The 142443-nt window shown below is 39.4% G+C and overlaps 1 protein-coding gene and 1 pseudogene across 4 annotated transcripts; both read left to right on the top strand.

Moving 5' to 3' along the window:
* The first annotated feature begins 33000 nt into the window (after nt 1-33000).
* Nucleotides 33001-115310, top strand: Rfx7 (regulatory factor X7). 4 transcript variants are annotated; one of them, XM_027411186.2, is made up of 10 exons: nt 33001-33136; nt 33304-33469; nt 80108-80141; nt 93852-93934; nt 95342-95464; nt 100137-100253; nt 101883-101967; nt 102911-103118; nt 107557-107852; nt 109121-115310. In XM_027411186.2, the coding sequence occupies exons 2-10, from the start codon at nt 33309-33311 to the stop codon at nt 112391-112393; spliced, it is 4380 nt and encodes a 1459-aa protein (XP_027266987.1). In that variant the 5' UTR covers nt 33001-33136; nt 33304-33308; the 3' UTR covers nt 112394-115310. The 4 variants fall into 4 exon arrangements, with proteins under 4 accessions (XP_027266987.1, XP_027266986.1, XP_035299691.1 ...); XM_027411185.2 differs by having other exon boundaries at nt 33307-33469; XM_027411187.2 differs by lacking the exon at nt 33001-33136 and adding an exon at nt 92540-92711 and having other exon boundaries at nt 33399-33469.
* Nucleotides 76021-78990, top strand: LOC118238695 (annotated as a pseudogene).
* Nucleotides 115311-142443: the final 27133 nt, after the last annotated feature.

Below are 142443 nucleotides of genomic sequence, written 5' to 3' on the forward strand. Positions count from 1 at the left end.
ACCATCTCTCTAGCTCCAAAACATTTTTATCATTACATCAATAGGTGCCCTTCCACAAAATATGACCTAATTTTCAAAAATACTAGTTTTTACTCTTCATCCCCATCTTCATCTTTACTTCTATCTCTATGGCACATAGTATACAGAACTTGGTGGATATATTCCAACCCAGCCTAATTCTTCGGCAATTCTGCCTCCCTGTTCATGCTACAGAATTCTGAAATGTCTTTTTCTAAACATTTTCCCTAATATAATTTCTTCTTTGTATTCTCTTTCTTTGCCTTTACCAGAAAATCCAATCAAGATCTAAAAATTCCTATTTTAACAGCTTTTTACTCTGCTATTGAATCCTCCCAGGCCAATAACTTAACTTCTGCACATCTGTGTTCAACATACAAATCTATTGAAGATGAAATGGGGTTCAATTTAGCTTTCTTTCTCAACATAGGAAAGCAACAAAGGGGGGCAATCTCCTGATTTGAGATCTTTATAGCACAGCTTCATTATTTTGATATGAATTCCCTAGACATCAGACTCAGACATATTCAAATTTAAGGGCAAATGCACTCCAAAGATAAATATAAATTACTTTGCAATTACTCACATTCTGCCTCTTCTAATACAGACAATTGCGTTGACATATTTTACACATTGAAAAGGGATACAAATTTTGGCTAGCAATTAACTTTTTATATAACTATGAGATATTGTAGCCCAAAGAGATAGGATATAGACTTATTAATAATTCTTTTTAAATGTTACATTTAAAACTGGGTCATAATTAGTGATTCTTGAAAAAAAAATCCCCAGCTAATTTTAATGCCCTAGCTTAAATAATGCTGAAACACAATGGCTTCATCTTGAAAATTTGACAACCAAATTGATACTAATTAAAGCAACTTGAGCAATTTTCCTAGGGTGCTAAAACAAAAATGGAATCTGAAGCTCGGTAACAAATTAGTGTCTGTCATAAAATCAGGTGATTAGGAGATTTTAAAAGCACACGTGTTATGCAGCACAGAGAAGTTCTTCGGGGCATTAAATAGAAGGCCATTTATGCAGCTGAAGCTTGTAGGAGCTTTGTCTTGAGCTCTATTGGGAGCTGAGTCCTGGGCTGGTCAGGAGGAGAAACTGACCTAGTTAAAGGATTGTGTCACAGGGTAGCAAGCCAGAGTTCATATGGTAAACTCACCAATTCAGATTGGCACTGAATTTCTTCCAGTGGGCCCAGGAAGACAAAATAAGACATCAAGAAAGGCCAGCAATTTGGAATTTCAGAAGCAGAAGCCTGCCAAAAGCTTGATTTTGTGCAGCAATGGATTCATCCCTCAAGGGCAGGCTGTTAGCATCCTCTTCCACATGCCTTTGATTCACTGGAATTCTGAGCAATGAACTGATGCAGAAATCTCATAAACCTGGCCTGGGATGAGAAGACATGCCAAGAGTCAGGTGCCTTAGTTCCTCCCCCTAAAAAGGCAACTCAAGGGAGAAAGGGTTTCTTTTGGCTTCCAGGTCCAGGGACAGTCCATCACAGGAGCTTGAGGCAGCAGGGGTCACACCGCTCAACTGTCCAACAGAGAATGATGAGTGACTCCTAGTGCTCAGCCTGCTGTCTCCTTATACAGGGTCCTTTGCCAGGGGAATGGTCCTGCCAACCGTCATGATGGGTCTTGGAACATCAATTACTGTCATCAAGATCCCCCCACATTCATGCCCAGAGGGCCCTCTACCTGGTGATTCTAGATTCTGTTAAATTGACAATTAACTAACCATCTCCCCAGGCACACACAACTCACCCTTTGATCAGAAAAATTAATCTCACCTTTCAACATGTCTGGTTTCAAATGATAAAAACACTTCCTATTTAGGAAGAAAGACAAAAACACTGGTGGCAAGATGGTCAGAAACAGAAAAACTGAATGTTGTGGCATGAATAATAAAAACCCAGAGACATAATGGTATTAAAGCTGAAGACCAGAAAAGCAAAAGAGCCAGCCACTAGCTCTTATGCTACCTCAGCCGGAATACAACTGCATCTGTCTCCACCAGACCTCAAACTCCTGCTCCTGTCTCCTCCCACCTTATATTCCTCTTTAATGCTGGGATTAAAGGCGTGTCATCCCAAGTGCTGGGATCAAAGGTGTGAACTGTTTCTCTTTTAGACTGATTCATTCTCATATAATCCAGGGTGGCCTTGAACTCACAGAGATCCATCTGCCTGTCTCCTGAGTGCTGGGATTAACAGTGTGGGCTATCAGTGCCTGTCCTCTATGGCTAACTAGTGGTTTAGCTCTGCACTCTGATCTTCAGGCAAGCTTTATTAGATGATAAACAAAATATCACCATAGAATGTCAGGTAGAAAGTGCCTTTAAATTAGCAGAACTATTTAATCCTAGCACTCAGGAGGCAGAGGCAGGTGGATCTCTGAGTTCGAGGCCAGCCTGGTCTCCAGAGAGAGTGCCAGGATAGGCTCCAAAGCTACACAGAGAAACCCTGTGTCGAAAAACAAAAAACAAAAAAAAAAAAAAACAAGGAAAGTGGATGCTAGTAAGCAGCTTGGTCCTCAAGAAGTTATTCATGACGTAGGAAGGATGGAGAGGACCAAATGGGGCAGTTTCTATACCTTAGTTAGCACATCCAGATAAAATGCCAGAGAGGTGCCCCTTTAGGACACATGATGAGTTAAAATTTAAAATCCAATATGAAAGCTATTAGAATATCTACATTTACTAACCACTTCATTTGGGTTAAGCATTTTTCATAGATCATGTATAATACTCTCATAGCTCTAGAAGGTAGTAATAAAAATATTTCTATTTTACATATAGGAAACCAACCTTAAAAGTAGTAAACTGTCCATAGTCACTTGGCTACCAAAACCTACTTCATGTGGAATGATGGCTAATTTTAATTGTCAACTTGACTACATCTGGAATTAACTAAAGCTTAAGCAGCTGCCACATCTGTGAGGGATTTTTCCTGGTTGGATTATTTGAAGTGGGAGACCCACCCTAAATCTGGATCATTTGAGGTCAGAAGATACATAACAAGCCCACCCCTTATGGTAACAGCCCACAAAAAAGGACATAGAAGAAGGAAGCCTGTGCATTCTATCTGCTCACCTTCACTCTCACTGAAAACTTCAGCTACCCTGAGCGATTCCTTCACTGGCGTTAGATCCTGCTTCTTCAGGATTCCAAAGTGGATTGAAAACTGCCAACTTTCTAGGACAGTGGTTCTCAATCTGCAGACCTTGACCCCTTCGGGGGTCAAATGACCCTTTCACAGGGGTCACCTATCAGATAGCCTATATATCAGATATTTATCATTACAATTAATAACAGTAGCAAAAATACAGTTACGGAGTAGCAACAAAAAGCTTCATGGTTGGGGGTCCCCACAACACGAGGAACTGTGTTAAAGCATTGCAGCATTAGGAAGGTTGAGAACCGCTGCTCTATGACCTCCCTGGGACTCCAGCACCAGAATGGGACTGCTGAGAAATCCAGTCTCCTGGACTGAATGACAGGATCCTTGGCCTTCCCAGCCAGAGACAGTCATTGTTGGACTACATAACCCACAGCCTGTAAGCCACTTTAATAATTCCTTTTTAAATATACAGATGTATGTTCATTCTACCATTTCTGTTCCTTACAGAGCTCTGACATTTAATACACATGGATTCTGAGGATTTGAACTTAGGTCCTCACACTTGCAAGGCAAAACACTATCCCCTGAGCCATCTCCGCAGCCTATCTCAGTTTCTCAGTGTCTACATGTTTACTTTCCAGGTAAGAATTTATATTTCTCCAAGGTTATATATGTATATAGGCATATATATATATATATATATATATATATATATATATATATATAATGTTCATCTGTGTGCATGTTCATGTGTGATCATGTGCATATGTATACATATGCCTAGGACAGCCAGAGGGCATCTCAGGTCCCATCCTTGGGAATAAAATCCACCTTCTTTGAGACAGGGTCCCTCTTGGCCTGGAGTTTATCAACTAGGGCAGACTGGCTGACCAGAGAGCCTCAGGGACTCTGTCTCTACTTCTCTGGTCTTGGGACTACAATGACATGCTTTTAAACCAACAAAACAAAACCTGGGTTCTGGGAATCAAACTCAGGTCCTCTTGCTTGGAAGGCAAGCACTTTACCAAATGAGCCATCCTCTCAGACCCAGTCCATTTTCCTAGTTCTTATCTTTACTTTACTGGAACAGAACATATGGTTTGAATTTCCTAGTATATACATTCCTATATCTATTTCTTCTGAGCATTTGGGTCACACCCGAAGGTTACCATGGTGTGTGTGTGTGTGTGTGTGTGTGTGTGTGTGTCCCACCCAAGCTATTCTCAAGCACTTGGCTCTAACACTTGGAACAAGATAAGCTAACAAATGAAGTGACTGGATTAACTAGGTTGATGAAAATTACCAAAGACTTCATAAGATAGTAGCAAACACTGATGTTGAGCCATCTCAATATCTATGTCTACAGTTTTTTATATGGTTTGATCATGTACAAAATGGCTAATAATTTTTTTCTCAATATCAGACAATACTGATAATGCATGTCCCAAACACACATTATAAACAGTTTCATTTTTCTCTACCACCACATGGCCCAAACACCCATCATAAATCACTTCACTTTCCCCCTACCACCTGGTGGCTAAAGCACCAAGGCAAGTGAAGGCATACAGATGCCAAGGGCCTAAAGGTCATCTCCTGGTAGGTGAGAGGAAAGGCCACCCCTCGCCTTGAAAAAGGTTTATTCTTAGCTGCACACTAGGCAAGTACATCTTGTTCCCCAGGAGTTCCTTTTTTTGTAGATGGAGATTGGACCTAGAAGCAGGGCCTGACACAGGATTCTCATACAAATGATGTGTAGGAGTATTCTTAGGAGAAAGTGATCAGGATGGGAGAAAGTAGGCAGGACAGCAATGTGGAAGAGGCTTAACAAAGAAATGTCAAAAAGCTGTGAAATCTAGCCTCAGCCTAATTCCACAGGAAACTATTAAGCATGCCTGAGCCTTGGAATTATCCTCCTTGATGCCAGGGGCTTTGAACTCACCCATCTGTGAGCTGTGAGCTGTCTGTCACCACAGGGTGTGAGTCCGTGATGGGCAGGAGACTGGAAACACCTTCCAGGTGTTTCTGGGCGAGGTAGCTAAAAGCCCAATGTAATTTTCTGGAGTTGAGTGCAGCTCTGAGCCAAACGTTAAGTCACATGGTAGCAGCCTGCGAGTAAATGCACTTTCTTTTACCACTCATTATGAAATTACCTTCCTCCTGACAAGCACTCTCTTTGGCTAAGGTTTATCTGATAGAGTATCTCAGGTCTCCAATGCTCAGAAGGCGGAGGCCCTCCCAGGTGGTGATTGCCATTTTTGTCTACATATTGTTAAAAGGGGACACAGGAATATTAAGAAATGTCCCAGTAGGTTCCCTGAATTCCAATCCCATTTCTTCATGCCGCTGTGTGTATCAACATCTTACCTCTTTGAGATGATCAAGGTCAATGATTCCTACCAATGTGTTCATTAGTTCATTGCTCTTTTTTATCTGCCAGTTGATAGAGTGTCCAAAGTGACCAAAAAGCGGCTATAGTCTTAAATTTAGAGGACATTTACCTTCCTTTTTAAAAGGAACCTCATTCCCTGCCAAGTACAGGCCTTTCAACCCACAGATTCTAAAAACTACAAAACTGGAATACTTTCTCCAAGTGATTCATTTGAAGTATCAAGTTGACAGGATCTAGAAATACCTAGGAGACAAAATTCTGGGGACATCTGTGAGGGGCTATCTAAATTAGATTAAGAGGTGGGATGCTCCATCATCTTAACTGTGGGCAATGTCCTCTCACAGGCTGGGGTCCCAGACTGAATCAACAGGAGAGAGTGAGCTAAGCACCAGCTTCCTCACTTTGTGTTTCGTAACTGAAGATGATGTGATAAGCGGCTTCAAGTTTCTGCCATCATACCTTCTTCCCCATGATGGGTGGTACCCTCAAACCGTGAATCAAGATAAACCCTTCCTTCCTTAGGTTTCTTTTGTCAGGGATTTTTGTCACTGCATAAGACAACTATATAGTGCGATTTTTTTCCTCTTTTGGGGGATTTTTTTTTGAGGGGCCCACCACGCAGCTTCCAAATAAATCACACAGGGAGGCTTATTCTTAGTTATGAGTGCCCTGCCTTAGCTTGGCTCATTTCTAGCCAACTATTTTTTTTTAATCTTTAAATTAACCCATCTACCTTTTACCTCTGGGCTTTTATTTTTTTCTGTATATCTTACTTTCCTTCTTACTTGGTGTGGCTGCGTGGCTGGGTGGCTAGCCCCTGATGTCCTCCGTCCCTTGTTCTCTTGTGGCTCCCTGCTGCTTCTCCCTTCCTGGTTTCTCCTATTTATACTCTCGCCCCGCCTATCCCTGCTCCTGCCTTGCTATTGGCCATTCAGCTCTTTATTAGCACCACCAGGTGTTTTAGAGGCACAGTCACACAGCTTCACGGAGTTAAACAAATATAGCATAAACAAAAGTCACACACCTTAAAATAATATTCTACCACACAACTACACACAGAGTTATGCTAAGTGGGAACACACTGTTATTTCCTTCTTTTGTTACCAAACCTAGCATTCTAATTAAAAGGGACACAGCACCATCCACTAATCACGACCTGAAGATGTATACAACATTCTGAGAAACAGTTCTGGTTTCTCTCCTGGGAGTCATCTATAAGCACCCGAGGTAAGGGTTCCAGAAGTCATGCCACTTCATGTTTAGGTTGACAGCCTCTTGGTGGTAGGTTGTGTAACAGGACTATCAGTTTTCATAGTCCATGAAAATTGCCTCATCTCCTCTGAAGTGAGTCTTTTGTTCTAAGGAGATATCACATGAGATCTCATGTCAATAAATCAAAAATTCTGTTAACCCACAGAGGGTAGTGTGAGAAATAGAAACTCATCCATACCCACAGCAGCTGCATCAAGAAGGGATCTTTGCTCTAAGGTGAAAGATTTTAGGGATTAGGAAGATGTTGTCAAAGAATATAAAAAAATTCAGTTGTACAGGAAGAGAATTCTAGAAATCTACTGTATGTCATGTTGACTACAGTTAAAAACAGTATACTACATTCTTTTACATTGCTACAAGAATAGACTTTAAGTGTTCTCTACAAATAAATGTATGAGGTAAAGCATTGTTAATTAGCTTGATTAAACTATGTGTCCATGTTTGTCAAAGCATAAATCCACAACAAATTTGCTTGTCCACAGGGTACGGACAAGGTACATGCCTTTAATCCCAGTAACTGTGTGCATTCCTGGTCAGTCTAGTCAACTTAGCAAGTTTCAGACCAGCCAGGACTAGATAGTTTCCATCTCAAAAACTTGTTTTGTGAGTGTGCTTGTCAATTAAAAATGTAGATTGCCAGGCAGTGGTGGCACACACCTTTAATCCTAGCACATGGGAGGCAGAGGCAAGTGGAACTCTATGAGTTCTAGGCCAGCCAGGTCTACAAAGGGAGTTCCAGGAAAGGCTCCAAAGCTACACAAAGAAACCTGTTTCAAAAAAACATTATATAAATATATATTAGTGCAAGTAGCCAACTTGCCATAAAGTAATTTATTAATCTATTCAGGTAGCATAAAGACCCTCAGCTATACTTTTAAATTTTTATTTCATTAGTTAGTGCATGACTTTAATCATTTTAATATTCTAAGAATCATTTATATATCCTGAACTGTATTCTTTTACTGATAGTCTTTCTCTTTACTGTAACTCATTTTGATATGTTTAAGGTAAATGACTGACTGACATTACCTTTGGTAAATTTAGAGGACGAGAGTCTTATACAATATCTTTGCTCTTTAGAGACAAAAATTTTCTCAGAGATAACTTGTATTTTCAGAAGTCACTTTCTTTTCATGGGATCACACACAAAAGATGACACATGACACTATTTAAACTATTACCATTAATTTGACAGGATTGTCTTCTATATACTATCACATAAAATTATTTCCATTCCCAGGAAATAAACTGTATGATCTGGGACTGAAGCAATCGCTCTGGTTAAGAGCACAGCTGCTCTTTCAGAGGACCCATGTTCAATCCCCAGCACCTGCATGGTAGTTCCCAACTATATCTCCAGCAACTGGGGATCTGATGACCTCTTCTGTTCTCTTTTGGTACTGCATACATGGGGTGTATTTACATCATGCGGGTAAATACACATACAAATTTTTAAAAATCAATTTAAAATGTATAATCTGTTCTGAAATTTTTTCATTTTCCATAATTTTAATGACATTCTATAACTGAATACTATAAAATCCTAACCAGATAAAAATACTCTGACATTCAAAGGTGATCTAAACTGGAGAGGAGAGAAAATGGCTTTGCGTTAACTAAATTAAGTCATACATACTTTATAATCTATCCATGATTAAGGACTGAGTGAAGAATCATCTCAGGAAAACCAGAAGAACTGGAAAAACGGTATGTTCAGGTAATTATGAGTTAACTTGTTTATCTGGAGGGCTTGGAAAAAGATGTGTAAGGGTGAAATCTGGAATGGAAATATGGAGGATTACAGCTAAACTGGGAGATGCCACATTATGACGAAGTTAAAAGAAAGACCAGGATAGATTCTCACCAAGAAAGTTGATGTAGGTTTTATTTCAGAAGGTTCTAGAAAGGCAATGAATGAGCAGAACTTATTGGTAGTGAAGAAATTTTAGAGTTATGTCCAAGCATGACAGCAAACGGGGTGGGGGGCAGATAACAGATGGGAAACCCATCTCAAAACACTTGATGTTTTTGTCAGTTCTTCAAAAAGATAAGCATAGGATATAACCATATATGACTCAGCAATTCTACTCCTAGGTACACACCCAGAAGAACTGAAAACAGATGTTCAAACAAAAACTTGTACACACATGTTTACAGCAACACTGTTCACAAGAGCCAAAAGATGGAATCAGCTAATGAGTATATAAATAAAATGTGATAGTTCCATACAAGCAAATATTACTCAGCCATAAAAAAGAATGAAATACTGATTGATAACATGATACAATGTGGATGAACCTTGAAGACATTATGCTAAGATAATATAACAAACACAAAAGTAAAATTTTGTATGATTTCATTTATTTGAAATATCTATGATAAGCAAATTCATAGAAATAATTGGCAGATTTGTAGTTATCAAATGAGAAAAAGAGATGCTGGGAAGAAACTCTTCAGTGGGCATGGAGTTGATTTCCAAGGTAATTTGAAAATTGTAGACAGTGTAATGATTACACACTATTGTGAATATACTTGATGCTATTTATTTCTGTAAAATAGTTAATTACCTTAAAATGATAAGTTTGTATGTTATTTTTATGCTATAGCCTAAGTATTTGTATCCCCTCAAAATTATATGTCGGAAGCCAATCCTACTGCAGTGGAACTGAAGAGGCTGTGTAGGATGATTAGGTTAGAAAGTTCTGCTCTCATGAACATTGTTGGAAATCTTACAAAATAAGGCAAGAGGACTTGTTCACTCCTTCCACACAAGCGCACATGTAAGGCACCATCTCTGAACCAGAGTCTAGTCAGACACTGATTTGTTTGTACCTAGATCTCAGTGCCAAAATGGTCAGTGATACAGCATTTCTATTGTTTATAGACCACAGTCCAAGACATTCCGTAAAGAAATCTGAATTGATTTACTATAAAACAAAACAAAAATGTTGACTTAACTGACAACTGGTGGAAAATTTTAGGGAGAAATGTTTGTGATACTCATTCAAGTGACCTGGGATACTAACGGCACTGAGGCTGTGCTGGCTAAAGGCCAACATGATTTGCAGCAGAACATCATTGACCATGTTGAACAATGGAAAACAAGGAAGCCCAACCAGGGTTGGTACTGGTGACATCTAAGAAAATAGGTAAGACCATGGGATTGGAAGCCATATCACTCACCATAGCTTTGATAGAAAGGCCACTATATCTGTCCGTGAGGGAAGCACTCACCTTTGCAACCATTGAAACTTACCAGCTGTCAACAGGGATGACATGTCTATGAAAATAAATACCATAGCTAGATTGAAGTATCACTAGGATGAAAACTGAGAGAAACTAAAAAGCGGGGGGGGGGGGGCAAAGGAAGCTTACAACTAAGCCCAAAACTTAACTGTTGCTGACTCTCTCCAAAAATGGTTCAAATTCCAAAAAAGAAAACTCTAATTTACTACACTTGAGTCCCTATGTGTACTGAATTGGACTGGGACACTTGGAATATTTGAGTTGTTCTCAATGGGAATCTTGAATTTTGAGATTTACATAAAACATGTGAGTCTGCTGAAGTAGCCAAACCCTCCCTGTTGAGAGCTACTACTCTGAACTGCTTTAACAATTGGCAGCTCTCTTTTTAAACAGTGTATGATCCACCACTCTCCAGAAGCAATGAGGCAAGAACTTCAGGGATGATTCCTATGAAGGTCAGAGAATAACCAGGGAGGCAACATGAGGCCCCAGTAAGAAGAAAATAACAAGCACAGCTTGGCTAATGGTACTGAAAGAGCCAGGGCAGTCTGCAGGACTGAAACTGAAGTGCTTCATTGAAGGGACTAGAACAGAAGATTGAAGATGTGTAAATTTTTTTTTACATCTTAAAAAGTAGGATTGACATCTGTAGCAAAAGGCTCAAGAGACTGCAAACTCACTAACTAGGTGCCATATAGAATCATGGAAAAAAGAAAAAGCAAAGTCAAAATGCCAGAATTCCTGTGGCAAGTAAAGATCAAGAAAGATACACTCTGTAAGAAAACATTAAACAAACAAATTAAAACCCACCACAGGGTTATGTGCCATGGAAGACCTAGAGAATATACGAGGATAGCCATAAGGGATGTGCCAGCAAAAGAAACCACCTTTGGGAAGAAGCTCTGCGTTGGTTCCTTTGTAGGTTAGAGCTGCTGGTGGGAAATATTACCACAATATTGGATCACTTATGCATTAGGGATGAGTTTCAACTGTATCACCCATGTGAACAAGCACTAAACCGAATAAAAGCTCAGACCAGCAGCAAAAGGTTCTGACAAACAGCTAGTTGTGGAGACGTTAATGTGGTGGCCTGGAGTTATAAACAATGAATGAATTCACCCAAGTCTGATCAATGTAGCAAAAGATGGGTTTATTAAGTACACTGCAGGGGACCAGGCTGTGGGAGTTGTTCTTGTCATTCAAATGAGGGAAGATGGATGGGTGGATGTTTGACTCTGCATGAAGAGGAATTGACAGGGTGGCAGCTCTGTGGTATGAGGTCAGTAGTGGTTAATTTTGATATGTGGAGCTCAGTCCTGCTATTCCTATAGTCTTTCAGTTTTGAGATTTCAGGCTTGAAAACCTGGAGCCACTGGTCCAAGTTCTAGAGTCCAAGGATGAAAAAGAGAGAGAGGAGAGAGGAATGGAGGAGAATATGAATCTGTAATGGCTAGCTGCTATAATTTGTTCCCAGTGGCTGGCCATATGTTAGACTTTCCCAGTGCTGACGCCATATGGAAACAGGCAGATGAAGGTGAGGTGGGACCTAGAATAAAGCCTTTTGTCATTGAGGTATATCATTAAGAGAGAGAGAACAGGGTCTAGAGAGATGGCTCAGAGGTTAAGAGCGCTGACTGCTCTTCCAGAGCTCATGAGTTCAATTCCCAGCAACCACATGGTGGCTCATGACCATCTGTAATGAGGTCTGGTGCCTGCTTCTGACATGGAGGCAGAACAGTGTATACATAATGAATAAATCTTTAAAAAAGAAAAGAGGGAGAACAGAATCCTAACTCCCAGTCTCACATTCTCTTCTTTGGTGTCCCAGCCATGAGGAGTGCAGCTTTGTTCCACCACTGACTCCATCATGATGTGCTATATCCATAACCAAACAAAAGCAATGGGGCCAACCAGACATGACTTAAAGCCTCTAAAACTTAAAGCCTCTAAAAGCTAATAGGCCTTTTCCTCTCACAAGCTGCGTATCTCAGGTACTTGTTATAGCAATGAAAAGGTATCAACAAGAGCCATCAGAGAATCCTAGACAGGATAAATAAGAGCAACAAAACAAAACCACCTGGAGGCATCATATTCAAACTGCTAAAAATAAAGGATAAAGGCGGCCAGACATAAGTAGAAATTTTATGAACAGAGAAATGCAGATCAAAATTAGATAACTCATCAGCAATTATGCAAGTCATAAACAGTGGAAAGAAAGCTGCAGAGTGCCCGAAGGAAAGCTTTGTCAAAGTCCAAAGTCGAGCTTTATATCTTATGGGCTGCTTTTCTAATGAGAAGAAGAAATAAGGACTTTCAGCCAAAAATAACTGAAGAATAGGCATTACCACTAAACCTGCACTGCAAAGGTATTCAAGAAATATCTTCAGGACTGGTAAGTGGCTAGATGATAAAGGCACTTGCCACCAAGTCAGATGACCTGCAATAGATCCCTAGAACCCACAAAAGAAGAGCCAGGCAAAATGGCAGTTACTGTAGCCCCAGCACTAGGAAGACAGAGACAGGTGGATCTCTAAGGCTTACAGGCCAGCCTACTTGGTGAGTTCCATATCAATGAGAAACCCTGTCTCAAAAAACAAAACAAAAGCAAAAACAAGCAAGATAGAGTCAATGAGATGGTTTTTGTGGGTAAATGCACTTGACACCAAGCCTGACAATCTGAATTTGAACTAATGTGGTGGAAACAGAACCAACATCTAAAAGCTGTTTGATGACCATCATGCACACACAGAAACAAAGTCATCTAAAAAAAAAAAAAACAACAAATACAAGGTAGATAGTACCTGAGGAATGATAGCGAGGTTAACCTCTGGCCTCTAGCAGACGCACACACACACACACACACACACACACACACACACACACACACACCCTGAGGAATGATAGCTGAGGTTAACCTCTGGCCTCTAGCAGACACACACACACACACACACCAAAATAGAAACACTGTGTTTGAGATTACAACACATACAAGAGTGGAAGGCACAAAAACAACAGAACAACAGATTTGAGGGAAGAACTGGGAGTATCTTGCCATGACGCGTGTGCTATACATACAACAATGCAGTATTACATGGATGAAGACAGTGATGAACTAAGATACAATAAATGACTAACAAATTTTTTTAAGATTTTATTTATTATGTGTACAGTGTTCAGCTTGCATGTATCCCTGGAGGTCCCAAGAGGGCACCAGATCTCATTACAAATGGTTGTGAGCCACCATGTGGTTGCTGGGACTTGAACTCAGGACCTCTGGAAGAGCAGGCAGTGCTCTTAACCTCTGAGCCATCTCTCCAGCCCTGACTAACAAAATTTAAAAGAATAAACAGAAAGTGAGACAAAACCGAACTTCAGAAAACAATTTAAGAGGCAGTAAATTGACAAATAACAACAACAAAATTACCAAAGAACTAATTAGAAAGCAAACAACAAGCTGGACTTAAATTGGGTATTGACAGTTTCATTATTGTAAACTGTCTAAAGAGATTAAACAAAAAAGTTAGATTTTGTATCAAATCTGATGTTTTGAGAATGGGAAATGATGTAGCCACTACAGAAAACAATTTATTGGTTCCTCAGAAAGTTAAAAATAGACTTGCCACATGACTTAACTGCTCCATCCTTGAGTGTACTTGCCCAAGAGATCTGAAAATACATGTTCATACATTGAGCCAGGTGTGGTGGCACATAGATTTAATCCCAGCACCAGGCAGGCAGAGGCAGGAAGATCTCTGTGAGCTGTATTCCAGCCTAGGCTACATAGTGAGTTCTAAAACAACCAGGGCTACATAAAGAGATCCTGTCTTAAAACAACAAAAACAAAAACACATGTTTGTGGTGGTTTGAATGAGAATGGCACCACAGACTCATGTATTTGAATGCTTGGGACCTAGTTGGCTGAACTGTTTGGGAAGGCTTAGGAGTTGTGGCATTGTTGGAAGAGGTATATCACTGAGGTGGTGGGGTCTGAGGTTTCAAAAGCCCACGTGATTCCCAGTTAGCTCTCTCTGCCATTTATGCTTGTGGATCAAGATGTAAGCTCTCAGCTACTGCTCCAGTACCGTAAATGCCTGCCTGCTGCCATGCTCCCTGCCATGATGGTCAGGGACTCTAACCCTCTGGAACTGTGAGCCCCCAATAAAGTCTTTTTTCTATAAGTTGCCTTGGTCATTGCTGTGTTTTATCACAGCAATAGAAAAGTAACTAGACAATGTTTATATAAAAAGTTGTACATGAATATGCTAGCCGAGCTATTTATAATAATTAGAAAGTAAAAATAAGCCAAATACTTATCAACTGACATATTTCAAAGTAAAACATAGCATATCTATGCAATAAACTATTTAATTTTTCAGCCATAAAAAGAAATGAAATAATAATACAGGCTACAGCATGTACATCCAAACATGATAAACACAATAAACTACATATTGTGTATTAGATTTATGTGAAAGAAGTAGAACATGCAAATTCATGGAAACAAGAACTAGATTAATAGCTATGGGAGGGCTAGAGAGAGAGGAAAAATAATATTGACTACCAAAAGGAAATGTTCTGGGGTTAAAAAGAGATGACATTTTGTAACAATTGTTAATGGTCTAAAGTCTCTAAACTTACATGGTTAGAATGGCAAAGTTTACATTATGTGAATAGTATCTCAACTTAAGAGACTATATTTTCATAAACCAATAAATAAATCTGATGAGCCAGGCAGTAGCAGCGCATGCCTTTAATCCTATCACCAGGGAGGCAGAGGTAAGTGAATGTCTGTGAGTTCAAGGCCAGCCTGGTCTACAGAGAGAGTCTCAGGACAGGTTCCAAAGCTACACAGAGAAACCCTATCTTGAAAAATAAAAAAAGTACATGGATTCTCATGACTAGTCAGCAGAAAGGCATAAGTAAATGACAGTATCAGTCCTCGTTCAAAAGAATAACCTAAGTGGTCAAGATGGACACGAAGTGGTAGCCAACAAAAGGACTGTATTTCCAGTATTACTTCTACTAGCACCCTTCTAAAAGACTCCCATGGGAGCAAGGTCACCCCTCCTGCTCCCCTCTGCCAGATTCCCGAGTCAGTTCATTACCTCATGGCTAGAAGAACAGTAGAAGGGCAAAGAATCGATGCTTATTGAGAGTTAAAGCAACAGCTGATGAAAGACAGAAAGATGTGTTGGCAAGTAGAAGTTTGGATGCAGTTTTAGTATCCTAGGAAAACAGGCCAATTTGGTCCTGCCCATATGTAAATTAGGTATGGAGCTGCAATTCATGTGGTTGGTTAATTCAAATGTATACAGGGGATTCTGGTTGTTTGGTGGGTCAGGATAAAAGAATGAAGTCTCTGTAGGAAAAAGATCCTCCAAAAACTTTCTAAGGGGTTAAGAGGGGGAGAAGAAGCAGAAGTAAAGAAACAAAGGCTGGTGGTTAGTAATCATTTTGATGAGTTGGGGTTCACCAATTTTGCAGAGTTCATACTTCACTGTTCTCAGGGTTCACCATGGGTTTTAATAGGACATGTGATCATATGTTTTCCATGGGCCTGTAACCCCAATTACCTGCCTACAGGATGGGGCTGCCTTGTTCATATCACTGCATGAGGACATGGCTGGCAAGTGCCATATGTGAAGGAGAAAAGCCTTCAGTAGTCACTGGATATGCTGATGCCTTGCCCTCAGACTTCCCCAGAAATATAAGTAGTACACTGCTTCACCTCTAAGTCACCCAAGGCTACCTTACAGCAGGTTGCAGTGGCCAAGGTTTTCTTTTCTTTTTTAAGGTGTGTATTCCTCTTGGTTCAATTTTTATAATTATTTTACTATGAATAGTAAATATGTTATAGGTATAATAAACAATATTATATATGCTATAACTATACATGGGTATGTATGGTGTATGGTTATTTTGCCTGCATGTGTGTAGGTGAATCACATTCATGTTTGGTGCCCAGAGGGACCAAAAGAGGGTGTTGGATTCTTGGCCTGGAATTACAGAGGGTTGTGAACTGCCATTGGGTGCTGGAAACTGAATTAGCATCTGCTGGAAGAGCAGCCTGTGCTCTTAACAGCTGAGCCATCTCTCCAGCCCCTTTGTTCTATTTGTATTAGCTTTAACAATTTATGTTTTATAAAACTCATGAATTTTAATCTGGACTTTAAAAATTGTGAGCTTTTAATCCAAGCACTCTGGAAGCAGAGGTGGAGGCAGGCAGATCTCTGTGAGTTCCAAGACATCCAGTCACCCTATCTCAAAAATAAACAAAAAATTATGAGCTTAAATTTAATATCCATTTTGGACATTTTAGAATTTATAATTAAGGCTGATTTCCTGCTCTGGCTTTTACTACCTTCTCCCTTGCACAAAGCCCACACTTTCTTGCATTTTTTGATCTCTCTTCAAAGAATCAACTTTTGGTTTTACAAAAACCTACTCTATCTCCCTCATTTCATTCTTTTCAGGATTTTTAAAAAAATAACATCTTTTCTCTCAGTTATATTTTAACTTTGTCTTTTATTAGATTCTTGAGCTATATGCATATTTCTATTCATATATTTTTATAATATATCCATACCTGGATATATAACTCTTCTGAATAGACACTTGTACAATACATGTGTACCATGGTACAGGAATGTAAGTCAAAGGGTGACCTGAGGAAGTAGGTTCTCTCCTTCCATTCCGTGTGAGTCTGAGGATCCAACTTCTGTTGTGTAGTTTGGCAGCAAGTGCCTTTATCCATTGAGCCATCTTGCTGGTCCTCTATTTAGGTTTAAATATGAATCCTTTTGTTTTGTTTTGTGGACTGTGTGCCTCCAGAGCTCTGTATTTCAGTTCCTCACCTGTGAGAAGAAAATTATGGTGAAAATAAAATGACAGTTCACATAGATCACTTAGCAATATGCTAACTGCACAAGTAAGTATGTGCTGTGATTTTATGTATTATTATTTCTTAGTAGTTAACTTTATTTTGCACATTTCCCTTTTATCCTTGGTTTGAGTGGGGGGAGTTACGAGATGAGGTCTCACTCTGTAACCCAGATGGTCTCAAAAGCATCATAATCTTCATGCCTCAGATCCTTAAAAGCTGGATTTGAGGTACCATGTCTGGCTCTAAGGCTTTAGTTATTTTATTTATTTGTTACTTTTCTATTACTGAAATAAAATGCCATGCCAAGGTGAATTATAGCAGGAGCATATTTTGTCTTATGAATTCAGATTAACAGTCTGCCATGACAGGGAAGCATGGAGACAAGCAACAGGTATAACACGGCAGCTGGAGCAGGAAGCTGAAGGCTCACATCCTGAACCACCAGCATGAAGCAGAGACTAGTAGCTTGCAATGGCACAGAGCTCTGAAACCTCAATGCCAGTCCCCAGTGACATACTTCCTCCAGAAAGACCACACATCTAAGGCCTAAACTAACTGGGGACTAAGTACAAACACCAGAGCCCTTGTGGGACACTCCCATTCAAATCACTCCAGTGTTCTTATGAGACAGGGTTTCACTCTGTAGCCTAGGATGGCATGAAACTCACTATATTGCCCGGGTTTGGCTCGGAATCTAGGTAATCTTCCTGCCTCATCTCCCAGGTGCAGAGATTAAAGGCATGAGCATCATAACCTACCTCCTATTCTTTTATTATTATTAGTTCCAAATTTTATTGCAGTGTAATCAAAGACTAGAACCTAAATTTTTTGTTTTCTTTTGGTTTTGGTTTTTCAAGGCTGGGTCTCTCTATGTAGACTTGGCTGTCCTGGAACTCACTCTGTAGACCAGGCTGGCCTCAAACTCACAGAGATCCACCTGCCCCTGCTTCCTCCGAATGCTGTGATTAAAGGAGTGTACCACTACTTCCCAGTCTAAATGATTTCTCATCTGGGACTTTATTAACTTATCCCTTGTGTTTTAGCAAGCTGGTTAATGTTTTATATGTGTTTGAAGAGACTGGACATTCACTGTTTATTGCAGACAAAGTCCTTTATTCAAGCAAGCTATTTGTTGTATCGTTCAAACTCCGTCTACTCCAACAGTTCTCATAACTGATTCGTCAGTTTCTGAGGTATGTGTTAGTTTTCCAACAGTTGTGACATTTTCTGTTCTTACATTTCTGTAATTTTTTATTGTACACATTCATGATAAACATGATTTTGATGATTTAGTGTTTGATTTATAAAGGTTCACTGTAAGTAAAACTTCTCATGGAATTTATTTTCATCAATAGGAATGTCAAATTCTTTTTACATTCAACTTGTTTGTTTACTCTAACACTGTTAGCGTGTTTGTTTTCTTCTGGTAGTAACCACATGATATTTCTTTGTATGTTTATTTTAAATAATTTTAATGTCATGAATTCACAGATAAAAACATCCCCCTGGGGAACCCCTCCCTCATCTTATGGTCCTCCTCCCCTCAAGTACCAGGACCTAAGAAAAATATTTTCCTAAATTTAACTTTGTCCTCTGCTCTGCCAACACCTTGCCAGGTCTAAGAGACATCAGAGAGTTCATACAGCCTGGACTGTGATGAAACAACCAGCTACCCCAGGACCTGGCAGCACCCCAGCTTTCTCTGGTTCCCCAAGGATGGTCGATGCCCCCCAGGTCGGCAGGAGTAGTCTTGAGAACTCGATGCCCTTATTCCCTAACCCTGCCACATCTAACTCCATCTTTTAAATTATAAATAAAGGCATTATGCTGGCCCATTCCTGTCACTTGGCAGAATGCACTCGGGCAGTACCCTGGTCAGCCCAGGACTCCATGATTGTGTAGTATGCATGCAGGTGCAAAGGACCCCTTTAAAAGACAGACCCTGCCCACTTATGCTCTCTTTTCCGGCTCTCCTTCTGCTCTCTCTTTCCTGCTCTCTTCCCTGAGGTTCCTCTGGGGCAGACAGGACTTTTCCTGTCTCCCTCTTCTCTTCTGTCCTCTCTCTGTGTCTCTGTGTCTCTTTACCTCTTTTCTCTTTCCTTCCCTCTTCCTCCCCTTTCTAATAAAACTTCTCACTTAAGCTCTGTCTGCCTGGCATGTTTGTCCCTTCCCTCAGTCACCCTCACCTGCCATGGAATCCACCAATGTCCCCTTCAAGCTTTATCATAACGCTTTCTATACAGGGTCTTCAATTAAACTCTTTCGGAAACTATGGAACATCATTTACAAGTGGCACCCTATGATCCTGCCTTTTTTTATTTCCAAATTGTTTTTAAAGAAAATGTGTATCTCTGACACAGAAAGAAGCCCACCCCCAGGATGTTTCTGGGGAGACTGAAAACAAGATGACTTTCATTAACATCAGTGGAGGGGTTATTTAGTTTTGAGTCCTTTGCCTTTCAAACAAATTGGATAGTGTCTTCAGTTGTGCTTTTTAAAGTATCCTTTAACAGGGGCAGGAGACACTGGCTGCAGAACTGTGATTTCTATTCATTTTCCCTTCTCTAATATTGAGTAGCAATCACTCTAACATTTTCAGACAGAAAAAGTGAGCTAACAAGTTATCCTATTTTAGAATTCCACTCCCATCTCTGCCGTATCAATCCCTGCCTACTGAGGAGCCTGCTCAGAGTCCACTGGGAGATAACTTTAACAGACTGTAACCCTGATTAGACAAACCCTTCCTAGGGAGGCTAGAACGAACAGGACTTACACCCTATATTTTGTGGACTTTTAAAGACCTTAACATGAATGGCGGCTGGTCTCAGTCTTCTTTAGGAACCTCGGAAAAAATACTGTTTTGGAATTCCTATCAGAGGTCCTTGAAATTTCCCAACTAACTATAAATATCTTCTCTCTGGGTGGTGGTGGCACACTCCTTTATTCCCAGCACTTGGGAGGCAGAGGCAGGTGGATCTCTGTGAATTTGAGACCAGCCTCATCTACAGAACAAGTTCCAGGACACACAGGGCTACACAGAGGAACCCCCCTCCTCTCCCATTCACTCTCACACACATGCACACACACATACACACAATAATAACAATAATAATAAAATAAAAAATAACTTCTTTTCTGCACTATTTGGTACTGGGGTTGTTATTTGGAGGAATTCTGTTGCACACCTCTATATACTCAGAATTCTCTGAGATGGGGTATTAGTCACTTCTGCATTATTGTGACCTAAATACCTGATAGAAACAACTTAAGAATTGCTGGGGGGTGTAGTTCAATGGTAGAACACATGACCAGCATGCATGAGGTCCTACATTCAATCCTTGGTAAAAGGGCAAATGTGGTGGGAAGAAACACTTATGGGAAGAAAATTTTATCTTGGTTCACAGATTTAAAGTGTTTTAATCTACCACAGCAGGGAAGATGTGGCATAATGTCTTAAACCATGGAGCATGTGGTAGCTGTTCACATGGCAGTGAACCAGAAAGCAGTCTGAGGCCTGAAGCAGGGCTGTATTATGCCCTTCCAAGTCCTACTCCTACTGGCCTACTTCCACCAGGTAGGCCTATATTTTGAGCTATTTGATTACACTGTGTAAAGATATGTCACTATGATTGGTTTAATAAAAAGCTGAATAGCCAATAGCTAGGCAGAATATCCAGGCACAGAGGACACTGGGAAGGAGAAGGGTGGAAATGCCATGAGATGCAGAACTAGCAGTTTAGGCACTATGGAGATGAGATAATAAAGCCACATGGCAGCACATAGATTAATAGAAATGGGTTAAATTATAAGAGCTTGTTAGAGACAAGCCTAAGCTGTTGGCTGAGCTTTCATAATTATGTCTCCATGTGGTTATTTGGGAGCTGGCAGGCAGGACAGAGAAAAGACTAGCCACAGGCCTGTCTCCTAAATGGTGCCACCAGCTGAGAAACAAGCATTCAAATGTGGCATGAATTCTAATTGGTATTAATAATAAAAACTCATTAGCTATCAGGGGATGAAAGGTGAAAGATCAGAGAAGCAAAGCAATCAGCCACTGGAGAGTTCTTACCTCTGCCAATGCCAATCACCAAAAGGGGTGATCCTGTCCTCAGACTGCATCCTCAGCTACACTGAGCTCCTGTCTCCTCCTGCCTTGTATTCCTTCTCTCCACTCAGCCATATCACTCCTGTCTCCACCTCCCTAATACTGGGATTAAAGGTGTGTCACTCCAAGTGCTGGGATCACCTTTGTGTGATCCATTTCTCTTTTAGACTGGATCAATTTCATGTAGCCCAGGGTGGCCTTAAACAGAGATCTGTCTGTTTCTGTCACCCAAGTGCTGGGATTAAAGGTGTCTACCACCACTGCCTGGCCTCTATGACTAACTAGTGTGGCTAGCTTTTCGCTCTCATCTTCAGGCAAGCTTTATTTGTTAGATCATAAACAAAATATCACCACATTCAAACAAAAGCCTGGAGCTGGCAAAATGGTTTAGTAAGTAAAATACTTGCCACACAAGCCTAATATCCTAAATTTAATCCCCAGAATCCATGTAACGGTAGAAGAAGAGAATGCACTACACAAAGTCGCCCCTTGACCTCCACACAGGTGATGTGGCACACACAATCCCTCTCCTATACCAATAAATAAATGATAAAAACATGAGTTGCAGGGGACATGCAGAGTCAAACAATAGCATAGGGCAATTCTTGAATCTCTGTGTTCTCTCCTAGGTATAGGCTAGGCTACCCCTTGCCATCTAGTGTTGGTCTACCTTGCTATCTGTTGGCAGAGTTTGAATGTCCTCCCAGACTCTGATCAAGGGCTGCCTAGTGGCAGTTCCTTAGGAACAGTGTAGCTTCTGGTAAGTATCTGTACTTCATCAGATTTGAAGGAGTGACACAATAACCAGGGTGTTATCATTTTTGTTTCTTGGCTAATTTTTGTTTTTCTTTTCAGTTTCTTTATATAAGCTCTTATTCTGTAGCTCAGGCTAGACTTGAACTCACTATGTAGCTTAGGTTGGCCACAAAACTCATCATCCTGTTTTAGCTTCTCCTGAGTTCTAGGAGAAAAGTATATACTACCACACCTGGGTCCACTTGGCTTTTCAGTATCTTTGTCTTGCCTTCTACCACTACCCTTCCCTTCTCTTCTCTCCCTCTCCCAGAAATAGAAAAGAAGGAAAAAAATCACAAGTGTTTGGCTCTTACTATACATGCAGCTTGAGATAGTAATTTTATGCATGGTTTCCATTGAATCCATAATGTAATTGTGTGAGAGACTTTCTATAAATGCCACTTCTACCAGCTGGAAAAGAAGCCCCAAAAGGTAAAGAGTAGGGCTGAGGTCAGGTAGAATGTTAGTCTCTGACACCCACGCAACCCCCTTGAGAGTGAGCTTCAAGCCTGGCCCAAGAGTGTGGATCGGTATCCACATGAGAAATTGGACATAGCTGACTTTTCTTTGAGAACAACAGGCTGGCCTGCATGCCTTTAGCTCTGAGGCTCTAGTCTCAGCACCAGATGTCAGCCTGAACTGATAAAATCAGCTGCTGAGAAAAGTTGTACAGTGTCTCAGAGATCAATTGTAAGTACAAATTAAGTCCTCAACTTCCCACTATTATACAGATATGTTATCAAGCATTCTTGCTAGCCCATTCCCTTTTCTTTTAGTCCAGCTTTTATTTCCTAACCTACACTTTTTCTAATTCAGTAACTCAACTCAACAAACATGGACTGTTTGGCCACTCTAGTATTGACTGCTTTTATGATGCAGATACAGAGAATAAAAACATACTTCCAGACCACATATGATTCACAGTATACAGAATTATGGACATAGGAAGGGCAGAAACAGGAACCAAGAAATAAGCCTATAATGAGATAGTGTTTGACACAGGCTGTACAAGGTACTACAGAAGACACAGAAAGGAGGTAGAGGTGGGGGTAAAGAGGAGAGTGGATAAGGAAACACTTCAGAGAAGATGAAATTCTGAACTAATGAGTGAGTCCCTCAGATGATCAGGAACATCTCTGTATGTAGACAACTCTATTGAAGGAAGAGAGAGTCACATCAAACCTGCTCCTGGGATCTGAGAAAACAAATAAGTTGCTAGAGCTGCATTGATAACCGGATTAGTTGTTTTTCTTGTGGCTATGACCAAATACTTAACAAGAAGCAACTTAAGAAAGAAAATACTGGGGCTGAAGATGTAGCTCAGTTACTAGAATGTTTCCCTAGTATGCATGAAGCCCAGGATTCAATCAATAGCACCATACTGAAGCATAAGGATTAGATGTCCACTGAGCTGGTGGCTAGCCCAGGATATATGAGACCTTTTCTAGGGTGGATAAGTTTATTTTGACACATGGTGTAGTCCATCATGGCTGGGAAAGCACACTGGCAAAATTCATGGTGCAGGTATAGTGGCAGGAATTGCTTGAGACTGAAGCAATAGGAGTGTGAGCCTGCTTGGTCACATATAAATGGATCAGAAAGCAGAGAAAGACAAATGCTGATACCTGGTTTTCTCCTTTTCCCCACTTTATTCACTCTTGGAACCCAGCCAATGGGATAGAACCACCTACATTCAGAGTGGGTCTTCCCTGAAGCACACACATACAGATAGACCTAAAATTATGCCAATCTAATCAAACTGAAAATGAAAATTAACCATCATAGCACCTAAGAGAACTTTCCATTCCCTAGCTCTTTCAGAGTATATGAGGCCACTTGTGTTATTTTGGGTCCCCCAGTGCCAGGCTATAGATTTGTTTTTCCTCATTCATGCCCTTTTTACTTTAGTGCTCCATCTGAAAATTACTTAAATTCAATCAGGCTTCTACCATCACAAAGCAACTATCTTACCTTCTATAGGCCCTTCCAGCTTGTCTTCTCACAGCTCCCGCTTATTCTCTGCTCCACTGGTTACTGATGTCTAATGGTTTCTGAAGGAGGCCTTTTCCTGTATCTTTCAGCTACTAGTTTTACTGACAAGTAGCCCTTTCTCATTATCATGGTCATATTCTATATGAAAGAAAGGAATCAATTTTGCTAATTAGTTTCTAACTTTTGGGGGGTAAAGCTCTTGTACAAATTATGTTGAAATATAAGATATATAATTTTGTGTGTGTGTGTGTGTGTGTGTGTGTGTGTGTGTGTGTGTGTGTGTGTGGTCTCATATGAGCTATTTTCTGGTAGACTCCTGACTGTATTATATGGTGAACTTGAAAAGACAGGCCCAAAAAGAAAAAAACAGACTCTTCAGAGCAAGTTCAAGAGGCTTATATTTTTGTCTCACTTTAAGAAAAATGTATATGTTTAGTGTTCCAATTACATTTATAAACCTCTTGAAGATAAGAACAGCATCTTTTTTGACACTTGTGTTCAAATGTTTTCAAGGTCCCAGAATAATAATTTTTATACTGTGTAACTGAAATAATTTGTGGATTATTGGTTAGGCTCCCTCCAGCCTACACCTAACTGACTTCCTCATTGTACACAGGATTGGCTCTTAAGGTCTATTCACTGTCACTTTTAAAGTTAGGTGAATGCACTTTTACTTAACTTGCTTCTGTTCATTGCTACTGCTGTTCTGAACTTCTGAGGTATTAGATTTCTACTTGAGAACTTTTTGGCCCAGTAAAAGTAAACACTTTCTTTAAAATTCACAGTTGACATTAACTTGAACCCTCCTTAATATAAGAGAATTCAGGTCAATATAAACATGGCTCTACTACCAAACAGTGGAAATTTTTCCTAAGTGAAACACAAGCAGTATTTGGCACTCATCTTTATACCTTTCAGTTGAACAACTAAGTACATTACGTGAACTTTAGCCCCTTAATCCCTAGAGATAATTAAAGGGAACTTGAAAGAAAGGCTTGCATAGATAGGGTCTCATAGCCAGATAGTACTATCAGCCTTACTCAGTATTTGAACAGGTCAGCTTGCTTAATAGACCATTTTAAGTTTTAATCTCAGGATGAAAAATGTATGTTCTAACAGAACTCATGTTTTCACATTGGTCTTCTTAGTATATAAGACATTTAGGACATCTGTCCAAATTTGTCAATATTCTCTTGGTTTTTAACTCTGCAACTTGTCTCTTGTGTAATTGTTTCCTCTTTATCTCCTTCTTCAGACTTCCCACTTGTCCCCCTCTCTTAATGCAATTAAAGGCAAGACTGTACATCATATTATAGCAATGGAACTCAAAACAACACTCCCTCCTAGGACTACTTGAATTTTGAAAGACAATTAAGCCCAATGAAATATTCATTTGTTTCTGAAATAAAAATATCAGAAATTGGGCAAGAATTGGTGGAGGGTATGGGAGGCCTTCTTTCCTGGTTCTTCTAAATGACAATTCTAAGTAAGCTCCTAGGGGGAAATGCTTGAGACAGAAGAAGGCAGAGGATGCTACAGTCAAGGGGAAAGAGGATATTTATATTTTTAAAGTGAGAAGAAAACAGAGAATGGGATAGAACTTTATTGTTTCTATGCCACCATTGTTTATGACACTTACTATTAGTAGTGATTAAGCCAATTTTAGGACCCATCATCTTTTGACACAACAATCATAGTAACAGAGCACTGTTTTATAAGGTAGACTGACAATAGTCTTCATAGGAGACTGAATTTAAAAGTTACACCTTTAAGAAACCTGAAACAAAAAACATACAGTCAAGTCACCTAAAAATCTGGGTGTAGGTTCAAACCAAACCCAGAGACACCCACCACCCCTGTTGTTGCTTATATTCCATCAAGGATCTGGCCACAGATCACTCAGGACTTGGCATTTTTCTTTCATCACAAGAATTCCCACCACTGCTCATGCTGCCTCCTTTACCTGAAATCTGTCTTCCCCAAATGTCTTAGTCAGTGTTGCTATGGCAGTGATGAAACACCATAGCCAAAACAAGTTGGGGCCTGGTGGTGGTAGCAGCACATACCTTTAATTCGGCAGTTAGGAGGCAGAGGCAGGCAGATCTCAGTGAGTTCAAGGCCAGCCTGGTCGACAAAGTGAGTTCCAGGTAGCCAGGACTGTTGCACAGAGAAACCCTGTCTCAAAAAACAAAAGCAAACAAACAACAAAAAGAAAAGCAAGTTGGGGAGGAAAGGATTTATATGGCTTACAATTCCACACCATAACCCAGCATTGAAGGAAGTCAGGGCAGGAACCTAGAAGCAGAAGATGATGTAGACAGAGGCCATAGAGAGGTGCTGCTTACTGGTTTGTTTCTCATGCCTTGCTCAACCTGCCTTAAAGAACCTAGGACTGCCAGCCCATAGGTGGCATCACCCACAAGGGGCTGGGCCCTTCCCGATCAATCACTAATTAAGAAAATGCCCTACAGGCTTGCCTATAGTCTGATCTTATGGAGGCATTTTCTCAGTTGAGGTTCCCTCTTCTCCAGATGACCATAGCTTGTGTCGAGTTGACATTAAGCTAGCTGCACAGTTGACACTTTGTCAACTTGACACACAAACACATCAGTTAAGCTACAACCTTTCCTTTCTTGTTTATCCCAACAATACACATTAATATCAACATCACAACATAAAACATTTCCAAACTTAAAAAGTCACACAAGTCTTACAAAATCGAACAATTAAAAAAATTCAGTCTCTTTTAAAATCCAAAGTGTCTCAACTATGCGCTCCTATAAAATCAGAATTAAGTTAAATACTTTCTTATTTCAAAAGGAAAAAAACCAGGGCACAGTCACAATGAAATCAAAGCAAAACCGTACACCAACTGTGTAAATAACTCAGTGTCCAATAGCTAGTATTTACTTATGATCTTCTAGTCTCCCCCACAGGGCCTGGGTCACTTCTCTAGCTCTGCCCTCTGCACACAAAGCTTCTCTTCTAGACCCTGGCTGGTTCCACTCCAGGTTACTGCTGTTCTTAATGGTCATTCCATAGGACTGGCATCTCCAAAATGCTGGGATCTCTTGCTACAACTGGGCTGTACTGTAATTAAAGCCTCTCCTGGGCTCTCTTCTGGAACTCCAGCCCTGCCACACATTGCCAATTCTCAGATGCTCTCCATGACCCCTTGATGCCTTCAAAACCAGTACCACCTGGGTGACTCTTACACTATCAAGTTCAGCAGCCAGCACAAGGTACAACCTTGACTGCCCCTGGAACACAGCATGTGCTAACCGTGAGGACATATTTCCCAGAAGATGTCACCTCAGCACAGTTGATAGATACTTCAGTCCCAGCTGACCAGCATCCATTGTCCAAGAAAAGTAAAGGTTTTGCATTAGTAGTTTTGGTCTCTTGTTAATTATAACTAATTTTTCATATTCAATTGTCAGACCACAGATTCTTCACACAATGACCCAGGAGAGTCTTTGCTTCCCTCTGAAACCTTACGAACTGACATCTAAACACTTGTATATTCAAAGCTTGTACAGAACGGCCCACTGAGCTCTCAACACTCAATGGCTTTTCTAACCCAAAGCTACAATTCCACAATCCTCCGCAAAACAATTTGGTCATGTCTGCCACAGCAATAGCCCATGATCCTGGTACCAATTTCTGCCTTAGTTAGGGTTGCTATTACTATGATGAAACGTCGTGAACAAAAGCAAGTTGGGGAGGAAAAAGTTTATTGGGCTTACACTTCCAATCATAGTCTACCAATGAAGGAAGTCAGGGTAGGAACCTGGAAGCAGAAGCTAACACAGAGGCAGGAAGTGATGTTGTTTACTGGCTTCATGGCTTGTTTAACTCCCCCCCCTCTGTCTCTGTCTCTGTTGTTGTTTTTCAAGACAGGGTTTCTCTGCAGCTTTGGAGGCTGTCCTGAAACTCCAGGCTTCAACCTGCTTTCTTATAGAACTTAGGATCTCCGGCTCAAAGGTGGCACCACCCACAATGGGCTGGATTCTCCCCAATCAATCACTAATTAAGAAAAAGCCCTACAAGCTTGCCTACAGCCCAGTCTTACAGAGGTATTTTTTCAGATGACTATAGCTGTGTCAAGTCAACATAAAAACTAGCCAGCACACCCAGGTTCTGCCTTTTATTCATTTAAAGGATACCTAATTCAAAGGTCAGTCAAGAGGCCTTCTCTAGACAGTTCTTCTAACTTCAACAGAGCATTCTCTCCAATCTATCTCTACCACTTGATGGGGCAGTCCTTCTGTTTATATGATCGTCTTATTGGTTGATAAATAAAGTACTGTTGGCCAATAGGAAAACAAGATACGTGGGACTAGGAGTGAAGGAGGATTCTGAAAAAGGTAGGAGAAAGCACAGTCACCATGTGAGCCCCGGAAGACAGGATGCTTCTGCTGGCGTCCGGTAAGTCTTATAAAATATATAGATTTATGATAATTAATACTGAGCTAGCAGATGAGAAATCCTAGTCATTGGCCAAGCAGCATTTGTACATATTATAAGTCTCTGTGTGTTACTTGGGACTATAATGTGGTGGCGGGTGGAACTTGGGCGGCCTGGCGGAAAGCGCCCACATGGCAGCAGGGCTTGGGCGGCTTGGCAGAAAGACTTATTGTTACAACCACTTGTAACATTATTGCAGTGACTTGAATGAGAATAGCCCTCACAGGCTCATATGTTTGAATATTTATTCCTTAGTTGGTAGAACTGTTTGGGAAGTATTTGGAGTTGTGACCTTGTTGGAAGAGGAGTGTCACTGGGAGTCATCATTCTCAGTGTGACTCTCTACCTCCTACTTGTGGTTTGAGATATGAGTTCTCACCCATTCCTACTGCCACACTTCTCTCTGCCATCATGAACTCTAACCCTCTGAAATGGCAAGCCTAATTAAATGCTTTCTTCTATTATACCTTGGTCTTAGTGTTTCATCACAGCAATAGAAGATAAACTAAGACAATTACATTTTGGAATTCATCTCATATACCTCAATATATTAACCTCTCTCTGCTTCACATAATATAAACTACTTTGAGTTGGGCCTACAATCTTATTTGTATTTTCTGTACCCAATAATGTTATGTGGTACTAATTTTCCTCATACCTAGTACATTACATAAGCTTTACCTCATTAATCCATAGAGATAAGTATAGTGCAAATATATATGTCACACTCTAGATAGTTTCATAAAGGAGATGAGATTATATACATAAGAATACTAGAAAAAAGTTAAAGTTAATTACTGAATTTAAATGATATTTACTAAACACCTAAAAGCCAGGAATTATGTCCTGGGACTACTAGCATAAATAATCTATTCTGAGGTGTTCACAGCCACTTTGTGGGTTCTCCTGTTAGAACACTTCAGTGGTTTACATATCGTTCTACATGTTGTTCCTTACAACAACCCTATCAAGTGTAGTTTTATTTTCATGTTCACAGAAGGAAAATAGCATTTGAATTCCCAGATCTTCTGACTCCAAGACCAGAGTTTTTCTTCCCTATTACATTGACATTCCTCAGATTGCTTTTCCCATTGTTATATATACCCTTAAGGGAAATACACTTATACTCTCTGAGACTGGATATGCTCAAAATCAATGCTATTTTTTTGTTGTTGTTGTTGTTTTTTTTTTTTTTTTTTTTTTTTTTTTTTGAGACAGGGTTTCTCTGTATAGCTTTGGCTGTCCTAGAACTTGCTCTGTAGACCAGGCTGGCTTCAAACTCAGAAATTTACCTGCCTTTGTCTTAGATGCTGGGATTAAAGGTGTGGGCCTCCATTGTCCAGCAATCAATGCTGTCTTAAAATTCATATTTACTAAAATGATATTAGCTCCCATGGGAGTGTGCTGAAACTGATAAAAATGAATCACATTGATTTTATTTTTTAAAATTATTTATTTTTAGCTCATTGATGTTTTGCCTGTATATATGTCTGTGTGAGGATGCCAGATCTGCTGGAACTGGAGTTACAGACAGCTGTGAGCTGCCATGTGGGTGCTGGGAACTGAACTCGGGTCCTCTGGAAGAGCAGCCAGTACTCCTAACCACTGAGCCATCTCTCCAGTCCTGAGAGACATTGATTCTAAATCTGGCCTTTACTCAGCGTCTTTGGGTTTGGCTTGAGTCGCATCCAAATTTTTAGGTAACTTTACTTTTTTTTTTTTTCAGGTTTCTTAAAGGCATATTTTCTTAAGTCAGTTTCCTATGAAAACTATAACAAAGCCCAAACTTACCTCTCAAATGTCTCAATGAGCAATGATCCATCTTTTTCTGAAAGAATGTCTCATTCTGGCAATAGGATCTCTTCAGTCTGCTACTATTCGAAAACCCCTCTCCTGGCTGGTTGAACCTAATGGTTCCAGATGTCTGCTCAAACTGCTTTTTTGCCAGTCGAAGGCCCCAAGTCTGCATAAACACACTCTGTTCAGAATCGCCGCTAGAGGGCAAATCGGGGCTGTAGCTCTGGAGAGCCCTCTACTGGTGACTGTGGGTTACGTAGCTCTTTATGGAACCTATTAAAAACTCTAAAGTTGCACTCGGGAAGCCAGCCTGTGTGACACCCGGTAGTGAAGTTATTTTAAAGACTTCTTGGTTCTCAACTTCCCTTTTCTTAAGGTCTTTAGCAGGTATGTTACCTTTCCTTGATGAATCTCCCCTTCAGGTTGTGGCAATTCGAAGCCATTCTCTCTTCAAAAGGTTAAAATATATATTTTAAAAAAGGGGGTCTTGGCCAATTTTCCCATTGTCTTTTTTGTTTTGTTTTTCGAGACAGGGTTTCTCTGTGTAACAGCCCTGGCGGCTGTCCTGGAACTCACTCTGCAAACCAGACTGTCCTCGACTCACAGAGATCCATCTGCCTCTTGATCCCAAGTGGTGGGATCAAGAGTGCCACCACCACCTGGCTTCCCATTGTCTTTTTAATATCATCTTCCCCATGAACACAGAATTTATAAATATGCATTCAAGATCTTCCATTACAATCCTAGCTTCAAAAACGGCTTTTGAGGTCTAAAACTAACATTCACAATTTAAATCCTGACTCTTATAAATAGTAATTGAATAACTTTAAGAATGCCATTTAACTTTCCTAGGCTTTTGTTCCACCTGTAAAGTACAGAGAATAATAGTATCTATATTACATAGTTTTGGGGAAGCATAACTATAATCGTGTACAAACACAGGAAGTGTTCGACGAGCATTAGCTACCACTAGCTCTTCTCCAGTTACGCCACTGTAAACTACACAGTTAGTGCCAGAAAAATGCAGTATACACAGCAAACACTGGCAGATGTGCAAAATAAATTTCAATACCTTAGCCTAAAGCCACTGTGTCCTCAGGTTGTGAAAAAGGGGGCTCACTTGTGCGATGCAGTCCATGCACTGGTTTGGAACAGACTGGATTCTCGTGAAGAAACTGTGTTTTGCACACAAGTGTCCTCCCCCCACCCCACCAGGTACAAACATTCAGGGTGAGTCTGGGCATGGAGTCTGTGAACCGGGCCTGAGGTCACATGGACAAAAGCAAGAGAGTTTCAAGCCAAAGCAAGGAACAACACTCAAAAGACCACGCAACCCAAGCCAATCAGATTCCCCACCCACTAGAAATCTGAAAGGTGGCAGAGCCTCCTAGCTCAAAGTCCACCCAGGAAAGTGGCCAGAAAATCGGACAGGTAGAAGTCTGATAGAAACACGGTCGGAAAAGTTAAGAGCTGGAAGGCTCTTTACAGCCACAGGCCCAGAAAAAGGTCAGTGAGAGCTGTGCAGCTGTTCCATTTGGTGCCAGAGGCTTTGGCTGTTGTCTTCTACACCCAGGCACTTGGCCTTTCTGACCAGCCCCACCTAGAAAAGCCAATCCTACTCTTAGAGGAAGACGGACTTGTTGGGGGCAGGCTGGCTCTCGGCCAGCAAAGCTCTCTAAGTACGAATGGGGAAGAGGGCGAGCGGTGGGCAGTCTCTGGCTAGGGTGGGTATAGATGGCTGCAAAGGAAGAGCTCTTGGCTGAAGCTTGAGCCTCCATGTTGTTGTATTACATGTGTTTCTTTGAGAAACAGGAGGGGCCTTGGCTGCCAGGGACCCTGACAAGCTACGACTTGAGCTGCGTCTCACAGCCTGGGCTGAATTGGGAATATAAAGCAGGGAGGGCACCCCTGGCAAGGGGGTGGGGAACAGCCTGGGCAAAGGCACCAAGGAAGAATGAGTCTGCTGCGCGCTGAGGATGGCATGGAGACTTCCCTGATTGGAGCTGGGAGTTCTTGCGGGGGGGATGGAGGCGGCTGTGATTGGATAGCTAAAGTGGGGCCAGATTTGGAGGGCTTTGAATGCCCGACCGACGAGCACTTCAACCAGCTCCTCCACTTGCCATTTCCCTACCAGACCGAGTCACCTCGCGGCGCTAGCTCTTCTTCGGGAGGCTTCTGAGAAGTCGACTCAAAGCTCTCACCTGCTTCAGCGCCGTCCGCGGACTGAGGGAGGAAGCAACCCCGGCTGGTTGAGGGGGACACATCCGCGCGTGGGGCGGGGGGTCGTGTGCATTCGTTTCACCTTACACGCTAGGAAACAGTACATGCTCCCTTCCACGCCGCGCGCTCGCACGGGCCCACCACCACCACCACCACCCCCCGCCGCCGCCGCCGCCGCCGCCGCCGCCACCGTCACGCGAGCCCGCTCCTCCCCCACGCCGCCCTCGCGTCGCCCGGCCGCTCCCTCAGAGCCCCGCCGCGGCTTCCTGGGCCGGCCCCGCGGCCGCTCCGCCCCGCGCGCTCCGCGCCCCCCTGCGGCCCCCGCGCCGCGCCCGCACACGCGCGTCCACGCCCCCCGGCCGCGCGGTAGTGTTGTGCCGTCTGCGCCGGGCCGCAGTGCGGCTGCGCGCGCTGGGCTGCTCGGGGCTGGCAGGACAGCGGCGGGCGCGGCGGCGGGCCCGGAGCGAGCGAGCGGCGCGGGGAGCTCGGAGGCGCCAGGCCCCCGGGGGAGGGCGGCCGGGAGGCAGGCCCCCGAGAGACCCGTCGGGTTGGATTTGGGGTCGGAGGGGGCGCCTGGCCACGGACCTCGTTTTTCAGACGCCCCCCAGCCCCGGCCGCTGACGGGGGGCTGAGGGGCGCCGCCATGCCTCTGCCGCGGTGACGCGCGGGGCCGTGAGGAGAACCGGGAGAGGAACCGTGACGAGAACCGCAAAGAAAACGGGGAGAGGAACCGCGAGGAGAGCCGCGAGGAGCCGCTCGGTCTCCCCGGGGATGTCCCTCAGGCGGCCGGCGAAAGCGACTCACTCGAGCCCTGGGGTATAGGCCTAGCTTATCCAGCTTCCTTCCTCCTCCTCCTCCTCCTCCTCCTCCTCCTCCTCCTCCTCTCCCTCCCTCCCCTCCTCCTCCCCTCGTCGTCCTCCCCTCCGCGTCTCTTCCCTCACCCTTCCCCGCGCCCCCATCTTCCCTCCCTCCCTCCCCTCCAGCAGCGATGGCAGAGGAACAACAACAGCCGCCACCACAGCAGCCCGATGCCCATCAGCAGCTTCCCCTCAGCGCCCCCAACCCCGGGGTGGCTCTGCCAGCCCTTGTGCCCGGGCTGCCAGGGACAGAGGCCAACGCTCTGCAACACAAGATCAAGAACTCCATCTGGTAAGAGGATCCTCCATCGCTGGGGTAGAACAGCCTAGGCACATTTCTGCTGCAAAGGGGGGTGGGGGGCGGCGGCGGCGGCATCCGAAGAGAAGGCTGATGCATGCATTGAAGGTGGGTTTCCACAGCCGGGTGCATGGCTGTGGCACCTCTGGAGGGGGGAGCTTGCACCCACCCCTGGTCTCCTTAGACACACACACACAGCTTGCACACACCCCTGCTCTCCTTAGACACACACAAACACACACACCATGCTTCTCTCTCCTCAATTGTAAGCAAGATAAACAAGTTATTTGTGCATTTTCCACATACAGTAAGGGAAATACGGGTCAAGATTAAGTCATTGCATGATAGTGGCATGAATTGGAAACTTGGAATGTGAAATGTGTTGACTCCTTTTGTAGTCATGGAAGGAGGAAGAAGTGTATTGTGAATTTTGACCAAACAAGACATTGTACGAAACAACATTAATATGCAACACAAAACCTAACGTGTCTTTTCCATTCAGTTGGATTAGCTGCTGTTTCTGGATGGTTTTGCCTCCTTTATTCTCGTGCTAAATTTCCCTTCTAGGGAATTTATTTTTTACAATAACTGTAAAGGAAATGCTGCTTTAGCATAAAGTGTTTTGTTTTAACGTGGTAATTTACACGGTAAAGTGATTTTTTTAATGTAAACCATCTTGCCATTTTGTTTCATTATTAAAAAGAAACTAAATGGAACATCCTTTACTAGTCCTGTATTTCTTGTATGGGAATTTGCTATGTTTCAGTGTTAACTGAACTCTTAAAGACTGATGACAATAGTAATAAATACACAAGAGTTAAGTCCATCTTCTGTTAGAACCTTTGCAAATGTTCTTTGAATGTGAACTTGCATTATTTTGTACGATTCTTTATTAACTTTTTTTTTAAAGTGTGGTACTATTTTTAAAATGGAAAGCAATATTTGGAATTTGGTCTAAGATTGCTTTTAATAGAAGTTTTAAAATAGAATTAAGTATGATGTGAAAATAAATAGCCTTGATTTTGGAGCATGAATCTGGCAGGCTCATCATTGAATATGACTAGTAAAAGACCAAAACTTGCAATTTAAAGACAAAGGTATCATAAAGCAACTGGCATTGTATGTACAGCATTTGAGCATTTCAAGAGAGTAACAATTTTAGATGCAAAATTAAGAGTTGTTATATAGTAATTTTCATCATTTTCTTGGCATGCTTCCATGTCATGATGCTAATATGAAGTAGGTCAGTGCAGGCTTTACTAGTTTCATACTACACCGTAGTTGACAGTTGAATGTCTTGCTTTTATTTTTAATTTTAATACCAAGCTTAATTATTTTTAAAGGAATTTTTTTAAGGCTTTGACTATAGTTTGTGGCAACTTGAGTAGGTCAGTTGTGTGAAGGTTTTGTGTGTGTGTGTATGTTTATGTTTATTATAGGGAGGGGGACTTCAGATACCATCACCCTGTTTTAAAAGCTGTAGTTTAAATAAAGGTATGATTAATTCCCTGCTTACTGTGTTGGGCTCCACAAAGCCAGGTGTTTTATCACTGGATAATGTAACTTAGGGTCCCTGAAAATATGGAATTGAAGTAAAACATCCTGGTTTTCTAGCCTCAATTGAAAGACATCCCAGTTGAAGGAATCAGATCTTTTAAGAAAGGCAAATTTTAAAGGTTGAAAAGCTGTTTTATTATGAGAACAGTAAGGGAGAAGAATTTGACTTTATAATTCCACAGAAAGAATGAATTGTATAGGCACTGAGAATAGTGTTAGAATGATGATGATTGGGGAGTGCTTGTTTATATATTTGTCCTGAATCGTAATTTAATTCCTCCATTGGTAATGATATTTACACATCTATTACAACTTAACTATGCTGACTTTCACATGAAAAAACTTCTCAAGTTGAGGGAGTGGACTTGGCTCTGAAAAATTAATGAGCAAACATATATCTTAATATCAAAATATATTATTCTGTATCTTCATTTGTAATGACATCAGCTTTTCAGTGCCAACTTTAGTAATTCTATTTGCAAAAATTATTCCTTATTCCTTTATAGTTAAAACTTGAGGATGCTAAATAACCATGGTGGATGATAAACATTAGTGGCCATATTTAATATAGACATGTAACTCCTCCACAAGAATAGATTCATATTATTCATCAAGTAACTATACAAAATACAGATGTGAAAGTGTAAAATTTTCATTGTTACTTTTTTTTTTTTAAGTCAAAGGCTTACTATCTTACTATGTAACCCTGGCTGGCCTCAAACTCAGAAGTCCTACCTGCCTTTCTGCCTTCCAAGTTTGGTTTAAGGACATATACTTCCATGCCTAGCACATTACTACCATATGAAAAATAGTATTTTTTAAAAAAATTAAAACTGGTTTAATAGATACAACTATAATTCTATATATGTTTTATACTTTTTAGGCAATAACTTTTTCCATCATTAAAAAAAAAATCACCTGGTAATGTTCTGAGAGATTGTCAATTTTTTATTGCTTCTGTGTCATTCTTCAGTACCATTATTAAGAGTTAAAATGAGATTCAAAAGAAATGTGGCATTTAAAAATTATGAACTGGGTTTTGCATTTAGGTTGATCGTAGTTTCTACACTATGGGCTTGCAGATCACAACAAGTCTGTACTTGCCCTCCTACTCTACAAATATAAATATAGTATGTAATGTAGGCCTTTAGCTGGACAATGAGTTATTTATTATCTTGGCTCACAATTAGTTTATTCCATTTATTAAATGCTGTTTGACAAAAGCATTCCATTGTATTTCAAGCATTAAATATGTCTCTTAAAAAGGAGTAAGTATTCAACATCAAGATGTAGTATTTGATGAGATTAAAACTATTTCTTAAGAGTTAGAAATAGTGTGGGCTTTTAAAAGTAATTCTAGAACATATACTGTTAACTTGATAGTTAATATGTTTGTGAATATCTTCAAATTATGCCTAGGTTAACCTGAGTGTTGTTTCTTTACTTTATTCCTTCCCATTCCATAGACAAAGGGTCCAAATTACTTATATGCCTCATATGAAAGGAATTTTATTTGTAGAGGTATTTTAATTCTGATTAAGCTATAAAAATGGTATTTATATCTTATAGATGATATAATTTAAAAATAATCTTTTTCTCAAAGGAGGGAGAAAGGTAAAGAATATTAAAATAGTAGACACACACATAGTTTTTCTTTTTGGTTTTTTGAACAGGGTTTTGGTCTGTGACCCTGGCTGGCTTGGGATTCATGATGCTACTGCCTCAGCCCCTCATCCCATGATACCTAGTATCTAAACCGTTCTTTTCTAAAGGAAGATTCATACTGACAACCTAAAACAAAGCCATAGCCAACTTAAGTATAAACTTCTTTAATTTACATTGCATTTCTCTTTGTATACTTATGTTTTCCCTTCTCAGTGACTTCTCCCTTGAAAAACAACATGAAAATTTCTATTTAATTTAAACAAAGAAAATTTTTACTGCCTACACCCCATTTGTTTTTTGAGACAGGGTCCCTTTAGGTAGTCTTGGCGGTCATGGAGCTTGGTATATAGGCCAGATTGGCTGGCCTTAAACTCACAGAGATATCCTCCTGCCTCTGCCTGCCTCTGCCTGCCTAGTGCTAGGATTAAAAGTATGCACTACCAAACTTTGCTCCCTCTCTTTCTTTTAAAAGATGCTTTACTTGGAAACAATGATAGGATTAAAATTTAAAAAACATATATAATACAATATTTTCGATCTCTTCTGTTTAATTAGTTACGTTTAAGAATTGATCATAGGCTAGATGTGGTGGTGCACACCTTTAATCCCAGCACTCAAGAAATTGAAACAGGAGAATACCTGAGTTTGAAGCCAGCCAGAGCTACAAAAAGAGACCCTGTCTCAAAATCAAAACAAAACAAATAGATCATGGGATGGTGATGTAGCTCAGATCTTGTATAAGGCTCTGGGTTATCCCCGGATACTTGCCACTGCATTAAAGGGAAGAAAGGAATGAAGGAAGAAATGTACATGGGTAGGAGTGGCTCATATTTGCTATAGGTTGTACCTAGATAATACATCTTCACCTAAAAAGTCAAAAGAAGGCCTGATATTTTATTATAGATGATATTTTAATGCTGTACTCAGAAAATTCAGATTCTAATAGTATTATTTTCACTTAAAACCTTACAAGTCTTTAAACAGTAAGGTGTGTCATCATTCTACCTATTTTATGTTATGAAACTGAATGACAGGGAAGCTATAGAATTTTTAGATTCATTAGCCAACCTTAGAGGTAGTGTTGGAGGTCAAGAGTTCCTTGTCTTTATTCAGTTCTGATATGTGTATTTTAGACGTAGAATTGTAATCTAAGAATTATTTTGGGTATTTTCTGGATTATCATTTATAACCAATTAATTTTGTTTTGGTTTCTTATTGTTACAACAATAAGCATCTTGATAGTAAATGATTAATCTCATTTCAATTTAATACAATGAGTAGAGTATGCTACTCTATAATATTTACATAGTAATACCATATTAGTCCTGTTTTCTGTCCTTTGGCATAGAACTCAGTAGTTCAGTTTTGTTCTTGAGCCATGCAGTTTATTAGTGCTGTAAGAAATAATTGTTATTCATCCAACTTCAATGGGAAACATGTACTGTTAGGTAGCTCATATCTTTAGTTTATTTTAAGCCCAGGATCTTTTTTGTCTTGCATGTATTTTAGTTTAGTTGGTTAAATGCTCCCTTCCCTGAAGTCAGCTAATCTTCTATAATCATCACAGAAAAGATTTGGCTTGCTTTTGTTTGTCTATATTGAGGCCAACTCTGATGTTTGTGTCCCAGCTCTAAGTGACTCTGATTCCAGAAAGAAATTGTCTTCCCTGCCATCCAAAAAGGCAAGTTAAGCAGTTTCAAACATGTCAAATGTCTGTTCCTATTTAGGTTAACTAATGATATGTATGTGTTTAAATAATTGAACAGTTAGCTCTCCTCCCTGGAAGATTTCTTGAATGATGGTATATGCAAACTGATTTGGTTTCTGTCTCTTTACTGGTTTTAGGATTTGGTGGCAAGTGAACTGGTAGAAAGGACAGAAAGTATCTTATTCATCATGAAAGGTGTGCTTTGAATAAAAATTACATCAGCTTGCTTTTACCTAAAATTTTGAAAATATCCTAAACATTGTCATTTACTAAAATTTGAACACTTAAGAAAGAACAAGTACTCAACTGAATATCTGCTACATACAAAGTGCTATGCTAAATAAACACAGGCATTTAAGGAGTGCTCATTTGCCTGTAACGTTAACCTAGGGTGGAAAATGTGCAGTGAATTGGAGACTGACCAGGGAAAGAAAAGACACATGTCAAAATATGGACTCTGCAAGAAAGTACACCTTCATTTCCTCATTTATAACATGAGAGTTGTACTGAATGACCTTGCAGGTTCTTTTAGCTTTAAATTATATGAGTCTGCTACTAAATTAGTATTGACAGCAATAATAAAACATAGCATACACACAGTGAAAGACTAATATAATTATCACAGGCAGTCAACAGAACAGTTTTAGTCAACAGGTTATTAGGATTTGCTAGTGTCTGTTTGGGTGTTAGCCCAGGAGGACTATCTGAAAGTGTTCTCTTATCATTATCATGTGCAAGTGTTTCATTACATGAGATTAGGTCTGCAAATATTTATTGAAAATGTGTAACATTTGAAGTATTCTAAGAGCTGGTTTATTATGTACAAGTATGCTAGACTATACAGTAATTCCAGTTATTGAGGAGACTGTTGAGAGATAGTAATAAGGGGCTGTTTGATTCTTTTGCTTTTTTTTTAAAGTTGCTTAAAACCTACATGCATTTCACATAGAAACCTCTTCCTATAGTACTAGTGAAGTATTTTAAGGCAATAGTGAATGCCATTTTTTAAAAAATTGCTAATGTAAACAAAAGACAGTTGTTTATTATTTTCAGAATAATTTAGTGTAGGGTTGAGCTTCACAATAGACATTTTAATGAGTTGTTGTGACCGTGGCTTTTTAAGAACAGGGCAGTAAGATGGTTATTCCACAACTCTATCAAAATCATACACTCTTATCCATTGCCTCCATTTCTGTTATTCTCTTTATGTAGGCATTTATTTTCTGGAGGATTTTAAGAGGTCAGGTTAAAGATGAGTAGCATTGTCTAATACGGGAAGAATCTTCCTCTTCTGGGCAGGACAGTGGAATAAAGGTCAACACACTCTTGATTACTATGAGATTAATATAGTTACCACTCGATTTTAATCCACATAAATAAAAACTTTCAAACATGATTTAATAATTTTTGAGGCTATAAGTAAGCATTGTTTTTGTTTTATGAACTGCATGTGTCCTTTTTATAAAAGGAAACAGAAACAGTAAGGTTTGATTAATTTTTTTTCTCTTTATTATTATTATTAATTCAAGTTAGGGAACAGGCTTGTTTCACATGTAATTCCCCTCTCCCTCCCCTCACCCCCATTCCTTCTCCCCCACCTCCAACCTACCCTCCACCCCATCCACCCACCACTCCCCAGGCAGGGTAGGGCCCCCAACCGGGGCTCCACCAAGTCCACCAAATCTTCCTGTGCTGGGCCTAGGCCCCTCCCCAGGTTTGATTAATTTTTACAGTGTTTCTATCTATATTGTTTCTATCAATATCTATTATGGTAGATATATATATTACAAAAAGTTGTATAGAGGTAAGGTTTTATATTTCTTTGCATCTGAGAATAAACTGAAAACATGTAGATATTCCTTGCTGTTTGAGTCTCCATTTGGGGTACTGAATTGAGAGGGTGAGAGGTTGTATAGTGAAAGACTGCAATCTGTTATGTCATGAACTTCAGGAAGTAAAGGAGTCAATAGGGTGTGATTTCCCATCTTTTCCAAAATAGCTTTATGTAGGGGAAAAAATTGTTTGATTTTATTTGTCTTAAGTTTGGATAGCAAGAGATCGGGTGGTGTATAATACTTTTATACACATCTGAATATAGTACTAACAAATTGATTTGAATTTACATTCTGATTAGTGATGCCTTTCAAAAACACGGATATAGAAAGTGATGGTATAGATGCCTTATATTTGTCTCCTTTTTCATTTTTGGAATCAGCTTTCTTGGAATTTGAGCTCTATTGTTGATAGTACATCATAATGATTGGTTTTCTTGGAGGCTGCAATCATCACTTGTGTTATTGACCTTTATGATTTTAAGCATAAAGCTGAGCATGGGGCTAGGGAAACCGCTAAGTCAGTAAGGTGCCTGCCATGCAAGCATGAGAACCTGAGTTTGGATTTCCAGTGTTCGTGGTAAAAAAAAAAAAAAAAAAAAAAGGTGCACCTACATGTGTTTTGCAATAGGCTGCAGAGATAGGCTGGTGTTTAAAGCTCACTGGCTGGCCGACCTATCCAAATTGATGAGCTCCCGGTTCACCATGAGATCCTGTCTCAAATAAAGGTGGTGAGTGATTCAGGAAGATATCCAGTGTCAAATTCTGGCCTGCACATAAGGACACTACACATGAATACATCCATACCCCCCACCCCTCCACCCCGCAACAGGCACACTCAAAACCTGAGCATGAAGAGCACTTAGGTTTGTGTTTTCTTCCTGTTTTTTCATGACTGTCTTACTTCATACTGTCAAAGAGACACAAAATAAGAATACAAGATTCCTGTAGTAAGTGACCATTTTTTCTTTTGCTTCTGTTATCCTTTCCCCCCCTTCTAATACATGCTGCAATTCATAAACCACTGATTTATGAGCTTCTTATAAATTGTGTAATTTAATATTTCTTGATAATTTAGACTTGTCTTATTACCTGAAGTAAGTCCATTTTAGTGACTTTTTAAGCACAGTTTAACTAAATGAAACATTCTCATTTTCTATTACGTGAACCTCAGAGTAGGGACTAAACATATATATGAAACAAAGCCATCACTGCAAAAATCTTGAGTAGTATGAAGTACACAGTAAAATGTTATTTCTATATAGAGAGGCTAACAGCTTATATTTTTTGCTATGGAGATGAAATTTAGCAATGTAATTACATAAGACTTCTCTGATATCTTACTTGAAGTAATTTGTGTTTCTGGGAACCTGGAAAATGTATTTCAACAAAAGGATTCAGTTAATGTAAATTAATCATTTCCCTAATTTGATTGTGGTCAATGAAGTGCTATTAAAGGCAAATGGGATATAAGCATCTATGATAGAAATTATCACAGTCATATTATTAAAAATATGATCCCCTTTTTCTGAAGCAAAGCTGTGAGCAAGTATCATTCAGTCGAATTCTACATCTAAAAGTTTCTAGGAAGTAAGAAAGTCAAAGATTAATCCTAAATTCATGAAGGCAAGTATGCATTGAAAGATAAATTCAGCATATATTTATTGTAATCCTTCCATATGTAAAGCATAGGAATATTGAAAATAAGGTACTACTCCAGTCTTTAAAACATTACCCACTTGGATTTTACATATAAAAGTAAGTTTTTGTCTAATGCAGTAATGGTATAATAAGTAGTAGATAAGAGAGGGATTCAATAAGGATATTAATTATTTTTATTTGCAAAACCCAGGGTTGTGGGCTTATTTAAAAAAAAAAAATCACAAGACAGACTATAGATTTGAACATACTGCTTAAGAGAACCTTACTGTGACTTCTTTATTCCCTCTGTCATGAATTAGGTTTAGAGCCGTTGATGACAGTGAACCTTACCAATAATGTAGGTAAGTAGAAGAAGATAGTTTGGGAGAAAAATTATTTGCAAAAATTATTAAGGAGTATAGTTCCCACATATAAATGGTAGTACCAGCTAAGTTCCCACATATAAGTGGTAGTACCAGCTAATTATAACCTTCTTACCTAAGCTTTGATTTATAGGTAGAAGAAAAATATAAAATAGTAACAGGGAAGAAAAGGATGGATATGGATGAGCACTAAGAAAGCTTAGCATTTTATTTTATATTTTTAGATTTATTTGTTTTTTTATTTTTATTTTTTATTTGTTTTGCCTACATGTATGAATGTAAGCCATGTATGAATGTAAGAATGTATGCATGTATGTCTGGTGCCTATGTAGGTGAGAAGAGGATATTGGATTCCCCTGGGACTAGAATTATAAGTAGTTGTGTGTCACCAAGTGGGTCCTGGAACAGAATCTTGGTTTTCTACAGCGACAAGTGCTCTTAACCACCGAGTCATTTCTCCAGCCCCAGACTTTAGCCGCAATCTTTCTTCTGTGTCATAGCAGCTTATGGCCTCAATTTGCCATGTTTTCTATTTATCTACTTCTTTTGATAGTAGATACCATTATATCTTTTTTAAATCAGTCTAGCAATATTGGTTGCACATTTGATTTTTTTCTGTCCATGTCTCTGTTCTGTATTTCTTATTTTAACTAGTTGACTAATTTTGTAGTCAACTTGTAGTTAACTTAAACTTCTTCCTGTTTCCACTGTCAAAACCATGGTTCAGTGCTTTAACCTTCTATACCTGTATTATTAATAGTAGTAGTTATTGTCATTATTTGAGTCTAAGATAGCTCTCTTGGGTTCGTACATTTGCATGCCAGGTTCACAGCTAGTGGTTCTGTTTGGGTGGTTGTGGAACTTTTAGGAAGTAGGGTCTGGCTCCCTGGCTCCCAGAGGTGGATGACTGCAGGTTATAGGCTGTCCTTGCTTCAGTCTTGTTCTCTGTTTCCTGTCTGCAGCTGAGATATGAGGAGTCCCGGACAAATACTCTGACTGTCATGACTGTACCACGATGTCATTAAAACTTCTGAACCCTAAACCAAAACAACCTTTCCTCCCTGCATTGCTTTGTCATAGCCATGAGAAATGTAATACAGAAAATTGATGTTGTGAGTGTTATTACTGCAATGAATCTTGACTGTTTGATTTATAGTTCTTCAGAATTGTTTTGCAGGAGAAATGTGGAAGAGTTTTAGAACTGTTAGTTAGAGAAACTGTAGAGAATTATAAGCAATGTTTAATGTGCCATCCTGTTTGGAATTGGGAAGACCAGAATGTCAATACAAATGAAGACAGTAAAGATTTTGCTTATGAAGTTTCGAGGGGAACAACGACACTTACTGGGGATTGGGTTAGAGGCCATCTGTGTAACATTTCGCAAAACAAATAAATAAATTTAACTATATTTTGTCCATCTCCTGAAAATTTGAATGAGATTGAATTCAGAAGTAATGGATTAATCTATTTTATGGAAGAAATTTCAAGACAGTATGTCAGGCTGTGACATGGGTTTTGTTCATTGCACTTCCCTGGATTTATAGTGAATGAAGGCAGCAAGAGAAACAGAAGGATATGAAAATGTACAATTTTCCAAGGAAAGGAAATAATCATATTTAGAAACGATGAACATACAAATGCAATGACTGTTTACTGTTAAAGAGATAAGCACCAATAGAGAAACCAAGTACTTTGCACCGCATAAGTAGGAAAAATACCTTGATGGTGAGGTTCCATCCAACAAAGGCTCAGGTATGTGATAGAACTGAAACCATAATTGAAAAACTTTTACTTTAAAAAGGGTGGGTTAGAGAGATGGCTCAGCAGTTAACATACTCCTGAGGACTGGCCTGGCCAGAGTTCAGTTCCTAGTATCAATAAGAGATTCACAATGGCCTGTAACTCAAGTCCAGGGGCTCTAACTTCCTTTTTTGGACTTCATGGACACCTGCACTTGTACATGTCCTCACACCTAAACATATAATTTAAATAAGTAAATAATGCCTAAGAAGATACAGCATCCATGGTATACTGTAGGGAGACACCGTAACCACGCCTCCTAAGGGCCGGCTACAGGTGTACTTAACCATGCCTGTCAGGGCGTGGTCAAGGGGTGTTCAGGATGACGCGTGGGGGGTTCTTAAGGGACCACACACACGTGAATAGCTTCTCTCTGGCCTGGCTGCCTTGCTGCCCCTGGCATGCCCTGGCTTGCGTTTGGGCTGGTGTTTATCTGAATAAAGAAATCTTAGCCTTACGGACTACGGATCATCTTTGAGCGCACGCAGCACACAATAATCTACAGTATACTGTTGAAAACAAAGATGGCAGAAGTGTTTTTCCTGATACAACCACTCAGGCATTAGAAGCTGCTTGAGCTGTGGGAAATGGAGGCCTGACCACATCCCAAGCTGGCAGTGGAACTTGGAGTTGTCCATGTGGTACTGTTTCACAGACGTGCAGAATACAAGGATTAGTTATGGAGTAAAAGAGGCTTGCACCTAGATTCCAGAGAAAATCCTGTAAGGCAGGCCTTGTGTAGCTCCTTGTCTTAGTAAGCTTTGTTTGAAGCTTTGGAGATGAAACCAGAATGTTGTGAAACCAGGAACATGGGACATCCGCTAATGAAAACTGCAGACACCCAAGAGACAGACCACATGTGTTGCAAATAGCAGGGCTATAAGAGCTACTGTGTCCCCCTGATATCAGATATTTAGCTTCAAGTTTTGCTGTTTGCTGTATTGGGTTTCCATCTAGTCTTTGCTTGTTATTTCCCATTTTCCCTTTGAAAATAGATTGTTTATTCTATGGCATTGTGTATTTGAAGAATGTAGCATGTGATTTGAATGTGAGGGAGCTAATAACTAAGTGGTTACATAGAGTCACAAAAGAGGCTATGGACTTTTGAGCTGGGTTAAGACTATAGGAACTCTTGGAGTTGGACTAGATGCATTTTCCATTATGAGATAGCTGAGACTGGGTGAGTGGAGAGAACAGAATCAGAATATTAGAATTTGAATGTGAAGTGTTCTTCAGAGGCTCAGAAATTTAAATGTGAGGTCCCCAACTGGTGGCACTGTTTTTGGTTATTAAGGAACCATCAAGAAGTGGGTTGCTAGGGAATGGGCCTGGTATTCATTCTGTATTACTCATTCATTCTGTGCATTACTCCAGCCTGTATTCATTCTGCCATCTCTTCTCCACCATCCTGGACTAAAGCTTCTGAAATCATGAGCCAAAATAAACCTTTCTTCTCTTGGCTGTGTCATTTTGTCATTAGTGGTGAAAAAGTAATACATTAATCTTGGCAGTTTTCCCTCACTAAACTCCACTATGTATTGCTGTTTAAATAAATCTTTACAAATGTTAGTTTTTGTATGGTTCCTTTCTAAAACTCCGCAGTAATTTCTTATTCGCCATACTGTATGAAGATTTCCATTTGGTTTATAAGAGCTGCAAGCAATGTAGTTGTCATACAGTTGGTTCAACCTTATTTTGATGTTCTCCAGCATTTAGCATCTGCTTCAGTCCGACAAGTACATTACTATTAGCCTTGTCTGTTGTGGTCCTGCTTTTGTCCCTTATTTTTCATGATAGATGTCTTTCCTAGAATCTCCTCCTGTCTCCAAATCCTACCACAGCTTAACACATACGGAAGTTGCAGCCCAAATCATTTGTTCTATGAAACATTTTTTTTTTTGCTCCTCTAGTTCACATTAGCCTTTTCTTGACTTCATATTGTATATAGTGAGTTCCAAATGATAATTTAATCACTCTGAATTTTTTCCTGCTTCCAATGCTGTAGTTATTTGAATCTGATGACATCTTTTGTACCTTTTTATTTTGTTTGGTTTTTCTCTGTGTAGCCCTGGCTGTCCTGGAACTCTCTCTGAAGACCAGGCTGGTCTCAAAGCTCAGAGATTCATCTGCCTCTACCTTCTGAGTGCTGGGATTAAAGGTGTGCACTACAATTCCCAGCCACCTTTTTATTTTTCATCTAGTGGTAGATACTAATGACTATCTTTTATATGGTATATTCTCGTAGACACTTAGTTTTCCCCATGTATTACTGTGCATTTAATGTATTTAATCTGGTCATTTCCTCCCCAAACAGGTTATTATAAACTGATGTTGCATTTTACATGGTAAGGGATTTTTAGCATCTGGTTCTTTTACATTATATTAGTGAAATTGAAGTACTATTTACTAAGGCTTTTAGTTCTATGAGTGCCATTTCTTTCACTGTGTCTGGATCATAAAATAATGTATGCCCTAAGTGAGAGCAGTTGACCCCCTCTTTAAAATTATAGAGTAAATGGGACTGGAGAAGTGTCTCAGCAGTTAACACCTTTGCTCTTATAAAGGACCCAAGGTCAGTTCCCAGCACCAACATTGAATTTTTACAACTGCTTGTAACTATAGTTCCAAGGGCTATGACTTCCTCTTTTGGTTTCCGTTGGCACCCACATATACATGGCATATGTGCGTACACAAACACGCAGATTTTATTAAAGCTGGGCATGGTTAGTGCACACCTTTAGTCCCAGAGATTAGGAGGCAGAGGCAAGTGGATCTCTATGAGTTCATGACCAGCCTGGTCTACATAATGAGTTCCACGACAGCCAGAGCTCATAGTGAGACCCTGTCTGGGAAAAAAAAGGAAACCCTTGTTAAAAGTCTTTTTAAATTACTGAGCAAATGACTAAATCAAACTCAGTGATCTTTCATACAAATATACAACAGAATTTATGGATTGATTATTCTGTGTCCCAGCCTACTTCCCAAAACTTTGAATTTTGAAGTTACATTAACACTGAATTGGAGGATTTGGTCCTGACATAGGGTTTGGTCTACTTAGACTACAAGACACAAAACTGAGGCAACTTGCTGAGTCATGCTGTACTAGTTGTTTGTCTCATCCCTGTGACAAAATACCTAACAGTAACTTAGGGGAGCAATGATTTATTTTGGTTCTTGGTTTGGGATAGTGCAGTCCATCATGGTGGAAAGGCATGGTAGCTGAAACAGCTGGATCCTAGTGGCAGGGGCTTACAGCAGCTGCTTGTTATGTGATGCAGATCAGAAAGAAGAGAAGTTAGGCCGAAGCTGGACCAGAGTATACCCATCACCTGCTCTCCCAGCAACCTTTCTTGTTCTCTTCTTAGCTTCTACCTCCTATAAGTTCTGTCACCTCCATAGACAGCACCACCAGTGGAGGGCCAAGTGTTCAAATACATGAACCTGTGGGGGACATTTCACATTGGCCAAAGTCTGAAGATGGCATAGGAAATCTGAGTGATGGCCGGTGGGGAAGGATGTAGATTTATCTGCAAAGTGAAGAATGAATGATTAAAACAGGAAAAGAGGGATGGAGAGATGGCTCAGAGGTTAAGAGCACTGACTGCTCTTCCAGAGGTCCTGAGTTCAATTCCCAGCAACCACATGGTGGCTCACAGCCATCCATTATGAGATCTGGTGCCCTCTTCTGGTATGCAGATATACATGGAAGCAGAATGTTGTATACATAATATGTAAATAAAAATCTTTAAAAAAAAAAAACAGGAAAAGAATGCTGAGATAGCAAAGTATACAGTTCATAAAATTGGCCACCTAGGCTTCCAAACCTTGTCTTTTTTTTTTAAACTCCTATTTTAAAAGACTTCAGGAGTTGGAGAGGTGACTCAGCAGTTAAGAGAACTTGTGTTCCTTGCAGAGGAAGCAGATTCCATTCCCAGCACCACATGGTGTCTCACAGCCATACCTGGTTCTAGTTCCAGCAGACCTGGTATTGTCTTCCATAGGCACCAGATAAATTGATGTTATGCACATACATACACGGGGAGGCAAAACTACTAATGCACACAAAATAAAACATTTAAAATTTATTTTAAAAAGCAAAAAAAAAAAAAAAACTTTTCAGCTATAATTGTTCTATTCTACTTGGTTTATTAGAGCAGAATTTCTCAGATTATGGGTTATCTGAGAACTTGCTGACAAATTTTGAGGCCCCTGGATTTATTTGAATGGAAATTTGGTGGGGTAAGTAGCAGTCTGTGTTTTAATTGGTCCTCCAGGTGATTCAGCATCTCAAACTTAAATATAAGAATCATTAGAAGTTTCATCTACAAACAAAAAAGAGAATGTTAATCCAAAATACAGCAAAGCTGTATTCTCAGTCATAAGTATCTAAGGTGGACTTAAATAATTCCTTTATTTTAATTTTCATGGTATTTGAATATAATTCTATTTAATCTTCATTTGTACTGTGTGTGTTCAGGTCAAATCAGCAATTTGAAGGCAGATATACTCTAAAAAGGGCCTAGTCTGGGAGGCTGGGAGCCACACAGTCCTGTGTTACACTTCCAGGAGCTTTACCTGGTTCTAACAGTGAAGAGGAAAGAAAAGTCCCTCTGTGCTTCCTGCAGGGGGAAGAGAAAAGTACCTATTCTAAAATATGTTCACAGCTGTCTGTTTTCTTTAACAAGGCCTGACCTCAAAGGAAACACTTTTACCACAGCCTAATCAACTGGATGTTGTTTTGGGTGTTTTGTTTTTGTTGTTGTTGTTTTGTTTTTGTTTTTGGAGACAAGGTTTCTCTGTGTGACAGTCCTGGATATTTTGGAACTCCCCAAGTGCTGTGGTTAAAGGCATGTACCACCACCACCATCAGTCAGCTGAATTTTTACCAAAGCCTAACTGACCTGGAGGAAGGAAAATACTCAACTTCATCCCTGTCTAATCTTTGATACAAGAGAAGAGAAATAATCAGCTCAGACTCTGAAAGACTAAGGCCTAGTGATAGGAATATAGAATGTCCCGTCCCTGTCCCCATCGTCTGCCGTGGTCATGTCCTCCTCCCCACCCCCCTCACCCCACTGCCCCCCTTTACACTTTATCACCCTATCAGTGGGCTCTTGTATAATCACAGAGGATTGTGCCTGAGAGAACTGTCAGCATTACACCACATTTAAGGAATCTCAAAGGAAGCCTAAAATGAACAGGGGAGACAAAAAAGAACAACAAAATATTAGCCTATCACATCGTGGAGTAACAAATGTTAAACACAGTCTAATTCCTGCCAAATAATGTAAAACATTACAGAGACCCTCTGCCTCTGTTCCATATCATTGCTTAGGCAGGATACAAGACATGCTAAAAGGAAAAAAAAAAAAGAGAGAGAGAGAGAGAGCAAAGTCTGAAGAGGCAAACTAAGCATAGAAATCACGTATTCCAGATCAATTTGGGTAAAGGTTAGAATGGTTATTTAACCAAGTAATACTCTGGGCAATATGCAAGAACAGGTAGATAATCATAGGAATAGGAAATCCAAAGGAAAAGGTAGAAATAAATAACCTTTAGGGTTAGGGGTATAGCTAGTTCAGTAGTAGTACACATAAGTGACCAGTGTGCCTCAGGTCCTGGGTTCAGTCCCAGTACCATGAAAAACTACTAAATACTACTGTTCACATGGCTTATTGATAGTGGACATGATTGAGGCAAGAATCATGGAATCTGAAGCTATCCCAAGACATTTCCAAAACTGACATGGAACAGAAAAAAATTATTTTCCTTAAGTTGATATGGCTCATAAAAGTTTGTCTAAATTAGCAACATCAACAATACATTTATGAATAGTTCTTGGATGAACCCATATCTAACTCATGAATAAGTAAAGTAAGTAACAACAGTGCTTCAGTAGATGGAACAGAAGACTTGGCAATGATCCTTTATGAGAGAATATAAAACTGGACTTGGGTTAGTTTAATTATATTGCAAACTGTAGGGCTATATTACTAAAAGAGACTAAATAGAAGGAAATGTAGTTGATAGCCACTACAGTTTGGATCAAAAATAATCCTTTAAAGACTCATGGGCTTTGTCTGCAGCCAGTGGTACAGTTGAAAGGTAATGGAACATTTAAAAGTTGTAGCCTACTTGGAAGATGTTAGATCATTGGAGGCTTGCCACTGAAGTTGATATTGGAACCTCAGGATTGTCTGAGTACCTCTCAGAATAAACCTTTTCTCTTATTAAGCTGATTATCCCAGATATTTTGTTATGGTGCTGGAAAGCCTGCTAATGCGGTACACCAAAAGAGTACAGAAAACTGAGTCAGGTTAGGTAGATAGCTCAGTTGATATAAGTGTTTGCCTTACACATCTGAGGTCTGTGTTCAGTCCTCAGAACTCATGGAAAGGACAATGGGGAGTGGAGGGGGGAGGCCTGGTGCAGAGTGCAAGCTTACATTCCCATCACTGAAGAGGCAGACATTCAGATCCCTGGGTTTGACTCACCTATTTGGCAAGTCTTGGGCCATTGAGAAACTGTCTTAATAAAACAAGGTTTGGGGCTGAAGCAATGATTTGAAGATTAGAGGACTGTTCTAGAGGACCTGGGCTTTATTCTCAGAACCCATAGGCAGCTCCCAGAGTATCCAATACCCTCTTCTGCCTTTGTGTGCAGTAGGTACACAAGTGCTGCACAGGCTTACTTGCAGACAAACCAATACTTGGACATATTTGAAGGGGGAAAAAGGTCATTTTCCTGAAAACCACCACCACCTGAGGTTGTCCCTGGCTTCCATATGTTCTTTCCCACAGAGGAACATGCACATGCAAGGAAGTAGTAAGGCCACATACACTATGCAAAGACAATGAGAAAAGAGTTCTGGAGATGTAGCTCAGTGGTTAAGTGGTTCATAATGACCTTATTTTTCACCCCATCATCACAAAAATAAATGAGAAAGAAATAGAGTGCAAGCAAAAAAAAAAAAAAAAAAAACAATGGAAATCAAAGGCAACACGGTAAAGAATTTAGAAATAAGGCAGTGACTAATCCAAATTTGCTGGTAACTTTGTTACTATCCTAAACAGAGCAATTAAAAGACAGATTGTTGGGCTGGGCTGGAAAGATGTCTCAGTGGTTAGAGCACTGGCTGCTCTCAAAGAGGACCCTAGTTTGGTTCCCAGAACCCACATGATGGCTCACAACTGTCTATAACGCCAGTTCCAGGGGATCAAAACTCCTTTTCTAACCTCTGGGGCACCATACATGCATAGAGGAAAAACACTCATACACATAAAATAAAGATAAAAATTTAAAAAGAAAGATTGTTAGGCTAGATTTTAAAATAAGATGTTACTGTATATTGTCCACAAGAATATAATTTATAGACCTTACTACTTAATATCTAGTAACCACCTAGTTGCATCATATTTCATGTATGTGCCCTCCCTGAATCTGAAAACCTTTGTTACATACTTGCAATTATGAAAACAGTCCAAGAAAAACACCATTAGATTTACTTTTGAGCAAACACTGAAATGATTTTTAATGTGGTTACAAAGTTGTGGAGTTATTACCTTCATCTGATTTTAGGACACTTTGATTTAAAGATTTTTTATGACATTGTGTTTGTGTGTGCATTCATGCACAAGTGCACATATAACCATGCAGTGACGGCACATGTGGGGTGCAAAACACAACTTTCAGGAGTTTATCTTTTCTTCCATCATAGGAGTTGCAGGGACAGAATTCATCTTGGCAGCAAGAGCTTTACCTACTAAACCCATTTCACTGCCTACATGTTTTTTGGTTTTGGTATTTTTAAAGTTGAAAAGTGTATTGTGTTGCCTGAGTTGCATAACAATTAGAAGTAAAAAGATTATCCATTTATAGTTCTAGAGTATCAAAGATAGCAAATTCATATAAGGTAGCATTTTTATCTAACACCTTGATACAGCTTAATTACAGTACATAGACTTCTAGACTCATAAAGTTCACTTGGCTCTGTTCTTTTTCTTCACAGTCTTTCTCCTCATGGTTCAGTCTTCTAGTACTTTAGATAGGCTACAAAGTTTTTTTATTCTTACTATTAAAATAAAAAGGCAAAATGTCAAAATGCTACCTTGAATTTTATTGTCACTAAAGTACATGCTTATGTGGTCCTTCTGTGGGGCCCATCATTTCTAAACAGTTCTGCCTTTATATATTCATATTCGTGGATATCATGTTAGCTGTCAGATTTTTCTTCAGCATGTTTTGGACCAGTAAAATAATCATATTTCTCTAAATTAATTTTCTCATTAAGATTGGTAGAAATTTTGTGTAAAGAATAAAAACTTTTAAACAGTTTTAAAAATGAAAACTCAGAATTACAAAAAGGCAGCAAACCTTATAATATATTCTAGAAATAATTGCTAGAGCTTCCCAACCAAGGACCTAACCTTTTGAAGCTGTTTCCTTTTTTATTGTGTGCCTTGTAGGGTTATAGTACAAATTGAAATATTTCATATAAAACATTTACTATAGATTCTAGCATATGGTAAGTGCTTGGCAATTTGTTAGCTGCTATTTTTTTTTAACTCCAGTAAAATTCAAAGAACATACATTAACATACATATAAGGATGTTATTATTTCTGTTTTTTATTACAGTATTAATCTTATGGTGGTTAAAGGGACTATGGTAATATGTGAAGGGAGCATTTTTAGGAATGCTATACCAGTGTTCCTTATATCTGGGAGATTGAGTCCAAGACCCTGGCAGATGCGCAGTTCTCTTACGTGGCACAGTACTTGCATTCAACCTACATATGTCACCCTGTATGCTTAAGTCATCTTTAGTTGATTGCCTAAATTTCTAACACAGTGTGAATGCTATGTAAATACTTGTTAACCAGTATTAGGATAGGAAATAATGACCATAAAAGCCAGTGTGTTCATTATAGAGACTTTTTTTAAAAAAAAAAAAATCCATGGTTGGTTGAACACATGCGTGTGTATTCCGCATGTGGAACCCACAGGTGTGGAAACCTCACGTTGAGTGTACAGGCTGCGTGGAAGGAGTTCAAGTGTCAGGAATATGCTGAAGTCAGTGGAGTACAGTGGATGAGCTCTAAACAATATATCTGCTTACCTTACATTTAGAATCTGATAAGTAGACAACAGTTGCTTGTTTGTTCATAGAAATCATGTTGTTTCAAAGCTTAAATGAATTATTACGTATATAATGAGGCTGACTTAAAATTAAGTAAAATCACTGAATAATGTGCTGAAGAGAAGATGTAAGTCAACAGGCAGTTCTATAAGAGGAAATGGTTGTGCTAGATGGATTGCTTGCTTTCTGTGGCTACCAAGCCCTATCCTACTGAAGTAGACTCAGAGGAACTAAGTTAAAGGGATATTTGGGGTTCTCTTTCTTTCTTTCTTTCTTTCTTTCTTTCTTTCTTTCTTTCTTTCTTTCTTTCTTTCTTTCTTTCTTTCTTTGAAGTTTTACTGTGTATCCCTGGCTTGCCCACTTGCTCTGTAGACCAGGCAAGCCTTGAATTCACAGAGCTTGAATGCTGGGATTAAAGGTATGCACCACTGTGCCTGGCTCATTTGTGGATTCTTGAATCTACTGTGAAATGTAAAATGTGAATTTTGTACATTTTCAACCTCTTTTGATAGAAATATGCCCTGTATTATTCTAAAAATTTATGAATGTTCTAAATTGTAGTATTTTCTTAATCATTTGTAGTCTTTTTTTTTTTTTAAGTAAGCTGAAACATGTGACAGCTCAATATGAATAGTATAGAGGCTGCTTTAAACAGCCTGGAGAAAGATAAGGATCTGAAACATTTGGGGGGGGAGAATAATCCAGTTTCACAGAAGATTATCTAGGGATGTCAGCAGTGCTTTGTGTTTTGTTTCTTGAGTCCATAGTTGGGTTGCATGCATTTAATCTTTGCAAGAACTTAAAAAGACCAATGAACTTTAAAGTGATTGCAGCAGATTAAAAAACAAATGGTATACTTTGGACCTATCTTTTATATTCATTTTAGATTGCAGTTGTTCATTATTAAAGTTCCAAAAATAAAAGTGTTAAATTCAAAAACATTTAATGATAAAAACCTTGTTTTATGCTGGTATTCACATTCCTTTTTCTTTCATTTAGAATCATAATGAAATTGTATTTACATTATAATATAAATAAAAGTTAAAAGAGACATCATGAATCAGAAAGAGGATGAGTGAAATTGTTTGACTATTTGCAGGAGAAAGGGTATATAAATTCAGAGCCTAGACACAGCAATAGTTACAGCAGAATTCCAAGTGCATAGATACTTAAATGAAAACAAGTCAGAATAGATTAACAAAAATGTAAAACATAAAACAAATTAATGGATGAAATTAAAGGTTCTTTCTGTTAAAAGTGGTTCAAGATATCTTAAACAAAACCTAAGCTTTACTACTTAAAATGAAAAATGAAATAGATCATATTTAGTACTTAAACCTAACTAATTAAAAAACTGAAAAAAATAAAATTTGGAAAGTTATATATTAAAATATTTACTGTATACAAGCTTATAAATACATTCTTTAGATAGAATATTAACATGGTAAAAAGCAAATCTAAACATACACATATTCACAGTGTGTGTTTTTTTAGTAATTTTTGGAGAGTTGATGCCAGTGATTTTTCAGAATACTCTTTTTATCCATTTTGAAATTAGTGATTTACTTTAAAAATGTTTATTTTAAAAGTGCTTACAGAATTAAATACTGAGAAATTTCTTGACTTTCCAGCATATCCTCTCCAGCTCCTTTTCTCCTACAGTTTTCCACCAAGCGTAGCACAATTCACTTTACCCCCGTCTGTATGTGTAACCCACAGTGTGGTAACTGTTCAGCTATACCACACACCTTACTTCTGAAGGGAACCCTTGCTGGGTAGTTATGGAATAACTTCGTATAAGTGTTTTCCTAAAATTCTATCCTCTATTCTTCCATTTCTTTTCCTTGACTTGAGCTAAGTAGCTTCCTTTTCCCTCTGTTGAAAGAAAGCTCATGACCATAACCATAGGCCACTCAGTTTGGCCTTGTGCTTTCCAGTGAGTGTTCTTCAGCCTGTTTGGCCTCATACTTGTAGTATAGTATATGTCATAGTTTCCATGTACTGTCTTTGTAAATGATATGTCTTCCTTGGTAGATGCCGAGCCCCAATGGGTAACAACTATACATTATTTATCTCTGTGTCTCCACTGTATTATGTTAGCAAATATTTATGATCTCATAACAGATGGTTGTGAGCCACCATGAGTTGCTGGGAATTGAACTCAGGACCTCTGAAAGAGCAGTTGGTGCTCTTAACCTCTGAGCCATCTCTCCAGCCCCACATTTTTATTTCTTTAATTTGTGTGCACTTTTGTTCATTTGTTTAGTCTAGTCAGAATTATGTTATATAGTATATCCTTCCTTAATATTCTTAAAGTCATTCAACAAGCACTAGCTAAGTATCTGAAATTGGAGGTGCTCTTTATGCACCAAGACTAAAGTAGTAAACAAAATTTTCAAAGGTTCCCGATTTTATAAGCCTTGTGTCTTTTTTTTAAAAATTCAAGACTTATTTTTATTATTTTAATTATGTGTACATTAATGCAAGTGCACACAAAGATCAAAGATGTGATAGCCCCCTGGACCTAGGGTTACAAGCAGTTGTAAGCTACCTGATGTGAGTGCTGGGAATTTAACTCAGGTCCTCAAGAAGAGCTATCAAAATGGGCTCTTAACCGCTGAGCCATTTCTCTAGCCCAAACCTTCTGTCATGGTGGAAGGAGACATGTTTTAAAAAATAAACCAAGAACATTTTCTATAATGATATCTACTAACTTTGGTATATTTTCATCTGTTTATACCCAAATATTTGGATATATACTTGTACATTAAAATCATTTCAATATTAGGACAAAATCAATTAAATTAATATAAACAGTGAATAACAGTACATACTCAAGTATGGTGGTAAATTCTCTAAGGAAAAGTTAACTAGGAGAATAGGGATTGTGTTTGTCAGGAATGGGACTACAGTTGTAAACAGATTGCTTGGTCAAGAAGACTTCATCAAAGTAATAGTTAAATAAAGACCTAAGTTATAGAGTAAGCTGTGTGGTTTCTGAGAACAAAGTGTTAATTTATCGTGAAAGAGTATCAACCAAAAGAGACTTTATTTTAAAATTACTGTCAAGGTATTATTATATAGTAATAAAAGGATCCTATTGTTAAATAACATGTAATAACTTGAGAATATATTCATCATGTAATGTTAAATGGGAAAAGAAATTATGAAATTTAGTCTATCTTAATATCTTAATGTACATGTATATAACCAAATATTTGTATCTAAATAGAAGGAAATACACCAAAATTAGCAAATATTCATTGTGGAAAATGTTCTTGGTTTAATCTTTTTACATTTTTTTATTTCTCAATTTTCTTAATGAAATATATAAAAGACTATCTTGTAAGATACCTAAAATTAATGTTGATACATATTCACTTTCAGGTCCTGCATTAATGGAGTAATGGGTATTGAACTTACCCTCTGTAGAATCAACTGTAAAGCTGAATAAAAACTACATTACATTTTAGTTATGTTTATTGTTAAATAATAAAGCATAGAGAAGGAAAGTCTAACAGGTGTGTTTTCCTTGACAATCCATACTATAGTTCAGCTAAGCAGAGACCAAACCATTCTTACACAGGGGTCAACAAGATGAAATAAACCATTATCAATCTGCATATCTGCTAAAGCATCTGACTGTATATGTCCAGATACTGGAGGGAAGGGGACAGCTTGAGAAGTTCGAGACACTTTTAAAGGTGTCCCTAACTCTCCTTGAGTACCGAATGTCACATGTACAGGGCCAGTTCCGGAAAGCAGCTGTTGGGACCTGTAGTTTGAAGAGGCCACATGATACTAAGAAATAATTTTCAACAAGATAGATCTAATAGACCTAGTTGAGCACTGTTGGCATTAGTTGAGACTGTATAAATTCTATAGCATAGAACTAGGTTTACTCTACCAGTATAGCAGTTTTTTGCTCATTTTGACAAAATGTGAAGCTAACATTCAAAGATGTCAGATTGAGCTGCTAATAAATTAACTTCGTGCCAGACAGAATATATTTTGAAGGAAGTCAAACATTGGACAGCATAACACCCTCATTGTCCATCTCTATGAAGTCTTCTGCAGACAGAAACAGTGATGTCTGGTGTTTATTATTCTTCTCTCATATATTAGCTGGAAATCACAGTTTCCCCTTTCTTTTCCTCCCCAAATCTCCCATCTCCCCTCTCACTCACATCCATCCTCCCTTCATCTCCCCGCATAAAAGAGTAAACCTCCCAGGAACATCAACTAAACAAAGCCTAATATGCTACTATAAGACCAGGCACAAACTATCAAGACTGGATGAGGCAACCCAGTAGGAGGAAAAGGGTCCCATAAGTAGGCAAAAGAAGACCGGGCGTTGGTGTTGCACGCCTTTAGTCCCAGCACTCGGGAGGCAGAGGCAGGCGGATCTCTGTGAGATCGAGGCCAGCCTGGTCTCCAGAGCAAGTGCCAGGATAGGCTCCAAAGCTACACAGAGAAAAACCCTGTCTCAAAAAACCAAAAGAAAAAAAAAAAGTAGGCAAAAGAGTCAGCAACCACCCCTGTTCCCAATGTTAAGAGTCCTGCAAGAGGACCTGAAGAGATGGCTCAGCAGTTAAGAGCACTGACTGTTCTTTCAGAGAACCTGGGTTCAATTCCCAGCACCCACATGGCAGCTCACAACTGTAACTCTAGCGTTCAACACCCTCACACAGACGTACATGCAGGCAAAACACCAATGCACATAAAGTAAAAATAAATAAATCTTAAGAAAAAGAAAAGAAACTTATCTGTTTAAAAAAAAAAAACAGATTTCCACAAGAATAGCAAGCTACTCAGCCATAATATATAACGCAGAGACTAGACTCCTTGATCTCTATAAGCTCCCATGAGTCCCTGTGAATTGATTCTGTGGGCCAGAATCAATTGTTCTTGTGGTTGACACACTTTTTAAAATTAGAAATATTTAGGAGTTTTTACCATATTAAAATGAAAGGAAAAAGAGATAGCAATAATTAGAAGAAACAAACTTGCCATGGGTTAATCTATAGAGAAAGCTCAATCTACCGAAAAACAAACAAAAAAAAATTATGACTTGTCTTTTTCTACATTATGAGTCCTGGGAATCAAATTCAGGTTGTCAGGATTTGGTGGTAAAGGCCTTTATCTGCTGAGCCTTCTTTTTGGCCTCAATGTAATTTTTAAATTTTTCTTTTGCTGTATATTTTTGGGTTTGGGGCATAGAGTATTGTTTTGTAGTCCAGACTGACCTGGAAATCATGACTCTCCTTTCTCAGCCTCCCAGGTAATGAATGAGTTTGCATTATGTACAACCACACCAAGATTGATTTGATTCTTTACAAGTAGAAACCAAATTGTATTTTTCAGAAAACCAGTCTGATTTAAGCCTCTTATGGATGAGGATAGCCAGTATGTATCTAAAGAAGGACGAGCTTAGGAAATAACTGTGCCACATATAAGACTGAAGGACTACAACATTTGTAGAGTTTCGTGTTTACATACAATTAAATAATCTAGAAGACCTATGCACACCTAGACATTTGTTGTAGGATAGGGAAGAATGAGCTGTTAAAAGCAAAGTAAAATAACTCCTTTTTCCCTTGATCCATTGTCGATTCTAAATTAACTAAAAGAAAACCTTCAAAAAAGTGCAGGAAAATGTTCATAGGAATCAAATTCCTATGAAGAAAAAGACAAATGCGTATTTCAGAACACAAATGCCTATTGTATTTGCTAGTGCTTAATTTTTAATTGACTTTTCTGTTTTGAGGAACTGTTGACTCACATGCAGTTTTAAGAAATGGAGAAACCATCCATTTGTACTTTGCCCCTTTTGCTCCAGTGATCACATCTTTCAGTGGTTCATTCAGGTATCACACCCAAGATGTTTTCGTGGTTGGTTCAGGCCAGTGTTCGTATCCACAAGCTCCTGATGGTGCCTATTATAGCTACACCCACTGCGTTCTCACCCCTCACCTCCTTAACTCTTAGTGATCTCTGTTCTGTTCTCCTTTTCTAAATACTCTGCCATTTCAAGAATATAGATCAGATTTTATAGTAATCTTTTAGGACTGACCTTTTTCACTTGGCATAATTCTCTGATTATTTACTTGCCTGTGCTGTTCATTTTATCAATAATTTGTTCCTCTTCATTGCTGAATACTGCAACATGACCTAAATGCACCGTAGTGTGTGTAGCAATTTCCCTGTTAAAGGGTATGTGGTTGATTTTAGTTTGAACTCTTAGAAGTTAGCTACTATGGGCATTCAGATAAAAATTTTTATGTAAATAAGTCTACATTTATTTTGGATAACTTCCCAAGAATGAAGATTCCTGTTCACTTTTGTTTTTTTAAGAGATTGCAAAACATATCCACCAACAGTGTCTAAGTGATCCTGTTTTTTTTTTCTTCCTTGCCAGTAATTGGGGTTGACATTCTTTAGTTTTGGTGTTCTCAGGTGTTTGTAGTGCTATGTCTCCTGGCTTCATTGTACATTAACCTAATGGCTTAATAACTGTGTCTTTTTTATGTGCTCTTTACCATGTGTATGTATATATGTATATACATTTCTTTATCTTTTGCATGTGTTTTTGTTAGTTCACTTTACTGATGTGTTTTATATATATTCTAAGTATACATTTATATGTTTATACATTTAGTCTTAGTCCAAATATAATCAGATTACTACTATGGAATGTTTTTCTTATCCTGAAGCTTGTCTTCTATAAATTGACTTTTAGATTGTAGTTTCAGAGTAGTTTTAGATTTGTAGCAATGCTGCACAGAGCACAGAGATTGCCTACATTCTTGCTGTTGCCTAGCATATATAAAGCTGCCTCTATTATCAACATCCTATACCAGTGATAGATTTATTCAGATTTTTGAAGCTACTTCAACACATTATCCCCCACAATGCATATTCGAATAGTCTTCACTTTTGATAGTGTATATTAAACATGAGGACATGTACCCATGATTACATCATGAAGAGTAACTTCACCACCCTAAACATCCTCTGTGCCCTGCCTGTATATCTCTAGTTCTTCCCAAACTTTGACAACCACTGATCTTTTACTGTTTTCATAAGGTTACCTTTGCAGATTGTTGGTGGGCGTGGCCGTATAATATGTGCTGGATTCACATTGGCTTGCTTCACTTACTGATGTACATTGAGTAGTGTCCCTCCACATCTTTTTTGTGGTTTATACAGCGCATTCCTTTTTAGTGCTTAATAATATTCTGTTGATTGATTATTTCCCCATGGTTTATTTATTCATTCACCAGCAGAGTGGCATTTTTATTGCTTTTAATTTGGGGCTATTATGAATCAAGCTGCTATAAACACATGTGTAGGGTTTTGTGTAAACACATGTTTTCACCTCTTTTGGATAAATGCCAGGGAGTGCAATTGCTGGAACATATGTTAAGAATATGCTTCATTTTGAAAGAAACTTTTCTTTGAAGAGGCTCTCCCAGCTTATGTTCTCACTAGCTATAAAAGCTTGTTGTGTGTCATTACAGATTTGATGTTGCCAGGGTTTGGATTTTGGACATTCTAATGCAAAGCAGTATCTTACTGTGTTTCAGCCTGCATTTCTCTAATAATTAATGTGTGTGGGGTGTCTATTCACTGTTTACCATCTGTATATTTTCTTTGCTGATGTTGGTATGTAGTTCTGTTTTTCTTTTCTTTTTGAAAGTCAGGTTCTTGTATTCTTAATGATGAGTTGTAAGCCTATATATAGCTTTTGAAAAAATAAAAATTTTAAAACCTGGTCTTACAATGCATTTCTAGCTATCCTGAAACTCCCAGACATACGCCTATCTCTCTAATAACAGTTTTTCTTAGGTACATCTTCTACAAATTTTGTAACCTAGTTTTTGTCACCTACATCTTTTGTCTTTTCACTCTCTTGACTGTGTCTTTCACAGAAGTTTTTCATTTTAATAAAGTCCAGCTCATCAGTTCTTACTTTCGTAAATTATGCCTTTGATTTTACATCAGAAAAGTTACACCACATTCAGTATAAGCTCTGTATGAGCACTCAAGCTCAAAAGATGTTCTCTTTTGCTAGCATCTATAAAATACTTTTCATTTATATTTATTTCTGTAATCCATTTTGAAGGAGTTTTTGTTGGGGGTACAATGTTTATGTCTACTTACCGCTTTCTGCATGTAGCTGTCCAGTTAGTTGATCCATAGCCATTTATACACTTTTTCATTATATTGCTTTTGTTGAAGATCAGTGAACATGCTTGGTTACGTTTACTAGTGAACTCACCTAGATTTATTGCTTTCTGCTTTGGAAGGCTATTAGTTACTTATTTCATTTCTTTAGTGGACCCAGGCCTATTTAGACTTTATTTCCTAATTTTGACAGATTTTGTTGACCAAGAAATTTTATGTATTTGATCAAATTTGGTAGCATAGAGTTGTGCAGAAATTTTCTTTATTGATCTTTCAGTGGTCGTAGTTTCAACTTTTTCATTTCTGAGATTAGTAATTTTTTAAACTATTTTGTGTTACTTTTCTCACTGCTGTGTAAGATATCTCTCTCTCTCTTTCCTTTTTCTGTTTTATGTGTGTACGTATGTATACATGTTTGCATGTGTGCAGAGTCCAGACTCCTGTGTGTGGATGCTTCCATAAATATGTACACATTCATGTGGAGGTCTGAGATTGATGTCCTGAGTCATTCTTGATCACTCTTCTACCGTATTTATTGAGACAAGGACAAAAACAAATTCAGACCTTATCTGTGGCTAGTCTTGCTCTAGCTAGATCTTACTCCTGTGCTGCCCAGGCTCCTGTTTACTTGGCTAGAATTACGGGTGAACCATCATGCCCACCAGCATTTGTTTTGTTCGCTCCTCACCTTTCCCCTGAGCCTTCTGATACCTGACTTTTTGAGCATTTTAAGAAGAATTTATTTGGGTTCATTGTTTTAAGAAATCTCAGTTCACCATGGCAAGGAAAGTGTGGTGTCAGGAGTGGCTGTGTTCACCTTAGTAGAAATATAAGTTTTATGTCACTCTATCCTTGCAACAAGAAACAAAATGGGATGGGGACCCTGAAGAGCTCTCCTCCAGTAGCCTTTCTCTGCCAGCCATACCCCTACCCCAAAAGGTTCCACAGCCTCCCAGCAGGGTACCACTAGCTGGGAGTCAGTGTTCAAATCATGAATGAGCCTGTCCAAGCCAGTTTACATTCACACAATTAACCACCTTATTTTGTAAGGTGGAAGCTTAGGTTATTGATTTTGAATCTTCTTTTTAAATACATATGCTATGGAATAATTTCTGTTTAAGCACTGCTTTTGTTGCTTCCCACAGGTTTTGATGGATTGTGTTTTTATTCACAGTATTCAAAGTATTTTAAGATTTCTATTGGAGATATAGAGATGTATCAGGTTTAAGAACATTCGTTGCACCTGGGCGTTGGTGGCACACACCTTTAATCCCAGCACTTGGGAGGCAGAGGCAGGTGGATCTCTGTGAGTTCGAGGCCAGCCTGGTCTCCAGAGCCAGTGCCAGGATAGGCTCCAAAGCTACACAGAGAAACCCTGTCTCGAAAAAAAACCAAAAAAAAAAAAAAAAGAACATTTGTTGCTCTTATAAAGGACTTGGGTTTGATTCCCATCACCTTTTGGACTTCTGTATATATATAGTCAAATAATATATAAAATATATATATATATATATAGTGTCAAAGGTTTTTACACACACACACACACACACACACACACACACACACACACACACAACTACCTACCTACCTACCTATCTACCTGCAGGCCAGAAAAGGGTATCAGATCCGATCCTGTTCAAGATGGTTGTGAGCCACCATGTGGTTACTAGGAACTGAACTCAGGACTTCTAGAAGAGCAGCCAGTGCTCTTAAACCCTGGGCCATCTCTCCAGCCCCCAAGAGCTCTTTTTTTTTTTTTTTTTAACTCATATGTTGTTTACAAATCTTTTGTTTTATCTCTGCTTATTTGGGATTTTCCAGCTATCTTTATATTTTTATTCATAGTTTATGCCATTGTAAAATAAGAGAAATTTTGTTAAGACATTCCTCTCATAGCCCAGAATGTAGTGTATCTTAGTGAATGTTCTTTGGATGTCTTGACAGTTGTTGGATTAAATACCCTGCAGGTATCCATTATAGGTGATTGATAGTATTAGAGTCAAGTGTGTACTAAACTGATTTTGTGCCAGCTAGCTCTGCCAGTTTCTGGTAGAGGGATGTTGACATCTCCAGCTGTAATAGTGGATTTTTTTCTCCTTGTTAGTTTTTTGTTGTTGTTTTGTTTTTTGTTTTTTGAGACGGGGTTTTTCTGTGGCTTTGTAGGCTGTCCTGGAACTAGCTCTTGTAGACCAGGCTGGTCTCGAATTCAAGGAGAACCGCCTGCCTCTGCCTCTCAAGTGCTGGGACTAAACGTGTGCACCACCACCTCCCGGCTCTTGTTAGTTTTTTTGTTTTTGTTTTTGTTTTTTCTTACAGAGTTTAACTGTAATGTTTGACTTACTCACCTTATGGGGTGATACGTCTTTTTGGAAAATTCAGACCTTTATCATGTAATGCTACTCCATCTCTGATAGTCTTTCCTGCTTCCAAATCTTCTCTATCCCACACTGTTACAGTCTTTTCTTATTCCTGAAAAATGTGTTATTGAGATATCCACCAGATGGCTGAAACTCGGGTCCCAAACCACATTACTCATTGTTTTATCATAGACTTACATACCTATGAGTAAGTTCAGTTCGTAAGCTGCAAACAATTAGCAATTTGGACTAATATTAAAATACAAAACTTACAAATTACTTCTGAAAGTAGGTGATTACAGATAACTGAGACCTCAGGAAAGAAAATAGGAAATAAGGTGAGGTTTTGTTTGTTTTGTTTTATTTTTTGGCAGTGCTTGAATCTTGTTTTGTTGTTGTTGTGTTTTGTGTTTTTTTGTTTTGTTTTGTTTTTTGCTCATAATATTTTTTTAAAACTAGTCTGTTTGGACCACCAGCATTTACAGTGATTATTGAGCATATTTCTCACTCTTCATTGCCTTTGTTCTGATCTGTCATTCTATTTCTTCCCTTTTGGATTTCCATTGAGTATTTCCTATGATTCCATTTTTATCTCCTTTGTTAGCTAATTATATATACTTCCCTTCTAACCATTTTCTTACTATTTGCTCCAAAATCTTCAGTACATATACATAACTAATCTGACCCTACTTTCAAAACACTACTGCTGCACAGATACTGGTGAGTGCCTTAAACAGCAAAGTCATACGAATTTTTGCTTGTAGTCCTTGTTTTATTACCCAACTTATACAGAAGCAGGGAGAAGGAATGTGTAAGTAAACATATGCATAAGGAATATATTATTTATTATTGCTATTTTGAATAAGCTAATGTGTTGAATCTGCTAAAAGTGAAGAATTTACCCATCACATTTCTCTGCTCTGATGGACTTGAATTCTGTCCTTTGCCAGACTTCTATTCATTTCCTTTAACATTCATATTTATTTGTGTAGGGTTGGTTGGTTGGTTGGTTGGTTGGTTGGTTTTGGTTTTTCAAGACAGAGTTTCTCAGTGTAGCCCTGACTGTCCTGGAACTCCTTTTTTAGACCAGGCTGGCTTTGAACTCAGAGATTCACATATCTCTGCCTCTCAAGTGCTGGGATTAAAGGCATGAACCACCACACATGACTCATTTTTATTTTTTATTTGTGTGTTTGTCCATCATATGTGTTGTTGTTTGTTTTTTACTTTCACTCTTTCTTCTTTGGCTCTTTTGGAGGGCCCACCACCCAGCCCCCAAATAAATTACACACTGAGGCTCATTCTCAATTACAAATGATCGGCCTTAGCTTGGCTCATTTCTAGCCAGCTTTTTTAATTTACATTATCCCATTTACCTTTTGCCTCTGGGCTTTTTTCCTTTTCTTCTGTAATCTTACTTTCACTCTTCCTTGGTGACTGGCTGTGTGGCTAAGTGGCTGGCCCCTTCTTTTCTTGTTTCTTGATCTCTCTTGTTTCCCATCCCTCTTTTTCTCCTATTTATTCTCTTTGCTGCCAGCCCTTCTATCCATTCTCCTGCCTTGCTGTTGGCCATTAAGCTCTTTACTGGATCAATCAGTTGTTTTAGAAAGGCAAAGCAACACAGCTTCACAGAGTTAAACAAATGCAATGTAAAACAATGCAGCACACCTTTGCATCATTAAAACAAATGTTCCACAGCATGAACAAATATAACAAATCTTAAAATAATATTCCACAACACATATGTGCCCACAGATGCCCAAAAAAGATGTCAGACCCTTGAAGTTGGACTTACAGGCATTTGTGAATTTCCTGGTGTGTGTGTGTCGAGAACAGAACTCGGGAGCTCTAAAATTTTGTAGCAAGCACTCTTCATTGCTGAGCCATCTCTGCAGCCCTTCCTTTAACATTTCTTGCAAAGCAGAACTACTGTCCACAAACTCCCTCCGGTTTGGTGAGAAGATATTCCACTTTCAGTTTTGAAGGTTTGTTTTTTCAGGTTAGTGTTACAGATTGGAGGGTTTTTTCCTCTCGACACTTTAATATTTCTTCTATATTCTGAACTTGATTCTGTGATGTTGTGTGTGTAGTTGAATATAATTCTCAACTTTCTCCTGTGTAAGTAAAGTATGTTTTCCTCCCTTTGCCTCTACTTCTGTCAGGATCCTCCCCCCTTCTTTCTGACCACTGAAGTCTGAGAGTCTCGTGGTTGTATTTGTGAGGAGAGTCACTGGTGTCTCTTGTTCATTTGAAGATTTTTTTCCTCTCTCTCAGTATTCCTGGGCTTCCTGGATCTCTGGTTTAGTAGTATTTGACATTAATTTGGGGGAATTTCTTTGTCATTATGATTTCAAAGATACCTCCTATTTCTCTCTTTCCCACCTTTCTAGGCTTAAGCAGATGTTAGGGGTTTGTTTGTTTTTAGTTATCTCACAGTTCTTCGTATTTTTTACTTTTGTCAGGTTCTTTTTCCCCTGTTTTTCAGCTTTGATGGTTTTTTCATTGAGATACTCCGGGCTTAGATTCATTCTTCAAATTTCGTTGGTCTACAGTAAACCTGTTACAGTGGAAATATTTGGTGTCTATTGTAGTGCTTTTGCTCTCTAGCTTTTCTTCTTAAGATCCTACAGTATTCATCTGTTGCTTACATTGTCCATCAGTCCTTATAAAGACACACTTCAGCATCTTAATCACTGCCATCTGATTTTCAGAATCTGATCCAGCGTGCTTGTCCTATCACAGTTTGATTCCGATGTTTGTAGTGGTCTTGGAACCAGATTTTTGCCACTTTTATTTCTGTGCTGGGTAGAAGGAACTGCTGTGAATGGGCCTTCAGCACTGCAGTAATAGGTGTTAGGTAGGAGAGGCATTGTAGTGTCCTGTAAGTCAGTTTCACTCTTTTAATGAGCCTATCCTGCTGGACTATAAGTTTCAAAAGTGTTTCTCATTCCTTTCTTTGAGACAGACTATGTAGAAGAGTCCAGAGTTAGTCCCTTTATCAGGTTCATTCATCTCAAGTAATGCCCCAGTGGGTTAACTAGGTTTTGTTTTGTTTTGTTTTGAGGGTAGAACTAGTTAAGAAACAAAAAGTCCTTTGGTATCTTTCAAAATAGTCCTTTTCCCCCTCCTCCTCCCTGAGTTACAAGGGAATTTTTCTCTAGTATTCACTGAGGCAACTTGGTTGAAGGCCATATGGTAACTCAGGAAGTGTGGCTGGCCTCCCATTACAAGGCTGTCCTGTAGTTTGTATCTGTCAACCTTTCTACACCGAGCCTGCAACAATCCATTAATCATAGTTCAAGTTCCCTACTGAGGTTCTGGACCTCCAGAGGTTTGTGTTGTTAATTCTTTGTCAGTCACTCAAGTTCAAGAAGATTGGGATCTATCATATGACTTCACCCTGATAGATCTAAGAGGAGATGCCGGTTTTTTGACTTTTTTTTTCTTGTTGGAAAACTAAGTGATAACTTTTTTATTTTTTTTATATGATGAACCAGAAATCTGAAGTCTTGGTTTGTTTTTAATTCTCTTAACAGAGCCCTTTATCAGTTTTTCCTTTTATAGTGACTTGATGTCAAATCTAAGAACTGCCTGGCTCTAGATCTGATTTTTTCCCATATTTACCCCTCAAAGGTTTTACAGTTTTGTTTTTGATTTGTCTGTGATCTATTTTGAGTTAATTTGTAAAATAAGACATGAGATACAGCTTGAAGTTCATTTTAAAATCTATTCTAATTATAATGAAATAATACAACAAAATTTGCCATCCTAACTGTAGCATGAATAATAAAAACCCAGAGACAGATATTGGCGTTCAAGCTGAAGATCAGAAAAGCAAAGCAGCCAAGCTATTAGAGAGTTTTTACCTCTACCAAGACTAAGACTGAATTGGGGGGTGGGGGCATGACTGCAAACTGCAATGCTCTCCACCAAACCTCAGCTGCTCTCCGACTATACTGAGTCCTACCTTATATTCTTTTCTGAAGTGCTGGGATTAAAGGCATGTCATCCCAACTGCTGGGATCAAAGGTATGAGCTCTGTTTCTCTTTTAGACTGATTCACTCTCATGTAGTCCAGGGTGCCCTTGAACTCACAGAGATCCATCTGTCTCTGTCTCCCGAATGCTGGGATTAACAGTGTGGCCACCAATACCTGTCCTCTATGGCTAACTAGTGACTTAGGTGTGTGGCTAACTAGTGGCTAGCTCTGCACTCTGATCTTCAGGCGAGCTTTATTTGTTAGATTACAAGCAAAATATCACTACACCTAACCATTTTTAAGAGTATAATTAAGCCAGGCGGTGGTGGCACACATCTTTCATCACTCAGAAGGCAGAGGCAGGCGAATCTCTGTTAGTTCAAGGCTAGCCTAGTCTACAGAGCGAGTTCCAGGACAGGCTCCAAAGCTACACAGAGAAACTCTGACTGGAAAACAGAGAGAAGAGAGAGGAGAGAGAGAGAGAGAGAGAGAGAGAGAGAGAGAGAGAGAGAGAGAGAGAGTGTGTGTGTGTGTGTGTGTGTGTGTGTGTGTGTGTGTGTGTGTTTAAAGCTGGCCAGCCTGAACTATGCAGTGAGTTTCATACCAGCCAGGGCTACAAAGTGAGACACTATCTCAAAACAAAAAGCACTCTCGTCCCACTGCCTTCTAATCCTTATTGCCCACAATTAATTTTCCTCTGAGTTTGATTGCACTTAGTAGAAAGTAGAATTATAAGGTTTTTGGTCTTCAGTGAGTAGTGTGTTTCAAACTCAGCCTGCTGCCAGGTTCATGTGTTTGTAGCATGTATCAGAATGTCTTGCTTTTTAAGGCTGAATACTCTGTGAATATTTCTTATTTTGTGTTCATTTACTTATCCATTGGTAAATATTAAGATTGCATTTCATATTTTATGTCCATTTATTTACCCATTGGTAGATATTAAGGTTGCTTTTACTGTTTCTCTTAAGAGTAATATTTTCTGCACATGAATATACAGTTATCTGTTTGAGCCCTTGTGTCAATTGCTACGGAGATGTGTCTTATTTAGGGTTTCTATTGAACCCTAAAGAGACACCATGACCACAGCAAGTATTATAAAGGAAAACATTTAATGGGTGGCTTACAGTTTCAGAGGTTTAGTCCATTATTGCCATCATGATGGCAGCACCCAGGGAGACATGGTGCTGGAGAAGGAGCTGAGAGTTTTACATCTTAATATGCAGGCAACAGGAAGTAGTTGATCTGTCTCTCTGGGCATGACTTGAGCATATATGATAAGACCTCAAATCCTGCCTCCACAGGCCACAACTACTAGAACAAAGCCATACCTCCTAATAGTGCCACTCCTTTTGAGGGCTGTTTTCTTTCAAACCACCACATTCCACTCCTTGGATCCCAAAGACTTGTAGCCAAATCATAATGCACATATACATTCAGCCCCATAGTCTCATCTAACTGTCTCAAACTATTCAAAAGTTCAAAGTCTCTTCTGAGATTCATACAATCTCTTCATTGAATCCCCAGTAAAAATCAAAAGAATTTACAACATATAATGGCCCAGGATAAACATTACCATTTAGGGAAGGGAGCATAGTAAGGAAATACTGAACCAAAGCAAGACCTAAAAACTGATAGGGCAAGCTCCAAACTCTGCATCTCAGAGTCTGGTGTCAAGACACTCTTCAAATCTCCAACTCCTTTCAGCTTTGTTGACTGAAACACACTTCTCTCTCTTGGTCTGGTTCCACTCCCTGTTAGCAGGGCTCCTCAGTAGGTATCCCACGGCTCTGGGATCGAAAACATCTTGGGGTCTTCATGGCAATCCAGGCTTCAACTTCACAGCTTCATGAAATGGCCTCACTAGGACTCCATACAGGAACACCCCTGACACATGCCTGACTTCAGCATCTTTTCTTAGGTGTGGAGGCAAATTCCATAGCTCCTTCTATCCTTGACTCTAAAGCTAGAACCATGTGACCAAAGCTGCCAAGTTCTGCTGCTTGTTGGAGCTGGAACATGGCCCCCTCATTCAATTATATCTAAAGCTTTCTGTTTTCCATGGTTTCCTTCACTGCCTAAGCTTGGCTGTTCTGGAATTTTCTCTGTAGACCAGTTTGGCCTCAAACTCAAGAGATCATCAGTCTCTGCCTTCCCAGTGCTGGTATTAGGATTAAAGACATGCATCACCACACCCAGCTCTAAGCTTTTCTTTAATTCCTTTTTACAAATTTGAAAGTTAGCTGGGTGGAATCTTGCCCTGAGGTTACCACTCCCTTCATTCCATTTCTTAATCTGTTTATCTCCTTGAACACAGGATTTAGCTTTATTCCAATTCCTGGTGCCCCTTTTCTCAATCTATACATTTTGTATTTTTATTTGCTCACCTTGCTCCTTTTCCTTGTAAGTTTTCTCCAGAGTTAACACTAATAACCTCACAACAGAGTCTGTATTAGGCTGTTTTGATATTCCTTCTGCCAACGAAATTAATTCAGAACTCTTTAGCCTCAAGCAGATTCTTGGGACATGGGCAAAAGGTAGTCACATTCTTCACCAAAATATCACAAGAACAATCTCTAGGCAACATACTAACATTCTTCTCTGAAACCACTTGAGCCAGCCCCTCACAATTTGAATCATCTTCATCACCACTGTCTTCCTACTGGTATGGCCCATAAAGCAGTACTTATAGCATTCCACTGCTTTCCTAACCCAAGTACCAGTGTCCAAATTCCTCCATTCAAAAGCATGATCAGGCCTATTACAGCAATACCCGAGTCCCTGGTACCAACTTCGATCTGAGGGTTTCTATTGCTGTAAAGAGACATGAGGACCACAGCGACTCTTATAAAGGAAAATACTCAATGGGGTGGCTTACAGTTTCAGAGGTTCAGTTAGTTATCATGGTGAGACATGGCAGCACACAGGCAGACATCGTGCTGGAGAAGGAGCTAGAGTTTTACATGTTGATACGCAGACAACAGGAAGTAGTTTGCCTCACTGGGATGGCTTAAGTATACACGAGACCTCAAAGCTCACCTCCACAGTTACATACTTCCTCCAACAAAGACATACCTACTCCAACAATGCCACATCTTCTAATAGTTTCACTCCCTTTGGGGACCATTTTCTTTCAAACCATCATTGTATCTTGTCTATTAGTGTATGGTCACTTATGTTTTATATTTTGAGGATTCCTATATTGCTTCCTGTATTGTTGCACTATTTTATTTTCCCCACCAGCTTTGCACAGGGCTCCATCTTCCACACCTCTTCACACTTATAAATATTCTGGTTTTGGTTTGTATTTTAGTAGTAGCCTTCGTAACAAGTATGAGGTACTCTCTGCATTGTGCGGATGTCCAGTTGTCACAATATCATTTATTTATAAAAGCTCTCTTTCCTCTATTTAATTGCATATGCAACTTTGTCAGAAATAACTTGAGCATCGTTGAATGGATTTATTTCCTTGTGGTGGTTTGAAAGAAAATGGCCCCCAAAAGGAGTGGCACTGTTAGGAGGTGTGACCTTCTTTGAGTAGGTGTGCTCTTGTAGGAGGAAGTGTGACACTGTGGGCTGGCTTTGAGTTCTCATATTTGCTCAAGCCACAGCTAGTGTCTAAGACCTTCCTGTTGCCAGCAAAATGAAGCACTCTCAGCACCATGTCTGCCTGCATACTGTCATGTCTCAACATGATGATAATGAACTGAACCTCTGAACTGTAACCAAGCCACCCCAATTAAAAGCTCTCCTTTTTAAGAGTTGCTGTGGTCATGGTGTCTCTTCACAGCAATAGCAACCCTAACTAAGACACTTGTTTTCTGTCCTGTTTTGTTGATATGTATTTCTGTCACCTGTCAAAAGTACTGTGGTAATAATAGCTTTATAAATGAACTTGAAAGTTTCCCCTCATCTTCTATATTCTGAAGGAAAAGCGTAGAATTGGTGCTAGTTTATAGACATTTGGTAGCATTTTTTAGTGAAAATATCTGGGTATTTACATTAAATTTTGATGTTTTAGTTATTGAGCTTATGTCAATAATGAATAATACAATAGATCACAAATCCAGAGAAGAGAGTTGAAATACAGGTTTAAGATTAGTATATGAGGGGTTGGGGGCAGGGAAGGGAGAGGAAACTGGGATTGACATGTAAAAGAAACTTGTTTCTAATAATAATATTAAAAATCTATTAAAAAAAGAGATTAGTATATGAAACCAGGTTTTGGTGGCGCACGCCTTTAATCCCAGCACTCTGTGAGTTGGAGACCAGCCTGGTCTACAAAGTGAGTGCCAGGACAAGGCTCCAAAGCAATACAGAGAAACCCTGTCTCAAAAAACAAACAAACAAACAAACAAACAAAGATTAGTATATGAAACAAATAGGCATTCTCTAGTGTCCATTTGCTTGTAGCTTCATTGTATGTTCTCTGTTCTTTGATCATATTTAAAAACCATTTCATCATGTCTTAAGGTTTCTGTTGCTGTGAAGAGATACCATGACCACAACAACACTTATAAAGGAAAATAAAACCGTTCAGAGGTTTAGTCCACTATCTATATGGTGTGAAGCATGGTGTCATGCAGGCAGACATGGTGCTGGAGAAGGAGCTGAGAATTGTACATCTGGATCTGCAGGCAGCAGAAAGATAAAGCCACACTGGGTGTGGCTTGAACATCTAAGACCTCAAAGCCCGCCCCCAGTTACACTCTTCTTCCAGCAAAGCCATACCTTCTATTAGTGCCAATCCCTATGGGCCTACAGGGGCCATATTTACTCACACCACCACATATCTAGAATTAGGATTTTGGAAGATCAGAGAACATCTTTTGGAATATGTTTTCGACACACACTGTCTACAAACCTTAGGAAAAATCCTCCTTAGGGGGAAATACCTGACTTAATTAGCCCTCTAATAGGCATTTCAGTCCTCTTCTAGAAAATGTTTTACATGTTTTTGTATATATTACTTATTTGCTTTGATTAGTTTTTATGCTTTTGCTATGATGCTCACAGTGTTCTTAAGCTTCCCCAGTCTCCAGTATGGTGAGGTTTTGATCATCATTTATAGTTGATTTCATAAAGTTCTTTTTTTCTGGTTTTCAGGAACATAAAAAAGTAAAATGATTATTTGAAGTAAATTTTTAATTAAATTTGCCCTATATTCCACAGCCATTTTTTTGAATGTAGATATGATATGGATAGTATAGCTCTGTAGATGGATCATTATATCTTTTGTTCTGAAGGCTTTTTACCTTGGGGAAATCTGCCCCTTCCTCTCCCTCAGCATGGGTGTGTAACTTTTGGCCTATGAATTGAAGGTGGGGTATTAATGAGTTCACGAGATCCAAGATAAATGATAAATGGGTGTTTTATTGGGGAACAACTTACACAGGTAATAGTAAAGAACCACCACAGTGTTCCTACCCCGGAAGATGCAGTCTCTGCCCTTCTGATGGGAGCCACAACTCAAGAGAGTGCCTTGCCCCATGCTTCTCTACCTTGTGCTTCCTGTCAAGTCCTTACGTGAAGCCACACCCAAAGGGCTGTGGCCACTAACAAAATCACTGGCAAGGCGAGATGTTACTACAATGAATAAATGATTTTTGTCCCACAATTCTCTCTGAAATAGCCCAAGGAGAAATTGCATTTCTTCATAGAATCATGCTATAGGCACAGGGAGAAAAATGAATGAAAGATATGGCCCTTGCTATCTATCTATCTATCTATATATATATATATATATATATATATATATAGATATATGTATATATATATCACTAATAAATTTCCTTTGGTAGCTATTCTGTTTTTGCAGTGCTGCCAATGGAACAGATAGTTAATGGTTTGAACAATGAGACTAGTTCTTTGATCTACATAGATAGCATTCTACTTTATGAATTGAAATAAAAAAGGTCAGGCTTTCCATCTTTGTAGGAGAGAATTCTAATTTTAACTATCAGTGATTTTCTTAATTTTACCTTTGATTATGAGAAAAATATTGTAGTTCTTGTATTTAAAGTGGATGGCAGTTAGATGTTGAAATTGATGACTTTGTTTTCTAGACAGAATATTCAGATACTGAATACTTGACTACCATAATAATTTCTAGTGGAGTTTTCTCCCGTAAGTCTCCCTAAATATCATTGTGATTACAGTGTTCAGAAGTGCTCTTGTATTACTTTACATGACATGTGAGAATAGTCTATAATCAGCAGGACATCAAGCTTTGTTGCCTGATTGTGCCACCACAGAGAAAATTCATCTTCACCTCAGTCTTCACAGCATTCCCATTCTTATTTCTTTCTCTTACAGTCTCAATTAACTATCTAATGAATGATAGTGTTTGATGCTTTTCAGCTAAAAAGACTTATCCATCACATGTCACTTTGTTGGTCATACTAAAGGTATAATTTGTCTTAGTGTCTATGTTTGCTTGTTTCTGTTCAAAGATTTACCTTATTTCTGACCCAGCTTTCTAATAAAGCAACATAAGATACTAATCTGTGTGGCTATTTGACTATTGTCCTCACTCTGTAGCAGAGGATAGAGTTCGTGCTCTTCTGGGTTATCCATTAACATCCCACCCCACGTTTTAGTTTGTTTTCAGATGCTACATACATTATAAAATTTAAGCAGTAAGTAAAAGTACAAGAAGCCTTTTAGACATGTTAAAGATGTTGAAACCTCAAAAATCTCATCTTTTAAGAAAAAGCTGTTTATACGTTTTTACCTTATGGTTCATTCCATGATTTTTATGGTGAATATTCATGTATGTATTCTGTGCACACAGTAAATTTTCCTGTGTTTGGAACCTGTAGTTAGCTCTGCAGGATCAACACTAAAGTCAGCTCAGCAAAGAGTCAGTATCTTGGGGTATAGCCAGATTCTCCTTCCAGCTTACTCATTGGAATACATAATGGGTTTGTGGAAAAGGAAATTCCAAAACATGAGACGAGGGCACAAAATGTTCTTGATTAAATCCTAATAGAGGCATGATTATCAGTTGTAACAGTAGCAAATGAAAATAAATATGTGACTTTGCACAAGTCATTTTTGCTTTTAAATGAATATATTATATGCATTTATTATGTGTATGTAAGGACACACAGGTGCCATAACATTCATGTCAGAGGACAAGTCACCAGAATCCATTTTTTCCTTTCACTGTTGCTTGCCAGGATCGAACTCAGGTCATAATAGCTGTCTCATCAGCCCCATTCAATTGTTTTGAGTCTCTTTCAGTATCTGAAAATGAAGAGATTAAACTAGATTTAGTTTCACATGGTGTTTTATTTGATTAAAAATTATTTTATCAAACATTCAATAAAATGTTTAAAAGTTGTACTCAATCTAAGTGTTCTTTTTTCTTACATTAAATGATATCACTTGGCATTTAATAAGAATCTATTGCATATTTGTAACATAACTTTTATTATGTCATCTTGTTTAATCTTCATGAGAAACTCAGGTTCATGTAAGGAAAATATATATAGGGTCTCAGACAGGTGTTCTTGAGGGACACTGAAACTGATTGTTCTGTATGGAAGTTTATTAAGAGAGCTATTAGTGCCAGGAACAGATAGACAGCAACATGGCAGGGGCTCTGAAGAGAAGAAATTATGGCCCCCATTGCTCCAGTGGGCACCCTTACACCTTTCTGAGGATAGGAATGATTTTACAGCACAAGCCTGCAGCCAGGCTCTCTGATTCCCATGCAGAAGTCAGGGAAGGGATTAGAAGCAGGACATGTGGCCACCAGTGTCCCCTTTAATGTAAACTCAATTCCCAGGTGAAAGATCCTGGCACCTGAAGTCTGTTAGCTACAGATTCGTGGTCTCTCAGAAGAAGTCTGTCAGTATCTGTCAGAGGAGATGGGCTGCTGCAGCTATTGGATCCTGAACAATACCTGGATTCCAATGTTACATTCTTAAATAGTTAGAGAATCAGAATTCTTTGTTCAAAGTCCATGATTTATTTCTTTTCATTCCTTTGTTATTGTTGTTGTCCTAGGTAGGGTAGGGTTACTATAGCTAGGATGAAACACCATGACCAAAAGCAACTTGGGTGAATGGGCAGTTATTTGGCTTAAGCTTTCACCATTTATCATCAAAGGAAGTCAGGACAGGAACTCAAACAGGGCAGGAACCTAGAAGCAGGAGGTGATGCAGAGGCCATGGGAGAGTGCTGTTTACTGGCTTGCTCCCAAAGCTTACTTGGCTTTTTTTTTTGTTTTATTTTGTTTTTGTTTTTGCTTTTAGCTTTTGGCTTTTTAGTTTTTTGAGATAGGGTTTCTCTGTATAGCCTTGGCTGTCCAGGAACTTGAATAGAACAGGCTGGCTTTGAACTCACAGAGATCCACCTGCCTCTCTCCTTCAAGTGGTAGAACTAAAGGTATGCATTACCACTACCTGGCTTTCAGTCTGATTTCTTACAGAATCCTGGGTGGCATCACTTACAATTGGCTGGACCTTACCCCATAAATCACTAATTAATAAAATGTTCTCCAAACGTTCATATAGTCGAGTCTTATGGTACCATTTTCTCAATCAAGGTTTTTTTTTCCTCAATTCTCTCCTTTCAGACAAGTATAGCTTGTGTCAAGTTGACATAAAACTAGCCAGCACAGTTGCTGTATGTGTTACGGTTTTGCTAGGTAAATTTAGTTGAAGATTACTTTTTGACTCCAAGAAGTGTGGTACATAAGAATATGTGAATAAGCTTTCCAACTTGGGCCCAGCAGAATGGCTCCCGCAAAGAAGGGTGGCAAGAAGAAGGGCTGTTCAGCCATCAGTGAGGTGGTTACCTGAGAATACACCATCAACATTCACAAGCACATCCATGGCATGGGCTTCAAGAAGCGTGCTCCTTGGACACTCAAAGAAATCCAGAAATTTGACATGAAGGAGATGGGGACTCCAGATGTGCACATTTATACCAGACTCAATAAAGCCATCTGGGCCAAAGGAATAAGGAATGTTCCATACTGTATCCACGTACATTTGATCAGAAAACATAACAAGGATGAAGACTCACCAAACAAGCTGTATACATTGGTAACCTACATGCCTGTTACCACATTGAAAAATCTACAGTCAGTCAATGTGGATGAGAACTAACCTGCTGAATGTCAAATAAAATTGGAGAACTGACAAAAAAAAAAAAAAGACTATATGAATTAACAAGCAGAACAAGTGTATTATGATTAATTTAGCTGTATGTGGGTATCTATTGATACTTTGAACTATTGTCATTGACTTGAAATTCTGTTTGCGTTGAAAGAAATGAGTGAAACTCTCAGATTGAGACTACACACACACACACACACACACACACACACACACACACACACACACACAAATTTTTCCCTGGGACTGCAATTACAGATAATTGTGAGCCACCATATGGGTCCTGGGAATTGAACTCAGGTCTTCTGGAAGAGTAGCCAGTGGTCTGAAGTGGTTTTGGTGTTTACATTCCCCCTAGAAATGTATGAGTGTTGAATGTTCCACATCCTTACTTTTCAAATTTGGGGGGGGGGAGACTATGGAGAACATGTATGCCATATTTGTGAGCATGCCCATATAGGCCAAAGAGGGTTTCAGATTCCTTGGAGCTGAAGTTACTGGCAGTAGTAAACTACTCAGTATGGGTTCTAGGAACCAAACTCAGGCCTCTGTAAGAACAGTAAGCATTCTTAACAGCTAAACTATCTCTAGCCTTAGATAGGAGTTCTCAAAACAACATATGTCATAAAGAGAAAGTTAATACATTGGGTTAAAAATTTTTATTTGACCATCCATGGGTGCTACTAGCTAGCAAAGTCAACTGTATATGATGTGTTGGTGTCTAGGATATGTAAAGTCTTGTGTCGTTTAGTAAGCATTAGATCTGAGCCAAAGATTAGCTCAGCTGATAAAGTACTTGTCAAACAAGAAGACCTGAGTTAAGGCCCAAGAAATCACTTTAAAATGCTGGACACTGTGGTGTGTGCCTATAATCCCACCACTGGGGAAGACACAGGAGGATCTTTGGGGCCAGTCAGTCCAGCCTGTTTCTAATTGTTGAGCCCGATGACAATAAGACACTGTCTCAAAAGACGTAGTGTTACAACTGAGGTAGTTTGCTGGTCTCTACATGAGCAAATATATTATACATGTACGCATGCAAACATAAAATAGTCAGATCCATATAAAAGTAGACAAAAGACTGGAACAGTTTAAAAGGAAAAATGTCATGTTCAGTATGTACATACATACATACATACATACATACATACCTCATAAGTAGCCAAAGGAAAATAGAAACTATTTACCTGGAAAAATGGCTAAGTTGTTAGACACACATGCTGCTGTTCCAGAGGACCCAAGTTCAGATCTCAGCACCTGTGTCAGGGGGCTCACAACTGCCTGAAACTCCAGCTCCAGGAGATCTGATACCTCTAGCCTTCACAGGAACCTGTGCTTATGTGCATAGACATACACATAATATAAAATAATAAAAATAAATCTTAAAAAATAGGAACCTTACACTGCTGATAGAAGGACGAGGGGGTATAATAGCTTAGAATAATTTGAAAAGTTGCATTCATACTTTCAGAAAATCAAATTCTAGATTTATGATTAAGATAGTCTTGTGTGTATGTCAGGAGTTACTGGCAAAGACATTTTTGTTAGCCAATAACTGGTAAAAGCTTAGGAGCGCCATGGCTTTGTTGGTGCACGTCTTTAATCCCGGCACTCGGGAGGCAGAGGCGGGCAGATCTCTGAGTTCAAGGCCAGCCTGGTGTACAGAGCGATTGCCAGGATAGGCTCCAAAACTACACAGAGAAACCCTGTCTTGAAAAAAAAAAAAAAAAAAAAAGCTTAGGAGCAAAGGACCGATGTGAATGAACAAAGATTCACTGAGAAGCTCATGTGTGGTGGTTGGTAATAGAGTAGATCCAGAAAACAGTTAGAAGGCTACTGTAATGAACAAAGGCAGCTTTTAAAAGGTTGGAGAGAAAGCTAGTTTCTTTTTAACAGTAGTACTTAACCTACAGATTACTTTCTGATTTCATGCCATACTTTAGGAGTTGAAGCTAAAAAAAAAAAAAAAAAAATACACAGTGGCTGTTTGCCAGTAATGTGTTATATAAATGACCCCATAGTAGATTTTAAAAGCTATAGAAATCTTTTGAAGCTGAACAGTGGTGGCACACACCTTTAATCTCAGTCTTAGGAGGCAAAAGCAGGTTGATCTCTGAGTTTGAGAGGCCAGCCTGGTCTTTAGACCATGTTCCAGGGCTGCCAGGGCTACACAGAGATTCCCCCCATCCCACCCCCCATTCCGCTTTAAAAAAAAAAAACGCAAAATTTGTAGGGTTATTAAAAAATAATTTCAACCCCTCCTACCTACCTGAAAGTATCTGTTACTAATCGTCTTTCAGCCATTCTGAACTTTACAACTAAATTTAATGCCATCATACCTTGATGTTTTTGCTGTCATTGTTTTACAGACTTGAAATAGGGATACAGGTACACAATTTTGATGCTATGTGTATTAACTGAAAAGAGATTTTAAAGCCAATTTTCACTTTGTAACATATAGCTGGATTTTTTAAAGATTATATTTATTTATTATGTATACAGTGTTCTACCTACATGTATCCCTGCAGGTCAGAAGAGGGCACCAGATCTCATTACAGATGGTTGTGAGCCACCATGTGGTTGCTGGGAATTGAACTCAGGACCTCTGGAAGAGCAGCCAGTGCTCTTAACCTCTGAGCCATCTCTCAAGCCCCAGTAGCTGGATTTTTTAAAGATTTTTTTTTTTAATTATATTGTGTGAGTGTTTTCCTGTACCTATGTGTATATATATGTGTACCACTCACATGCTTGGAAATGGAGTTACAGGTGGTTTGTGAGCCATCATGTGGGTGCTAGGAATCAAAACTGAGTCCTTTACAAGAGTAGCAAATGCTCATCACCAGGGCAAGCAATGGTGGTACCCACCTTTAATCACGGCACTAGGGAGGCAGAGGCAGATCTAGTCTACAGAGTGAGTTCCAGGACAGCCAGGGCTACAGATGGAGAAACCCTGTCTACCAAAAAAAAAAAAAGTGCTCATAACCATGGAGCCATTCCCTTTCCCCCATAACCTAATCTACTTGACTCAGACTTTTTGTGAAGAGTACTTTATGATGTATTTTAAGACTGTGTAAAGTATCTACATGTTTTGCATGATTTGCTTGCATTTATACTTTAAATGGGTATTATAACAAAATACAGTACTTAATAAGATGCTTCTGTTTTTCCTTAGTATGTATAATTATTGCCTCTGTTTAGGAGTAGTTCTCATATTTAATAATGATTTATTGTTTATTAACCCTAACCTTCTTTTTCTTTTAGCAAAACTGTACAATCTAAAGTGGACTGCATTTTGGTAAGTGCAATACCTAACATTACCACCATTTTTAAATAAATACTGATTCTAAGTACCACTAAGTTCTGTGAATAAAATTTTACATTTATAATCTTCTGGGCACATTCATTAACAGCTGTCTCCCTTCTTATATCTATCTCATCAGTCCTAAGAATCACAATTGGGAGCAATTGTGGTTTTGAATCTTACTGATCTTTACTGAACGATTACTCAAACATTTAATTTAAATGAGTAATTTTTAAAATTTGTATTACTATGTAAGTAATTATTTTAAAAAAACATTTTTAAATGTTTGGTGTATTGAGTTATTGTTTTGGTGGCTAACATTTTGGAATTCAGCTACAAAGATAGTATAAATTTAGGTTATACATACATGTATTTACTTTCATAAAAGCTTTTAATATTCTTTGTGAGTTTTTATTTTGTTTGTTTTTCACCTTTAGGTTGCAGTTTTAAGATTTTTAAGTTGCAATAATTGTTTTAAATTGGTAGTTCCTTAGGTCTTGTAAAGATTTTATTTTTATTTATATGTAAGTGTGAGTGTCTGCATGTGTGTGCAGTTACCTGCAGACCAGAAGAGGCTGTTGGATTCCCTAGAGCTGGAGTTGCAGGGGATTGTGAGCTTCCTGACATGGGTATTGGGAACCAGACTGTCCTCTTCAAGAGCTCATAACTGCTGAGCCATCTCTCCAGCCCTCCTTAGGTCTTTTAAATGTATAGGGAAGCCAGGCCATCTTTGCATGGTTTGTGATCCCAGCAGTCATAGAGGTGAAGGCAAGTTTGAAAATCAGCCTAGGCTACTTAGTGGGACACACACACTCACACACATGCAACCGCTGGGATGACAGTTAATACTCCACCAGCTTTCACAGGAGCCTAGGCTACTCTCTCTACTCCTGTGTCCTGTGTACAGTGCATTCCAGATTGTGTGTGGCATACTTTGTGTAGATATTCCCCACACCACAGAATGTGTTCACAGACAGCAGCTGGTTTCTCAAATACCCCACCCTACTTCCTTGTCTTCTGCTGAGGGGCTGGTCACAGAGTAACTTCAGTAGTTCAGAAGGGGTGGGGAGCATCAGGACTTGGGTTTTTCTATGTATGTGACACAAAGAGAGAAGTGACAGTCATAAGTTCAAGCATCTTTTATTCCAGAGTAAGCAGAGTAGTGTCTGTGTGCAAAGATTTGGAATTTTTTTAAAGTACCAAGTTCCTGAAATTCAATAAAATATTTTCATTAACTAAAAAAAAAAATCAGTGTTGTGTAATGGCCTGCCAGCAACACATAGTAGACAACAGGAACACACAAATTCAAAATTAGGAATGAGTTTTGAATATTTGAAAAATAAAAGGATTTCAATGAGTTAAAACTCATGGAAGGAGGCCAGGCAGTGGTGGAGTGCTTGAGAGAAAGAGGCAGGCGGATTTCAGTGAGTTCAAGGCCAGCCTAGTCTACAAAGAGAGTTCCAGAACTGTTACACAGAGAAACCCTGTCTTGAAAAACACAATAAAAAGAAACCTCATGGAAGGAAGGGAAATGATAACAGAGTTAGAGTAAGTAGTGTAAGGAGTGGTTTATGCCTGGTGTATTTAGCTGTGGCAGGAAGTATGCATGCATCATCCTAAACGCGTTGAAAGCCAAATAGAAGGCTTTTCACAGAGCAGAGTGCTCAGACTTTTCAAAAATATTGCTGAGTCAGGCGTGGTGGCATACACCTTTAATACCAGCACTCAGGAGGCAAAGACAGGAGGATTTCTGAAAGTCAAAAGCCAGCCTGGTCTATATAAAGACAGCCAGGCTACTACATAGAAAGACCTTATCTCAAAAAACCAACACCCTTAAAATGAGTGTGTGCGCGTGCGTGCGTGCGTGCGTGCGTGCGTGCGTGTTTGAAAGAATGGGCTCTATAGATAAGGGGAACAGGATGAAAATAGAAAAATTAATTAGGCTATTCATTAATCCAGTAGAACATTAAAGAATTTTAAGTGATGGAAAAATGTTAATTATTTCTAAAATATTTTACTTTTGAAATTACATATTCTGTAATTTTGCTAAGGTTTTCCATTTCCATATGAGGTATTGATTCATAAGTCCTTTGTTGTAGTATCTTCTTTTTGCTTTCAGTTTTAAAAGATAATTTTTGCTGGATATAGAATTATTGCTTGGCACTTTCATGGCTATGAATATGATACTTTGTTGCTTTCCAGTCTTTATTGTTTCTGATAGGAAGTTAGCTGTTAGTCCATCATTGTTTTCCTGAATATGATGACTTCTTTTTTTCTTAATTGCTATCAAAATTTCTTTGTATTCATTCTGTCTCTTTCTTTTTAACTTGACCACAGACTGTGGCTCTCAGCTGTTTGACTGTTACGTATGTGGCTAATTATTAGTTTGTATCATCCTATTCAAGGTTTATTCAATTCATCTTCAGTAGATTAGTTAAATTTGGGTAGTTTTCAGGTACTGTCTCTTCAAATACTTTTCTGTTCCTTGATTTTTCTCACACACACCCCCCACTTAAAATTTCAGTTATACATAATATTGAAATCATTGATATTATTCTAGTTTTGAAGACTTTTTTTCTCTCTCTCTCTCTCTCTGATTGTCTTTCTCTCTACTTTGGTTTTTCTATTAAAATTTTCTAAACCGGAGCTGGAGAGATGGCTCAGTGGTTAACAGCACTGACTGCTCTTCCAGAGGACCTGGGTTCAAGTCCCAGTTCACTACTGTCTGAACTCCAAGATCTGACACCCTCACACAGACATAGATACAAGAAAATCACCAATACAAATAAAATAAAAAACATTTTTTTAAATTTCTAAACCTAGGACTCAGAAGCTTAAGCAGGAGGACTGTTCAAGGCCAACTAGACTATAAAAAAGATGTTGTTTATTTATTAGTTTTTGTTATCTGACTTGTATTCAAGTTTTCCCTTGTTTATGTTACTGAAAAAGGACTTGAGAATCTTTCATGAGGTAATGTTCTGTTCTCTGTATCTCAAAGAATTGAGCAAAACACAGAAAAGCAGCAGTGAAGGCCATTGATTTAGTGAGAATGAAAGCCAAATACATTTCCACAGAGCAATGGGCTCCAGAAAGCACATGGTTCAAGAGCTCCTGTGCTTACAAGGGGTTTTAGTTACAAAGGGGCTTCCTGATGGGGTTAGATCCTTCTTTGACTGGCATAGATGATTAGCATCTCTGCTTAAGTAACGTCATATTTACTACACATGTTCTTTTCTATAATCTTTTCATAGCCATCTGCTTGAGATGCAGTCCATATGCATGAGTTTTTAAGTCGTTTGTGGTATCCCAAAGGTCAACTTGGGAAAATGTTGTTTTCTTAGTTTGTATGTGTATCTTTAGAGTAATCTCCTACTGGGTTTTATTTCCTAGCCATAGTCACATTTTTTTTCTATTGTTAGAGAGGGTTTGTACAATTGAAGGAACTGTCTGGAGCAGTCCAAGGGACTTTTTCAGTTACTTGGTACTGGAGTTAACCTTCCTGGAGGTACATCTGACCCTACCTCCTGCTTCATTTAGACACGGTAGCCTCATTTTGGTAGCATTACTATTCAGACTAGGTGAGATGGAGTCATGGTAGCAGTCTCAAGCAAGAATAATAGGGGCTCTAATAGTTATTTACAGGAGTTCAGGTGTCTTTAATAACTTCAGTACTTCATGCATTGTTTTCCTTTGTCAGTTTCCAGTTGCACACGACTGCTCTTTTCGACCACTTTGTGTCATCCTGTAAATGTTTTAAAGGAAGCATTTGCCAACATCTTTTTGTTTGGTTCATTTTGTCTTGTTTGGGTTTTTTTGTTTGTTGGTTTTGTGGGAGTTTTGGGGGGGGGTGATTGACAGAGTTTTTCTGTAGATAAGGCTGGATTCAGATCTTGTCTCTGCATCCCAAGTGCTGGGATTAAAGACATACATCACAACTGCTCAGCCTTTCCAACATCTTAACCTCACTTTTCCTAGTATTTCAACCTTCCCATGGAAAATTTAACATATTTCCTTCTAAAATTTGTATTTAGTCTTTTCTTCATTATCTTTGAATCATTTTGATTTTTAATTTTTCTTTGGCTTCAGTTGATATTCAGTTGCATGGGTGTCTAGCTATTCGTCACCATTTATTGATAATCGTGTAGCCTATCAAAAAATCACAATGTATATATATAGGTCTTTTTCTAGACTGTCTTCCCTCCCCATCAGTGACATCACCCCATTGTCTTGTTTGCTATCACTTTGTATGAAGTCTGAGTATCAGATCTATTAACAATTCAAATTCTTTTGGCCGTTTCCATACAAGTTTTAGAATTACATTGTCTATTTCTATTTTCAGAAAAATTGTTCCATTGGTATTTTTATTGGGATTGCAGTGAGTTTACCAGGCCCTCCTTTATGAGATTGGGATGTCACTATTAGTTGGTTCTCCCATAATTTCTCTCAATATACCTTTGTAGTTTTCTCTATGGATTTCATATAAATTTTCTTAAAACTATTCCTAAATATTAAAATTTTTAAAGCTGAGATGCTGTTTTGGTTGGTAATTAAAATTTTTTTGATTAGCCAGTGTCTTATTGCCTGTATCTATATTGATCTTTTGGCATTCACCCTCATAAGCTAAATGCAGTGATTGTATTTTCATTTTATGTTTATGAGTGTTTGCCTGCATATATGTAAAGGCACCATGTATATACAGTGCCTGCAGAGGTCAGAAGATGTTGAATTCCCTGCAACTGGATTTACAGGGTTTATAAGCCAACACATGGGTACTAGGAACCAATCTTGGTCCTCTGCAAGAGCAGCCAATGCTCTTAACTCTCCAGCCCTGTAAATATAATAGTAATTTTATGTACAGGTCTTAAACATTTATGCATACCTAATTATATTACTAATGAATAGTACTTTAGTTCCTTTTGATTTATTTCTAACTTTTTGTTGAATTTATTTTTCTGTTTCAAATATGGGAAAGTTCACTGAGGCAAAAATTGGTCTCTGGCTTCTGGGGAAAATGTAGTACACTAAATCCATCTTCCCACATGTCAGCAGTTGTGCCTGAGTTCTGTTTCAGAAGTGATAGGAGCTCTCAAGTCTTCTCAGTCCCCACCATGCTTTTATGTCCTCAAAACGGCCAAAAGAATTTTAAGTGTTCTCTATTTGTATTACAATGACTTACATTGGAGTTTGTGTTAGATTCTTTGTGGGCAAAGTTCTTCCAAGAGGCATTCTTTATAGGCTTGAGGAAACCATAATTATCTAGCTGAGGACAGAGAGTGGGGGGAAAAAACTCTATTTTTGTTTTTTAGTAATGTGTACTACCTCTTATCATTGCTTCTGGCACCATTACAATACCCAGTCAATAGAAAGCAAAATATAACAAAGTTGACTAAACAAAGAATAATGATATCTTGTAGGAATCTCTGCTGTATGTCAGTAATGAGAGAATTACCAATACAGAATCAGGCAAAGATATAAAGGTATTTATTAGGGAGATGCCTTACTTATAGAGCAAGCTAGCCAGCCGGCAGGACACAGAGTAAGTACAACAAGCCAATGATGAAAAGGAAGAAGGGACTTCCACCTTCGTGCCCCTCACTCTTAAACCTTCCCTAAGTCACCCTGACTACACCCTTGCAGTCGTGGTCAGGTACACCTGTAGCCAGTCCTTAGGAGGTGTGGTTACCATGTCTCCCCACAATTCCTCTTTTAGTCTAAAAGAGGATTAAAACTTAACAGTGTAAAGTATCCAAAATTAACAATCATAAAGGTGAAATATAAGATACAACAATCTGCTTATGTCACATCCTAACTATGTCTATTTTAACTAAACCCTAAAGTCATCTGAAAGAGGTGTCCAAGCCTGAACACCTCCTTCCAATCCCAACCATAAACAATAGGAAGCTATCCCTAACTAGGCAGGAATGGTCAGCTACACCATGGAGGTGTGGTTACCGTGTCTCCCTACAGGTCAGCCATTGTGCAAAACATTTGCATTTTTGCTTTGTGTTGAGACCTTTGATCAATTTGTTTTAAATTATGCTTCCCAACATTTTTTTTTGCTTCTAGCATTTATCTTCATCATGTGGATAATTTTTGTTTATTATCCACTTCCATGTTACTAAAATATAAATATTACCTAAAATGTACTAAGTACTTAATTCTGGATGAATGAGTAATTTCATTTAACTTTGAAACTTTCAAGTGTGTTTCATGATTATGATTTTAAGTGGGAGGAGAATTAGCTTAATGTCCTTAACTGCTAAAGTGGTGGACTAAAACCACTTTAGATACATGCTTTCTGAGAACCAGACTGATATTAGACTGAGACCTTCTAAGGGAGATTACTTACTCCTAACAATAAATTAAAATAGCTCACTCAAGTGCTTTTTGCTCCTGCCAGTGTATATATATCATTAGAGAGATATGTGTAAAGCATTTGACCATTTGAAAAAGTTTCTTTTCTCCTCTGCTAGAGGAAGCATTCTATAATGAATGCTAAATGCTAACCAAGGTCAGCATAGTAACCCAGACTTGACTAAAACTAGAACTACATTTTGGAGTATCTAATTAAAATATACCATGACTTTAGCATGCTTGTGGTCTGAAGATAGACTTATTTTGTAATACAGCCTTTGGGTTAACTTAGTAAAGATGTTCTAGTTATCTGTGATATTTTTATTTAGTCCTTTATGTTGTTTTTTCTTTCCTGTAGTTCTCTTTTAATTTATTACTACTAATGTATGAATTCAATTTTTAAGAATTAAGCAGATAAATAAATAAAATTAATGTAAAGACCCAAAATATAGTTGAAACCACGTTCCTAAATGTGAGTTTTCCCTAAATATAGGGAATGTTCTCTTTTTTTTTTTTTTTTTTTTTTTTTGGTTTTTTGAGACAGGGTTTTTCTCTGTGTAGCTTTGGAGCCTATCCTGGAACTTGCTCTGGAGACCAGGCTGGTCTCGAACTCACAGAGATCCCCCTGCTTCTGCCTCCTGAGTGCTGGGATTAAAGGCGTGCTCCAGGGAATGTTCTTGACAATATCTTTCTTATTAAAATGCTCTCATATGTTAGATGCAGAACTTTTACAGTATTATACACAGAATCCACTTATAGTCCTATCTTGGTAAATCAATTTGCCAACATTCACATTGCAGCACCTTGGGATTGTTAGTGCTGCAATTTCTCCACACATAATTGTGGATGGAATAAATTGAAAGGAGTTTCTTGCTTTGTTTTGTTTTGATTTTTAGATAAGGTTAGAGTCTGTGATGACAGCAAAGAAACAGGTAAAAGCTCACATCTTCACCCACAACTGTAAAGGCAGAGAAAGAGAGAAGACATGCTGGGAATGAAATGAGTCTTTTAAAACCTCAGAGCCTGCCTATGGTGACATACTTCCTTTAAGAAGGCCACACCTCCTAATTCTTCATCAACTGAGGATCAAGTGTTGAAGTTTATGAGTCTTATGAGGCCATTATCATTCAAGCTACATTAGGGTTTTGCTCAAGTTTGCTTATTGGACTTGGTTTACTTTTCCTTCCCTGACCCCTAGTAACTCAACATCTTCCAAGTGTACTTAGATCATTTTACTTATAGCAGAGCAGAGAAAGTAAACCATTTTCATTTCATACCTAGTTCAGTAGGTTTATAAACAGAAGGCCAATTTTTGTTTTTTGTTTTTTTTTTTCAAGACAGGGTTTCTCAGTGGCTTTGGAGGCTATGCTGGAACTTGCTCTATGCTGGCCTGGAACTCACAGAGATCCGCCTGCCTCTGCCTCCCAGGTGGTGGGATTAAAGGCGTGCACCACCAACGCCTGGCAAGGCCAAATTCTTAACAGTAATCAAATATAATACAATACAAAGTGTTTGCTCTCTTGGTTGCTTGATGTTTTCTAGGACAGAGAATAGAAAAACAATTTCCCTTTACATAGTTTATGTAGGTTCCCTACAAAAGGAAATCCTATGCCTCCCCCTGATTTTCATAGAAGTTAGGAAACTGAAAATTAAGACAACAAACATGGAAAATAGAGTCCTCATGCCTTTCCCTCTTTCTTATTTAATCCAGTGAAACAAAGTACTAGGATTTAGGATAATGAATGAAGAGGCTGAGGTATTTGACTACCTGGAACATCAGAAGATTTGTGTCATAAGTCTCCAAAATCAAAATGAATACTTACAACTAAGAGAAAAATCTTATGTGCACATGTAACTACTGGGGGATTAGTATACCTTGTCTATGATGAAGAGCCTTTTTTAAATGTGTATTCAACATGAAATGTCCTTTGAACACTAGTTCCAGGGACATAATTCTCTGAGGAGCAGTAGCAGTATTGCTTGTTAAAAATCCAGATTCTCCAGCCCACATTTCAGATCTGCTGCCGCAGAAAAGCCTCAGAGACATTGTATTAAAGCTAATGTGACCATACTCATCATTATTTATAAAATTATAGGTGAAATAGAAACATTTCTTCATGCCATAAGATTATTTAAAAACTCACAAGGAACACAAATAATAGCATTAGTGGTTAGTTTGTTTTGTTTTGATTTTTGGTTTTTCAAGGCAGGGTTTTTCTGTGTAACCCTCCTGGCTGTCCTGGAACTCGCTTTGTAGACCAGGCTGGCCTCGAACTCACAGAGATTCACCTGCCTCTGCCTCCTGAGTGCTAGGATTAAAGGCATGCGCCACCACCACTAGGTGTAGATAGAAGTTTCTGTTCTGTCTGGTCCCACAGCCATTTAGCCCCAAATAAACACAGAGGCTTACATTAATTATAAACTGTTTAGCCAATGGCTCAGGCTTCTTATTGGCTAGCTCTCTCTTAATTATTAAACCATTTCTATTAATATAAGTATTTTCACATGGTCTTGGCTTACCGGAGAATTCCCAGAACCTGTTACTCCTTCAGTATCTACATGGCATCTCCCTCTCAACCTCTCTCTGAGTCCTCTCCCCAGAATTCTCATAGCCCTGCGTATACTTCCTTCCTGGCTACTGACCAACCCGTGTTTTATTCATCAACCAATAAAAGAAAAATATATACAGAAGGACATCCCCCATCAACCAGGCAGCATTAGTGTTTAAAATAGTGAAACTTTAAGATAATTCACTCTTAGTAGGAAAATGAACAGACCATTCTATACAGTATACTTTTTCATTATCTGACTTTTGTTTTTTTAACCATCATATATATATGAATGAGATGTAAACTGGTGGTTTTTCTTATGACTTGTTCATAAATGCCTATGGCATCTTGATCCTTGCCCCCCATTGCTTTCGCTCATCCTCCTCCCTCTGTTTCTTTTCCCTAATTGTCCCACCTTTATTTGTATGCCCCCGAAAATGCACATACAGAAGCAAATATGCAGTATTTCTGAGATTGGCTTATTTGTTTCCATCTGTTTTCTTACAAATGATGATTTTCTTTGTGGCACAATAAAACTGTTGTGGTTAAGTATCACATTTTATCTCTTTTCTATCAATCAGCATTTTAGACTCATCCCATTACATTAATATTTCAAACATTGGGTAAACAGGTATCTTTATTATATATGCTGCTGAAAGGATGTGAAAAATATTAGAAGCAAATGTAGCATAGTAGTGCATGCTTACATGTTCTCTCTGTACTTTGTGATTTTATAATTTTAGATTTTTAAAAACAAAATTGGATGTTAAATTTTTAGAAAGATTCCTATATGACTTCATCTTATTTTTTAGGATTCTGCCTCACAAGAAAATTAATTAGAACAAAAGAGATAAAGCTTTATCTTAGTTAATGGGGAAAGTATAACCTGTTACTGGAAAGCATTATTAAATTAATCCATAAATGCAAATTAATTAATTACCCATAAGCTGAGCATTTTTCTGAGTGAATACTAGGATCCAAAATAGAGGAAGAAACAGGATAGTGTTATAAGCTTTGATTCAAGTTGATTTATTATCTAGTGTATTTGCTTGTTTGTTTTCTATATATGTTTAAAAGTTCAGGGGAAGAGACCACCAAAGCTGTATATTTTTAAACCATTGCTTCACAACCTTTTTCCCCCCATGCCCCACCTTGATAAATGTAAAGGTGATTTTTGGTACATTGAAATTTCAAAGTAAGTTAACTACTGTCTAACTATGACATATTTTCTTCTCATATTTTCTTCTATCAACTGTTATCTAGTTTATTCAATAAACTACACTTGAGGCTCACCCTAAACTTCAAACCACTTTCATAACTTTAAGAATGTCTTTTAAAAAGTGAAAACTTAAGTCTGGTGATAAAGGGATGTTGGTGCATGTCATTGTTTTTAAAATGAGATCTTTTTGCAGTTTGAGTCTTTAGATGTGAAGACAAATCTTCCAAACAAACTATAGTTGGTATACTTTGTTTTTATTTCTTTTTTATGAGTATTTTGCCTCCATGCATATATGTGTACCATGTGTGGTGGTACATATCTTTAACCCCAGCACTAGAGAGACAGGCAGACAGATCTCTTGAGTTCAAGGCCAACCTGGTCTACAGAGTGAGTTCCAGGATAGCTACAGTACACAGAAGAACCTTGTCTCAAAAAAACAAAAGGACGGACGGATGGACGGATGGATGGACAGACAGACAGACATGTTGGGTCCCTGGTTATGAGCTCTGGGAATTTAACCCAGCTCCTCTGTAAAAGCAACAAGTGCATTTAACCTCTGAACCATCTCTCCAGCCCCCAAACTATATTTTTTCTGTTAATAAAAGTTTACCATTATTCACATTTAGTACATATATTCACAGTACAGTACAAGTAATACTCAATCTAATTCCAAACTGTTTGAATCTAACTAAGAGGCAGTATTATGCCCATTAAACAGTCATTGCAGGTCCCTTCTCACAGTCTAGTTGGAGGGGTGTCTGGGGGAGAGGTATCACTAATCTGCCTAGGCCTCTTGTGAATGATTTATTTTACTTAGAGCATCACTTCTCTAAGAGTGAGTCTTGACCCCTTTGAGGTCATATATCAGGTATCCTACATATCAGATATTTAAATTATGGAGTTTTTTGTTGTTGTTGTTGTTGTTGTTGTTTTGGTTTTGGTTTTTTTGGTTTTTCGAGACAGGGTTTCTCTGTGGCTTTGGAGGCTGTCCTGGAACTAGCTCTTGTAGTCCAGGCTGGTCTCGAACTCACAGAGATCCACCTGTCTCTGCCTCCCAAGTGCTGGGACTAAAGGCGTGCGCCACTACAACCTGGCTAAATTATGATTCTTAACAGTAGCAAAATTTCAATTATGAAATAGCAACAAAAATAATTTTACGGTTGGGGGTCACCACAACATGAGGAACTGTATTAAATGTAGCAACATTAGGAAGGTTGAGAAGCACTGACTTAGAGTAACGTTCTTAAGGCAGAGGCAAGCAGATCTGTACATTCAGGGCTCACAGTCCTTAAGTGTATATGTTTCACTGCTGTGAATATAGACTACCATTATCTGTCACTTCATAAATCCAGGCAGATGTGTTTTTTTAACAACCATTGCATCTCAACATGGAATAGGAAATTTATTCTTTACATTTAAGTTTTCACATGTATTAAATACATGATAATCTAGCAGGTTTAGAGTTTTTACATAAATCAGCAAGCATTGTTTTGGAAGCCAACATTGATAGTGAATGACACAAATTTCTAAAACCAGAAACTGTGCTGAACTCAGACTGGACTAAAATGCCATTGATACACATTTGGGTCATTTTGTTCCCAATTTCTTCATAGAGCTTGATATTACTATTTTTAGTGATATTCTGTAGTTTTTCTTTTGTGTGTCAAATAAAGAAACAACATAGCATTTACAAGTTCTTGATGCTTGAAATAAAAAATTTTAAGCTTTTTCCCAAAAATATTCTTTGACATCTTCTTATGTAGTCTCCTTTGAAATACATTTTGAAATGTCTTCTCTGATCTGAAGTTCTTTCTCTACTCTTCTCAGATCCATAAAGTTAAAACACTATGTAGAACCCAAGTTTCACAGTCAGTATGAGACTTCTTAATCAAAGATTGTGATTTTAGTTATAGTTCTCAGATTCTGTCCATAATTTTATGTATGTTTTATTATTACAATGTAACCTCCCTATGTTCAATATGATAGGCACTTTGGAAGTTGAATGAGGATGATAGTATGTAAGGAGCCAAATTAATACATTAAAAGGGGGAGAGGTTGGAGCCAGGGAAGCCAGTTAGTTAGATAAATATTGTCTTAAGTCCTTAAGGGCAAAAAAAAATTGTGGTGTTGATCTGTATTGTGCTGTGTTCAAGTATTTGTGTGATATACAGTACACAATATAGCTATATGATTCTCTTGCATAATTTGTGAACTATTGAAAACCCAAACCATATATACTTATTAAATGAAATCTCTTTCATTGGTGAAAGAAAAGAGCCAAAAGACCAAGACTACCGTGGCAGTGAAAATAAAGAGACTGAAAAACTGTGGGGCAAAATGTTAGTGGTCCAACTGGAGGATTTATGTGGAATACACTGTGAAGAATAAAATTAAGCAGACTCCAAAACCACACATTGTGGGAACTATGAAAAATTGAGGAAGGTATGCTCACTTTTTTTGTAGCTCATTAGGTATTAGAACAAAAGCCATTTGGAAAATACCTATAGGTGGTGAAATTTTTGAATTGTACATTTAGAACCTATAAGCAAATAACAGATTAAATCACCTTGTGAATTGTCTTAAGATTAAGACAATTATGGGTAAATTATGGGTAAATTTTGATAATAAGAATAGACTGCTGTGGTCTAAACAGATGGCTCAGTAGGTAAGAGTGTTTTCTGCACAAGCATAAGGTCTACAGAACTCACATAAGAAGCCAAGGCATGGACCTGCATTCTTAGTGTTTCTGAGGGAGGCAGGGAGAGATGGGAGTATCACTAAGGCTTGCTAACCACTGGTCTAGTCAGTAAACGGCCAACTACAGGTTAAGGGAGAAACTTAAAGCAAATAAAACAAGAATGCGATATAGGAAGACATCCAACATCCTCCTCTGGCCTCTATGTACATACATATATGTGTATAATTGTAAATAATACATATAAAATTAATTGTTCAAGGTTGTGGGGTTATTTTCCCTTCAAAATTGAATCTGTGTTTATACTGAACTTTAAGAATAAATTTTGAGCCAGGCATGATGGTACATGCCTTTAATCCCAGCTCTCATGAAGCTGAGGCAGATGGATCTCTGTGAGTTCAAGGCCAGTCAGAGCTGCATAATAGAGTGACCCTGTCTCAAAAAGTCCTCCTCCACCTCTACCCCCACCCCACCCCACCCCTGAAAACTTCTGTCATCAGAAATACCACTAACCAATTCACTTTTCATTACAATGTAGTTTTGCTTGAAATGAGTTACCATGAATATCTTCATTGTAGAAAGGGTTGTGACATGGATGGCAGCCCCTATGAAGGAATGCAGGAGTGACGTAGTTGCTCAACAGTAGTAATGGAGAGTCTTATAAATAGGTTCTCTAAATAGAAGCCACTGTTGAGAATCAAACTGTAATTTTACTTGCATAATTCAGAAGGGTTTGTTGGTTTTATTTTAGTTTTTTAGACTTCAATTAGCATTACTGACATTCTAGGTATTTGAAAATCATAAAAGATCAATAACTTGAGAAAATAATAAATTTAGTTGGGAGGAAATTTTTTTAATGATCTTTCTTTTTAACGCTTTGTAACCAGCAAGAAGTTGAGAAGTTTACAGACCTAGAGAAACTCTACCTCTACCTTCAGCTGCCTTCTGGTCTCAGCAGTGCAGAGAAAAGGTAGCCCTATCCTTTGTCACAACTACCTTGTTTGTAGGATAGTGCTAACCTGTGGGTATTATGATTGGTTGTTGTTTAAGTATTTCCAAGCTTGTTAGAACACAGACTAGTGAAACAATGGATCATTTGTGTCTTTGATAATATTTAGTTAAGTATTTACCTGCAGTTTTTACTAATTCATTTATGTAAGTGGCTAAATACTGTGAAATGTAAATTGGATTTTGTTATATAGGCCAGTGGGAGTATTTATGTAGTATAAAAAATTGTGAAAAAAGAACAGAAAACCAAAGAATAACCAGGTAAGTATTCCGAAGAATAGTGTGGGGTTGTATTAGATGTAGAGATAAGTAAGCATATCATAGGATATAAGAGGGAAGAAAGGAAGTACAGTGTTGAGCATAATTCTTGGTAGATACACCTCACTTTAAATACTTGCTATTACTTTAGTTTCGTCATTAAAAATACTAAAGTTTAAAAAACAAATTTAAGTGGAGAAAAACTTTTCAGATTCTATTAACAGTTTCATTACCTTTTAAGTATTTCTGAGGATTAATTTTACTCATATGTTATTTTCAACATTATCCATTTAAAATTATACATAAGAAGAAATGCAATAAAAATTATGTTGCCTTTACCTGTTCTTGTCTCAGACCAATGTAGTAACTATCTAAATCATTTCCTGACCTAAAAACATGCTCAGTATTTTGGAATCAGATAACTCTTCTAGGAGGCTGAGATTAATGTTAGCATCAGTGGAATAGCTTGCCTTATACTATCTATAATGCTGATTTCATGAGATCAGCTTATAAAAGTATTGCCAGATAGTAAAAATTCATGCTTTGGGGTGCATATGGTAGTCTGTGCAAAGAGCCTAACTGTGAGAAGGGCCATAGTGGGAGATTGACCCTCTTGAGATGTCTCCCATGTGGCCTAGGCATAGAATGTTTACTATGATTTCAGGTTAATTACTTCTACATGGCATATTCTTTGAGTGTGCAGACCAAATGGAATATAAAGAACTTTTACCATAGTTTTAAACATTTAATGATTTAGTAAGTATGGGCAAATGAACAGGCAAGTAAGTTAGGAAATATTCATTGAGAGGTAATTTGGGCCAATACAAATGCCTAATATTGTAATATCCCCACCATCTATCATGCATGCTTTAAAATCCAAACTGGCAATGGAACGGGCCAGTAATTGCAGTCTGACACTGATTGTAAAAACTGGCTCACAGTCACAAATGAGCAATTTGTTTATAGATTACTGAGTATACACTGTATGTCAAACTGGAGTTTGGTTTTACCTGTCAATATGTTTTTAACATAATATTTAGGCCTTCTTTTAAAAATTATTAATGGAATTGCTATCTAGTTCAACTAAAATTTGTCTGTATTTTATGGTTAGTGATCAGAATGCCATGTCATCTAGTCGAGCACAGCAGATGCATGCCTTTTCCTGGATTCGGAATACCTTAGAGGAGCATCCTGAGACTTCACTTCCCAAGCAAGAAGTCTATGATGAATACAAGTAAGTATTCCGTGTCTTACACCATGATGTATTAAAGCAGATGAGTGCTGTGTAGTACAGTGATTGATTTTGTCATTCCTTACTATCTAGCTGTTATTGGGTACTGCATTTAGAAATTTCCAAGACTCCTTCTAGCTCTAAGCTTCTGTGGTAGAATGAATACAGAGCAAGATTATTAAATGAAGGGTTTGTCTAGGATTCTGAGGGTAAGATGATTGAATAGGGATGCTGAATTAAACATTCTTACAGAATTTCTACAATGACAAGAATAGTAGGCGGGACTAGAGGGACAGTGGATGACAATTTTAAAAAAAATCAATGCATAAGAAAAAACTAAAACATGCTTTTAGACTTGGATTTTTTTAAAGTAACTTCATGAATCTAAAAGTATTTAATTTTCCATGCCAACCAAAGAATGTTGTGAATTATTTATTCAAGAGTAAGAGAGATCAGTCTTAAACCCCCCCCAAAAAAAACACCCACACAAATAACTGATATTCAAATCATTTCTTTAAGAATAGAAAACAAAATTGTATATGTTAGAGGGCTTCTAAGACAGAGCATGACCAGTAAGTGCCTAATTTAGTCTTGCTTAGTGTGTTTATAATTTATTTGAAAGGAAGAATTCATTCTGGTAGAATAAAAAAAGCCAATGTTATGGTTATTGAAACATCAAACTAGCAAGAATTAATTTGTTGTAATTATATAATTTGTAAGAAAATTGTCAAATGCTGTTGTTAGTTTAAAGTAGTACTGAGAAGCTACAATTATTGAGAAGATTTTTGGTATCTAAAAAGAAAACTTTCTAGCTGTACTCATAAGAGCTCATGAAAGGGAACATAGTGGAGTTATAGAAAAAAAAAAACAATGCATACTTGAAATGGGCAAGAGAACAAATTTGAACTAAGAGTTTTAGTGTTTTCTCTTAAGAAAAGTTGAAACTGAAAGTTGTTCATTCTTATCTGAAACTGTCTAATGAGTGTTTGCTATATGCTGGACCCTGAATATCTGAGGACTGACACTGGCTCTGTCCTCCCCCAGGATCTGTGTGTGTGTGTGGTGGTTGGGTGTGATGATCCCAGACTAATGCAGGAGGGTTGTAAGTATAAAGTTAGCCATGGCTACATATGAAGCAAGAAAGGAAGGAGGAGAAAAGATGTATATTTATAGTAAGGATAGATCCAGTGCAAATAGAGTAATTAAAATAGAGAAAACATTCTGGAACATCTAAGAAATAAATCTGAATTCAATAAAAGAACACTTGTATGATATATTGAAGAAACTGTGAGTTGAAGATGAAAAAAAAATAGATGTTGTCAATAAGCTTCTATGACCTGGGCAAGTATTTGACTATTCTTTTTTGGTTTTTCAAGACAGGGTTTCTCTATGTAGCTTTGGAGCCTATCCTGGCGCTCGCTCTGTAGACCAGGCTGGCCTCAAACTCACAGAGATCCACCTGCCTCTGCCTCTGCCTCCCAAGTACTGGGATTAAAGGCGTGCAACACATGCCTTTGTTGCCCGGCAACAAATGATTTTTTTCTTAAGTTTTATTTATGTATTGTATTAATATGGTTGTTTTGTCTTCAAGTGCACCTGCACACCTAAGGAGGGCTTCAGATCCACATATATATATATATATTATATATATATAATATATATATTTATATATATAACATACATATATATATATATATATATATATATATATATATAGTTGTGAGCTGCCATGTGGTTGCTGGGAATTGAACTTAGCATTTCTGGAAGAGCAGCCAATGTTCTAAATCTCTGAGCCATCCCTGTAGTCCCAACAAATGATGTTTTCGTGGTAGACTAGGAAGAGACTGGTGACTTTCATGCATTCATGAAGTGTTGGCCTTGCACTATTCAACAACTTAAATCACTAACAGAAATATCACCTCCATTTGTGAAAATGTGACCCTAATGCATGAAAGCAGTTAATATTTTCCTAAAAATATTCTCTTACTATTAAATGATAGTGAATTTTGCTTTGAAATCAAGAAATGTCAATGCTTTTTTAAATAAAAGAGATTGAAATTTCACATTTTTAAGAGGGACTAGTAACACTTCCAATCTCGAGCCATTAATTTGCAGATTAGTTGAGTTCTGTGAAGAACTTCATTGGGATTTTGATGGAAATTACATTGAATCTGTAGATCATTGTTAGTAATGTAGCCATTTTCACAATATTCTGCCAAACCATGTCCATGAGAGAGCTATTTCCACTGTGTCACTTCCACAAATTCTTTATTCAGTGTCTTAGTTCTCATGCAGAGGTCTTCTGTGTCCTTGATTAGATTTATTCCTAAGTATATTGATGAATATAGGATAAGGAAGCATTAAATTATTATAAGTAGAATGTTTTTCCTAGTTTTTATTTAGCATGTTCGTTACTGGTATATAGAAAAGCAACTCTTTTTTGGGTGTGGTAGTTTTATATCCTAATACTTTACTGAAAATATCAGATTCAAGATTTTTTAGGGTCTACATTTTAAATGCAGAATCATGGCATCTTCACATAGGAATAATTCTTTTTTGTCTCCTGTTTTTACTTGTCTTACTGCTCTAGCTGAGATATCAAGAATTGGATAGGGAGTGAGTTTTTTGTTTGTTTGAGAATTTCATACATTTTGTCCATATCCATCTCTCCCTTCCCCACCCTCCTACTCATGTTCCCTCCCACATCTCCCTCTCAAATTCATGCTTTCTTCTGAATCCATTGGTGTTGCCCATATATACACATGGATATAAGGTTGACCAGTGGAATATGTACAACCAAGCAGTGGGCTCATCCCTAAAGATGACTTCTCTCCCTCTACAGCCATCTGCTACCCTTAACTCCTCAACTAGAAGAGGGGCCTTGTGAACTCCGCCCCCATCTGTGCTAGAATGTTGGCTACTGTGGTCTTCTACAGGCAGCCATAGCTGTAAAAAGTTCATGGGTATACCATCCCTGTCATGACCAGAAGAGACTTTCAAAGTAGTCATCTCAGTCTTCAGGCTCTTACAGTTTTTCTATTCCTTCTGTGATGATTCCTGAGCTTTGGGTATAAGGTGGTATAGATGTCCTATTTGGAAATGGATTCTCCATGGTCACTTTCTCTCTACATTTTGACCAGTTATGATTTTCTGTGATAACCTCTGTCTGGGGCTGGAGAGATGACTCTGAGGTTAACAGCACTGCCTCCTCTTCCAGAGGTCCCGAGTTCAATTCCCAGAAACCACATGGTGGCCAACAATCATCTGTAATGAGATCTGGTGCCCTCTTCTGGCCTGCAGGCATATATGCAGGCAGAACACTGTATACATAATAAATAAATAAATTTAAAAAAAAAATGATGTTAGCTGGTAAGTGGTAGTGAACTCCTTTAATCCCAACACTATGGGGAGGGGTTGCAGAGACAGGCGGTTCTCTCTGAGTTTGAGGCCAGCCTGGTCTACAGAGTGAGTTCCAGAACAGCCAGGGCTACACAGAGAAACCTGTCTTGGGGGGAAAAAAAATATGTTAGAGTTAGTTATCCTATAAAAAGAACATTCTTTGTTCTTTACTTTTTATTGGTTGCCTAAAATAACCTAACTATAGGTAAGCTGTTAATTGACACCAAATCCTGCTTGATGAACCCTGTGGTTAAAGCAGGAAAATGAGATGTAAACTAACCAGCATCTTCATTTGGCCTGCCATGACCCATTTCAAACCCTCATTTCAAACTCATGGCTGGGTGTATCCTATAAATGCTCCATAAATTATACTTTAAACAGAATCTTTGACTATTCAGAATTTTCCAATGGTAATAATGAAATTCTTTCTCTAAAAATAAAACCTTAGCCCGGTGTTGGTGGTGCATGCCTTTAGTCCCAGCACTCAGGAAGCAGAGGCAGGCCGATCTCTGTGAGTTCAAGGCCAGCCTGGTCTACAGCTTGAGTTCCATGACAACCTCCAAGGCAATACAAAGAAACCCTGTCTCGAAAAACCAAAAATAAATAAGTAATAAAATAAAGCCACTGAAATCTAGATAGGCAGGCCACCTTACAGTAGAGCTGTCCAATCGGGGGAGAGACTCACGTGAGGTAACTCACTGTTTAACAGTATGACCATTTCTGAGTATAACACGAGGTTAAGCTATAACTGAGTTCTAAAGGGATACAAATGGAAAGGGTGACTCTGGCCCTTCAGGGCTTCTTGTTGTCAGCCTTATCAGTGGAATAAAAATGTTGGTACACATAGACAGATGATCTTTAAGGACTCTTTTAGTTCACATACCATGAGATGGTATTAACGGTGATTTCTGACATTCATGATGTAAGGTTAAAAATTATCTCTGTGTGTGAACCTGATATGTGTTTAGAAATTATAATCCTGTTACATGTACTCATTTAGGACCCTGAGTTTGACCAGAGCTGGAAACTTTAGCAACATCGTGTCTCTGTACGTGTTTCCCAGATGCTATTGAAAACAGTACTGTAGACCCTTAGAGTGAGTCCAGCAAATTCAATCTGAATTTAATATGCAGCTCCCAAGAATGAGAGTTCATAAACTCTTATGAATTACTGGAAGGTTCATTGCTTCACTTTACCAAAGGTGTTTTGAAGTAACACCATACTGTGTGATGATGAATTCTGTCACTTTTTGAATTGGTCTGTTCTTCTTTTGCAGGAGCTATTGTGACAATCTTGGTTACCATCCATTAAGTGCTGCTGACTTCGGAAAAATCATGAAAAACGTATTTCCAAACATGAAGGCACGCCGTTTGGGCACTAGAGGCAAATCTAAATATCCTTTATCTGAGTGCTATCACTAATCTCTTTTGGCTCATCTGTTGTTGCAACTCAGTTGGCAACTACATTTAGGAATAAATGTGAATCAACAAATAAATAGCTCAAAATCCTTAGAAGAATAACTGCAAATGTTAACTCCCCAGCTGTTACCAAACTACGTAAGAAATAGCAAATGGTTTGTGAGCTTATTAAGATTCTGATTTTATGGGGCCGGGCGTTGGTGACGCTCGCCTTTAATCCCAGCACTAGGGAGGCAGAGGCAGGTGGATCTCTGTGAGTTCGAGACCAGCCTGGTCTACAAGAGCTAGCTCCAGGACAGCCTCCAAAGCCACAGAGAAACCCTGTCTCAAAAAAAAAGATTCTGATTTTATCTTTTATCATTTTAATTTTTCTCTTACCTGTTTTTGTTCATATTTTTGTGTGTATACCTGTGTACATGTATGTATACCACATGTGTGTGCATGTGCCCTCAGAGTCCAGGAGAAGGTGTTATATCCTCTGGAACTGGAGTTACAGGTAGCTGTAAGCCTCAAAGTGTGGGTGGGTTCTGGGAACCAAATCCAGGTTCTCTCGAAGACATACAAATGCTTTTAAGCACTGAGCCATCTTTCCAGCCCCTTTTATTACTTTGTTATTATCCAGCACTTTGCTTTAACAATAAAAATTAAGAAATGGTGTATTTAGTAACTAAGTTATAGCAATAAAAGTGGGAAAAGATGTTAGCTTATCTTCTTTCCTTCCTCTCAGAAACATGGGAATTTCCCTGGTTAAAGAAAAATAATAATAACATTAATAATACACTCAAAATGTTATTGTTTTGTGATGAAAGATCAGTATTCACTTTATTTTTCTGGTAGTCATGAAAGTGGGGCATAGAAAAGGCCCTTCTTATGACAGAGAAATATGTATAAGCAAACAGAAATAAGGGAGTGAAAATTAAGAATTTATTTAAGGATTTTATGCTCCTAGGAGATATAAAGTAGAGACTATCTTTTATTAGAAATGCATTCTTCCTTGCTTAGCTCTTGGCCTTTTTAAGGCCTTAAATTAGCTACTGTGGCAATTAAGAGAAAGGGACAAGGGGGAAGGCTGTTTTTCTAAAAGAGTCACAGGTGCATTTGGACCACTCTACCCTTATTTCCTGAATACAAGACAGAAAAGGTCTTGATGTGTCTTTGGCATGTTACAGGTGATAATCCTGTATGTTTCAGTGGAAAAAAGAAATGTAAAGGTTAAAGCCCTTGTGATACTCTTAAGAGTTGTTTTTGTCTCTGTGCCCTGGACTCAAGTTTCCCTTCCCTTTGCCAGGTTTCCATCTGCTGGTTCCTTCCCTGTGACCTGTAGCTGGCACTGCATAGTGGGAACATTTATTCATAATGTTATAACAGATGGAAATCCTTTCATTTAAGATGCTAATACTGAACATTCTACAAGAAATATTTATTTTTGAATGAAAGTATTGTGAGTTTCTACTAGTAAATTGTGTTTTTACTAACGAATTCAGAAAGCAGATGTTATTTCCTGGTGATTTGTATTGTCATTTCATGTACAGTTCCTTCTCAAGTGCTATCTATATAGGCAGTCCTTGTCATTTAAAGTGGTTTCGATCTTAACTCTTTATCACATATTGCTACAGTGGACTAAGGAAAAAAGCTTTTGTTCATATGCCAACACTGCCCAACCTTGACTTTCATAAAACTGGAGATGGGGTAAGAATTCTACCATTTCTTTTTAATAAAGATAAATGTACCTTTAAAATCAAGACCTGAGAACTGTTCTTCCTACAAATAAATAAGAAGAGAGAGAAAAATCACCCACAGTGGCCAAAAGATACTAGTAACATTTACCTGCATGACTGGGCAGTTGTGGCGCACACCTTTAATTCCAGCACTTAGGAGGCAGAGGTGAGCAGATCTCTGTGAGTTCAAAGCCAGCCTGGTCTACAGAGTAAGTTCCAGAACAGCCAGAGCTACACAGAGAGACTTTATCTTGAACCCCCCTCAACAGAAACAAATTACCTACATAAACATGAAATTCAGGAGAATAAAGACCTAAGATTGCTAATTTATAGATATGTCCATAATGTATGTTGATGATACCTATATGCATATGGAAGGAAAATTTGTAGGATGGCTAAAGTATGACCTCTCTAGAAAATGACTACTCAGCAATGTAGTTTTTACTGATACTAGATAAAGCTTTAGAACTATCAAAAATTTATTTGTGCCTGGCTGCCATTTTTTTGTTTGTTTGTTTTGGGGCTTTGGGGGGCAGGTGTTTTAAGGCAGGGACTCTATATATAATCCTGTCTGTCCTGGAACTCACTATGTGACTACAATGACTGTAAACTCACAGAGATCTATCTACCTCTGCCTCTCAAGTGCTGGGATTAAAGATGTGCGCCACCACACCAGGCTTTAGCTGTCATTTAAAGTACTATATTAACCCTGCACTTGACTGACTGTTCTTTACTGATTCACTCATATATTCAAAGCTGTTACATGTCTGCCCACAACTCTTTCATACTGTTTTGACCCGAGATATATGTTGTATCTTCCAATAAGAATGCATATCTTCAATGTACTTCAACTTAATTTCTCTGAAATTATTATTATTACTATTTTGTAAAGTTAACTTTTCCTCTTTCTATAGTTGGAAGGAGTTGAACCATCTGCGCAGCTTCAAAACATTGATGAGGAAGTTATCTCTTCTGCTTGCCGTCTTGTGTGTGAGTGGGCCCAGAAAGTGTTAAGCCAGCCATTTGACACAGTCTTGGAATTAGCCCACTTCCTTGTAAAGAGTCATTATATTGGCACCAAGTCAATGGCAGCTCTGACTGTGATGGCAGCAGCACCAGCAGGTATGGAAACTGACCACATTGCTATATTTAGAGCTGGTAGCAAAAGGAGAGCTTGGGGCCAGTAAGATGGCAGAGTAGGTAAGGGCTCTTTGTCAAGCCTTATGATCTGAGTTCAAACCTCAGAACCTGCATGATGGAGAGAGAGAACTGACCTATGATCTCTACATTCACTCTGTGGCAAATGTGCACCCATAAGTAAATGAATAAAGTTTAAAGCATTTATTAATGAAGAATTTGACCGAAGAGCTTCATCATTTTAGTATCTGTATGAGTTCATTCTTATTCCAATTCACACGAAATGCAGATGTTTTACTAAGCCGACAAAATAAAAACTGTATTGTTAAATGTAGTGCTTAATCCTATACTTTTGTATATTGCTCTGCTAGAATAAATGTGTGTGTGTGTGTGTGTATGAGAGAGAGAGAGAGAGAGAGAGAGAGAGAGAGAGAGAGAGAGAGAGAGAGAGAGAGAGAGAGTTGTTTTGTTTTGTTTTTGTTTTTCCAAGACAGGGTTTCTCTGTGTAATAGCCCTGGCTGTCCTGAAACTCTTTGTAGACCAGGCTGGCCTCAAACTCACAGAGACCTGCGTGCCACTGCCCAGCATCAATACTTTTTTTAATTTAAAAAAATGGCTGTTTTTAAATGTAAAGAATATACTATGTGTCTAAATTAGTAAAATAAAATTAAATTTTAAAATTATGTGCTAGATGTGGTGGAATATTATTTTAAGATGTGTTATATTTGTTTATGCTGTGGAACATTTGCTTTAATGATGCAGAGGTGTCTTGCATCCTTTTATGTTTCATTTGTTTAACTCTGTGAAGCTATAATACTTCGCCTGTCTGAAATAACTGATTGGTCTAATAAACAGTTGAACGACCAGTAGCTTGGCAAGAAAGGATAGGCAGGGCTGGCAGGCAGAGAGAATAAGTAGGAATATAGGTGGAGAGGAAGAAGGAACAAGAAAAGAAGGGGCCAGCCCGCTACACATACAGACATGGAATAAGAAGGAAAGAAAGGATATACAGAAAGAGAGAAAATTAAAAGCCCAGAGCCATAGGTAGATGGGATAATTTAAATTATGAAAAGCTGGTTAGAAACAAGCCAAACTAAGGCCAGGCATTCATAAGAAAGAATAAGATCATGTGTGTAGGCCGGGCATTGGTGGCACATGTCTTTAATCCCAGCACTCAGGAGGCAGGTAATCTCTGTGAGTTCAAGGCCAGCCTGATCTACAGATCAAGTGCCAAGATAGGCTCCAAAGCTTCACCGAGAAACCCTGTCTGGGGAAAAAAAAATTCTTTGTGTATTTATTTGAGATCGGGTGGTGGGGCCCCCAAAGAGCAAAAGAATGAAAGAGTTTTAAAAAAAAAAAAAAAAAAAAAAAAAAAAGCAAACAAAACCAACAACAGCTAGGCTCCTATCCCAGAAATTAAGCTTGTAAATAAAACAATCTTGAGCACCATGAGTGGTTACCTAGTTTCATAAGTAATAAACTTTGTGAAGTGGTACTTTAAAATAGCAAGCATTTTGTCTTGTTTGTTTGTTTTTAGATGGGATCTCTATTGCATAGAGCTCAGGCTGTCCTGGGGCTTGTACTATAGACCAGGCTTATCTTTACTTACAGAAGTTGTACTACTTCTATCTCCAAGGTGTTCACCACACCTAACTGCAAGAGAAAAATTTTTAAATTTATTTACTTTTATTTTATGTGCACTGGTGTTTTGCCCTCATGTATGTCTGTGTGAGGGTGTCAGATCCCCTGGATCTGGATTTACAGACAGGGGTGAGCTCCCATGTGGGTGCTGGGAATTGAACCCGGGTCCTCTGGAAGAGCAGCCAGTGCTATTAACTGAGTTATCTCAGTTAAGATAACTAAGTTATCTCAGTTAAGTCTGAGAATCTTTTTTTAATGCAGTTTAAGTGAGAATTTTAATTCAAAGAGAAGTTTTTAGACTGACAATTTTAGCAATTAATATTATTATTGAAACATCTGATGCACTGTTAAATTAATAGCTGTGTGTAAAGTATCGATTTTGATGAAAAAATTTAAATGCCTTATTCAGTTATACCTGATATTGTAGACTGAATAAATTACATTACTTTAGAAAATTATTTCTGTGAACAGAGTATTAATACAAAGTTTGTATTCCAAGATAATTCTAAGTTAAATCTAAATATTTTTAAATCTGAGGCACATTTTTCCTGAAGAAAATTAGTTTGTAGTGTGTATGTGTGTAATCTTTCCTCTTCATTACTATTTGTAGTGTGTATGTATGTATGTAATCTTTCCTCTTCATTACTATTTGTAGTGTGTATGTATGTATGTAATCTTTCCTCCTCATTTTACCACCAGTTGAGAGCCAGTATCAGCAAAACAGCCTCTCACAGTAACTAGTCATAACTTTTCCTTCCCAAGTATAAACTGTATGTGACCAAACCTGACTTTTCACTTAATTAGACACAAGCATGGTGGTGCTCAGTAAGTCCATAGTTTGTAGCTAAGTAGCTCACATATATGTTACCTCCCATTATTCCCTTAGTAGGCCAGTGAAATGGAAGATTTCATTCTAGGAAGCAGACTCTGGGAGGTGAAATGGTTTGTCCTTGGACAGATAAATAATGCATCTAGATTTAAACCCTGTTCGCCAGTCTCCAAAGCCAGGGTTACCTCAGTTAGCTCAACTACCTTCTTACCATCTGGAAAAATAAGACGTTGAAGGAAGGGTGTGGAGCCTTCAGAACACTCTGCTGTCTTTGTACTCTCCCCACTGGTAGTGGGAAGGGCTCCTCTGTGGATGGGGCTTAGACTTCTGTGGAGGAGGCTGCTCCACCTATTTCCCATTATTTGCAAGACTGACGAAAGAGGAGAGGATTTTTGAGGAATAAGTGTCAAGTGGAGGAGAGATGGCTCAGCAGTTAAGAGCACATAACTGCTCTTGCAGAGAACCTAGGTTCTGTTCCCAGGACGACATAGGAGGAGCACATAATCATCTGTGACTCCTGTTCCAGGGGATCTGAAGCCCTCTTCTGACCTTTGCAGGCACCAGGCATGCACATACAGGAAAGCAAAACACTCATTAATAAATATTTTAAATGTGTTAAAATTACACATGTAATTTCCATATTTAAAAGCAATATGGAAACACTAAACTTTTTGCCAATTATATCAATACTGAAAACTTTTTAAATCTCTTGAAATTTTGTTAACTCCTAGTAAATTTTTAAAAGAATATTCATGACAAATATTTTCACCCTTTGAATTTGTTTTTATAAATATAGTGTCTGTCTTAAGGACAGGTTGTTACAAATGTCCTTTTTGTGAGTCAGCTGTAGGAACTCTTTCCTGTGCAGAGAGGCTGGCAAGAGGATAAGGCAGGAAGCGGTGAGCCATTGGCAGAGGCTCTCCTGGGTGCAGGTGCTGGGAAGAAAGCCGAGACAGAGCCAGAGGAAGCAGTAAGGCTGAGTTCAAAGGGAAAAAAAACAATAATTACATTATTTAAAAGAAAAGTAGAGATTCAAAAACGAAGGATCACCAACCAGAGTTGGCAGAAGAGAATTCCTGTGTCTTTCTGTTCTTCTAGCCTTCCTCCCCCACCCGCACCAAGTTGTGGCTGTAACTAGGGTGACGAAGGCAGAACCTGGCTGGGGACAGAAGACAAGGTGTGAGAGCAGGCTATCCTGCTCCTCCACAGCACACTGGGACTTCCTTACTCCCTTAGTGCCACCTCTAAGTATGAAATGGGCTTTGTAAAAGTACTTTATTACATACTCAGTTTTCTTAAAATTTATATCTTGCTTTTTTTCTGCTATCTTACTACTCTTTTTAAAAGTTTTCTCAGTAACACTTTTCAAAATGCCTTAACATTAGAAATTCTGCTTCTTAATTTCTCTAGGTCACATGGAATAATCATAAAGTAACAATTAAAATAATGGTTCATATTTTTGTGAATTTCTGGTAAGATTAAAAACTTGTTTTCCCCACATAAATTTTTCTAGGCTATGGAGTGGTTTTAGTGAATATTTATAGGTTATCCTTATGGGTTGAATATTAAAATGATATAAATTTATTAATTTCATCCCAATTACAGAAAGGGATAGGAAAATTTGTTGGCATCTAATACAATATAAAAATGCTCTGTCAGCATGTATTTTTGTTAATGTCCCCACATTTATGATATAGCTAATCTTTTAAAATTGTCTGCATTGTTTACTTAACTGAAACTGGCCTGGTCAAACCATATTTTAGGATTTCAGAATCTTGCTAATGGAAATGCAAATAGAATTCTATTCCTTTGCTTTGTAAATAAGATGTGAATTAGCGTGTTCTGGCTTAGTTGCTTTGTCCAGTAGATGGCTACATACTCAAAGAAACTGACTAATACGGCCTTCCACAAAAGACAGCATTTATTTTAGCTCTCCTTTGTGTTTATTTTCAGGACTTAAAGGAATTCCCCAGCCTTCTGCTTTTATACCTACAGCTGAAAGTAATTCTTTTCAACCTCAAGTAAAGACTTTGCCCTCTCCAATTGATGCTAAGCAACAGTTGCAACGGAAAATTCAAAAAAAGCAGCAAGAACAGAAACTACAATCCCCATTGCCAGGAGACGCTTCAGCAAAAAAAACAGAAGGCACTACAGCCAACGGAGTGTCTAATCTCCCCAATGGAAACCCTGCAATCCTTTCTCCCCAGCCCATTGGAATTGTGGTGGCAGCTGTCCCTAGTCCCATTCCGGTAATATTATTAGTAGAGTTTGGCCTTTCTGAGATGGTGGGAAGTCATTTATTTTAAGTGTCAGGTGAGAAGAAGGCAAGGGTATGTGTAGCTATAATCATAAAATGGTTTATGACCAGTCTCCCTGCTTCAGTCATTTGTCTTTCATTTCAAATGTGTATTGCTGAGGAAAAGCAAACTCTGAACCTAACAGAAATGCAGACAGAAAGAATGAAGATATGTAAAATGTGCATATAACCAGTCAGAACTTTAGTAAGAATAAATCCATTTAAAAGTCGTTTCATCTCTGGCTGAGTCAAGAAAATATAAACTTTTGGGAGCCTAAATGTTGTTCTGAATATTGAAGTAAACCAAATTATAATATAGTGTTAATGATTTTACAATTTAATGTGAGCCTGCTTCTGTGATTAGCTGGATGGATATAGGAGTAGAATATTGTTTAGATCACTATCACACAACTAACACTATAGTGAGGTAACTTTTCAAATGCAACTGTGTATTACTAAGTAAAGTGATAACCTTACATTATTATTGGATTTTTTTTTCTTTTTTTTTTTTTCTTTCGTTTTTCGAGACAGAGTTTCTCTATGTAGCTTTGGAGCCTGTCATGGAACTCGATCTCTAGACCAGGCTGGCTTCGAACTCACTGCCCAGAGTTCCACAGTGGTTTTTAAGACTCTAAAAGTTTCCCAGGAGTGGGGCTGGAGAGATGGCTCAGAGGTTAAGAGCACTGACTGTTCTTTCAGAGGTCCTGAGTTCAATTCCCAGCAACCACATGGTGGCTCACAACCATCCGTTATAAGATTTGGTGCCCTCTTCTGCTGTGCAGATATACATGGAAGCAGAATGTTGTATATATAATAAATAAATAATTTTAAGAAAAAAAAAGTTTCCCAGGAGTGAGCTGTCTTCTTAGACCACAATCCAATAGATACTTTAGAGTTTACCTGTCTTTGTGATTACATCTCTAAGATCTCCCTGTAATCTTATTCAACCACTAGTTAGGCAAATATTTTGTCTTGTTAACTGGGAAGTAACCTATTTTTTCCTGTGTGTTACTATATTTCATAATTATATTGCATTGTGGTTATATTTGAGGGTCTACTTGTATACAAAATGATCCAAAAGAACTCTGTTCTAACATTAAAACTACCTTATTTCTTTTTAATTAATACTTAATAAATCCTTCAATACTATATAGATGTACAACATACTGTTGTATCCTGGACTTATTAAAATGGACATTTTGTTTTCTACATTTTCTCCAGGTCCAGAGGACCAGGCAGTTAGTAACTTCACCAAGTCCAATGAGTTCTCCTGATGGCAAGGTTCTTCCCCTCAATGTACAGGTGGTCACTCAGCACATGCAGTCTGTGAAACAGACACCAAAGACTCCTCAGAACGTTCCAGCCAGTCCTGGTGGGGACCGTTCTGCCCGGCACCGCTACCCTCAAATCCTACCCAAGCCAGCAAACAGCAGTGCACTCACCATCCGCTCTCCTACAACTGTGCTCTTTACTAGCAGTCCCATCAAAACTGCCGTTGTACCTGCATCACACGTGAGTTCTCTAAATGTGGTGAAAATGACAACGATATCCCTCACTCCCAGTAACAATAATGCCCCTCTAAAACAGTCTGCCTCAGCCAGCAGTGCTAGTGGAACAACAGAGGAGTCAAAGAGCATTCCTCAGATCAAGAATGGTTCTGTTGTTTCCCTTCAGTCTCCTGGGTCCAGGGCCAGCAATGCTGGGGGAACTTCTGCTGTGGAAGTCAAAATGGAACCAGAAGGTTCATCAGATGAGCATCCTCTACAGTGCCAAGAGAACTCTGAGGAGAGTAAAGCTCCCCTAACAACACCTAGTGCCCTTTGGGGGCAGAAAAGTAATACAGATGGAGCAGTACCAAAACCTTCCAATGAAGGTGTCATTGAAGTAAAAGCAACTAAGGTCTGTGACCAGAGGACCAAATGTAAAAGTCGCTGTAATGAAATTCTGCCAGGCATCCCAGCAGGCAATAATCAAAGCACTGTTACTCTCTCGGTTGCTACTCAGAACTTACCTTTCACCAGCACCAGCTCACCATCTAATGGTGACTCAGTAAATAAAGACTCTAAATTATGCACTAAAAGTCCAAGAAAACGACTATCTGCTACACTGCAAGAGTCTCAGGTCCCTCCTGTAAAGAAACCAATTGTGGAACAGCTTTCTGCAGTTACCATAGAAGGTCAGAAACCGGGCACTGTTAAGAAGGACCAAAAGGTTCCACATTCAGGGAAAACAGAAAGTTCAACAGCAGGTGCTCAGATTCCTAACAAGGTGTCAATCAGTGTCAGTTCACACATTTTAGAGGATCAGCCCTTGAACCCTACTCTTGTTGCCAGTGAATCAGTTCTGGAGCAGCAAACAACACCATCATCGTCCCCAGATGTAAAAGTCAAGCTTGAAGGGAGCGTCTTTCTCTTAGACCATGAGTCAAAGTCAGATGGCAGCTTTAATCCTAGCGAATGGCAACAAGTTACTAAGGACTCTGACTTCATAGCTGCCAGCTGTGAGCAACAGCAAGATGTTAGTGTTATGACAATTCCTGAGCATTCTGATATCCATGATTTAGAGAAATCTGTTTGGGAATTAGAAGGGATGCCACAGGACACATACAGTCAGCAGCTACATAGCCGGATACCAGAATCTTCTTTGAATCAAATACAAGCACAGTCTTCAGATCAGTTACCATTGCAGTCCGAACTGAAAGAGTTTGAGTCTTCTGTTTCCCAGACAAATGAAAGCTACTTTCCTTTTGATGATGAACTTACACAAGATAGCATTGTGGAAGAGCTGGTGCTTATGGAGCAGCAAATGTCAATGAATAATTCACATTCTTATGGTAACTGCCTAGGAATGTCCCTTCAGAGTCAGTCAGTAACTCCAGGAGCTCCAATGTCATCTCATGCTTCCAGCGCCCACTTCTATCATCCAATCCATAGCAATGGCACTCCAATTCACACACCTACACCTACACCCACTCCTACCCCAACCCCAACCCCAACCCCAACTCCAACATCTGAAATGATTGCTGGGTCTCAAAGTCTGTCACGGGAGAGCCCTTGCTCCAGGCTTGCCCAGACAACACCTGTGGACAGTGCTTTAGGAAGTAGCCGACACACACCCATTGGTACTCCTCATTCTAATTGCAGCAGTAGCGTCCCTCCAAGCCCTGTTGAATGCAGGAATCCATTTGCATTCACTCCAATAAGCTCCAGTATGGCTTATCACGATGCCAGCATTGTCTCGAGCAGTCCTGTGAAACCAATGCAAAGACCCATGGCCACGCACCCTGATAAAACCAAGCTTGAATGGATGAATAATGGGTATGGTGGGGTTGGTAATTCATCAGTTTCTGGTCATGGCATTCTCCCAAGCTATCAGGAACTAGTAGAAGATCGTTTCAGAAAACCCCATGCCTTTGCTGTGCCCGGACAGTCATATCAGTCTCAGTCCAGACACCATGACACTCATTTTGGTCGTTTGACTCCCGTCTCTCCTGTGCAGCATCAAGGTGCCACTGTAAACACCAACAAGCAAGAAGGGTTTGCAGTCCCTGCTCCTCTTGATAATAAAGGAACTAATTCATCTGCCAGCAACACCTTCAGGTGCCGGAGTGTGAGCCCTGCTGTCCATCGCCAACGGAATCTTAGTGGAAGCACCCTCTATCCTGTGTCTAATATCCCACGGTCTAATGTAACCCCCTTTGGAAGTCCAGTAACCCCAGAAGTTCATGTTTTCACAAATGTTCACACAGATGCATGTGCCAACAACATAGCTCAAAGGAGTCAGTCAGTTCCCTTGACAGTCATGATGCAGACAGCTTTCCCAAACGCTCTGCAGAAGCAAACAAACAGTAAAAAAATCACAAATGTTTTGTTGAGTAAACTTGATTCTGACAATGATGATGCAGTGAGAGGTTTGGGAATGAACAACATGCCCTCCAATTACACAGCCCGGATGAATCTCACTCAGATTTTGGAAACTTCCCCTGTTTTTCCTAGTGCCAATTCACAAAATATGATCGATTCCAGCACTTCAGTTTATGAATTTCAAACACCATCTTACCTCACCAAAAGTAATAGCACCGATCAGATCAGTTTTTCTCCTGGAGATAATCAAGCACAATCTGAAATTGGAGAACAGCAATTAGATTTCAATAGCACTGTTAAAGACCTGTTAAGTGGAGACAACCTGCAAACCAGCCAGCAGCTGGGAGGTCAGGTAGCATCTGATCTCACCAACACTGCATCTGATTTCCCTAGCGACATCAGGTTGTCTACTGACCTCTCAGGCAGCATCAATGATTTGAACACCTTAGACCCAAATCTACTGTTTGATCCAGGTCGTCAGCAGGGACAAGATGATGAAGCCACACTGGAAGAATTAAAGAATGACCCACTGTTTCAACAGATTTGCAGTGAGTCAATGAACTCTATGACTTCATCAGGTTTTGAATGGATAGAAAGCAAGGACCAGCCTACTGTTGAAATGTTGGGATAAATTGTGTTTTATAATATGTAGCACACTGTATCTAAAGACATATGTATTGTATTTGTCTTAATGGAAGTGCCTCCCGCAGCAGAAACACTATTAATTGTGACATTTTAAAAGCGTTTGCTGCAGAAGTGGTTTCTTCTTCAGTAGGAAATGGTTAGACTTGCCTCAGTTCTGGACAAGTTTCTGAAGACAGTAGGCTGTAGAGCAAGTATTAGGTTTTAAATTTTATAATGTTCCCCATTTAATCACATTTGCTAGTAAAGAATCCAGCTTTTTACAAGAGCAGTCTGGGTCTTTATTTTGTATAAGTTTATTTTAGTTCATCAGTTGATCTACATGGAATTTGAAAGAAACCATCCATTTTTAGTCATAGGCTGTTTTGTTGTTGGCATTATCTTTTAGGTATGAAATCATAGCTAAGGTAAACTGTAGGCAAGAGAGTCTTCCTTAAAACAGGGATAATATTCAGGTTATTATAAATATTTAAGCTTGAAACATGAAGCTACTGTAGAATGAGAAATCTCTGTAGGACTTTCTGGGGCTTTGGAACCATTTACTCCCACAATGAAGGGCTTATGTAGGAGAAAATAATGGAAAACAAATGTTAATTTAAGGAAAGTAAAAGCTGCACTAAAAATTTTAAGAGGAAAACTAGTAGCCATTTATTTGTGACATTGCATTAGTCCAGTTTTAAAAGGTGGCTTTTAAAATGGAGCTCTCTAGCTCTCACACTTTGGTTCCCCCTCTCTCTTCCTGCCCCTCTCTCTCCCCCTCTTCCTCCCACTCTGATCTCCCCCTTCCCTCTTTTTGTCCTTCCCTCCCCTCACCATCTCTTACACACACACTAGACATTGAAATTTAATAGCAGAAATACAAGCATGTTAGGAAGCTGTCTCGTGTTTTATTATTTGCTTGTTGAGATTGGAGTGTTAGAAGGGAAATAGAGGTTTTTTCCTTAGTTCCTTCACCACAGCTCTCTGTACATACTGAAGTTCTACTAAAGAATTATTTTTAATGCTTTTTTGCCATGGTATCCTTTAGTAATCAGCTTTCCTCCACCTCAGTTTGCTCACTCCTTCGCTTCTCTGAATGTAGTAATACAGTTTGATCATGGATCCTTTGCAAAACACCAAGCAGAAAAGAGATAATGTTAAGAGCCCAGCAAAAAAGCATTTCCTCACATGAGGTGTGAACCTCAGATCTTTGTATCGCTGGTAAAACAAAGGGGGTGATAATAGTACTTGAAGAAAAGAAGCATTTTATTACTTGCTTAACTTATTTATTGTGATGGACACAGTTGCAAAAGAAGCAAAGCACTCAGGATTTGTTTTAAAGTGTTTATGGCTCCCATTTTGGTTTATGAATAGTATTTATGAATTTCATGTTAACACAAAACTAGTGGGCAGCTTCATATAAGTGAGTTTCAAGGTAATTTTAAAGAGATTAAAGTTAACCTTAAATTCTTAAAAGCTACCATGACATCATTCACTGTACTCTCCTGAACCTAGCCAAGCTTTTCTTTACCTTAATTCAAAAATAAATCAAAAGACTGCAATCCGAATATTTAACAAATATGATGGAAGGGTTAATTTAATAAGGGTCCATTGTTCAACAGATTTAAAAAAGTAGGGTATTAACATATTCTAATAAATCAATGGTGCTAGAGTTGGCTCAGAGGTTTATCTATGGATATGTCCTAGTTACTGGCATATTTGTGTGTTTGCTGTTAATTTGATTTAATGATTTGTTAGATTTTTTTCTTGATACTAGTTATTTCTTCACTGTACATTGAGACACAGCACTACTGCACACCAAAGTATGTAATACCCAAAGGAAACTGTGTGATTTCTTCTAACAAATGATGGGAGCCTTTCTCAGTGAGAGACTCTGAAAAGGAGACTTTGAGGCCATTCTAATCCCTGTTTACATTGTTAGCTTCCTACTAATATACAAATAATGGAATTCTTTTTTGATAAAAAAAAAAAAGTATAGAGACTGGAGGATTTTTACCCCCCCCCTGTACAGTATTGCAGCAAACTCTTTAAATTTGGCTGAATTCGTCCAGCAAACTTTTTGGGGTTCGTATATTGCACTAAATTTGTTGAACCTGTGGTAGGCACATCTCTTAGGATAAATGCAACCAGTACAGTCCACAGATTAAAATTTTTAAATGTGTTTCATTATGAAAAGACAAAATATCATCAAAGTGACAGATGAAATTGTCTTATGTAGCAATGTGCACTGATCTCAATGAGATATTTCTATTTCTTATTCTCTTACACGAGAATATTACAGCAGGAAGAATTAAGTTTAGTTTGCTTCACCATGTTAATACATGATCACAAAATGTGCATGAGTGTTCTTGACTTATCCTGTACAGTACTAGGTAATCCTGTAACCACTTTTTTTCCCCTCTTGGCTGTATTGAAACTGGCTCTGTGTTAACCAGGTGAGCATAGTTATTCACAGGTTATTTTGCTTTTTTAATGTTTACTAATTCTGCTTAGTTGATGTTGAATATGTTCTTTTCTTGATTTTTTTCATTGTTTTGATGTTTAAAACATTTTGCATACTGTTTTATCATGATAAGACTTCATGAAGTAAATACTTTTGCATATAATTGCAATAAGCACTGACTTTTGAACTGAGCAAGAAGGAACGTGTTTTGTGCAGTGCATCTGAGGTTCAGATATCAGTCTTGTACTACAGTGTGCTTACTACACCTGAGGTGACAAAAGCAAGCCCTGCTGTGTGTCTCATTTAGTGCAGAGTCAGACCCCGGTGCTTTGTTGTCTGTTGTACCTGCTGAGATTACAGTAGTTGAACATCGCAGTAGCATTTCAGTTCTCTTTTTTTATTAAAAGTGCTCAAATTGTTTTTTAAATGTTTTCAAAAACAATTAAAAACATTTTATATTATACTGCCTGGGTGTTACGATGATTTATGGGATGTATTTTTATAGCCAATTTGCCATTTTACAAATATGTACCTGATGCTGTATTTCCCTTGAACTGGTGAAATGGTGGGGGTTGGGATTGTAAAAATGGTGCAAGGCAAAACATGCCACATCTCTGCTGTTCCACAAGAACTGACAGCTTGCTCACTCACTGTCTCTCTTTCTCCAGTCTCTGGAATAGTGTTGTTCCCTTGAGATGTGTTGCCATCTGTACATGGCATAGAGTTTATGTTACCTCAAAGGCTATCCTTTCTTTTGTTCTTTCATATGGCATTTGCTTTCAGGTGTTAGGTTGGGGACTGTCTAGATTGCTGTATTTCAGGAACATACATTTTTTAATACAAAAATGACATATTAACATGTACAGAAACAGGCCATGGGTTTACAAAGAGGCAGAAGATACTAGAAACTTCAGCTACTACAAAGCCATGGAACCAGGATCTAGAATAGAAATTAGTCACTTTGATACAGAATCAGCAAGAACCAGTGTCTGGAACTGTAATGTATCATTGACATTTTCTGAGTGAAACAGCCTCCTTACCTGTATGTATAGATCTTTATGTATCTGACAGCCCAACTATCATCCCTGAGCTAGATCCCTGAGTTTAGTCAGGTGGAAGCGGTCACAAAGAGAGTGAAAATTGAGAAAGGAGCTGGGTGAACTACAGGAAGATTCCCACATAGATTGAACCTACAAACAAAAACTTGAAAGCACTTGGAAATGAAAGTATTCCTGAAAAAGATAAATCACTCAGGATAAAGCAAATGAACCACCTGGGTGTTACTGCCTCAAGCCATAAGGAAATTTAGCTGTTATCTTTTTTTTTTCTCTTCGAGACAGGGTTTCTCTGTGTAGCTTTGGAGCCTATTCTGGCACTCGCTCTGGAGACCAGGCTGGCCTTGAACTCACAGAGATCCACCTGCCTCTGCCTTCCGAGTGCTGGGATTAAAGGCATGCGCCATCAACGACTAGCTACCTGTTATCTTAATAACAATTTTAGTCTCAAATGTAGTAGCATGTGCCTTGAGCCCCAGCTACTGGGAAGCCAAGGCAGGAAGGTTTCCTCAGCCTAGGGGCTTGAGACCAGTTCCGACAATATATTGAGACTTCACCCCTGGAAAATAAAACTGGATGCAGAAGGTTCAAGGAGTTCATCCAATGGTTTGTTTGCACAGACAGGTTCTGGCTTTCTGTGTTTTCAGTTGTTTCATCAGCAGCTTCGGTTTTATGTTACCTCATAGTCACTGTGGTTTCCATAGCTGAAGTATACCCTCATTCATCCCAAGGATAGTAAGGGCAGTTCTTACCGCCTTTATCAGAGAAATATCTGTTCCAGAATCTTCCAGTTAGTCATTCCAAACCCTCCTAGTCTCACTGGACATGCAGACACCTAAAAAGCCAGTTCATTAGATTATTGGTTCATTATTCATGGTTGTAAGAGAAGCCTGCTTTGTGGCATGTGGTCGTCTATTGGACCATTGAAATGGCTCAGTAAGTAAGGGTACCTACGCCCAAGTCTAAGTTCAGTTAACAGGACCCATGTGGTGAAAAGAGAATGATTTCCACAAGTTGTCCTCTGATCTCTACAGGCACACTGTGGTGGACATGTACACACATAATAAATAAAAGTATCATAACTTAAAAATGTCAACAACTTCATCTTTGGGAGGAAACCATTAGTGGCCAAAAGGAAGACAACAGCTGAGTAGGATTGTTGAGATTTTCTTTTTTTTAATATTTATTTTTATGTGTGTGTGTACACCCATCCATGTGTGCTGGTGCCCACAGAGCCCAAAAAAGAATGTTGGATCTCCTGGAACTGAAGTAACGTGGTGCTGGCAACCTCTGTAAGAGCAGTATATGCTCTCTGAGCGGTCTCTCCAGCCTCTTAAGATATTGAGCCCACCTTTGGGGAGCTTACAGTCTAGTAAAGAATTAATTACAAAGCTGGATATATAGCATGCTATGTAGAAGAAAAGCAGAGAGAAGGCAAGAACAAAGCTAAAAGGTTTTGTTTGATTTTGGTTTTTCAAGACAGGGTTTCTTTGTGTAGCTTTGGCTGTCCTGCAACTTGCTCTGTAGGCCAGGCTGGCCTTGAACTCACAGAGATACACCTGCCTCTGCATCTCCAGTCCTGGCATTCGCCACACTGCACAGCATTTTTTTGTTTGTTGGTTTATTTTTCAAGAGGCTAAAGGTACTTAAGGCTTCATTTAGAAGTCCACTGGTAGAAACTGTTAACTGGTATCCACCCCTCTCAATAAACTGACAAATTGAGTAGTATTCTCATAAATACAAATTGTCTCAGTTCCTACGACTGCAGTCGACCACATTTTCCTATTAAATGTATATAGTATTGTTAATGTATTATTAATGAACTTTTAAATAACATTACAAGTTTAACATATTACAAATTTGTTAATTGAATCATATATAAAGTTGGTTTTGTTTTTTTTTTTTTTTTTAATGTATGCCTGCTCTGGAGTTAATAATCTTACAGGAGAAGGAAGTGAAGACAGAAAGATTGACTTTTCAAGAAAGACTGCCCCAATAGGTGGTGGTAGTGCATGCCTTTAGTCCCAGCACTCAGGAGTCAAAAGCAGATTATCTTTGACTTCAAGGCCAGCCTAGTTTACAAAGTGGATAGCCAGGGCAGAGAAACCCTGTCTCAAAAAACCAAAAGGAAAAAAGAAAGGAAGGACTGTCCCTTAGAAGTACTTCTTAGAAGGGAAAATGGTTTTTTGTTTCTGGTTTTTTAAGACAGGGTTTCTCTGTGTAGCTTTGGAGCCTATCCTGGCAGTCGCTCTGGAGACCAGGCTGGCCTCGAACTCACAGAGATCCACCTGCCTCTGCCTCCCGAGTGCTGGGATTAAAGGCGTGCACCACCAACGCCCAGCTGGGCAAAATGGTTTTATAAGTAAAATCTATCATGAGAATAATCTTGCGGTCATGTGTAGAAGAGTATTTCTTTGCATTAGATCCTGTACTAAGTAGTATGCATATGTTCTCATTTCCTGATTATAGCAACCCTGAAAATATTTTTTCAGATGAGAAAATTGTATTTCAGAGATGAAATGGTGAATGCACCAGGGACAGTAGTTGGTAGGACCAGAGCGGCCTCTATCCATCTTAAAGCCCAGTGCTGGACACTGTCTACTGCAGTCATTTGAAGTTTTTCCTTCTGCTTTAAAAATGAAGAATGAGTTGACTTTTATGACGGGTTATTTCTCTTCATTTTTCCACCTTTCAATATTTTATTTTCTCATTGCCTTTAGTTTTACCTGTAGCTTATTTTTCTGGTTTTGGTTTAATCTGTTTGTTTAGATTTTAAATTGTTTATGTGTATGAGTCTTGCCTTAATGTCTGTGTCCACAGAGGCCAGAAGAGGAAGCATTGGATCTCCCTAGAGGTTCATGTGGTTGTGAATTGCCATATGGGTGCTGGGAACCAAACCTGGATCATTTTGAAGAGCAGCAAGTGCTCTTAACTGCTGACCCATTCCTCAAAATATAAATTAGTAATAAAATATTTTAAAAATTATCTTTCCATCAGGCGGTGTTGGCACACACCTTTAGTCCCAGCACTCGGGAGGCAGGTGGATCTCTGTGAGTTCCAGACCAGCCTGGTCTACAAGAGCTATTTCCGGGACAGCCTCCAAAGCCACTCTGAGAAACCCTGTCTAGAAAAACAAAACAAAACAAAACAAAACAAATTCTTTTTCCACCCTTACTCCAGCTCAACAGAGACAGCAGCATGTAGATCTCTGAGTTCCAGTCTAGCCAAAGCTATACAGTGAGACCCTGTTTCACAAACAATAAGATAACTGAATAATTGAGATTTGAATAAGGGCTGGTTACTCATGGATACTGAGGAATTATTGGGTATGCTAAAGGCGTTTTGTTTGTATGATAACACCATCTGTTAGGCATCAAGGCACTCTGAGTTTGAGGTCACCCTGGTCTACACAGCAGGTTCCAGGACAACCAGAGAAACAGACAGAGAAACCATGTCTGGCCAGTGGGGGGCTGGAGGAGCCATGCAGTAAGTAATATATTAATGCTGAAATACAGAGGTGAACACAGAATGCCCTGGATGTATTCTGAAATGCCCTGAGGAAGATGAAATGATGGGGGGGCGGGAGTAGACAGCAAGAATGTTACAAAAATCATGACAATTATTTAATCTACATATGAATTCATTCAGGTTCAACGTGGTTCAAATTTGGCTTTTATTCTATTTGAATATATTTCAATGAAAAAGTTTTATCATCCCCTATTTCCTATCAAATAATAGATCTAAAGGACATAACTCAAAATCCTGGCCCCTTCAGAGGCTCCTGAGGGTGCTGAGCAGTCAACTCCTTCAAATCCTGAGTTAAGAAGAGGGAAGGGCTGAGTGCTAAAGAAAGCCATGCACTGTACATACTTATGGCCTTTCCCACCTTTATCTTTCAAAACTTGTCCTGACAAACTTGCTTCTTACCTTACTCAGGCTGTGCTCTGGTTTTCAAAAGATACTTTTGGGGCTGGAGATGTAGTTTAATTAGTAGAGTGGTTTCCTAGCATGGGTTGGAGCCAAATTGCACATGGTGGTGCACACCTGTAATCCCAGCACTCAAAAAGTAGACACAGGAATATCAGAAGTTCAAGGTGATATTTGGCTAGATAGCCTGGGATGTGTAAGACCCAGTCTCAAAAAATAAAAATACTTTTTCTTAGCTGGGCCATAATGGCACACACCTTTAATCCCAGCATGGATCTCTTGAGTTTGAGGCCTGCCTGGTCTACAGAGTGAGTTCTAGGACAGCCAGGGCTACACAGCTCTGTAGACCAGGCTGGCCTCAACTCACAAAGGTCTGCCTGCTTCTGCCTCCTAAGTGCTGGGATTAAAGGCGTGTACTATACCTCCTGGCAATTAGAAGCGTCTCAAAGTCTGCTTCCCTGGTATACATCAAAACAGGTCTAATAACTCCTTTGTAACTCATAAAGGAGTCTGGAGAGATGACTCAATGATTAAGAATGATAACTACTTTTACAGAGGACCTGAGTTTGGTTCCCAGCACCTACATGATGGCTCACAAACACCTCCAGGTTCAGGGTCTCCTACATAGGCTTCTGGCCTCTGGATGCCTGAATGTATGTGATGCACATAAACTCACAAAGGCAGAGGGGGAAAAAGGGAGAGGGGAGGGAAGGAAAGGAAGGAAGGAAGGCAGTTTGAATGTGCCCCCCCCCCATAACCTCATATATTTGGATGCTTGATCCACAATTGTTAGACCTGTTGAGAAGGATTAGGAAGGCCTTGCTGGAGGGTGTGGGTGTAACTGGGGGTAGGCTTTGAGGTTTCAAAAATATACCATTCCCAGTTAGCTTTCCCCCTTCTCCCCCTCCCCCTCTCTCTTCCTTGGGCTCATGGATCAGATATAAGTTCTCAGATATTTCTCCAGTGCCATGCTGCCTGCTGCCATGCTTCCTGTCATGGTAGTCATAGAACCTTCTAGAACAGTGAACCTAAATTAAACGCTTTCTTGTGTTCATGGAGACTTGTCACAGCAGTAGGAAATAACCAAGATTCAGAAGTCGAGTGGGAAGAGTATTAAGCTAAGAAATTGTTCTCTGTAATGAGCATTGTCTAAGATTCCTAGGCTAGATATTCAATCCAAATCATCTGTAGCCAAGATGCCTGCTTACAGATCTGCAGGGGGAAATTTGAATGTGTTTGCATTTTGAAATATGTTATTTTCTTTGCCAGCCCCAACAGATGGTCACCCTTACTGCTTTTAACAGAATTTTTAACTGATGTGACACTAGCCATATGGTCTTTCTGGGAGGAGGCTAAATATTTGCATTAAGCTCATCTTTGATTAAGCCATTATTTTACTGTGTAAGTCTGAGAACATCTTCAAACTGAAAGAAAATGTGAGAGTATTTTATTTTGTGTTTTTAATTTGATGATTGAGTCCACAGCATACAGTAACAATTGTGAATTTGTGCTATCCAAATATATTGTTAATTTTTTTTTTGATAACCACTTTGGTTTTTCCAGGAAAATGTAAGCCTGTGTTTAACAATCAGATAAGCTCCTGTTCTCTGTCCTCCTCTGGATATGGTGGTCTTATGGATGGAAGGTGAGCTCCACTTAGGAGAGAAAAAGCGACTAACATTTCTTGGTCACTGTGTTAGTAGAATTTTCTACTAACTTAGTACAGAATGCCATGTTGGAGGCTTTGGATGGACTTACAAAGAAAAACTATCTCCTCCTGCTTCTTAGTAACCCCTTACCCACCTCAGAGAGCCCAGGTTCTCCAGAGGCGCCACAAGTCGTGACCCCACAAGTTAAGAACTGCTACTCTGAAAGAACTAGGAGAAGTAGGATTAATACATAAATTAATTCATAGTTGTGGGGTATTACAGTCTTTATAATATTCTTCAGCCTCAATAGTATACAAGTAATTTTTAAACCTTATATTTCAAATGAATATGAAAATACGGTAGGTAACTCTCATAGTCCCATTCCTGAAGGGAGAAAACCCTGGGTGCCTAGCAGGAACAAGGCCTTAGAAATTGTGGGCCGGGCGTTGGTGGTGCATGCCTTTAATCCCAGCACTCGGAAGGCAGAGGCAGGCGGATCTCTGTGAGTTCGAGACCAGCCTGGTCTACAAGAGCTAGTTCCAGGACAGCCTCCAAAGCCAGAGAAACCCTGTCTCAAAAAAAAAAAAAAAAAAAAAAAAAGAATAAAAGAAATTGTGAAACCCTCCAGGTGGTGGTGGTGACACACACCTTTAATCCCAGCACTGGGGAGGCAGAGGCAGGTGGATCTCTGAGTTCTAGACCAGCCTGGTCTACAAGAGCTAGTTCCAGGACAGCCTCCAAAGTCACAGAGAAACCCTGTCTCGAAAAACAAAAAACAAAACAAAACAAAAAAACTATCTCAGATGCTTTGTCATTTCCCAGGTCTTGTGGTGTTACTAAAGTAACACAGATGTATGAATCTAGAAGTTTAGGTGTATACAGATAGACATTCTTTTAGGTATCAAATGAAATGTTACCCTAGTTCTCAGTTACTGCCACATTGCTGTTTTTTGGTTGGTTTGTTTGTTTGTTTGTTTTGGGGGGTGGGATTTTTGGGAGGGTGTTTTTTTGAGACAGGGTTTCTCTAGCTCTTGTAGACCAGGCGGGCCTTGAACTCACAGAGATCCAACTGCCTCTGCCTCCCAAGTGCTGGGATTAAAGGCATGAGCCACCACTGCCCAGCTTTTGGTGTTTTGAGACACGGTTTTGTGAATCACAGATTAGCCTTACACTAGCTATGTAGCCAAGGATGGTTTTGAATTTCTGATCCTTTTATTTCCAATCTGGAAGGTATGCATTACCATGAAGGGATGAATCCCAGGGCTTTGTGCATATGAGGCAAGCTACATTCCCAGTACATTTTTTTTTCTTTCTTGACATGATCTGTTAATCAATTTTTAATAAATTTTTTCTTTCTCTACAAAAATCTGACTTCAGGGTTGCTGTGTTACTTATTCACAGGTGTATTCCCAGAACCTCAAATAAAACTGTTAATCCACATAAAAAGTATTCATAAATATGTATGTCTGGCCGGGCGTTGGTGGCAAACGCCTTTAATCTCAGCACTCGGGAGGCAGAGGCAGGCGGATTTCTGTGAGTTTGAGGCCAGCCTGGTCTCCAGAGCGCCTGCCAGGATAGGCTCCAAAGCTACTCAGAGAAACCCTGTCTCAGAAAAAAAAAAAAAAAAATGTCTGAAGACTATGGAGATGAATCAGATGAATCAGAGGCTAAAATGCTTCCTATGTAAGCATGAAGATCTATGTACAGCTCTCCAGCAACCATGTAAATGGGTGAACATATTCAAACAAACACAAATGTATATGTTTCACACACAATTTTAGAAGTAAATATTTCCGTTTTTATAGAACTATCTCAAAGTTTAAACAACTGCTGACTACCAGAAGCTGGGAGTGAATGATTAAAATATTAAAATAAATGACTTTAACATTGAGTAGAGCTTGTGAATATATTTAAAACATACTTCAATAATCTGAAGAACAGGGAAAGGTGTTGAAAACAGGTGAAATGAGGCTATGAGTTTATTACTATTAAGCTGAGTTAAGGCCACATGAAGGTCTTTGTTTCATGTCTTAGCAGTTGCTGTCAGCGGTTAGTTGGTACATCCTCATCCTCCGCATGTCCTCTTATCTTTTAGGTTAGATAATTTTCCTTACAAAGTGGACTTAGAGCAGAGATTCCCAAAAAGCAACAGGCAGGAGCACAAATGTCGTTGAGACTGAATTTCTAGAATACTTAACAGTACCATTTCTACCAAATGCTATTGGTCAAATCCAGTCAGATGGCTAGGCAGATTCAAGAGGTGGAAGACTTGCACGAAACCGAGTCATTTTTTCATCTATTCCTGGGGAGAGGTGTGAAATACTGTGGCTGTGGTTTTAAGTCTTATCATCAGTGGGCAAACTGTACCAGAGTTGTAGTCAGCTGTCAAACTGTTGTTTTGTTTTTTATGAATGTTAGTGCTAGGCCAGGTGTCTTAGCACTCGAGACACAGAGGCAGGTGGATCTCTGTAAGGCAAGCCTTATCTACATAGCCCAGGCCATCCAAGGACACAGAAAGAGAACCTCTCTGGAAAAAAAAAAAAAAAATGCTTAGCCTTGGAGATTATGGCCAGAATGAGAGAATCTCTGTGAGTTGAACCCAGAATGGATACCTCCCAAGACACATTATGGAGAGAATATCAATAAGGAGACCATCCCTTAATGTCATATAAGATACCCAACCTAACAGTGAACAATTCTCCTCATAGCACAGATAAATGAGTTGAAGAAGGCCACACAGGATCTGAAAGAGGAGTAGGCAGGAATCACAAAATGAGAGGCTCTAAAGGTCAGATGGGAAAGTTAATTGGCAGCACCCACAACTGATTAGATCAGGCAGAAGAAAAAAATGTGGGGTCTCTGCAAACACCACAGCCAGCAGAGTGTCTGTCAATCACAAGAGGCAAGGATGAAGTCCAGTTCAACATGACTCAGTAGCCAGTGTTACTTTAAACTTTGAGAGTCTGACACCGGGTTGTTTATTTTAGGTATTTTTAAACGCAGCACAATTTGGGGGAAAAGTTTCCGGGTGATAATTAACTCAGTCCCTTGTACACAGCAAAGCTTAAGACATAACCACATTGAAACTGTAGTAAAGTGCAAGTGACATCTTCCACAAAGATAGGTTCTATAGATTAACAGAGGAAACAGGCTCAAGATAACTGAAGATAAGGGTCTGGGGGAGGATGGTGCCATAGATTGACTGAGACAAACAAGCTCAAGATAATGGCCTTGTGGAGCTGGTGTGCCCTGGCCATACAGATAATGCAAAGGTCACCCAACTTAACCATATCCATTTCCAGTCCTTTGGGCAGAAAACATCTCACTTTGAAGAGACAACCCTGTGTGTTTAACATTCCTGGTTTCACTAGTGCTTATCTGTGAGCACAAGGACCTACATTCCTCCTAAAAAAAAAAAAAAAAAAAAAAAAAAAAAAAAAAAAAAAAAAAAATCTTTTGGGTTGTTAGTGTCTGGCAGAAAGAACAAAAGAGAGGTTTAAGAAAACAAGTATGAGGAGAAAATGCAAAAGCTTTGGGATACCCTTTAAAAATTAAAATATTCAGATCACTGGCATACTTGAGGGAGAAAAATTACATATTGGGGGCATAGAAAACCTTTTCAGTAAAATAACAGAAGAAAATTCCCAAAATCTTGGAAAAGACATGGCTGTCCAAGGTGTGAGAGGCATTTAGAACCTCAAACACTCATGACCATAAAAATACATCTCTATGGCATATTATTGTTAAGTTGTTAAAAACACAGGACAAAGAAAGTAATACAATCTACAAGAGGGAAATGCCAAGTAGCAATTAAAAGCATCAGATTAACAGCAGATTTCTCAGAACTCTTAAATGCCAGGAGGGCATGGAAAGATGTATTTTGGGTACTGAAAGAAAATGACTACTAACCAAGATTATTGTATGCAGCAAGACTATACTTCACAGTTGAAGAAGTAAAGATCTTCCATTTTAAAAATAAATTAAGAAGGCAGAGGCAGGCGGATGTTAGTGAGTTCAAGGCCAGCCTGGTCTACAAAGTGAGTTGCAGGACAGCCAGGACTATTACACAGAGAAACCCTGTCTCTCAAAAACCAAAAATAAAAGAATAAAAAAAAAAATAAGGGAATACATGACCATGAGACCAGGAATGCAGCAGATTTTTAAAGGAATCCTATTCCCAGAAGATAAAGACTTTTACACTATCATCAAACATGTGAATAAATCCCACTAGGAAAGAGATGTACCAACGAAAACTAAGAAAGAAGTATTACTAATATAGTAAACCATCAAATTTACAAGATAAATAGGAAGAAATAGCAAAATATATTAAGAGCTACATGAAGAATATAATAAGATGTAAATTTATTTATTATTTATTTATTTGGTTTTTCGAGACACGTTTTCTCTGTGGCTTTGGAGGCTGTCCTGGAACTAGCTCTTGTAGACCAGGCTGGTCTCGAACTCACAGAGATCCATCTGCCTCTGCCTCCCAAGTGCTGGGACTAAAGGCGTGCGCCACCAATGCCCAGCGAGATGTAAATTTATATATCAAGTGTTGGAACAGCACCTAATTTTATTAAAACAAAACACTAGTGAACATACAAAGTAAGCTTAGGCTACAGTGTGTCCGTGGGAGACTTCAATACCAAGAATAATTTTGCAAAACTGGAGAAAACCTCCCAAAAATCATGTTGTGAGAGCTAGTTAGTAACAAGCCTAAGCTATGGCTGAGCTTTTATAATTAATATAAGTTTCCATGTCATTACTGGGGAGGTGGTAGTCCCAAAGAAAAGGTCTGACTATATGACATTCTCAACAGATATACATGCACGCAAAAGTGCTAATGCACATAAAAGTAAATAAATAAATGAGTCTTGCCAGACAGTGGCGGCATACACGTTTAATCCTAGCACTTAAAAGGCAGAAACAGGTGGATCTCTGTGAGTTTGAGGCCGGCCTGGTCTACAAAGCAAGTGCCAGGACTGTTACACAGAGAAACCCTGTCTCAAAAACTGCCCCCCTCCCAAAAAATTAGTCTCATTATGGGTGACAGATATAGCTCAGTGATAAAGTAATTGCCTGGCATATGTGAGATCCTGTATTCATTCCCAGGCACTGAAAACAGACTCATCTCATGGGAGCATTATATTATTACTTTTTATTTTATGTCAAAACTATCTTAAGAGCTAGAGAGATGGCTCAGCAGTTCAGAGCACTGCCAGCTCTTCCAAAGGTCTTGAGCTCAATTCCTAGCAACCATATGGTGGCTCACATACATCTGTAATGAGATCTGATGCCCTCTTCTGGCATGCAGACAAACATGCAGGCAGAACATGGTATACATAATAAATAAATAGATCTTTAAAAAAAAAAAAAAAAAAAAAGCTACCTTAAATTTCTTACTCCTTTAGCTGGGAGTTGGTGGCACACGACTTTAATACTTTAATCCCAGCACTCGGAAGGCAGAACTCTGTGAGACCAACCTGGTCTATAGAGTAAGTTCCAGGACAGCCTCCAAAGCCACAGAGAAACCCTGTCTCAAAAAAAAACATTTAAAAAAATGTCTCCCTCCTTCAATTCCCCTCTCTCTTCCTGCCTCCAACCCCTCCTGATCTCTCCTTTCCTTTCTTCTTCCATCCTCCCATCGCCAATTTAAAAAGGACACCGAGCATGATAACAGGATCTGCAACGTATTTCATGCTGTGCTGCACCTTTCCTCAACTCTGTCCTTCAGCCTTCTTGTCTCTGAGAAGAATGGACGCCACTGCTGGTAAGAGCTGCTCTCACCTGAAATCCTCACAAGGTCCAGGACGAGCCAGTGAGGGCTGGTCAAGAGAGGACAGAGACCCCAGGTCAAAGGTCAGGTTCTGAGCTACTCACAGGCCTGATCTAAAGACTTCTTTGCACTTCATAGAGTTAGTCTGCATTTCCTGGATTTGCCCTTGAATGCTTCATGGAGTAGTGTGAAAAATCACATGTCAGAGAAAAATCTTTAGTTCACAAATTGCACAAAAACTGCTAAATTAGAGGAGTCTGAGCTCATCTGTCTCTAGTCATGGGTCCGAAACTAGTGACAAACACTTGTCTACACTTGATTTTTTTTTTAAGTAATCCTAGAGGATGAGGATGCTGCTCAGTTGGTAGTCTGCTTGCCTAGCTTTCACAAAGCCCTAGGTTCAGTCACTGCCTGAACTGGAAGGTAGAGGGATCAAGATCAGAAGTTCAAGGCCATCCTCAGCTATATATAGAGTGAGAGGCCAGCCTGAGATACTTGAAGCCTTTTCTTAGAGGGGCTGGGGGAAAGAGGAAAAAGAAGAAGAAGAAATGGAAAAGAAAGAGTAGACCTAGGCCAGCCATTGAACATAATTATAATGATTTCATTCATCACGTAGGGATTTATGTGGAAAATGCATCAAGAAGGATTTGTACCTGTTTGTGTTCTCCAAAACAGGCCAAGAGTGAAGGAGCCTGTGGTGTTCTGCAGGTGCTCCTTTAGTTTTTGTCCAGTTTTGCCTCCATTTGCATTGCTTCACAGTTGTGCTAGGTAAGCACAAAGCTGCATGATATTTTTCAGTTTGACCACTAGATGGAGAATCCATCTTCTCTAGCAGCTCAAGACAGATCTTGAATTGTATCTGTCTAATTCAGTTCTAGAGGCCGCTTGTGAGGAATTACAAAATGCAGGCACTGCAAGGGTGACGTTATAATGTAGCAGAGAAAGATGAGAACTCAAGAATAGGTATTTCAGAGCAACATAGAGCTTTTAAATTCTCATTTTATAGTTCTAAATTTATAATTTTTATATTTTTATTTACATTAGTCTCTCTCTCTCTCTCTCTCTCTCTCTCTCTCTCTCTCTCTCTCTCTCTCTCTTCCCAGTGAAAACCCCAAACCCAAACACCTTTATTCCAATTGGAAAATCAAGTCTGGAACATGGAAAAATCAAACTGTAAACAGACAAATGCATCCAGCCCCTAATACAGTGAACTCCAACTCCTACTGGAATCAGCCTTTGTAACCTTTAAGATGATGTAACAGCTTGAAGGAGGAATTAGGATGGTCTCCACATTGTTTCCCCATTAAAAAACTGTATGAAATACAATTTATTACGAGAGAGAGAGACAGAGAGAGACAGAGAGAGACAGAGAGAGACAGAGAGAGAACCAGACATGGTACCATCTGAACACTTAGAAGACAGTTTTGGATATCACAAATTCTGGACCAGGTTCCATAGTAAGACCCTCTTTCAAAGGACTAAAATAATAACAACAATAATGTAAATAAAATTAACCTAAATGAAGTATAGATTGCATACAAATGAGGATATTCAAATGAATGTGCTATTATGAAGGTAACTCTAAAACATCAGTCTACAAATTTTATTGAGTTAACATGGCATTACTTGAGCTGGGTGGTGTTAGCACACAGGGCTAGTTACAGGACAGTTAGGGCTGTTACACAGAGAAACCTCCCTGTCTCAAAACAACAGTAAACAAACAAACAAACAAATAAGATGGCATTGCTTGAGCATCTAATGTATACCTGTTCCAATATAAAATGTCCTGGTAGGACATGGATTAAAAACTGGTTACTTGGGATCTGATGTAAGTGTAGAGGACCAAAATAGCCACATGATTGTACCAGTTGAGAACTCTGCACACGAGCAGATAGGCCAGCAAAGAGGCTGCTCATGAAGAAATATGATGAACACAATACCCTTGGGGGCTCTGGTAGCGAGAGGTTTTGAAATACGTCGATGTGCTTTTTATTTTTGTATGTCAAGCTCATGACTTTGCCCCTTGTTTAAACATCATTGCCTTCAAAGGTTTAGGATTTTTACAACAGGAATGCAAAGATTTACTCTTTTCCTCTAGACCCTCATTTCAAAGTGAAGATCTTCAAAGCCAGATCTCTCCATTAGATTCTAACCAAGAAAATACTTTGGGGATGTAGCTCAGTTAGTTGGTAGAGTGCTTGCCTGACATGCACAAAGCAGGGGGGGGGGGATGAGGGGTGGGGGGGATGGGGGGTGTTTGGGGGGTTTCATTCCCCAGCACCAGCACCATATCTGTAATCTCAGGAGCTCTGTCCCCCTAACTAGTGAGTTTGAGGCCAGTCTGGGATACAGGAGACCTTCTCAAAACAATAGCAACAACAACAAAAACTTTACAGAAGGGGGCAATAATGATCAGATAATTAGATGCCCAAGAAATGGAGGCGGTGAGAAAGCAGAATGGATGGATGCTGAAGTTTTCTCAGAAACTGGTCACAGCAGCAAGATCAGAGAGGCAGGGAGATGATCCTAGGAGGAAGCTGGATCCACAGTGGAGTGTATCGGTGTCCACCACATGCCACTCCAGCTTCAGGAAACACCCAGTCTTCTGGCCGGGCGCAGACGAGTGTCTCCAGGGGCTGGGTTAGCAGCGCTTACAGACCATGTGACTTGCAAGCCGAGAGCTGGCTAGGGCAAGGGCAGGAATGACCTGCAGAGCAAACAGGCTCAGAAGCTGCTTGCTGATAAGAAGGGCCAGCTTGTTCTGTTTGAAACTTGCAAAATATCCTCAAATATCTAGAGATCTGAAGCATGGTATAGTATAGTTTTTAATATAAACCATAAGACATGAGGTCATGGCAATTTCCTGTCACACAAAAAAGGCAATAAAAGCCCTTCCTGGTTAGGGAGGAGGAGCTTAAGGGAGAAAGCCAGGGGGTGGAATTCTCCAGTTGGGTGAAAGGGAATCTCAGGAGAAAGTCAGCTCAGGCATTCTTTCTGTCTGGGACTTGAAAGAACACCCCACACCGAAGCAGGCTTGTTAAAAACAGAACCGCAAGGCTGGAGTGGGGTGGGTGAGCAGAAAGGAGTGTGGCTGGGGCTTGTGAGCTTTCAAGGCCCACAGTGTTACTGAGTTTGAGGTCCCAGCCTGAGTCTCAACAAGCCAGGCTTTGCAACCCATCCACAGTAAGCCAATTAAAGCAGCCAAATTAATAGAGAAAACAGAAAGAGATTTTTATTCAATGTGGCCACATTAAAAGAGAGACAAAGGGATCTAGTGATCCATTCAAGTTTATCTTGGGGTCCTGAATAAGGCTGAGTTTTAAGTAGAGGCCAAGCTAAGCAGCCCTGAGCAGGCTGTGGTCCTGCCAACCACTGTCCTGCTATTAACTAACAGATTGCAAATGTCTTTCCTGAAATTTTCCTTCTGACTGGCCCAGGCTTTAGACTTTCTCTTCTCCCAGCATGAGGTTCCTGGGGGAATTCCAGTTTATTTGGGCCCATTGTTTCAAAAGTCTGATGGCCAGGATGAAGGGCACAGTGTCTCTTTAGAATGTCAGTCATCCCTGGTAGGCTGGTTACAATAGGCCTGGTGCCTTTGGGAGAGGTCCACAATGACCCTAAGAACCTGTGGGACTCCAAGGGACTGGATTCAGTCCAGGAGGGCCTACACCTCAAGCTCATGGAAGACATCCACGGTAGGAGGTAGCAGTCCCAACAGCAAATGGTACCCACAGTAAAGAAAACATCTCTGCCTGCCAGGGGCAGAGGCAGAAGGTGAACCGGACCTTCCTCTCTCTGGTGCAGAATTAGGTGGTGTCATGTACTGCCTGCCGCCTGTACTCAGTCGGAGGTATAAAGGCAAAGAGTGACTGAGGAGTGCCTAAAGATAGACTCTGAAATGTCTAAATCCGATTCCTGGTTGTTTTTCCAAAAGAAAAGGTCTAAAACTAGAGGTGTCTATGTTTCCTTAAAGAGACAAGGTGAAAATTTCCAGAATTTATAGAACTGGGGGGCTTTCTGTTTTTTTTCACTGACAAGTTAAATATCTTTCCATCTGAGTCATTTTAGCCATAAACTTCAAACCTGATGCTTGTGTACACTCTCAGGCAAGTGTGCCAGCCCTGAATTTTTTTATTTTTTTATTTTTTTGTAGGACAGGGTTTGTCTGTGTAGCCTTGGCTGTCCTGGAACTCACTGTGTTGAACAGGCTGTCCTCAAACTCTCAAACTCTTAGCCTCTAACTCCCAAATGGCCCTGAATTTAAATATACACAGCTTTGTCAAGGTGCACACATCCAGTCCCAGATACTTATGAGGTTCACTTAAAGTCAACCTGTTCCACATGGTGAGACACCGTCCTAAACAAAAACCCCAGTAAACATACAGATGCATACCTAGTAAACACATGTAGAGAACTTCAACTTCACACACACACACACACACACACACTGTGTTCGGCCCTTCAATCTCCTTTGTTCTATTAGATCAGTCTTTCCCTTAGGTGATGCACGTCAAGCATCGTCCCAAACTGCAAATTCATTTCTCCTAGTGTATTGTGTGACCCTCACAAAGACATTTGTTCTAGACCACTTCCCAGGAGGCCTCTGTATGGAATGCTTTAAGTCTCTTTTCACAAGCCCTGCAGGTTCACTGAAGAGGCCTTGGTCTCAAGTAAAATTCTCATATTGCTCACTTTCCTTGGCCGGCTGCCACCAGCCCTTAGAAAGTTCAACCACAAATCAGGAAGACCTCTGTTGATGGGGATAGGATCCACACAGCTTTCAGAGGACCTGGGGCAGATGCATGCTGGTGCCAGGATCTTCATTTGTTTCTTTCAGAGGCCCTCCCTGGTGAGCATGGTCCTCACTTTTATGTCAACAGGGGTAAGCAGCTGTCTTTCCCTTTGTGTAGTTGTGTGCGTGTGTGTGTGTGTGTGTGTGTGTGTGTGTGTGTCTGTGTGTGTGTGTGTGTGTGTGTCTGTGTGTGTGTAGACACACATGTCTGGGCATGTATGTGAAGGCCAGAGGTGGACCTTGGTGTCCCCCTTGATTGCTTTCCACCTTCTTATTCTGAGGCAGTGTGTTTCACTGTAGCTGGAACTCAGCCATTGGACTAGGCTAGCTGGCTAGCTAATTCCTGAACTCCCACACCCAACCCCATCTCTGCCTTACCAAGATAGAATTACAGGGTTACAATAACAATGCTTGGATTTTATGTGGGTGCTGGGGATCCAAAGTCAGGTCCTCATGCTTGCACGGCAGGCACTTTACCTACTGAGTCATCTCCCCAGCCCCTGTGTTTCCTTAACATTAACAGACAGCATGGCTGACTCTTCAACTCGAATCTCCTCCCTGCTAAAGACAGAATCCTTGGCTGGCTAGAAAAAGGATATAGGCAGTTAAGCCTGTTTCTCCCAGACCCGTGTGGCCCTCTTTCCTCCATGGCTGAATCTCCCAAGCTGTTCTCCTCTTCGATATCAACAATGAAGGATGCTCCTTCAAACCTTGCTGTAGCATTCTGTTTCTCCCTGAACTCAGCCTTCTAGTCTCCTTTGAGCCTCTGCCTTTGTGGCCCAAGTTACTCTGTGGCTTTCCCTGAAACTTCATGACTTTCTCTGGAAAGATTCAACTCTTCCAACTATTCAGAATCCAAGTTCTTCTGCAAGATTTCTGGTGTCTGTCCCACTTGGCACACTGTTGCGTACATCTTCTACCCTGTCCCACCCCAGGGTGCTCCAGGAACTCACTGGTCTTATCCATCTGGGTCACAGGGTCCAAGTGACACTCTCTGAGGCTCTCTGAATCTAAGATCCACTAGACGCCATTCCTAACCATTTGAGCTGCCCCTGGGGGTGTGCTGCTCTGGACAGTCCGTATAGAGAGCAGGCAAATACACTCTTGCTCTGATGGTCGAACCCTCAACCCTCTCTGTCACTGCAGGTTTGACCAGCAAGGCTTTGGGAGCAGTCCCTCTTAGATGCTTCAGCTCTCTTGATTCTTCTCTTTCTGACTTCTCCCTCCCAACCCAGGAAATGTTTCTTTGGTTTTCCTGTGAGAAGGAGGCAGGGGAGCTGTCTGAGTCAGCTCATTGCCCTTGCTCTGCGATAAATTTTCCTAAAGTCTAAAACTTCAATCCTCTAATATGATTTAAGTTTTGCAACCAAACCTTTTTTGAATTATGAACAGGACTTTTTTTTTTTCTTTTTTCTTTCAAAGGCTTGGCTCATACAAATCCAAAGCCATGTGGTTTGAGACTCCTCTGGCAGGTGCGAATACTAAAATCCACTCAGACCATTAAATTATGTCTTTGTAGACAGTGTCTGCTCTCGCCAAACAATGAGTGGCATTATTGAGTGGATTGAAATATGCACAATGACTATAGGAGACAAAAAAAATTCCTCTCTAAGGGACCATGAGATGGCTCAGCTGATAAAGCACTTGCCAAGCAAGCCTGACAACTTGAATTCAATTCCCAAACCCACAAAAAGGTAGGAGGAGAGAACCGACTCCACACATAAGTCCCCTGACCTTCATATGCATGTTGTGGTACTCAGACTTTTACGAACATTAATAATAATAAATTTTTAAAATGTGAAGTCCCCGGGCTGGAGAGATGGCTCAGAAGTTAAGAGCACTGACTGCTCTTCCAGAGGTCCTGAGTTCAATTCCCAGCAACCACATGGTGGCTCACAACCATCTGTTATGAGATCTGGTGCTCTCTTCTGGTGTGCAGATATACATGGAAGCAGAATGTTGTATACATAATAAATAAATAAAATCTTTTTTTTTTAAAATGTGAAGTCCTGATATCCCCAAACATATCCCAGGATATCTTTAGAGACAAGCTACACTACAACTTTGCTTTGAAATTATTGCTGATATTATAGCTTTTGTTTTTACTCTTTATTCTCCTCCAAGAGTCCAATCAGGATGAACCTCATCCCTACTGCTGAATCCTGCAAAACGACATTCACTGGGAAAGTAGTAGCCATTTAAATTATGAAACAATTATATATTTAACGTTTTTATATAAACTGGTATAGATGTTTTTGATAGAGAGAATGGGTGGCTGCATTTTCTGACTTCCTTACTCATTTTCTTCCCCAACATAAGCAATTTTTAGGGGCCTAGGGAGTGACTTTTTTCAGAGGAATGCAAGTACCTTGGAGAACATCCATCTGAATCTGTTTAGTTCATGGAACAGATCATGCTTTATAAAGAATCTTCTTTGGAATATGGGATGAAGCCAAAGGGGAAAAGCGGAGAGTGTGGTGGGCATTGACAGGCTTTGTCTCTCTTTCCCGCCTCCCTTCTATCCCTCTGTATTTTAATGTGTATGTGTATGATGTGCATGCAGGGTCCCCGGCAGCCAGAGAGAGCGCTGGAACCCCTGGAGCTGGAGCTGGAGGCAGTTGTGAGTCTGGTGGATATTGAGAACTGAATCCAGTTCCTCTGAAAGAGCAGCAAGTGTGCTTAACAGCTGAGCTCTTTTGAGCCCCCAGACTTGTCCCTCCTTCTGTCCCTCCCCACCTCTCTTTTTCATTATTCATTTATTTACTTATTCAGAGACAGGCTCTTATTATGTTCTGCTGGCACGGAACTCATTATGGCTTTGAACTCAGAGATCTGCCTGCCTCTGCTTCCTGAGTGCTGAGATTAACAGTATGTGTCATTATGCCTGGCCTGACTTGTCCTTTTTTTTAATTTTTTTAAAGATTTTATTTATTTATTATGTATACAACATGCTGCTTCCATGTATATTTGCACACCAGAAGAGGTCACCAGATCTCATAATGGATGGTTGTGTATGTGGTGGCTGGGAATTGAACTCAGGTCCTGTGGAAGAGCAGTCAGTGCTCTTAGCCTCTGAGCCATCTCTCCAGCCCATTTGACTTGTCCTTCTTAATGATACATATTGGTCTTTCTTTGTTAACAAAATTTCGGTCAGAAGAGCCAGTGAGATGGCTCAGAAGGTAAAGGCTTACTGGCAAGCCTGATGACCTGAGCAGGCCGCCCTGGACCACATGGTGGAAGGAGAGAACATAGTCTTACAAGTTCTGTTGTGACCTTCACGAATGCACCATGGTATACAGACAGACATGCATACATGTGTACAAAATAAATAAATGTACAATTTTTAGAATGACTTTCAGTAAGAAAACTGAAGGCAATTGCTTTCCTCTTCTGAGGGATCCCACCACACAGACACATTATACAAGAGGCAGCTTTCCCCTTCTAAAACTCCATGAAGTCTCCTTGGATGCAAGGCAGGTACAGGGTGGTAACTGTTTCTACTTAGAAGTAACCTTATTTTGGGTCTCAGAAATGAGTCAAGAGGAATAAGAATTCACATACAACAAATTTAACAAGCAGCTTGTGAAGTGTTTATCTGTTCCTGTCTTTCCCACCCAACGGCAAGCAAGTTTGAGCAAGTAGATAGGGCATTTGGCTGAATTTGTGATTTCCTGTAAAAACCCTAAAGCTGTTTGATCACAAAACACCTCACAAAAAACAAACTGGAATGTTAATCTATCTTTGGGAAGAAAACTCCAAGGCAGTTTTTAAATGTTTTTAGACGTTTGAGGCTTGTGTAACTTTAAAATGTCTTCTTCACCTTTACTAAAGGCTATCTATACAGAAAGAAGCCCTTTGTAGTGCTGTGTACGTGTCATCCCAGCACTCAGGAGACTGAGGCAGGAGGAACACCACTAGTTCAAGGTCAGCCTGCTCTACCTAGTGAGTTCTAGGCCAGCCAGGGCTATAGGGTGAGACCCTGTCTCAACCTCTTCCAGACAGAGAAAGAGAACCACCGCCCACACCCCGTAGGACACTTCCTATAGAATAAGGGTGAAAGACTTATCTGCAGTTGATGTTATTTTTATTGACACTTTTAAATTACCTCAAGCAACAATGTGGAAACACAAGAACATCGGGAGGAGTCATTTTATAGTGTGTTTACTCTGTATGTTACAATTCAGCAAAAGCAAGTATCTTAAATGCTTCATTTAAAATTAGTAAGACAGAGGGGCTTGTAATATTAAGAAGAAGAATAAAAATAACAGCCAGGGGAAAGGAACCTATACACAGCAGCTTTTATCCTTTTAGCAAACAATATAAGGGATTTTGCCTCTTGGATTGTTGCTTCCCTCCCTTCCCCTTTCCTCCTTCCTTCCTTTGTTGCTTCCTTTCTTTTTTGGAGACAGGTGCTTTATAGCTCAGGCTATATGATCATATACTCTTCTCATTTCCTCTCATCAGCTCTCCCAGTTATCCTCACCAACACCTACCACCGCCTCCCAACTTCATGTCTTATTTTTAGTAGGTCACTAAGTCTGGTCAGTGCTGTCCATGTGCTCATGGGTGTGGGGCCCACTGGAGCATGGTAAAGCTACCAGCGGCCACACTCTCAAAGAAAAATAATCCTGCCTCCTTCTGCCACTGTCAGCTGCCAATAGTTCCTCAGTAAGGCATGGGGCCTGGAGGGCATTTCCTCTATCTACTAGGAATTTGGGCTGAATTGATCTCCCATAGGTCTAGCCACAGCTGTTTTGAGTTAGTGAGTTCAATAGCCACATCATATCCAGGAGACAGCATTTCACAGCGCCCCTCCCCTTCTTCCAGATCTTGCATTCTTTCTGCTTCCTCTTCTGCGATGTTGCCTGAGCCTTGGAAGGGAGCTGCTAAAGATGTCCCACTCAGGGCTGGGCACTTCACCTCTTCTTGACACCCTGCCCAGTCACATATCTCTGCATTGCTACTGTCTGCAGCATAAAGAGGCTGAGCACAGGGGGCTGATGGGATGGTTCAGAGGTTAAGAGCACTGGCTGCTCTTCCAGAGGTCCTGAGTTCAATTCCCAGCAACCACATGGTGGCTCACAACCATCCGTTATGAGATCTGGTGCCCTCTTCTGGTGTGCAGATAGACATGGAAGCAGAATGTTGTATGCATAATAAATAAATACAATCTTACCAAAAAAAAAAAAAAAAAAAAAGAGGCTGAGAAAAGCCTGGGTCCATGAGAATTAGTACAAATATTTAGAAGACAATTTAGCAATGTGGCCATTTAGCAAAATAGCAGCAACAGAAGATTCTACTCTAGGGCCTAAGATTTCCCCGGCCATGGGCTTTTGACCAGAATTACAGTACCAGGCATGAAATCCCCTTCTGTAGACTTCAAAGCCAATTAGAAAGCAGTTAGTTTCCACCCTCTGTCAGTCATGTCAATGTTACACATCATGCCTCTCATTGTGGCATGCAGGGTCCAATGCTGGGGAAAACCATTCATGTCCTCAGCAGCCTGCATAGCACCCCTGGCAATGCAATAGCTAGCCAGCCCCACTCAGCCTTTTAGCCTCCAGTATTCCCCCTTCTTCTTTCATATCAAATATATTCTACTATACAGTAGTATATATACCTTTGTAATTGGGTTGTGAGATAGTAGGCTTCAGTATGGCTTCTTCATACACCCACTGGGTTAGCCCTCCCCATCCCAATTTCCTCCACACCCCCCACCCACTTAAGCCTTTATATATACTCGGCTTCCCTCCATTAGCATGTCCCTCTGCCAGTGGCCCCTTTCTAGTTTCTTGGATGTCAATTATGCTCCAAATTAAACACACAAAGACTTGAAGGTAGGACCAGCATATGAGAGAGGATGTGTGGCATTTTTCTTCCTCACTCAGTATAATTTTTCCAGTTCCACCCATGTATCTGCAACTTTTACTATTTCACTTTTCTTTACAGCTGAGGAATAGTCCATCGTGTACCACATTTTTCTTTTCTTTTTTTTAAAAGATTTATTTATTTATTTATTTATTTATTTATTTATTATGTAGACAGTGTTCCTCCTGTATGTACACCTGCATGCCAAAAGAGGGTATCAGATGTCATTAATGATGGTTGTGAGCCACCATGTGGTTTCTGGGAATTGAAATCAGGATCTCTGGAAAAACAGTCAGTGCTCCTAACAGCTGAGCCATCTCTCCAGCTCTTTTTTGTTTTTGTTTTTGTTTTTAGAGACAGGGTTTCTCTGTATGACAGTCCCGGCTGTCCTGAAACTCACTTTATGGACCAGGTTGTCCTTGAACTGATATCTGACTATTTCTGCCTCCCCAGGGTTGGGATTAAAGGCTTGCACCACTATGACCAGTGAACCACATTTTTCTTACCCTTTCATCTATTTATGGATGTCTAGGTTGATTCAATTTTCTAGCTATTATGAATAGAACAGCAATGAACATGAATGAGCAAATGTCTCTGGTGTAGGATATAGAGTCCGTTGGGTATGTGCCCAGGAGTGGTATACTTGAGTTATAGGACAGTCCTTTTTCTAGTTGCTGCTCATTTTTAACTAAAAGCTCATAAACTGGGCCTGGAGAGGTGCCTCCATAGTTAAGCGCACTAACTGCTCTTGCAAAGGATCCAGGCTTGGATCATGGCACTGAAATGGTGGCTCACATTCATCTCTATCTCCAGCTCCAGGGGATCTGATGCCCTCTTCTGGCCTTCATGGACACTGCATGCACACGGTACACACACACACACACACACACACACACACACACACACGTAAAATAAAAGTAAATAAAAATTTAAAAAGTATACTGGGTGTGGTGGCACACTCCTTTAATCCCAGCACTTGGGAAGCAGAGGTAGGCAGATCTCTGTGAGTTCAAGGCCATCCTGGTCTACATAGTAAGTTGCAGACAGCCAGGCCTATGTAATGCGACTCTGTATCAAAAAAAAAATTGTTTTAAGTAATTGCTCACAAGTTGTAGTAGAAAGATGGTGCTTTTGTAGTGATTTGTATGTTTTGGTCCATAGCTAAGGAAGATTTTGGGGGCAGAGAGAATGCTGAGAAGAAGGGCAGAGTCTGAGGAGTTGCAAGCCATTCTCAGAAGAAACAACAAGGGAAGTTCATAGATGAGGTAAATGAGCCTCAGGGCAGCACATAGATTAATAGAAATGGGGTAATTTAAGTTGTAAGATCAGCCTAGAGACAAGCCTAAGCTATCAGTTGAGCATTTAAATTAATAATAAGTCTCTGAATGGTGATTTGGGAGTGGCTGCCAGGACACAGAGAAACTCTGCCTGCAGGTGTGCACCACCTCATCCACCCAGTGCCTCATGCATGTTAGGCAAACACTCCATCAACTGAGTCACATTGAAATTTTGTATTATTGTTGTGTGAGTTGCAGGAATTCACATTAAGGAATGTGTGGAGGTCAAATTCAACTTTATAGAGTTGGTTCTCTCCTTCCACCTTTATGTGGGTTCCAGGAATTGAATTTTCATCTCCAGGCTTATGCAGTGAGCAAACTTTACATGCTGAGCCATATTGCCATCCCTAAATTTTTATATTTAAGAATGAGAGTTTCTGGTCATGGTGACACACACCATTAATCCTAGTACCCTGGAGGCAGAGGCAGGCAGATGTTTGTGAGTTCAAGACCAGCCTGATTTCAGAAATTCAGGTCTGGTTTTGGGAGGAATATTGTAAACACCTCAGAATTACTCCAACAGAAACCAAGTTTATGTTATGTTGTCACATAGTGATCTCAATGGTCTGGGCCCAGTCTTCCACTTAAGAAGTCTATTTCTGTGATAAACAGCACGACTAAAAGTAATGTAGAGAAGAAAGGGTTTATTTTAGCTTACAACCCTGAAGTCACATTCCTTCTCTGAGGGAAGTCAGGGCAGGAACTCAAGCAAGGCAGAAATCCTAGGCAGAAGATGAAGCAGAAGCCATGGAGGACTGCTTACTGGCGTGCTCTCTATGGCTTGCTCACACTACTTTCTTATACCACCCTGGACCAGGGTGGCATTGCCCACATTGAACTAGGCCCTCACACATCAATCATTAATCAAGAAAATGCCCCACAGCCTTGCCTACTGGCCAGTTTTTTTGTTTTTCTTTTTTATTAGTTCAAATTAGGAACAAGCTTGCTTCACATGTCAATCCCTTCTCCCTCTCCCTCCCCCACCTGCCCCCCCACCCTATCCTCCCTCTACTCCCCAGGAAGGGTAGGGCCCTCTACCGGGGCTCCCCAAAGTCCACCACATCATCCTGAGCTGGGCCTAGGCCCTCCCCCATGTGTCCAGGCCGAGATGCATTCCTTCACTTGGGATGGGCTCTCAAAGTCCCCCCCTTTTTTTTTTTTTTTTTTTTTTTTTTTTTGGTTTTTCGAGACAGGGTTTCTCTGTGTAGCTTTGGAGCCTATCCTGGCACTCACTCTGGAGACCAGGCTGGCCTCGAACTCACAGAGATCTGCCTGCCTCCGCCTCCCGAGTGTTGGGATTAAAGGCATGTGCCACTAACGCCCAGCAATTCAAAGTCCCTTCTTACACCAGGGAAAAATGCTAACTACTAGCCAGTTTTATGAAGGCATTTTCTCAATTGAGATCCATCTTCTCAGATATGTCTAGATTTATGTCAAATTGACAACCAACCAGCACTGTTAAATAAAGAAGATTCAACGAACCAGCAGCACATTCTCCCTGAGTTGGTTTAATATCCTGGTGAGAATGCCTACTTCTGGTCTTTGTTTTTGGTAGTGATAGGGAATGAATCCAATGCCCATGCACACTAGGCAAGCTCTAGATCCAGTTTTAATATTCTGCTGAGTAGTTCTTTGAAGTTTGGACATAAGTATGGCACAAAGCAAATGAGATAGAGGTGTCTGAATTGTATCGGTAGTCATTAAAGAAAAGAAAAAACAGGACTGGGGTATTAGAATTGATTTGGTGCGTGGAGCAGAGAACTAACCACCCAATTCTATTCCCTAAAGAGACACAGATGACACTTTACAAAGGGAACAGGAAAAACATGGGGGAGCATCCCAGAGCATCCCCTTGACCGCCCTCTGTAGGGCAAGACAGCAATAGTGAATATTTTCATAAAATCATATTTGCTCAAAATGATAGGATTCTGGCCATTGAGATGTCTCATCTGGAAAGAAAATACAAAAAACAAACAAACAAACAAAAAACCCAAAAAAAACCTTTTGTCTGATCACTTGAGTTTGACTCCTGGGATTTTCATCAAGGTAGCAGGAAAGAACTGGCTCTACTAAGTTGTCCTCTGGTCCCCACAGGTGTGCCATGGCAAGTGTGTATCCCCCATAATAATAAACACATTTTTAAAAGATTAAGAAAAATGCCAGGTGATGGTGACACACAACTTTAATCCCAGCACTCATGAGGGAGAGGCAGGTGAACCTCTGAGTTGGAGGTCAGCCTGGTTTACAGAGCAAGTGCTGGGCAGCCAGGGCTACACAGAGAAACCCTATCCCAAATCCACCCCCTCAACACACACACACACACACACACACACACACACACACACACACACACACAAAAGATTAAGAAAATGATGGAATCTGGAGGAATAGAGACCTGTGGACAAACGTACCAGGTGATAAATTGGCTGAACAATGGTGTGGTGTGCCTGGTAGGTATATCTGTCACCCAAAGGGTAGCAGTGGGCTGGACTCTTCATGGTAAGCTAGAGACTCACTCAAAGTCTGTGTTTCCTGCCCTCACAATGCCAGGTACTGCTGGGTTAGAAATCCTAACTCCTACTCCTGGTGTGGAGTAGAGAGGGTGTGTCTTCCAGGAGATGCAGTGAGGGTTCTGTTGCCCTAGAAGCTATGACTATCTATCCAAACACTTAAGCTTCCCATATTAGCACACAAAGAGTTACTGGATCAAGGGACGCAACTCAACTGGTAGGACGCTTGCCCAACATTCATGAAACCTTGGGTTCAATTCCTCAAACGGCATAAACTGAGTGTGGTGGTACATGCCTGTCATTTTAGCACTCAGTGGTGGAGACAGGAGAACAGTTCAAAGTTATCAGGGCGGGCGGTGGTGGCACATGCCTTTAATCCCAGCACTCGGGGAGGTAGAGGTAGGTGGATTTCCGTGAGTTTGAGGCCGGCCTGGTCTACAGAAGGAGTGAGGGGATAGGCTCCAAAGCTACGAAGAAAAACCCTGTCTGGGTGGGGTGGGGGGAGTTCAAAGTTATCTTCAGCCACACAGGGAACTGTGGGCCCGCCTGATGTGAGACTTTGTCTTTAGGGAAAACAAAAGGTTATTATGTTGCCAGTGCTAATTACTCTACCTTGGGTCTTAAGCTCCTCCCACAGGACTATGTGGAAAGGCTGGCTCTTTATCCCCAGGGCTGTACCATT

The sequence above is a fragment of the Cricetulus griseus genome, chromosome 4 (genome assembly GCF_003668045.3).
Source record: "Cricetulus griseus strain 17A/GY chromosome 4, alternate assembly CriGri-PICRH-1.0, whole genome shotgun sequence".
Lineage (NCBI taxonomy): Eukaryota > Metazoa > Chordata > Mammalia > Rodentia > Cricetidae > Cricetulus > Cricetulus griseus.

Coding starts and splice junctions, on each gene's coding strand:
- Rfx7 (XM_027411186.2), top strand. CDS start 33,309: ATGGCAGAGGAACAACAACAGCCGCCACCACAGCAGCCCGATGCCCAT. Junction 103,119..107,556: donor GATGGCAGCAGCACCAGCAG/GTATGGAAACTG, acceptor GTTTATTTTCAG/GACTTAAAGGAATTCCCCAG. Junction 107,853..109,120: donor CTGTCCCTAGTCCCATTCCG/GTAATATTATTA, acceptor CATTTTCTCCAG/GTCCAGAGGACCAGGCAGTT.